The following is a 144,179-nucleotide window of genomic DNA, read 5'->3' on the forward strand; positions in this document are numbered from 1 at the left end:
CATTGTTTCCATGCTACTTATAACCTGGTATGCCAAAGAAAGCTACCAAGAAACACCACATTGTCCTAAAATTTTACTGGAAAGCTATTTTAATAAGTACATATATTAAATATGTATTTAGTTCAATCATGGAGGGAGTCTAAGGTTCATATTTATTGTGATGTTTTCTTTAATATAATTAAAATTTATAAACTGTCACTTTCAGTGCATTTTGAATGCAGTGTGCTTTAGCTGTTAGGCCTTTGTTTTCCTCTAAGAACACTAAACATTGAGAAAATGGCTTTGTTCTTAAAAATGATATGCTATTCAGTTATAAAATTTAATTCTTGAATTATATTTTTAGATCTCTTTTTTAAATAGAAGAATATGACACCATCTCAATTATCTATGATAAGACATATTCACTAAATGAATGGAAAAACACCCAACTAGGTTAGCTAAAGTTATGTAATAAAAATAAAGCACCAAACAAGAAATATATTAGAAAATAAATATACCACATTTGGAAAATGGATCTATGATCAAGTGCTAAAAGCAGTCATTTTAATTTTTGCAAAGAAAATAAAACTGAGTTTAGATGGTTCAGAATGTATTTATCCTACAATTTACTTTATGATGTAAAATCATTTGAGGATGATTCATGACAGGATCCATGATTCATAGTAAAATTACAAGTTTAAGATTTGGCTTATCTCTACTTAAACTCTTCCATACCAATAGCTCACATTTATTTAGCACTTACACATTGTTATATGCTATGCTGGGCTTGTTATACACATAATATGTAAGAGGTAGGCATTGTTATCCCAATTTCTTAGGGAAAAAAAAAAATGATCAGAGAAATTGGTTACCTTTCCCAATGTAAAATGTTTAATAAATGCCACGTCTGGAATTTAAATGCAGAAATTTTTGGCCTTAAACTTAAGGTCATTTTTTTCTCTACCAAACTGCCTATCTGGATAGTTGGATCATATCTTACTCTTTTCTTTCCCAACTCTTTTTCTACTAAAGCAATATAAAAATATACTACTTTTTTGAAAATCTCATGATTTTCATGCCTTACTCTCTTTATACATTTTTTTCTTTTTTTAGTTTATGTTCCTTCTTAGGAACATCTAAGGAACTTCCTTCCTTAGGTTCTTTCTACTTTTAAATACATGACAAACTTCTATTTTCCTGAAACAGTATCATCATATCATAGATTCTCAGTAAATCCCTTCTTGACTACCACCAATTTTCTCAAAAGGGACATTTGCTTTCTATTTAATCTCTGGGCTTCTATATTTTCTGTACCTTTTATGCGTGCGATATATATATATATATATATATATATATATATATATATATATAGTCATCTAATAACATGTTAGCTTCCTCAGAGATTACATGTACTATACTTGTATTTGGATTCACAGTGCCTAGAACATTGTCTAGTATGTAATAGGTGCTGAACAAGTATTATACTGAAGTAAAGGCCTTCATTTAGGGTTTTCTTTTATTTATTTATTTGTTCATAATCCTGTTGATAAGCGAAAGAGCCCAAATCTGTGTAAGAGGAGAATATCACTGTTTTTGACTTTAGATGATTGGAATTATAAATTAAAATTTTAAAGTTGGAATACTTCCTAAAAGGATACTAAACTTGAAATCAGATGACCTAAATAATTGGTTTCTCATATATAAGCAGTGGGAACTTGGGCACTTTATTTCTGTCTAAGCTGTAATTATTTAATCTATAAAATATGACTTCTACAACTCCTTTTTAAATCATATGGTTATTTTGGAGAATCAAATGAAAATAGAATAATGGATATGAATATACTTACAGAGTGCAAACCATTATATATGACATTCGTATTATTACTTTAGAGAAAGAAAGTGAGTGACCTAAGAAAGATTAGCAAGGGGTGCCTGGGTGGCTCAGTCGGTTAAGCAGCCGACTTCGGCTCAGGCCATGATCTCGCTGTCTGTGAGTTTGAGCCCTGCGTCGGGCTCTGTGCTGACAGCTCAGAGCCTGGAGCCTGTTTCAGATTCTGTGTCTCCCTCTCTCTGACCCTCCCCTGTTCATGCTCTGTCTCTCCCTGTCTCAAAAATAAATAAAACGTTTAAAAAAAACATTAGCAAAATTTAGTGGGAATACCACTCAGTAGTTTAGTATAATTAGGTGCCATGGACTATCTTAACTGAATTCTTAGGAAGTCTTCCAAAGATTCAGTGGTGAAAATTGTCAGTTAACTGTATTTAACCTGATATTTAGTTGTTAGTGGAATACCATAGACTGAATTTAGTCCTCATATGTTTAGGAATCACATCTGAAATTAAAGTGAGATGTAAAAATCATGAATATTATTTTTCCTTTATTTCCAAAACTGACCACCAAAAGGTAATGAGGTTTTTGAAGAGAGAAAAAAATAAATAAATAAAAAGGAAAGAAAGCAAGAAAGCAAGCAAGCAAGAAAGAATGAAAGAAAATGTAGTTAGAATAATTTAGGGTCATCCCATACTATATTCTCCTATGATGATTCAGAATATCCATTTTCAAATTAAATATTAATTCCCTTTCAAAATTTAACAATTTTCAGAAATTGAGTTTCATTTTAAGCAGCCCCAACACAAGTTACTATGTTACAAAAAGCAGTTTGGGAAAAATCTGTCCTAGAAATTTTTAGCAAATAAATAAGAAGGTAACAGAGGAGAGGCCCACAATTTGAAGATCAGGAGTAACTGAGAATTTATCCCCAGGTAGATTCAAATTAAGAAGGATGAATAGTGAGATCTTAGAATTATCCATTATTCCACTGTGGTTGCTTCAATTTTTGTAGTAGTAATGAAAGTAGCAAAGTGGTCTGTCAATCATGTATATTCAGCAGAGTCATCTCAAGGTCTAGGTAAGCCAATAGCTATACATTTTGTAAATATACTCATCTCTTTATTACTGCTTTACTCATGGATGAAAACAAACTGTATGCTGGGATATAATGGTAGTTCAAGGGGTAAGAGAGAGCACATTATTGCACAGCTAGTATATAATGATAGGTACCCTTAGGGAGTAATTGTTACATTTTAATCCAGAAGTAAGCAAAGACTATCTAAATAGCTCTTTAAAAGAAGAATTAATTCATAATTAAAAAATGATGGAGTTCTTAACTGTCATGTATAAGAAAACCCATGAGCAAGCTCTATTCTAAGTAGACTTTTAAAAAAAGAAAAGTAGTTGATATTAAAACAAGACAATTCATTACATTTCACAAGGGAACTTGCAGTATACAGATGTAGGCCAAAACATAAGGGTCTTTAGGTCAAATGTGAAATTATTTTAAATTAATTCTTGGCATTAAACTAAAATGACTTTTGAATAGTAATTATCTTTTACTTTCATTAGCAATGGTTCTTGAACTTTAATTTCTAAAGTGCGATACAGCAAGGTTCTTAGTATGCATTTATAGTAAATGCAGGCTCTCTTCCAGCATTTTAAATCTCTTAACAGGTCTTTCCTTTTCTGGAGAATTTCACTAGATGAATGTTAATATTACTCTTGGTTATGGAAAGGAATATATTAAAATTTCTTTGCCTATTAATGTCTTTTTAAGAGAAGTTTAATATTTAGGTAAAGTATTCAGATCCTATGCCTACACTAACATTAGAAGCTTAAAAAGTTACTAGACAAGGTAACATAACATCGTGTACTTTTGCAAAATACAGTTTGAGGAATAATGTACACTTCCATTTTGAGAAGTTCATTATTTATAATCATTTTTGTAAGTAAAAATAGTGAACAATATTTTGATTTAGACTTTTATATAATTTTCTAAAGGAATTGAAAACTTTTTGAAGGATGAAAGTAAATAGCTGGGAAAAGATGAGAGGAAAGTAGAGAATAAAAATTATTTTTAAATTATACTGATTTTAATATTTGAGGAGACTTCTATAAGGAATGATTAAAGAAGTGTCATCTCACAAAGGTTGATGATCAGTAAACATAAATAAGAGTTTATTAAGAACATGTTATGTTCATATGTAGTAATATGACACAATGTCATTCTTTAAAATATTGTGACTAATAGTCACACCTGGGTGGCTCAGACAGTTGAATGTCCCGACTCTTGGTTTCAGCTCAGGTCAAGATCTCACAGTTTGTGGGTTCGAGCCCCACATTGGGCTCTGAGCAGATGGTATGGAGACTGCTTGGGATTTTCTCTCTCTCCCTCTCTCCCTCTCTCTGCCCCTCCCATCTCTCTGTTCACGCTCTCTCTCCCTCTCTCAAATAAATAAATTTTTAAAAATTAATAAAATGTTATGACTCATGAAAGTAACATACACATTCACGTGCAAATAGTCATTGGTGTCTGTTATTTCCAAGCCCTTCCTTAGATTCTGTGAACACGTGTTATAAACAAATAACAATAGCAACAACAACAAACCAGCAAATGAAACCCTTGCTCTCATGGAACTTACATTCTAAGGAGAGGGCTAACTGACAAATAATTAAATATGTAAAATGAGAAAATGAAGAAAGATAAAGAAGGAACCAGGGAGTGCTTGGGGTGAAGGGTGTTACCATTTAGAAAGGGTAACAATGGAGGCCCTAATGGAAAAGAGAACATTTGAGAAAAGAACTGAAAGAAGAGAGAGGGGAATCGGTACATCTACTGAGGAGAAGAGAGCTAGAAAGGATTCACAAAGGGGTACCTGGGTGGCTCAGTGGGTTAAGACCTCAATCTTGATTTCAGCTCAGGTCATAATCTTGCAGTTGGTGAGTTCAAGCCCCAATTTGGGCTCTCTGCACTGACAGCATGGAGCCTTCTTGGGATTCTCTGTCTTTCCTGCTCTCTTTGCCCCTCCCCTGACTCTCTAAATAAATAAACTTAAAAAATAAAAAAGGGCTCACATATCTTTGCCTTGACTTTAGTGATGCTCATAGTAAGCTCTCATATAAACCTTAGATCTAATGTGATTAAATGGCCATAACTATAAATGAAAATAATACTCTCAAAGGGTTTGTTCATAAACTGATGCCAGCTTATAGTAAAATGCATGTCAAAGTTTCTGACCTTCAACCTGCACTCTATATTAGTTAATAGTTGCAAATCAAGACCTAGAAGGCTTACTTTTCATACTAGTAGGCACATCAATAATGCTAAGGTTAGTTATTCCTGCATGGATAAATTATACCTCTTTTAAAAATTGGACTTACAATAACAATAGTAAATTTGGCAAATATGAATATTAGATCTTGTGTTTGAGAAAAATAAACTTTGTAAATGTAAGATTATTGAGACATGGATAAACAAAAACTTTCCTTAAAATATTTGAAAACATTGACCACAGGCTTAACATGCTATTGAGTTTTGTCAGATTAAAAAATAGTTATATTAACTTAGGCCTTACTATATTGAGGAAAATAATTCAGATATTGTCTTTTACAAGTGTTTATTATGTCAGAAAATGTGTTCAGTGTAAAAATAATATTTTAAGGGATCACTAAAATATTGATGTTAATCTAGAAAGGAATAATAACTCTAGAAGAAGATTTAAAGCTTTAAATGTAGTTTCTGAGAAACACTTAATACAGGTAATAGCTGTTATTACAAATTTCAGAAAAGTGTAAATTTCCTCCATGGTTGTCTTAGGCTGGTCAAGAAAGGTATTTATGCCATTCACCTCTGGACATTGCTTTTAATTAATGAACTCAGGCATGCTGGACAAGCCAAGTAGCTAAAGGGTTGTAAAAGTTTATTTCTATAAACAAGGCATTGTTTTTGGAAAAAGATGTGAATGTGAGAAAAAAGTAGATTAGCAAGCAAGTATTTGAGGTGATAATTCAAAGAAAATCAATAGGTAAATCTGAGTGAAAAATTATATAAGAACACCTTGGAGACTATATTTAACTTTTAAAGCAAAGATTTCAAAAAAATGCATGCATTTATTTGAGAAATTATTATAGACCTTAAGGAATGGTATCTGGTCAAGCAATGAGTAGCAAACTGAAAAAAGAAAAAGAAAAAGAAAATTCCTTGCAAACATTGAAGTTAGTACTAATGTGTTGAGGGGGCCACATGAAAAGAAACCACAAGCAGTCTATAAGTGTCGAGACTGGTCCCTCACTAATAGCCAGGAAGAAAAGGGAGACCTCTTACAATCACAGGAAATGAGTTGTCTTCTCTGCACTGGGAACAGTGCTCCCGCCACAGCCCCTCATCCCCTGAAAATGTATGCCTGTGCAAAGTTCTCCACCACCTTCTTGGTCAAGAGCACCTCTCAGCTGTTGAGCCAATCACTATCTGCAGTAGTAGTGCTAAAACCACTGGAGACCCTGACAGATGAGAGCCTTAGCAGCTTGGCAGCCATGTGTCCCCTGACCTCACTTACTCCTAGCCACATATTGAGAACCAGTGCCATTTCATGGGGCAGTGACACAGCAGCCAAGTTCATTGGCGCTGGGGAAGCCATGGTAGGGGTGGCTGCCTCTGAGGCTGGAATTGGGACTGTGTTTGGGAGCCTCCTCATTGGTTAGGCCAGGAGCCCCTTTTTGAAGCAGGAGCTCTTCTTCTAGACTGTGCCATTCTAGGCTTTTCTGTCTCAGAGGTGATGGGGTTTTTTTTTTGCCTGATGGTGGCCTTTGTCATCCTCTTCTCCATATGACAGAGCCGTCTTCACCTGCCATGGGTCTTTCTCCCAGGTCTCATATGCTTTGTATGTTCCTTTTCCTACACCTCCCTACATGGAGAAAGTGGTTGGTTCAGAATTTGACACAGAGAAGACAAATACTGTATTAATAAGAAAAAAATTATTATTTGTATTATTTAGTTAATTTAATTAATTAATTAATATTATTTATTTATTTATTTATTTATTTATTTATTTATTTATTTATTTTTATTATGAGGCACCTGGGTGGCTCAGTTGGTTAAAGCGTCCAACTTTGGCTTAAGTCATGATCTCACTATTCGTGAGTTTGAGCCTCCTGTTGGGCTTTGTGCTGACCGCTTAGAGCCTGGAGCTACTTCAGATTCTGCATCTCCCTCTGTCTCTGCCCCTCCCCTGCTCTCTCTCTCTCTCTCTCTCTCTCTCTCTCAAAAATAAACATTAAAATAAAAATTTAAGAAAAAAAGAAAGGAAATGAATTTTGCCAACAATCTGAAGGTATTTGAAGTAGATTACTGTCTCGTCTAGTTTCCAGATTATTGACTTTTTTAAATTAGCATTTATTAAGTGGACCCCCAGAGTGTCAGATGGTGAACAGTGATTCAACAGAAGACCACAGGAGAAAGTAAGATAGACATATTTATTATTCATAGGTCCTGGAGGAGACGCAGGTCACACCCCTAAGGGCATGCGGGAAACTCAAGGCAGGTAGAGAGAACACAGTAGGACATGCGACACATGCCATTATTAGGATCTAAGGGTTGCATGCTTTGGAGTTCCCAGGCTGAGGCTGTATTGGTCAGTTCAAACCAAAGGAAGCAGGATTTTGGTAAGCTTCTATGGGTGGGGTATCTTACCAAGGGGCTCACAAGGGGAAAGGCCAGGGAGGCAGGGGAGAGTGCATATAGCAAGAGATGTTGGAGGAAGTCTTGTGGCTCTGGGGGCTGTTATTGAGGGCACATCCTTGCACTCTTGAGAGGGATTAGTGTCATTCAAGGCCCGCCGTCCACTTGGCCACAAAAATGGATGCCAAGGTAGGATAATGTGGACTAGTTTAGCTAAGCTGTCAATAGAGATGGGCATTCAGTCCCTGAAAAAAGGACCCTGCTAAACTGCCTGCACTCCTGACCATAGAAACTATGAGACAATAACTGTGTGTTGTATTATGCTTGTAAGTTTGTAGTAATTTGTTATTCAGCAATGGAAAACAGATATAAGCCATTGGAACAATTTCAGTTAGCAGAGTGGTGTGGTGGTGGTTATTTAACCTAAGTCCAACCAAATGGAATTCCATTCCCTCAGCCAGAAAAAAACTGATTTAGAGATGAACATGTGAATCAAGCTGAGTTGATCAAAATTCCTTTTAAGATATTTTCTGCTACAGCAGATAAAACATGGTTCTGCTAAAGCTTTTTATGCCAGTCATCATGCTACCTGAAAAGAGAAAAAAAACCCTAATATTTCCTCCATCTAGCTATATATATAAACAGTCTCTAATAAGCTGCACATCTTAGAATTCCATAATTCCATAAGAAATATCACTTGCTAATAATAAGTCATGGCTAATACAAAGACTAATGGTTGGATCTATTCCTTCCTAGCATATTCTTCATAACCATTAAATTTTGGCCAAGTTTAACTATATGCCATTTCCCTAACTCATCACCTATACTTGACTTCTGTATCTTTGCTCACAGTATTTTTTTCACTGCAATGCATTCCCTTGCATACACTTTCCTTGACTTTTTATATCCAATTCATATCTATTCATCAACGATCTGAGTTGAACTTGCCTGTCACCAGACTATCTTTGCTCAAAAATTCAAAATAAATTTCCAGAACAACTTTACCTTGGTCATACAAACTGATTTCCACTTTGGAATTTATTAAAAATGTCTCTGTGGCTTAGCGCATGATCATTCCATAGTAATTCCTCCAATCTTACTTGAAATGAATGTATATTCTGCTTATAGGCTTTCTTTTTGTTTAGATCCTTTACCTAATTAAGGTACTATTTATAGACTTTTCAGTTATGTTGTAAATAAATCTATTCTAAGTTAAATTTTAAATACGTTATATCTAATTAGTGTTGATATTTTTAAAGGAATTAAACTGGAAATTTGGAGACATACATGATTATAAATATAGTTCTAATCAAGCAAGATGCTACCATCTTGACTTCTGAGAATGAAGAGCCTACCGTAGACTATGCTAGTGGAACGAGATATAAAATACCTCCTGTCACTTTGGCTAGTCATTTTGCTCTGGACACAGGATATTCTACTGAATCATGATCCTGGGGTACTGGTATTTAACTCTTAATATCAGAATTCTGATGAAAACATTGAGTTGGACAGGTTTTACCTATAGCTAACAAGCTATGCATCTCCTTCCATACTCTAATTAATAATTTCATATTTGTATAAATTTGCTTCATTTTCTAGACTGTAAAATTTTGTGTGTGACAGGAAAACTATCTACTCTACCTTGATTTTATATGCTCTGAGCCAAGCCCCAGCAATAAACAGTTTTTACTTAGCACATTATTGGTACATAAAATAATGACAAACTAAGGAAGCAGTACTAACAGCTCAGAACTGAGTAGTTTAGTGAAAATGCTTCCACTTGGTGAAGCAACTTATGGGACTTGCCATGAATTTAATAATAACAGTGAATTAATCTACTGAGGAAAAGAGGGCAGACAAATTATGTGCTAACAGATTTGCAATGTATATACTCACTGATATTCTTAAATCAAACTTTAGGACCTTCCTTGATTGACATATTTAACTTCATCACTATGTATGCTGCATAAAGGTGGGATCTTTGTAAATAGTATTTCTCCATCTATTCTCAACATATATTGGGCCTTTGGTAAATATTGATTACATGGCTTAACGAATTAATAATCAGAACAATTATTAGAAATATGAATTAGAAGAAAAGTTGCTTGCCTTGTGGATGCTGCCACCCCACACCATCCATGCCACCGAGCCGTGGTCAGCACCACTGTGTTTTTCGACATCACTATGGACTGTGAGCCCTTCAACTGCACCTCCTGTGAGTTGTTTCCAGACAAAGTTCCAAAGACAGCAGAGAACTGTCATGCTCTGAGCACTGGGGAAAAGGATTTGGTTTTAAAAACTACTGCTTTCATAGAATTATTCCAGGATTAATGTGCCAGGATGGTGGCAGCGAGTCCATCCAGGGGTAGAAATTTGATGATGAGAATTTTATCCTGAAGCATATGTGTCCTGACATCTTGTCCATGGTATATGATGGACACAACACAAATGGTTCCTAGTTTTTCATTTGCACTGCCAAGACCAAGTGGTTGAATGGCAAGGAAGTGGTTATACTTGGCAAAGTATAAGAGGGCATGAACATTGTGGAAGCCATGCAGTTGTCTGGGTCCGGGAATGACAAGACCAGTAAGAAGATCACCATTGCTGATTGTGGACAAATCTAATAAATTTGACTTGTGTTTTATCTTAACTATGATACCATTCCTTCTGTAGCTCAGGAGAGCACCCCTTCATCCCCATCTGCTGGAAATATCCTATGATCTCTGTGTTCTTCCTGCAGTTCTATGGGTTCCATGTTTTCCTTACTCCCCTCCAAGTCTAGCTGGATTGCAGCATTAAGTTTATTATAATAAAAACTGAAACAAAAACAACAACAAAAAGAAAATAATTTGCCTAAAATATGTTCCTTATTTGTTACATGAATTTCTGGCTGTCATTTATAGCAAGAAAACCCAGTGAATTTGAAGAGCATCTACTTTTATTTTGTTTGCAAAAACTCTTGGCTTATATTAAGAAAGGTCTGTCCTTACCCTGAGTTCTCGCATTTTATATCTGTGTTCCACTTGGTCTTCATAATAACATGTCCAATCCTCTTTGTTATCATCTTTTACTCAGAATGGATTGACTTCTTGTCTTCCTCATTCTATTACAAGCACTACAGTTTTTCTAGCTATCAAATCCTGCAAACTTATGATAATTTTCAAATGTATTCTTGTTCCATCATATCCAATTAATTGTCTTAGACTTTGAAGACATCTGTTAACCACATTTATTTTGATAACGACCCAATTGGACATGGTAGAATTCCGTATACAGATGGGGAGATGGTGAGTCACTTTGAAGGTTTAAATAACCATTATTCAGGCCCAGATCCTGTCACAATATCCCCAATAGCTCTTTCTGTAGCATTTACTCTTCTATTTTACTTTTTTCTGACACAGTGTGTATAATATCCTATATTTCAATTATGAATCTTATAGTTGAACTGTTTCACTTGTGCTTAGCATGTTTTGAGCTATAGCAATGCCTTTGATGGCTCAGAATAAGGCTCTCTGTGTCCACTCCAAAAGGTGGCTGTTTTTGACCACCTCTGAAAGATGAATAGCTATAGCGTATTCTATTTACTATATTCCTTCTAGACAGTTACTTTCAGGGCAATTACCATTCTCATTTTGAATCTGCCTTATGATCACAGACAAATCCCTAGCAGGCACGTTCTATTATAAAATTTTTCCAGTGTGGTGGATTTGTACCTCAAGCACACTTATAGCTATCAGACAGACGTATTATCACTAATACCCATAAATCCACAGTCAAGGTGAAAAGACATGCAAATAAATAGCAATTTCTCCTGTTAGAGATATGTAACAGGAACCCATGATACCTGTAGAGAGTATCAAACCTAATGTGAAGAAGTCTTGAAAGCTTTTTCAGTGGGTGGAGGAACTCATATTTTTATTTAGACACATTCATATGACATAAGATTCTCCACCTTAAACATTTTAAATTATACAATTCAGTGCTATGCAGCATATTCACAATGTTGTGCAACCATCACCACCGCCTAATTCCAGAAAGTTTTAATCACCTCAAAAAGAAACTCCATACCCATTTTAAGGAGTCACTCCTTATTTTCCCCTGTCCCTTCCCCTAGAAACCAATAATATATTTTGTCTCAATGGATTTGCCAACTCTGAACATATTCTAGAAATAGAAACATAAAGTAGATTAGTCTTAATCTAACAAGATCAATTTTGGGCTTCCTTAGGGACAGTTTCTGTTTATTGAGTTTCCTCCCCTCCTGTTTATGGGCCATATATGATCATATTAGTTGTATGCATCATATTTTTGTTGAAAACTGAACATTTTTAATATAATAATTTGGCAACTCTGGAAATCAGATTACCCAATGCCCCCAGGGTTTGCTGTTTTTCCTTGTTGCTATTTTTTGTTTGGTAACTTTTCAGAGCTAATTTGTAAAGTCCCTATTCTGGGTCATGTGTTGCCACTAATGTTTCTGTTAGTTTGGTGGCGAGCTAGAGACTGGACAGAGATTTGCTTAAACACTTGGAAACAATAAACTCCAGTCTTTTCCAGTGGCATGTATGTATGCTGGGCAGGTCTTCAACACTCAGCTCAGCAGTCTACAACTCTGCCTTAGCCTTTACTTAGGGCCTTCTTTATTCTTTATTGAGCATGTGCCCTGCTCTGGAAATTCACATGACTTTCTAGATTCCCAGGACTATGTTGAAGCTTTTAAAAACAGGTGTTTCCCTAAAGCATCTCATTCCTTGGTCTTTTCTCCCAAGCTCTTTCATTATTGAGTGATTTTCTCCAAGTGTTATCCACTGTTTCAGACAGATATACATCTCCCTGTAAAGGTTTTTGACAAATGCCCCAGAAAGCTGCCTCAGCACCTGTAGAGTTCCAAGTTAGGCAGGATAAAGGCAAACCCTCTAAGCTGGTCTTTCAGAGAGCCATTAGGTCAAAACAAATAGCCACGATTCTTTGAGAATGAGTTCTTGTCCACCCTCTGGTACTGGTACCTGTATAAGTGTTGTGTATTAACTGGGGAATGTGAAATGAGAACAGGGAAAGTTAAAATACCACAAATCTCTCTGTTCTTACCAAGATTCAGAATACTTTTCTTACTTAAATCTTGCCTTCGTTGTTGCAAGCTTTTGATCTGTTTCCAGAATTCCGAAAAGGTTGATTCTGACAGTTTTTACAAGATTTTGTTGCCTTTATGGAGGGATGAACTTTTGGATTTCTTTACTCTGCCATTTTCACTGACAACACTAGAAAAAACTTTTCAGATGATATTACAATTAAGCCGGGTTTTAAAGATCCAGCAGGAATTGGTCAGGTAGAAAGTTAAGAGAACAAACTAGATAGAGCTTTTTATCCAAAGGCCCAGAAGTACAAGGAGGAAATTAACATGTTCTGGGAAATGACCCTAATTCAGCAAGGCTGAATTATAGGATACAATTAAGTAAAAAAGGCATCCATTTTGGAGGATATAGGATGAAGACTCAGAACTCCTTATGCCATAACAATATTTGAACTTAATTTGGGCAGTGTGTACTGAATTATTTAAGCAAACTTGTTTAAAAAAATGAATCTGATTTACCTAATCATTTTGCAAGCATTGTGGAATATGGATAGTTTGGGAATGAATTTAGGCAAGGAATCTAGTAAAGAGACTAATATAAACATCATGAGCATAAGAGATGATGAATCAAACTGAGGATGTGACTGTTGAACAGAAAAGAGTATTTAGTACTTAGAGAGGGAGATACTTAGGAGCTAAAATTGGTACTCTCCAGATGTTTCAATGTGTGGAGAGAGGGAATGTACGGCAATGAGGAGAAAGTGTAAGGAAAAGGTCGAGAATAATGCCGGTATTTTGGCTTCGGAAAAGTGACTGGACATTGATAGCATTCACTGATTAAGAATACTCAACATGAAGTAAACTTGGAAAAGAAAAGAAAAGCTAAATGAATTCAGGTTTGAACATTTTGAGATTAAGTTGTTCATGAAACATGCAGAGGAATATTCAATGGACACTGGGGAGACACAGGTTTGATGCTCAAGAGGGAATGTGGAGCTGCCAATGTAGCCTTTGGATAGCTAAGGTATATATTAGTGATAAAGAAACTGTGGGTATAAATGAAGTCATTAGAAATAAAAAATATAGGGGTGCCTGGGTGGGTCACTTAGTTCAGTGTCCTACTCTTGGTTTTGGCTCAGGTCATGATCTATCGGCTTCATGGTTTTGAGCCCCGCGTCGGGCTCTGTGCTGGCAGCATGGTCCCTGCTTGGGATTCTCTCTTTCCTTCTTTCTCTGCCCCTTCCCCACCGGTGCTGTCTCTGTCTCTCTCAAAATGAATAAATACACTTTCAAAAAAAAAATATGGTGCTCACTTCTGTAGTGCATATATTAAAATTGCAATGATACAGAGAAGATTACCTTGACCCCTGCACAAGTGCTCCATATTGTATAATCTATGGACATGGTATTTTGTGAATGGCCTTTTCAATAAAAGAAAACCTTATGGAAAAAAGTGAAATAAATATAGTGAAAGAATATGATTAAGGCTATCCTAGAACTCTTTAACAATTGAATAGAAAATTTATTATTAGTATTCCTAGCCAAATTGCATAATACAATAAAAGTCAATGAAAAGGTTTATTCATACTAGTGTATGAAGAGATTATACCATTCTTTATTATTAGATGTGTACCTTAACTTTAGAACTATTGAAGTTTTCATATAGTCAACACAGAAAGTTTTCTGATGGAAGATTAAGCCTGGAGGGAGAGTTTTGTTCCAGTAGTGTAGAATCCAGAGTTCTCATTTATATGGTAGAACAGTTTACCTGAGATAACCATTCTTTTGTTTTGTTTTTTTTTAGATATAGGTCCTCAGTATGAATTTAATTTTTAATATTGTGATCTGCAAGGAAATTAAGTTGCTTTAAGAAAATAAGACGAGAGAGTCCTTCAAAATATAATCGGGGAGGGAAAGCTGCTCTTGAGAAATGTGAGGTATAGTTAAATCCCCCAGGATTAGTTTTATTCCCAACTTTAATCTATCCTAAAGTTAGAATTTCTTTAAATTACATCCAAAGACATAGCTCATGCTTTAACAAATAAATAATACATTATTTATTTCTATTTAAATGTGCTAGTATTTGTGGATAAGAACTGCTTTTAGGTTTTTTTTTTTTTTTTCAAACTAACACCATGATTACATAATGTAATATTGCATATATGATACAAAATACTATATATTTGACAACAGAAACACAGTATTTATAAATAAAGATTGTAATAATCGGTCACAACCAGTGTTCAAGATGGACATATCTAATGAAGAAGAGTAAACTGAGTTACTCAGAAAAGACTCACTCCAAAGGAATGGAGATTAGCTCCTTTCACACAGCAAGATAATTCCCCAGCTACCATGTCATATGGGTAGTATTTGTGAGGGGCAGCACATCTTTCTATAAAGAAAGCAAATATTTTAGGCTTTGCAATTTATACCATCTTTCATAACATCGGAAATATGTCCATGTATTGCAAAAACAGCCATGGGCAATACATAAAGGAATGAATGTGCTTAGTGTTTGAAAAAAAACACAAACAAACAAACCTTATATATAGCTGCCAAATTTTGATTTCCTATAACTTTCATGCATCAGGCAATATGATGCTTTTGATTGTTTTCAACATTGAGGGTAAAAAAATACTTTCTTAGTTCAACATGGAAAGCAAACAAAAACAAGCAGAAGGTCACATTAGGCATTTGGACTACAATTTGCTGACTTCTGATTTAGCACCTAAAATCTAGGTGATTATTCTTTCAAACTGAGTATATGCTAGCCTAAGACTGAGTTTTCTGGATTCTGAAAACTCTGAGGTTGGAGCAGTGTGGTTTTTTTCCCCCCTCATATCTTACTGTCCCTCTTATTTGACATTAAATAAATGATTTTGTTTCATAGACTCTTAAACGTAGGTATTTAGAATGACTATACAGTCATTCTGCAGACTACACATGTATGGCTGAATAAAAATGTGAATGACACTTCTATTTTGGTAGGGCACTAGACAGAACCCAAAATCAAATGACTCAGTTTTCTTTTTTCCCAACATTTTTAATGGGACTATATTATAAGAAGTGCAGTTCCTTCACTGATGTTGACTTAACCCACAATATGTAAGCATAATCAGTTTATAATTCCATATCCATTTCAATTACTCACAAAGGAGCATAATAACAGAGTTCATCACTGGTCTAAATAAATATATTATTGGTTCTGTGCCTACAAAGCTTAGGCATTTAAAGACTAGAGACTTGGGGGTGCCTAGGTGGTTCAGTCAGGTGAGCTTCTGACCCTTAGTTTCGGTTTAGGTCATAATCCCAGGATTGTGGGATCCATGCTCAACATGGAGCCTGCTTGAAATTCTCCCTGTCTCTCTCCCTGGGCCCCTCTCCCCAGCTTCCTCTCTCTCTCTCTCTCTCTCTCTCTCTCTCTCTCTCTCTCTCTAAAGTAAAAGAAATTTAAAGAAGACTGGAGGGTTTTTTTATGGCTATAAAGCACAATTATTTTAAATATGGCATTATTTAATAAATATATGTATATAAAAACCAGATAATCATATTGATTTTCTTTTGGCTATGTAATAGTGTACTAAGCATTGGAACATTTGTTTCCCTCAATCATGTGTTTAGTTGTGCTAACTCTCTAGATGTTTAATTCTTCAGGTGATAATAGATTAACAACCTTGATATAATAAAGCATAATGGTTAAGAGCATAAGGTCTGCAATTAAACAAAACTTCATATCTCAGATCTTACTTCTGACTACCTATGTGACCTTGGACAATTTACTTGTCTGTGACTTGTTTTCTTCTCCTTTGCATGCAGGCAACAATTGCTTAGCTCAGAGGAAGTTAAAATTTAAGAGTTAATATGTACAAATTGTTCACAACAGTTTCTGGTGCATTTTAAGGACTTAATACATGTGAGACATGCTTATTTTTAGTTATCTATTTCATCCCACCCACCAAGTATAATATAGGAGAAAATAATTAGGAGCCATTAGAGAAGATTTCAGACAAATTGCCTGATACATTAAGAATATTTCACATCATACAAGTAACCTACATTGAAAATGAGAACTGAAAGAATATTCCTACCAGCAGAAAGCAGCTAAAGGCACTGTGGAATTTTACCCCAAATCAACAGAAGAAATGGTTACCTTTTCCTTTTAAAAGGACATACTCATATTCATCCATAAGCATGCTTTTACTTGTATCACGTTTCTTTTACTTTCAAATATTTTAAGTTAGAAGGCACATCTGTCTCCCTTTATGTGAATAAATCCCCTTTGAATGTTGCCTTTTCCTTGGCTGTGGGAGCATATTAATGAGAAGGTTTTTTACAAAACTCAGAGTTATCTTGTATCATGATCACTATACTTAGAATAGTCAGCGGATTCAAAAGTGCATAGAAATAATAAAGTAAGGTATCAAAATTGAATTAAAAAGGGAAATACTCAAAATTTTTATTAGAAATCATTGCCACATATCTTATCTTTAATTTGTTGAATAATTTATTAATTTATTGATTCATTATAAAGAAGTTTCTAGTTTGGAATCTTCCAGAATAGGCATAAATCAAATAAATAGCTTTTGATAAAGAGCAAATAATCCCCAAATATCTTCAAGTACAGCTGGATGGTTTTTTGTTGTTGTTGTTTGAGAAGTTTTTGCTGTTGTTGTTATTGTTCTTTTTTAAGGAACTATGTTCGCAGTGAATAAGATGCTTGACACTAGTCGGTTTTCAGTGTCTAAGATAAATATGTACCATATCTGAGGTAATTCTCTTTTAACATCCTAAAATTAGGTTCTGTTTATAATTTTGAGAATGTTAATTCATACAACATTAGACATTTTTTCATTTCATAAGGCACAATTTATATCAATCAATTACTATTTAATCTCACAAGAGATAAATTTTGACAAACGTTTTCAGTGAGAGTATTAGAATCTCTTAGTTTTTGTGCAACTTCAATGCTACATCCTTATCGTTTGCATGCTCCCTCCCATACCCAAATAACCATTTTTATTACATTGCTTCTTCTTGTATTTTCATCAGATTATATTATTTAGTGTTTGTCACTTTGTAACTTAAAAACATTATACTATAATGTACTTTTCAATCTTGCTTATTTTACTCATTATTTCACTAATCATATCCATTTTGTTACATGTATCAAGCATATAGAAAACAGTGTTTGCTTTTTTCCATTTTTGTTTTAAAAAAATATTTGCTAATTCTGTTTATTTGATTTGTCATTTTTATTAAGGGAATGTCAAGCATGCTTTAATACAGGGAGAAGTTCAATTTAAAATTGATATCTTGCATTACTTGTTTACCCAGAATTTCTACACAAGAAAGAATTATACAGCTTAGCCTTTTTTAGCTATATGCTGATAGATGCAGCAAGGTAAACTGATTTCTAATCCCTAGTTTTACAGAGATGATATATTTATCACAAATAAATGAAATACACTCCAAGAACAATTTTATAAAGTTTCCCCCAAATCCACATTTCTTCCTTATTGAATTAGATAGAAATATTCATCGTCATAGGCAACCAAAATTTCTCTTGGTGGTTTTAGTTAATGTTCTCAGTGGGAAGAGAATAATGCAAACCCAAATATAAATATGGCTTGTACTAAATCAAAATGAAGTTTAATATTGTTCACAATACCAAATTTAATAAGCATTACCAAAGGTTTAAAAACAATTTAATTGGGGCGCTTGGGTGGCTCCGCTGGTTGAGTGTCCAACTCTTGATTTAGGCTCAGGTCATGATCCCAGAGTTGTGGGATCAAGCCCCGTGTCAGGATTCATGCTGAGCCTGAAGCCTACTTGAGATTCTCTCCTCTCTCTCCCTCCACCCCTCTTCCTGGCTCGTGCACACTCCCTCTCTCTAAAATAAAATAAAAAATAATAATGTAACTCTCTTAATTTACATCTGACACCTTAATATAAGATAATAAGGCTTGACTCAGACACATGGTTCATTTAATCAAGTAGGCTTTTGTCAACACAAGTCTACTGACAGATGTTTACAATAATACAGATGTCACAACAATACAGATAAATAACATCTGGGAGATTATTTTTACAAGTGAATATTCTTGGACTTTATTCTCAGAGATTCACTTCAGTAGATCTGGATTAAGGCTGAAGTTTGGACTTTAGATGGTCAATCTAGAAGTTTTTAGTGTGATTTTCCACTCATCTTGGATTGAAAACCACTGTGGTCCCTTCTCTGAACTTGTACCATAGTTTACATGTATCTTTATGAGGAATACGTAGCACATAGTTCAGTATTATAAATTTTTTCCTCGTAAGGAAATAATTTCATCAATGGTCAGAAAAAGGTTTATGTTGCTTTTGTTCTTTTTTGATGTTAAATTTCATGTTGTAAGCAAAATATTAAGCACATTAATTTTTAAGGAGTAATTTAAATACCTTCCATATATTTCTTAGATGTCATATTGTACTAGGAATGCTTCAGTTATAGCTTTTTTTCCTTAAGTTTACTTGTGTTTGTCCATATAGCCACTATTTGTATGTAAATCATTCACATTGATTTTTTTTAAATAAAAAAATACTGAGTACCTACAAATTACCATTTATGGTTCTTGAGTTGCTGGGATTCCACACAAAGTCCTCTCCTCTCCCTAAGTAAACTACCCAATTGAGTACTATTTAGTAGGGACAAAAGAAAGGCTCTAGACATAAATTAATACATTTCAGGTAGTAATAGGAATTTTAGGGAAAAATATAGCACAGTTGTTTGGATCACAAGTGGTGTAAAGGCTAGCTATTTTATATAGACTTAATAGGAAAGGCCTCTGTGGAAGTGACACTTCAGCAGATACATAAAGGAAGTAAGGTCAACCACTATAGACATCTAGGAGAAAATAATTCAGGTCAAGAGGTAGCAACTGATAGTCCTTAAAGCAGAAATTGGCATAAGGATAAAGAGAATGAGAGGACACTGTGAAAGCAGCAAATTTAAGGATGAAAAAATGGTAAAAAATGAAGGCAGTGACATAGCTGGTTGTCTTATGGGTCATTTAAAAACTTTAGCTTAGGGGCGCCTGGGTGGCTTGGTTGGTTAAGCATCATACTTCGGCTCAGGTCATGACCTCACAGTTCGTGAGTTCGAGCTCCTCATTGGGGCTCTGTGCTGACAGCTCAGAGCCTGGAGCCTGCTTCCGTTTCTGTGTCTCCCTCTCTATCTGCCCCTCCCCACTCTCTCTCTCTCTCCCCCTCTCTCTCAAAAATAAGTAAACATTAAAAAATTAAAGAAAAATAAAAACTAAAAAATGAAACAAGTAAAATATTTGGCTTAATATGTGTGAGGGGGAAGCTACCTGATTGATGTTAATATAAATGCAATATATCTGGTCTTTTTGGTTACTGGATGGAGACCAGACCATTGAGGGAAGGGTGGAAGCAGGGATACCAGTTTGGAAGCTACTGCAATGCCCTAAATTAGGGCTTCCAGGGCCTATACAGTGGGGTTGTTATGGTGATTATAAGAAATAGCTGGACTCTGGACATTTTTTCAAGGTAGATTTGATAGGATTTGCTGATGGATACGGATGAGAAATATATGAAAGAGATACGTGAAAATGGCTGGAAAAATTGGGCCTAGGAAACTGAAAGAATGGATTTCTACTTACTGAGAAATATCAGATTGCATCAGAATCATGTTGAAAGTAGATTTAAAATATATATTTATTTTGTACATATTAAGATACCTATTAGACATTCAAGTGGACATGACTGTGAGGATTTCTTCTGGCTTGCCCGTATTATGTTTATTATGTATCACTGGTGTTTAATGTCCTCTACAGCCTTGAATGTTTAAAAGTACAACAGCTATTAATGGCAATTTATGCAACTATTAAATACGTGGTATTAAGCCTGGATCTGAGATAATCATCTTTTAAAAATCTTTATCCAAATAAATCTGCATTAATGTCTACCTTTAGTTTTGTTTCTAAATAATCTTTCTACCAATAGAAGAATGAAATGTCTGCCCCTCATTCTCTCTTTTCCCACCCTAACATGCACACGCCCTAACATACACACCACCTCAAACACACACACTCCAAACACACATCCCCAACACACACCCACACACGCTCTCACAAGTTTTTTACTCCAATGAAGCTCAATTAACTAGATATATAATGAAATAGGACTTCAAACTATGTTTGTACTTGTATGTATTTATTGTTGAAACAAAAAAGGAAAGCAAGTATTAACCTGGAATTTGAGATTTTTCTCTACAGTATAATATTTATATTTCTCATTCTCATCTTTATAAAAGTGAAACAGAGTTTAGCCTAATGTTCAAAAGACAGATGCAATGACATTTTGCTTAAATGAAGGAAAGGAGTAGAGATAATTCTGTATAAATCAACATAATATGGCTATAGAGATGTTTGACTTGTAAGCGGAGCTTATAATAGTAATGATATGAACATTTGCTGAAATCTACTATGCACTAGGCATTTGCTAAGGGATTTGCATGAACTATTAAATATTCACACAAATATTGTGAGGTTGATTCCATTATCATTCCTTTTCTAGATTATAGGGAAATGGAGGCACTAAGTAGTAAAGAAACTGGAATGTGGTAACACGGCATTATTAGGTATACTTAACATGATCCACTTCTATCTTACTCCATCATCTGGTTTTATAAGCATGAAGCCACACAGCGTTAAGTGAATGAAAAAAATATTTCTGTATGTGCAGTTGTGATATAAGAGATTTATGTGAGAGAATCCACTAGACTAGCCTTGTTTAGATGATTGGTATTTGGATAACAGTGTGGTTGGCATCTCTGGGAGTATTATTTGCAAGGTGAACCAACAGTTGGCACATGTTCCTTTGCGAGATAATGATTTGAGATTCAACTCAATAATCCAACTCTTCCTTTGCTACTAGGACAAGGAAAGAAAAAAATGACTGGGATAGCAGTTTCTGAAAGATGTATCTATAAAATAACACTAATCTTGAAGTAGCCTTCTTTCCTTCTGGTTTTCACTCAGGTGAGCTCCCACCTCAGGTTTTGCACATGTTTTATTTTCTGAAGATGTGCTTCCTTGATTTCTTTCATTTTTTATTGGCCTTCTAAACTCAAATATCATGTCATCAGAGAGGAATTTTTTGACTACGTGATCAAGAGACTTCCCCTTACCTACCATGTGCACAGGCATTATTACTTTTAAAAAAATCATAGTCTTGTATTTATTTCCTTCACAGCACAGCTCATACCATTTGTAAATTCATTTCCCTGTGTACTTGTTGATTGCATGCCTCCATTTCTAAAATATAAGCTTACTTCACTTTTCAACGTGTAACACTTGTCTATAATATCTTCCTATACATCACAGATGATCGATAATGACTTCTTACATTAATGAATCGATAGTGCCACCAATCTCTCATCATCTTTCCACTACATCCAATGAATGAGAATTTGCCTCACTTGGCAGTGCCTGGTGTTAAAGACTACTTACTGTGATTGAAAGATGTAGGTCAGAATGTGAGAAATTAACCAAGCTTTCTATAAATTAGGCTAGCCCAGTAACCATTTGCTGCAAATAGGTTTGGAGTTCATATTGAAATTACTCCAAATTTCCAGTTAAGAATTTTTCCTAAAAGCCTATCATCACTTCACACTTCTAATAATTAAGACAAGACCTGCCATCTGGAATCTAGTAGGTTCCTCTACTCCATAAACCTGCTTCTGTCGCTCATTTACTAAGCCTAAAATCTCAATACCTAAGCTTTATTTTTCAGTCTTTTTTAGTCCTTTCCTTATAAACCCATGTGGTCATGGAAGTCTTTACCTAGTCATTTATCTGTAAATCTCTGATGGAATGGGAAATGGGTATGATGTCCTAGAATATTTTTAAATCCAGTCCTGTCTCTGGACGTGGACAAGTTTTGACATCTGAGGCTCAGATTTATCATCTATTCGAAGTGAATGATATGATATGGTTCTAATTGGTATTATGTAAATTACACTATGATGCAAATTAGAGCTTTGGGATTTGAAAGACTTTTATTAGAGTCTTGAATCTTCCCCTTAACAACTGTTAGTCTCTGAGGAGTGTTCCAACCCATAAACTTGAAAAAGGACTAGCATCTACTTCATATGCATCTAGAGTGAAAAGTGCACTTCCTTATACAGAATAGAAACTAAATAAATGGTAGCTACTGAAGAGCGTGGTGACTCTAAGGGAAAGTTGGGCATACGAATATGAGTACAGTAGCAAGATTATATGCAGAATAATGATCTCTATAATCAGAGAAGGCAGTAACCAATCTTCTGAGGAAGGGATTCTTTACAAGATGAGACAGTTAAACTGAATGATGATCAATAGGTTTTCACCTGATGCTCTCTGCTTTTCCCCTGCTCTCTCTCTCTCTCTCAAAAATAAATAAAAATTTTTAAAAAATTAAAGAAGTGTGGTAGAGAATGAGAAGCAACAAGAAATGGTATGATGATCTGAGGCTGAATTGAACATTGGATAGAAGTGGAGGGCAGGAAAAATGGCAAATACATTGTTATATCTCATTGTAATTTTGATTTGTATTTCTCTGGAGATGAGTGGTACGGAACATCTTTTCATGTATCTGTTAGCCATCTGGATGTCTTCTTTGGAAAAAAATGTCTATTCCTGTCTTCTGCCCATTTTTTAATTGGATTATTTGTTTTTTGGATGTTAAGTTTGTTAAGTTCTCTATAGATTTTAGATACTAACCCTTTATCAGATATGCCATTTGCAAAAATCTTCTGCCATTCCAAACATTGCCTTTTAGTTTTGTTGATTGTTTCCTTCACTGTGCATCAGCTTTTTCTCTTGATGAAGTCTCAATAGTTTATTTTTGGTTTTGTTTCTCTTGCCTCCAGAGATGTGTCTAGTAAGAAGTTGCTATGGCCATTGTCAAAGAGGTAACCACCTGTGTTCTCCTCTAGGATTTTGATTGTGTTCTGTCTCACATTTAGGTCTTCCATCCATTTTAAATTTATTTTTGTGTATGGTGTAAGAAAGTGGTCCAGTTTCATTCTTTTGCATGTTACTATCCAATTTTCCCAACACCATTTCTTGACAGATATCACCTCACACCCATCAGAATGGCTAAAATTAACAACTCAGGAAACAATATGGTGGTGAGGGTGAAGAGAAAGGAGAGCCTCTTACACTCTGTATAAATTCAAACTGGTGCAGTCACCCTGGAAAACAATATGGAAGTTTCTCAGAAAAATTAAAAACAGAACTACCCTACTATCCAGCAATTGTACTCCTAGGTATTTACCCAAAGGATACAAAAGTACTGATCTGAAGGGATACATGTACCCTGATGTTTATAGTAGCGTTATCAACAATAGCCAAATTATGGAAAGGGCCCAAATGTCCATCCACTGATAAGTGAACAAAGAAGTGATAGATAAATAGATGTAGATAGAGATAGAGATAGAGACATATAGAGATATATAAATATATAATTGAATATTACTCATCCATAAAAAATGAAATATTGCCATTTGCAACAACATAGATGGAGCTAGAAAGTATTATGATAAGCAAAATAAGATAATCAGAGAATGACAAATACCATATTATTTCACTCATATGTGGAACTTAGGAAGTAAAACAGATGAACATGGGGGGTGGGAAATTGAGGCAAACCTGGAAACAGACTGGTAACTAAGAGAACAAACTGCAGGTTGATAGAGGGGTGGTGGGCAGAGGGATGTATTAAATTGGTGATGGATTTTAAGGAGGGCACTTGTAATGAACACTGAGTATTATATGTAAGTGATGAACCTCTAAATCCTGTACATGAAACTAATATTACACTATGTGTTAAGTAACTGGAATTTAGACAAAAACTTGGAAGGAAAAAATCAAAGTTAAAACAAAAACAAATACATTGTTAGATGTAGATAAGGACCAATCATGAAGAAATTTATGTGGCATAAAAAAATATCATTTAATTCTTACTGAGATAGAAAAAATTGGAGGATTTGAACCAATAAATTGTCCAACCTCTGAAAAACTGCTGTGATATTTATGATTTATAATAATAATATATATTTGGTCTTTGTCTCATTCTCTTATACAGTGCTCATAAAGCCACTAGAATTCCCTAACTGATTACAGTTATAAAACTGCCTCTTGTTATTTTATGAGGTAACTTTTAGACCCTATCTAAGGATGGGGGCTGGTTGCCAGGACAACCAACCATGTGATTAAAGGGTTTGAAGTTACTTTCCATACCCTGACTTCTGGAGAGGATGGGGACACAGGCTCAAGGTTGAATCAGCCTCTAATGGTCAATGATTTAATCATGACTTTGTAATAAAGCCTCCATAGAAATCCAAAAGTACTGGTTTTGAGAGCTTCCAGATTGGTGAACACATGAAGATGTAAGGAGAGTGGCCCTCCTGGAGAGTGCATGGAAGCTCCTACCCTTTCCCCATATCTTGCCCTTTGTATCTCTCCCATCTGAATGTTCTTGTTATATCCTTTTATAATAACTTAGTAATCTAGTAAGTAAAATGTCTCTTTAAGTTCTGTGAGATGCTCTAGTAAATTAATTGATACTTTCTGAAGGGGGTCATTGGAAGAGTCAATCTATAGCTGGTAGATCAGAAGTATAGGTGATAACCTGAGCTTTGGAGTCAGAAGTGGGAGAAGAGAGCAACAGTCTTGAAGGCCTGGGGAGGGTGTACTTGGAATCTCCAGTTCTATACCTGGTTGGTGTGGGTCAGAATCCATCCATAAAAATTAAATACTACCAGAAAACCTAATATTTTTCTTCAATATTTATGAATATAGTACATATAATAAAGTGAAGAGTTCCTACTATTTTATGTTGATGAGTTTTGAGGATATGTTATCTTTCTACCACTATCTAAAATCAATGGAAAGTTCATCATCACCATGGAAAGTTCCCAAATGTTTCCAGTCAATTCCTAGTCCTTCTCTGCACCCCTACCCACTAAGGAAACCACTTTATGATTATATTATCATGAATTATTTTGCTTACTTTGGGTTTAATACAAATAAAGTAACAGAGTCAATATGGTTTGGTTTGATATATTTTGCTCAATCTAATGCTTTTTTGTATATGGTAACAATATAAATTTCTTTCTTTCTTTGGTTTCCTTTAGCAGACTGAGGAAGTATGCTTTTATTCCTAAGGTGCTGAGAGTTTTTATTATAGATGCATGTAGAATATTATCAAACATTATCTCTGCATTTATTGAGATTATCATATATATCTCTTTATGTTGTTAGTGCAGTTAATTAAATAGATTTTCTATGTAAAATCTGTTTTTCATTATTGAGATAACTCTCATTTGATCATGCTTTCTGTATAATAGGATACAATTTGCTAATATTTTGTTAAAGGATTTTGCATGTATGGTGATAAGAAATTATTATCTGATTTTATTTTTACCATATTTTTATCAGATTTTCATGTCAGGTTATATTGACCTCACAGTACAATTTGGGAATTGTTCCAATCTGCTAGATTTTCTGGAAGAGTTTGTATAAGACATTTATTTGTTTCTTTAAAGTATTAATAAAATTTACCAGTGCTGCCATCTAGGCCTAGAATTCTCTTCATAGTTTTTAAGATTGTTTTCAACCATGTTAATTGATATAGAGCTATTTATTTTTCTTATTTTGTTTTGAGCTTTTTTAGGTAAGTTGGGTTTTGCTTTATTTTTGTTTTTGGAGAAAAATTTTGTGTTTGATATAAGTTTTCAAATTTATTGGCATAATGTCCGTGTATGTCCTTAGCATCATTTTAATTACTGGGATGTCTCTACTGGTATCTACTCTTTCATTATTGAAATTGTTAATTAGTGTTTTCTCTCTTCTTGATTAGTCTTGCAAGGGATTTATTAGCTCTATTAATCTTACAAAAAGCAACTACATTTACTTCCTATCCCTGGAGATAATGCAAACCTGCTACAATGTTAGCTCCTAGAATCATAATAAAAGCAGTGATCTATACGGAGGTGGATAATGTCTGTAATGAGCATGTTAAAGTGAATGCACCATCCATTCTCCAAAACTCACCAGATGGTCATCTTCTATGGGAAGGCTTGGAGGTCATTCCATTTACCAAAGCGAAGAGGCATGCACTGGTTAAGTGGTACAAAGACCAGTATCTTGGCAGTTCATTGGTGGTTTTCCCAAAGGAACTGAAAACAATTACTCCAATAACTGCACTGAAAGGAAAATTGGGGGAATATCTAAATGCTTTCAAGATTGCTGGTCACACACAATGTTCAATTTTACATGGATTTCTGGAGATCTGAAAGTGGCATCATGATGTTGGTAGACAGTTCTACATTGTCCTCTCAATTTTTGCATATCTTGAATCAACTTTTGTTCTGTAATATGTTTCCAAATAATGTTTGTATAGCAGACAGCCTTAGAAGATAGAGATAGGGTCCCCTTCCAGGACAGAGGTTATATTGTTTGGCTTTGATGATAAAGATAATGTTTCTTCCGGGAAGGTATTTGAGCAAGTTTTCTAATAGCTTCCTCATCACACATTTAGAGTTTGAAAGCTTGAGGTCCCTCAGTTGTGAGGCAAATTCACTCTTTGTGCAACATTCTGTGGGATCACTCCATGTGAACCTTGATGGGACTTAGAGAGCAGGGAGAACTAATGTAAACATGAAACTCAAGATTCTTTCTCTGTCAGGACTAATAAAACACTTTCCCTTTGTCTTTGACCTGAGTTTCATGTCTTCTGCTAGCATACATGCACTTGTGAAAGGTTGACTTGTTAGCTTGGAAACAGAAAATTTCAGATACTTCATAGCTTTTGATAATTAACCCCTATCCCCTTACAGATTTAGAACATAAAGGAAGCTACTGTTAAGCTGAGTTCAGACTAAGTGGACTGGTCAGTCCACAGACACACTTAGAGGTCATCTCTCTAACCACTAGATGTGTAATCAAAATCAATGTAGTTGGCATAATGCATAACCACTACATTTGGTCCTTGGCCTGTGTGGTAGGAACTCCTGTAGTTTGGAAGTCTATGTGGTGCCTCTGAAATTGTCCCTTTCCCATAACCAGTATTTTATTTTATTTTATTTTACTTTATTTTATTTTATTTTATTTTATTTTATTTTATTTTATTTTATTTTTAAATCACATGTTTGAGGAAATAGCAAAAATTAACAGCACCTTAAAGAACCAATGAATGCAAGAGTGGTAATCCTACCATATCTCAGCTTAGCTTCCAAGTCCAAATGCTACAAAAATCAGAATATGGAGAATGAAAATCATATACTATTATATCAAGCAAGTGATAGCTTCAATTCAGACACTCTACCAGATGCAGTATCTGCACTAGAGAGAATTAACATGATCTGAGAAACATGGCATGAGACAAAGTATGATTTATAAAATTGATTTATTTATATCTCTCTCTGTTAGGGGAGAGAATCAGAATGAGTTCACATTCACTTAGAAGAAAAAATGGTATATAGTTACAATTTCCCCAGGGCTGTGTTGATTCCCTTGCTCCCTTTTATATCCTCCAAAGAGATCTAGACTCTTTGGACATTACATGGAATATCACTGGTACATTGAATTGATGATACCATACAAATAAAAGATTGGATGAGCAAGAAGTGGCTAGTGTATTAGAGGCCTGGGTAAGACATGAAGTCCACGGGGTGGAAACTAAAGACTAGAGACCTGCTACTTTGGCAAAATGTCTAAGGGCTAATGCTCTTAGCATTCTGGGAAATCCTCTCCAAAGTAAAACAAATTATTTCATCAGACTCTCCCACCATGAGGACTCTGAGATTTATTTCTCTTATTTTATAGTGATTCTAGAAATAAAAAAATATCTTACTAGATTTTGTATTCAAATAACATTATGCTATTTCATGAACAATATAAGAAACTTATAATTGTACAATTCCATTTATTCTTCTCTTATACTTTCTCCTCTTGATGTCATATATTTTACTTCTGGATGTACTACAAATCTCACAGAATGTATACATTTATTTTAAAATAATTTATTAGTTAATAATATATCCACTGAATGTATAGAAGAATGATGGCCCCATGGCCTTTGCCTCCTGGTGCTATGCCCAAGAATAAGTTCCATTAAATGGAAAAAAAAATGACATTGTAGATGTCACTAAGATTATTAACCACTTGATTTTAAAATAAGGCTATACTGGATTATCCAGGTGGGTCCAGTGTAGTCACATGAGCCCATACAACCAGAGGATGTCTAAAGAAGAGGAAGTTAGGGAGATTAGAAGAACAAGAATTTGACCTTTCATTGTCGGCTTGAAGATGAAGGGGCATTGTGGAAAGCATGAGAAGGAAAAATTTCTGGCATCAATCAGTGCACTTAAAAGTGGATCCCAAGCATAGAATATAACTGAAGTCAGGCTGATAACTTTATTTTAGCCAAATGTGACTCTGACCAGATTTATATACTACCTACCAAGTTTCTGACCTTCGCAACTATGAAGATAATAAATTTATATTGTTTAAAGGGCTGATAATGTGTTATACAATGATAGAAAGCTAATTATATACAAAACATACATATGTGTGTGTTATAATTATGTATATTACTAATTATGTATATTATAGACATTGCATATAATTAAGCATATATGCTTATATATGTAATAGATACATAATAATGAACATATCCTTTTCTGTTACTCCTTTTACTCTTCTGTCACCTGGTATTAGGGAGTGAGGCCTTTGGGAGGTGCTTAGGTCATGAGGATGAAGCCCTCATGAATGGGATTAGTGCTTTTATAAAAGAGCCTCCAGAGAGCCCCCTACCCCCCTTCCACCATGTGAGAACACAGCAAGGCACTAATGATGAACAAGTAAGGGGGCCTCTACGGGAAGGTGACCACGCTGATACCTTGATTATGAACTTGCCAGTCTCCAGAATGTGAAGAATTTCTGTTGTTTATGGGCCATTCAGTCTGGGATTTTGGTACAGCTCTTCTTTTTTTTTTTTATTTAAAAATTTTTTTTTAATGTTTTATTTACTTTTGAGAGAGGCAGAGTATGAGCGGGGGAGGGGCAGACAAAGAGGGAGACACAGAATCCGAAGCAGGCTCCAGGTTCTGAGCTGTCAGCACAGAGCCCAACACAGGGCTTGAACCCACGAGCTGTGAGATCATGACCTGAGCTGAAGTCAGACACTTAACCGACTGAGCCACCCAGGTGCCCCTTGGTACTGCTCTTCTATAAATAAACTTAAGACATACTCCTTGTGGATGTAGGCTTCTTTTATTTCTTTCCATTAGCTTGAAGAATTTAGCATTTATTAAAGGTTGTATCTATTAGAAATGCAATCTGTCAGAGTCTGTCTGACAGATTTATTTCCCCTTCTGTATTGAAGAATATTTTCACTGGTTATATAATTCTAGGTTGTTTTTTTTCATTCAGCATTTTAAAGATATCGTTCTACTGCATTGTTAATTTGCCATGAGAAGTCAGCTGTCATTTGTATCCTTTTCCCCTTTGTGTAATATGACATTTCCTTGTGTGGCTTTTAAGAACTTTCCCTTAACTTGATGTTTTTAACGTTAATCTACAATATGCCTAGCTGTACATTTTTTATATTCCTTGGGTTTTCTAGGATCTGTTAATCCCTCACTAGTTTTTTTTGGAAAATTCTCATACATCTTCAAACATTTCTTCTCATCTGTTATTTCTCTTTTTTGGAGACTCAAATAACATTTATATTAAACAATTTGATTTTGTCCCACAGATATCTGACCTTATTTTCCATTTTGTTTTCACATTTTTTTTCACTTTTAATTTTGTAATGAGGTCAGTGGAAACTATCTTCATGTGTAGCAATCCTTTGTTCTGCTGATTCCATCATGTTGCTAGGTATGTCAAATAATTTTTAATTTTTGATAATTTTTTTTAATTTCTAGCATTTATATTTTACTCTATATTTTAATGAATTTCTCCGTGTAGGAATTTTCCATTTGTCCATATGTATTCTCAATCTTTTCCACACAATGTGTCATTTAAGACATTTATTATAGTTATTTTAATGTTCTTATGTGATCACTACATTGTTAGGACCGTATCTTGGTCTACTTCTGTTGGCCTTAGATCCTATTTTTGTTCTTTTTTGTATGTCTCACAGGTTTTAAAAATGTTATTCCTAACTATACTAGAATTAATCTATTAAAATTACCAATAAGGAGTTAATCCATTATAAACTCCAAAAATTTTTTTATTTCCAAAATAGTGTGTAAAAGCTAAGAAGAGACTGAAGTAAATATTTATTCCCAGAGAAGGCAACATCCATTCTTCTGTCAGACTGCTCTAGGGTGACTGCTGTATGGAGTCTGCAGTTCAGCTGGGCCTGGGCTTTATTGCAAATTCATTTAGAAGCAGTTCAATGCTGGCTTCAAATGTTTTAGTGGCAGGATCTGGGCTTGCTCTTCAGCAGGGTTTGGGATCTAAGCACCAAAAAAGCTTTGGTGATCTTTTTACATTTTCTGTAATAATAAAAGTGTTCACCTTCTTCAAGCATCTTATGGTTCCTCCTACTTTAGGGTTAGGATACCTACTTCTAGGTGACTTTGGAAATATTCTTTGCTCCTAAATCCCAACTTCCCATTCTAACCTTTTTGCCATCAGGCTCTCTCTCTCCTCCCCTTGTTCAGCATCAAACCTTTAACCTATCATAACTTGAATGATTTTTTCTGAACTCTCCTGTGCATTATACTTTAATAGGCCACTGCCTTTTACTTGGTATACAGATTTCAAGGTGGTCTCCATGCTCTCCACCTCCTGCTATTCATGCCTTTCTGTGATTTCCTCTGATTCAGTGCACACAGGACTGGTAATTTCTTCTAATCAGTGGATGTGGCAAATGTAACATGATATATGTGATTATGTTGTGCACATGATTACATACAAATACAGCACCTATCTCTGGACTCAGTACATCTGTCTCCCTCTCTGCCATTCCTTCTCTGTTCTATCCACTTACCACCAGCAGGCTTTCAATAAGTCATCTGCTATTAATCCTACAAGGATTATAAGGGAGTGAAAAATGCCAACAACTGGAAGGACCTTGGAAGTAGCTTCTTGGTCAAGCCTCTTGTGAGATCCCAGAACCGGAGTAAGCTTTAACCATAGCCTTGTGTGGATGTCTGTAGGTGGCTGACATAAGCCATTCCTGGATTCTAGAACTGCAGATACCATGAGATAATAAATATGTGTTGTTTTAAATCCCCATGTTTGAGGTAGTTTGTTATCGACATTCTTAGAAACCCCGTCTGCCTCATGGGTGATCTTCCTCAGCTCTTTTGCCCTCTCCTGGGCCTTTTGTGTGTTGCCTCCATGCATCTGATACAGATTTGTAAAAGTTGGGCAGGTGAAGACTTGCTGTGTATACCATCAGCCCTGGTATACAGTAGAATCCCCATGGACTATATACCATGTTATTAAGGACAGACATATTTATACTCGATAAATTTCATTGTTTACCCGAAATTCAAACTTAAGTGTAGCCCTATATTTGTTAGAGGGCAGTCATAAATGGAGAGTCACAACCAAATATTTTTTGATGTCTGTGCCACTCTCACCAGTTTATTCCTAACGGTCTTGATAGATGGTATGTTCATTTTGGCCTTCCCAAGGAGCATCATATTGTGGAGGTCTTATGGCCTCACTGAACACATCCCATCAGGAGGTGCACCTACCTGAGTTTTTTGATAACATCCTTACTATCTGTCAGGGCAGCCTAAACATATATTTATACTTTGCTTAACTTTGGCCATTACTTTCTTCATGTTTCTGAGATTTTAACCCTAACAGAAAGTTTGCCCCATTCTTTAAGGTCCTTGCCAAATTATCATTTTCATTTTTTTTTTAGTGTTTATTTATTTTTGAGAGAGAGAGAGAACGCATGAGTAGGGGTGGGGCGGAGAGAGAGGGATACAAAGAATCCGAAGCACACTCCAGGCTCTGAGTTGTCAGCACAGAGCCCAATGAGGGACTTAAAGCCACCAACCTCAAGATCATGACCTGAACTAAACGGCTGCTTAACCAACCCACCCACATGCCCCCAAACTATCACTTTCTATTCCAAAAAAATGCCTGATACCAGTTAATTCTCATTCAGTTTTATATTCCAGTCTCACTTAATTCTTAAATAGAATCTCAAGGATACCCTCTGTCTCATAATGGGATATGCTAGCTAAATCTTGCACTTCCTTTAGGGTGTAATTACATTCCATGCTTATCAGGTTTAACATGTCTCCAGCCAGCTTATGATGATATAGCCCTTGTTTTAGGCTTGGTGGTTAGGAAATTAGCTCCTGAGAGTCAATTGTTATTTTGTAGACAAAAGGCCTATTTTGTGTCTTCCTGCATGGGGGAGACATTATTATTATAATTGTTATAATAATAATAATTATTATTATATTTGATAATAGTCAATTTGACAATGTGAATGATATCTTATTGTGATTTTGATTTGCATTTCCTTGATGATTAGCCATGTTGATCATCTTTAATGTGCCTGGTGATCATCTGTATGTCTTCTTTGGAAAAATCTCTACTCCAGTCTTCTGCCCATTTTTTAATCAGGTTATTTGATTTTTTGATATTAAGTTGTGTAAATTACATATTTTGGCATAGCCTCTTATTGGTTGTATCATTTGCAGATATCTTCTCCCATCCCACAGCTTACTTTTCACTTTTGATTTGCTGAGCAAAGCTTTTTAGTTTGATATAATCCCATTTGTTTATTTTAGCTCTTGTTGCCCTTGCCTGAGGAGACTGGCTCAAAAAAAAAAAAAAAAAAAAAAACAAAAAACTTTTTTTAAAAGAATGTCAAAGGGCTTATTTCTTCTGTTTTCTTCCAAGAATTTTAAAATTTAATCCATTTTGAATTTATTTTTGTATATGGTACAGTAGTGCTCAAGTTTAATTCTTCTGCATGTAGCTCTCCAGTTTTTTCCTACACCATTTATTTGTAGAGACTGTCTTTTCCCCATTTTATAATCTTGCCTCATTTTCCATAGACTAATTCCTATGGCCTAATTTCCATAGACTGTACATTCATGGGTTTATTTTTGGGCTGTCTATTTCATTGATCTGCATATCCCTTTCATTCCAGTACCATACTGTTTTGATTGCTATAACTTTTTAGTATAGTTTGAAACCAAGGAGTATGATACCTCCAGATTTGTTCTTTCTTAAGATTGCTTTGGCTATTCAGGGTCTTCAGTGACTCCATACAAACTTGAGATTCTTTGTTCTAGTTCTTGGAAAGATACCATTGATAGTTTGATAAGGATGTCATTTATTTTTTTTTTTATTTTTAAAGTTTATTATTTCTTTTTGGGGGGGTGGGTCAGAGAGAGAGGGAGAGAGAGAGAATCTCAAGCAGGCTCTGCATTTTCAGCACAGAGTCTGATGTGGGGCTTGAACTCATGAACTGTGACATCATGACCTGAACCAAAATCAAGAGTCAGACATTTAACCAACTGAACCACCCAGGTGCCTGGATAGGTATGTCATTTAACCTGTAATTTGCTTTGGGTAGTATGGACCATTTTAACACTAATTATTCCAATCCATGTGTATGAAAATATCTTTCCATTCGTTTGTGTCTTCAATTTTTTTTTTTTTTTTTTTTTTTTTACCAATGTCTTATAGTTTTCAAAGTTTAGGTCTTTCACCTTCTTGGTTAAGTTTATTCCCAGGTATTTATTTTTTTCTTATTTTAAAATTTAAATTATATTAAAATAATTTTTAATGTTTATTACTTTTTCGAGACAGAGAGAGACAGTGCAAGCAGGGGAGGGGCAGAGAGAGAGGGAGTCTCTGAATCTGAAGCAGCCTCCAGGCTCTGAGCTGTCAGCACAGAGCCTGATGCAGGGCTCAAACCATGAACCGTGAGATCATGACCTGAGCTGTAGTCGGACACTGAACTGACTGAGCCAAATTTTTTTTTATGTTTATTTATTTTTAAGAGGTAGAATGTGAGCGGGAGAGAGAGAGAGTGATCGAGGGCAACATGGCATCCAGGCTCTGAGCTGTCAGCACAGAGTTCTGTGTGATGAAGTGAAGAGCTAAAGTCAGATGCTTAACTGAATGAGACACCCAGGTGCCCTGGTATTTATTCTTTCTGATGCTATTATAAATGGGATTACTTTCTTAATTTCTCTTTTTGATGACTCTTTATTGACATATAGAAGCACAACTGACTTCTGTATGTTAGTTTTTTATTTGTTGACTTTACTGAATTCATTTATTCTGATAGTGTTTTGATGGAGTGTTTAGGGTTTCCTGTATATAGTCTCATGTCATCTGTGAATAGTGACGATTTTACTTTTCCTTTCCAAATTGGATGCCTTTTATTTCTTTTTCCTTTCCTAACTGATATTGGTAGGACTTGCAATAATATGCTGAATAAAAGTAGTGAGAATGGGCACCCCTATCTTGTTCTTGATATTAGAGAAAAAGTTTTCAGATCTTCACAATGGAGTATGATGTTAGCTGTGATTTTATCATATATGGACTTCATTATGTTGAGGGATATTCCTCTATACCTATTTTGCTGAGAATTTTAATCATGAATGAATGTTGAATCTTGTCAAATGTTCTGAATCTATTGAGATAATCATTATTTTTAGCCTTAGTTGGTTTCTTTTATGAATTTGTGGATCATATATATTGATTGGATCAATCACTGGAATGAATGCCATTTGATCATGATATATGATACTTTTAATGTATTGCTGAATTTGGTTTTCTAGTATTTTGTTGAAACTTTTTGCATGTATGGTCATCAGGGATATTGGCTTGCAATTGTGTGTGTGTGTGTGTGTGTGTGTGTGTGTGTAGTGATTTTGGTTTAGTTTTAGTATTAGGGTAATGTTGTCCTCATAAAATGAGTTTTGAAGATTCTTTCCTCATCAATTGTTTTAAAAATAATTTCAGAAAGATAGGTGCTAACTGTTATTTAAATGTTTGGTAGAATTTATGTGTGAAGCTCTCTGGTCTTAAGCTTTTGTATTCGGAGAGTTTTTAAATTACTGCTTCATACTCATTACTTGTACTTGGTCTATTTAGATTTTCTATTTCCACAAGAGTTTGTTTTTTTTTCCTTTAAATCCCTGTCTTTCAGTTAGTCTGAGTGACTGTTGCTTCTTTACTTGTTATAGCTTTATCCTTTCACTAGTCTGCCCTTCCTATAGATATAATTTACTAAAATATACAATAATAAAATTACTCCTACTTCTTGACAACATCCAATAAAGAGTTAAATGACACATACATCTTCCCTAAAATCACCTAAAGAAGCCTAAAACCTATAACAAGTTCTTTCTAATACCCTACAATTGTGATAATCCACAGTTCCTTATGGTATGATTTTTCCCTCACTAAAATGAATAATAACCCACATTTCCAACTACTGGTGTGTTGCTCCTGACTTTTCAGTAAAGGACATTTATAAGAAGGATAAAATAGGAGTAGACTGGTAGAGAATTTAGTCCACAATGCCTGTCTGATCCTTATGACAGGAGACAGGGAGAGAAGGAGGACTGGCTAGCAAGAGACTCCGATCCAGAGCAGTTCTGAGGAAATGTGATCTGGGCAAGTGGCTTCAGCAGAGATTGCCCATCAGTGGAGTTCCTTAATTTGGCAAGATGTGTCTCAGACTTTGATTGGTAACAGTCTGGGGAAAGTGCAGCCAGAGGGTGAATGTTGGAGTAAATCTAAATGTAAGGCAGGTCCACTTCTCACAAAAGTTTCTCTTCAAGGGAGATCTGACTGATGCACCTCCATGGATGCTATGGAGAGAAGAGAGATAGCTAACAGTGATCTGAATCACAAGGCCAAAATTTTATCACTGATGTGAGGTAGTACAGTTTGAGAATAGTAATACAAATAGTGGATGGAAAAGGCAATTTTAAAAGCTGTGAAAATAATTAAAAAAATAAAAAGCTATGATTGTTAAAACTTCCCATCTGATTGGATATTGAGGATTAAAAAACAGGAATAATTCATGGAGAACAAGAAGTTTGAATAACTCTGAGAATAGTAAAGTCAACACAATAATATTGGAGTTTCTGGGTGGCTCAGTTGGTTAAGTATGTGACTTTGGTTCAGGTCATGACCTCGCAGTCAGTAGGTTCAAGACTCGCGTCAAGTTCTGTGCTGACAGCTCAGAGCCTGGAGCCTGCTTCAGATTCTGTGTCTCCCTCTCTCTCTGCCCCTCCCCTGCTCACACTGTGTTTTTCTCTCTCTCAAAAATAAATAACATTAAAAAATATTAAAGTTAAGATAAGAACAGTTTGTTGGAGGCTATGATGAGTGTATTTTGAGATGACAGAGGGATATGTTAGTCAGAATTACAGCAGAAAATTAAAATGAATACTGGAGTTCATAAGAGAGGAGGGATAAAGTTTTTGTTTTTGCTTTTTTTAATTTTTTAATGTTTATTTAATTTTGAGAGAGAGTGGGAGACAGAGTGTGAGCAGGGGAGGGGCAGAGAGAGAGAAGGAGACACAGAATCTGAAGCAGCTTCCAGGCTCCAAGCCATCAGCACAGAGCCCAGTGCAGGGCTCGAATCTACGAACGGTAAGATCATGACCTGAGCTGAAGTCGGACACTTTGCTGACTGAGCCACCCAGGTGCCCAGGGATAAAGTTTTTAAAGAAAAAAAATGAAATAGAAAAGGAAGATTTGGTATGAATTACTTCTATATTAAGTTGAAACTATGAGAAGTTAAATAAGATAGCCAATATAGGAAGGAAAAAAAAATCATGCAGGGATTAGAGTATGGAAAATAACAATAGTAAAGAGGAAGAGATATTAATGGAAACAAGGAATTCAAGAAGTTGGGAGAATAAGAGCTAATAGAGAATCCTACAATGACAGTGAAAATATATAAATAAGGTAAAGGAAAAAGGTGTCAAGTTCTTCAGAAAATCAAGGACAAGAATTATTAATTTATTGATTAGAGAACCATTGGTATTCATTGAGTAATATCAACATGGTGATCAAGGCAAAGGATGACATGTTCTAGGGATAAAATGTGTTTTCTGAAGTTTGGTTAGAGCCCACTTAGATTAATAATGGGAATTCTTGTCTTCTCCCCAAAGAGGCTATATCAGAATTAATGTAGAATAAATTGGGTGGGGCAGTGAGTCCTATAAATCAAAGTGTGAGAGCCACTGGAAATATCCATTTTCTAAAGAAGTTTGGTAGTAAATAACAAGCCACAGATAGGATAGGCATAGAAACAAATATGTTCAATAATGTTAATGCCACTCCAATGAGAGAAACATGAGACAGAAAATCCGATAAATAACTAAAAAATTAAGAACTCCAAAATGACAACAGAGTAGAGAATTAAGAATATATATTTATAGTTTTTCTTACATAGAGATAAGCCTACTCTTCTTTTGAAGGGCAATTTGGAATGGAACGAATAAAACTTGGTGAGGATATGCTTTTATAAGGCTAAACAGTTGAGATAATGCTTGCTATTACTTCCCAACCCAAATATTACTGCCTAAAATGACAGAGCTACTTAATCTTTCTAACTTTTGGTAGTTTTTATTTAGGCTATATACATAAGTATGTTAAGAATTTGGAAATGCTGAAAACTGCCAATGACAAACAGTATTTACATGTGGTCAGTATGGAATAGTATATGAGACTATATGACAGGGACAAATCTATCTGTAGGGAGGTTCATAATTTGAGTATATATTTTACTTTCAAGTTTCTTTATTAGAGGAAAGGGAGAGAGAAAGGAGTTTTGGGAGCCAATCTTTAGCATATGTCACTTTAATATTCATAATATGTCCCTAGTCAGAAAGATGTTTAAATGTTATAGGAATTAAGGGATCTGGGTGGCTCAGTCAGTTAAGCATCCAACTCTTGATTTATCTCCCGGTTTATGAGTTCAAACCCCACATTAGGCTCTGCACTGACAGCACAGAGCCTGCTTGGGATTCTCTCTCCCTCTCTCTCTCTCTCTGCTTCTCCCCCACTCTCTTTCTCTCTCTCAAAAATAAATAAATTTTAAAAGATTAAATATTAATATGAATCATCAGTTAAGGCTACAATTTACATTTTAAAATAGTGAATAAATATTATTGAATATTATTCTGTTTATTTTATAGGCTAAAGAGCAATAGTGATTTTTGATAGTGTTATATTTTGGATAAATTGTGTGTGTGTGTGTGTGTGTGTGTGTGTGTGTGCGCATACACACGCGCATATTGATGTTATGAATATTGATATATATTTAGCCACATTTTCAAATACTGCATATTTAGCTTTATATTTAGACTGATATTTTGGAGTTCTGGAAACAATTTCATCATGTGGTACTTTTGAAAAATTTTGAAAGAGAAATTGTTATAACTAAAGAAGATATTTTTAATGGCTTTGGTCTATAGAATCTGTGTTGTCTAATAAAGTCACTGTTTACTTAAATAAGCATGATTCTAAAATAAGTGGTGGCAGGAAAGATGACAATTGAAATAGTTACTTTAGAAATAGTGTATGAAGATGTAGTAACAGATGACAACTTAAAAAATAATAATAGAACTGTTCTTGAAGGTGTGTGTGTGTGTGTGTGTGTGTATATATGTATATATATATATATATTATTGTGTATATACACATCTTGAAGGTGTGTATATATATATATATATATATATATATATATATATATATATATGTTATATATTTAATTAACCTACACAGTTTTAAAATGAGGAATTAATATTTATTTCATATTGTCTTCTATTCATGTTAAAATCTTTAGGTGAGTATTTTATTAGAAAATAAACTTTTCTAGTAAAAAATTCTTTGCTTGCATTTGAAACATGTTTCAGAGAAGTCTAATCTGAGGTAGAAATCTAAAAATATTCTACAAAGATTTTATTCAAATTTTTAGAAATGAAATGTTCAAGGAAATATTAAAGACTGAATTTAGATATTACTTGGCTCAAATCTTCCTTCACTCTTTCCTGGTTTATAGCAGCGAAATCATATACACCATTTATCACAATCAGAACCATCAGTCTTGACCTTCCAAAGTGTCATTTTTATTCTAAAAATTCCAAAACAGTAGAAAAATCAGGGCACATTTTCCAGGAAAAAAAAAAGCATCTAATTTATGAACCTTGGACAGGTACTAATAAAAAATAGTTTTTAATAGAATGATATTAACACTAAAAAAAAAGAATATGCTTTATTTCTAAAGGAAAATCTCATTTTTATGACAGAAGGAAATGTGAAACTCAGCTTACAAACTTAAAAGTGAACTTTGAAAATAATAAGCGTTCAGAGTTAAAATTTATTTATTATTTTTTATTTAAATTTTCTTTTTAAATATTTATTTGTTTTTGAGCAAAAGAGACAGAGAGACAAAGTGTAAGCAGGGGAGGGGCAGGGAGCGAAGGAGACACAGGCTCCAGGGTCTGAGCTGTCAGCACAGAGCTGGCCACAGGGCTTGAACTCAAGAACCATGAGATCATGACCTGAGCCTCTCAGATGCTTAACTCACTGAGCCACCCAAGTGTCCCTCAAAATTTCTTTATTATTGAAATATTTTTTTCTATTTTATCTTCCATCCGAGGATACATTTAAATATCAATTGCTTAGTGACAAGATATACAAACTATATTGAAAGCTAAAACTTATTGTTCATTGTGATGTGAGAAGTTTCATCTGCTAAAATAAGAATTTTCCTCATTGTATATTGAAATACTGGCTTTTTAAAAAAGTACATTTTCTGTGAATCTCATCCTTTTTTGTGATATAACTGCAATTTCTAAATAGAGATAACCTTAAATACTGAAGTTACTCAGAATCACCCTTCTTAGTTAGAAAATTATGAGTGGAATTACCATTTCTACATTGTTATACCTATATTTCTCATTTTCTCATATAGAAACAATTTATTTCAGTGTTAATTGGTAAATTACAAATCTGATAATACTTCCTGGGATTCCATCCCAATAATTGAATACATATAAATTTAAAAAGACATATCAAAGAAGTGGAAGTAGAAAAAAATACTTATGATTGTAGAAACATATAAGGTATGAGTACTAGAAGAATTTTCACGGCATATTCTGTTTTAAAATATGTCTGAAATGTAAAATAAAACTTCATAGCTCCATAGTTACTTGTCTAGTGAAGATTTTAAAAGAGGCTTTGAATGCCTAAATATTGTCTGAAAACACTTAGTATTTTATATTCTGTGATTACTGAAGTCATTAAAATGGTGTCTTTTTTCCCCAGGGCTGTGAATCTTCCTTTTTCTCTGTGTTAATCCTGAAAGTATTTCTTCTGTTGGTTTGAGTAACTCCTCCCATTTATTTTATACACTTTGGCAACATATCCAGGGATATATGGGCAGATATTTCAGTTCTATTGTCTGGAAACTTTCCAAGACACAATATTTTTTTTTCTTTTTAATTTTAATTGAATACCAAAGACGTTTCTGCTTACATATTCATCTAAGAGGTATAACTGTCACATAGCAAGGAATTCAAAATGAAGCTTTTAAAAGTACCAAATATCTGTTTAGTTTCATAACAGATTTAAACACAAAGATTTATATGCTAAAAGAAAAACAAAGGAATGAGGATAACCCCTTTATAGATGATGAAAAAACTTTTAAAGATAAAAACTCAAACATGGAAGTTAGCTTATATAGAAAAATCATTCCGTAAAAGACATGACTTGCTATTCAGGCTCTAAGACACTTTATTGATGATAACCCATTTAAAACTCATAGGTTTGAAGGAAATGAGAAAGATCAATAACTTTAAAGTTTTAGAATACAGGCAATTAAAAGATTATCTAGCAAGATTTTCTTTTTGTTTCTCTATAGCTTCATGTACATTAAGTACAGTTTTTGTTGAAAATATTGAATAGTTTTTTTTGTGTAAATCAATCATTGTATAATAATGGATTATATTATTCTCTCAAGATTATATAAAATTTAATAATAATTTAGTGATTACCATTAAATTTGAATATTAAATACTTGTCATTCATGGATTTCCCATGAAAAATTTTTAGAAAGCTACTTGCTGTAAATGTCCCATAAATGAAAACAATGAACACTTACAAAATAAACCATGTACTATTTTTAACATGTTTACTAGTTAAAAAAATGACTCAACATAAAATAAGTACTTTGTCCAGAGCATCAAAAAGAGTCCAGAGTACCTTCCTGACAACATGAAACATACATAGTTACTATTTCTAGCTTTAATAAGTAGCTGACTACATAATGAGATAAAATTACAGGAGCTCTCTCTCCCACTGGTCTGCATAGGGGTTGAAATTGACTTATTCAGAATACATTTATGAACTCTTAACTACTGTCAGCAAATCTAAGGAAAATGGATTTAAAGATAATCAGAAAAAAAGAGTCTCTGCCCACACTATACTTACAGGCTAACTTCCTAAGGTAGAGACGTCTTTGGCTCTTATAAAGCATACAGTATATTTGTTCAGGGCATATATTTTAACACTGTAGCACAGAATCATCTCTGTGTTCTTTTGCAAAATATACAGCTGAGTATAAAATGACAAAAATAATGCTTAATAAATATATAATTATAATTTAAATTATAATTTAAATTTAATGATTATAATTTAAATTATATTTCAAGTATAGATACAGAATATATGAAATAAAAATATTCTACTTATTAAAATTTAAAAATTTGTTCATGATCAAATGCTGCAAGATTGGAATGTTGGAGCAAGTTTCTTAGCCAAATAGTGAACTTAATGAGTAACTTCTAAGTAGGAAACAAACGTTTTAATATGACTCATGAATTTGGCATTTCTTCCCAAGTATTGTAGTGTGTCTAACATTTTTTAAAAAATTTCAACTGAGGTAAACCCACGTAACATAAAACTTGCCATCTTGCCAATTTCTAAATGTATAGTTCAGCAGAGTTACATATATTTACAATGTTGCACAATTTCTAAAATTTTTTCATATTGCAAAACTGAAACTCTATCCATTAAACAATGATTTTCTCTTTCTCCCTACCACCAGTCTCTGAAAAGCCTCATTTTACTTTCTGTTGCTATGAACTTGACTACTCCAGATACCTAATATCGTTGGAATCATATAATATTTGTCTTTTTGTGACAGGGTTACTTCACTTAACATAGTATCCTCAAAATTCATCCATGATTTAGTATGTGTCAGAATATTCTTCCCTTTCAAGCTTAAATACTAACCCCTTGTATGCATAACACCTTTTGTTTATCCATTCATCTGCCAATGGACAGTTGGATTGCTTTTATCTCTTGGCTCTTGTGAATAGTGCTGTTATGAATATGGATATGCAAATATCTCTCCAAGGCCCTACTTTCAATTCTTTAGGATATATAATGAGAACTGAAATTGCTGGATTGTACATAACATCTCATTTTTAAACAAGCACCGTAAGAGCTACATAACAACTTCTTCTCTTGTCACCATCTTCCTACACTTATCTTGTTTCAATATCTTGTGCATTCCAAGATTTTACCCTTCTCCAAACCATATGGGGAAGTGATGAAACATTTTCCCCCTTGTTTTTATTTTTTCTCATATTTGGGTTCTCCATAAAAGCCATCTTTTCAGAGTTTCTCCTCCCCTGTTTCAAAGATCTCTCTATGATCTTCCTATCATTATCTCCCATCTCATACTAGTCTTTATTGCAGCTGTTCATTTCTTTGCTTCATTTCTGACTCAAAATTAATACTCAGAGTATTTCCTTTTTTATTTATTTCAAGTACCATGAGGCAAAGAACATATCTCTCATTCACTGCTATGCATTATTTCTGTTCACAACTGTGTACTGTCTACTGACTACCTAATGAGTGAATGAATGAATATGACTTACACTAATAATTTTGAATTCCAAGGAGAATGAAGTGGGCGGTTGGCCTATTATATTAAAATAGTCTTTTTTGAACGGATTATTTTTTTTTACCATGTTCTTACGATGCTTATTTTGTACTTGCAGACATAAATATAAATAGGTCGTTAAGACTCTTCTTCGCCATTCAAACTGGTTATGATTCTATTAGAGGGTAATGATTCTATTAGAGGGTAATGTGCACTCAAAGTTATATAATCCTTAACTCTTTGATTCTGTCAAAAATGAGGCAAATTTCTATTAAATAGTGTTTGTTTGGTATAGCATAATGAATACTTTATGAAATCTTGAGCAATATAGAGCTCAATTTACCAGCCAGTTCAGCCAGTTCTTATCTCCGAGCTATCTGAATCTCAATATCCTCCTATGTAAAAATAAAGCAAAAATATAGTTATCTTCGAAGTTAAGGTCATCATTTGGTAGGATAGCATATGCAAAAGGCCTAGCACACACACCCATAATTATAACTTTTTCTTCCTCTTCTCTTATTTAATTTTTTATTTTTAAAATATGTTTTAAGATTATTTATTTGAGAGACAGAGAAAGAGAGAGAGCACAAGCAGGAGAGGGGCAGAGAGAGAGGAAGAGAGAATCCCAAGCAGGATGTGCATTGTCACCACAGAGACCCATGCAGGGCTTGAACCCACAAACCATGAGATCATGACCTGAGCCAAAACCAAGAGTCAGACACTTAACTGACTGAGCCACCTAGGTGACCCTCCTCTTCTCTTATTTTAATCAAACTGTTATGCAGTCCTGTTTTTAGATATGTAGAAAAATATTCTAACATATTTACCTATTAGTTTATTTAAAATCTTATTTTTATAACTGAATTTCTTCGCAAAGGGATATAATATAACTTGCAACAAGAACATTTACCAGTCATTGATGGGAAAATACAAATGTCTAGATGAAAAAAAATGTATATAATACAGAAACATTTGCATGGTTGATATAGGGGATTAACTCTAAGATTTTTTGTTATTCAAAGTGGATAAATAGAACAAATAAACAAAATGTGGTATATACATACATTGGAACATTGTTCAACCTCACAAAGGAAGAAAATTCTGATGCATGATATTAATGAATGTTGAAGATTTTATATTAAGTGAAATAAGCCAGTCACAAAAGGACAAATACTGTATTAATTCACTTACATATATGAGGTACCTAGAATAGTCAAATTCATTTAGACAGAAGGTAGAATGACATTTGCAAGGGGGTGAGGAGAATGTGAATGCACATGCCACGGAACTATATGCTTAAAAATGGTTAAAATGGTAAATTTTATATTGCATATGTCTTACAATTTTTTTAATTTTATGAAAAGAGATGCAGAAATCTAGTGAACAAAATTATTAAAGACAAAAATCAATAACAAAGCAATAAATAAAATTTTCTTATCTCTGAATACAAAGAGCAACATATGGCATATCATAGGTTGATGTTATGATTCAGGTAATGACTAGGTGAAGAATCTATATTTTTAAGTGTACTACTCTGGTGATTTTGATGAATTAGGACTAATGTGATAATAGAAAATATCCTCAATAACACTTCTATAAATATTAACATTAATTAATATTACAAGAGAGTAGAAATTTACCTGACATGGCTACAACTTCAACATCAGGGCATGTTGTAAAAACTGCTCTGAGGGGTGCCTGGGTGGCCCAGTCAGTTAAGCATCTGACTTCAGCTCAAGTCATGATTTCATGGTTTGTGGGTTCGAGCCCCCGCATCGAGCTCTGTGCTGACAGCTCAGAGCCTGGAGCCTGCTTTGGATTCTGTGTCTCTCTCCTTCTCTCTCCGCCCCTCCCCACTCATGCTCTGTCTCTCTCTGTCTCTCAAAAATAAATAAACATTAAAAAAAATTACTCTGAGTTTAGTCTTATGATACTGGTATGATGTACCTTTCAAAACTAGATGTTTCCTGTAGAAAACAAGCATACATAATGCAATTCCAGTTCATTAAAGATTATAAACAAAGGAATTCTCTAGGAAATTGGGTGGTGATGAAGGAATCTTAAGTTTATACCTAAAGTAAATTTAAACACATAATTGTTTTTATATTTCAGTATTTGATGGAAAGAAAAAAAGAGCCCATATACTCCTTATGCCAAGAGAGAATTCCTTGGAGGTTATACATTTTGGGGGCGGCAATCAGAAAAGCACTAGAACCATGCAGAGAGCATCTACTAGAAATTCTAGACCATTTGTTCCAAAGCCTGGAAACAATGGTAGCTATTAGAACATTTGGTTGAGACTGGACTATTTTACTGCAATGTCAGGGATTGAGGATGATTACCAGCAAACGTCTTGGGTGTCCAATAGGAGCTACATGGCCTCCAAACCATCACTGTCTCATCTCAGTGTTGGAAGCAATAGTTTCTGGTTACACAATACTTTGTTAAACAGGACTGTTAAGTGCGTTGAAAAACATTCACCATGTTGGGATCTTGCCCCAATCCTCAATGACACATATGTAGTCTACTAGTGTTTTTGAGATTGTAAGTCAGTGATGAATGTTAAATGTTAGTGTGGAACTTGTCTCCCATGAATTCTGTTTTCCTTGCCTGCCCAACTCCCACCAGTTATAAAATATTCTGTACTCTCCCAATCTTTTATCTCTTCACCTTTAGCCTTAGCTCTTCGGCCTGTGATTCTCCAATCTTTGTCACTTTATGTTTAGATCTTCATCCTCCTGTCAATCAGTCCTGTTCTATCCTTGTTCTTATCCATGTTCATATCAATCAGTCCTGTTCTTATCATGCAGGGCTTCAACAAGCATGCATGTGAGAAGGGCACACACACATGTACACAGAGTCATGTGAAAATTGGCATACAAAAATAAATTAAAGAAGGAAATCAGACTTCTTTAAAACTGACTGGAGGGGCGCCTGGGTGGCTCAGTCAGTTAAGCGTCCGACTTCGGCTCAGGTCATGATCTCACAGTCCGTGAGTTCAAGCCCGGCGTTGGGCTCTGTGCTGATGGCTTGGAGCCCAGAGCCTGCTTCGGATTCTGTGTCTTCCTCTCTCTCTGCCTCTCCCCTGGTCATGCTCTCAAAAATAAATAAAAACATTAAACAAACATCTGTCTCAAAAATAAATAAAACATTAAACAAAATTAAAAAAAAACTGGAAACATGCATGTGAAATAAGGAAACTCAGTTTCTATTTCCAAGTCTTTGTTTCTTGTTTCCTATATAATTTTCTGAACATATCCAAACTACTATAATCTATTTCCTCATAGTAATTACAATATATGATTACCCTGGATTACTTGTAATCCTGATTACAAGTCTTAAATGAATATTACTATAAATCCTCCAAAATTATCAAAATTATTAAAATATAAGGATGAATAATGTGTTTATAGCTAAAGTTGTTCATATGTTAGCTGCTTATTATAAGTCTTTATGCTTTTGATTTCATATGTCAACACTGCTAAATGATAGATTTCATGTGTCCATTTCATTGGCCTTGTCAGACCAAACAGAATTTCCACCAAAGAATGATAAAGAAGAAGTGAAGATTATAGTTCTTATCTACTACATTTGTTCTTCCAGTTCATTTCACATAGTATTAAAGAAATCAGCAAGCCACTAGGATCTCTTGGCTCTTTTCAGGTTTAATTCCTTTGCTAAAACAAATGCTTTCTCCCATCCTTTGGCTTCTTTTCTCTTCTGTGGTAACATTCTCCATTCCATCGGACAGTGATCTGTTGTTTACATGCCAGATTTTTAAGCCATTAATTTATAGCCAGACTCTCTTGATCAGTATAACAGGTATTCATCTTTCAGTTGTATTTTGTTCTCTTGCTTGGTAACAGACTGGATTGAAAAGCAAAAGGACTGGGAAAATAGAAACAATTGCCTGGGATAGGTTACATAGTACATCAGGATACAGAGACTCCAGCCATGTGCAATTTGAAATTCACAATAATGGACATTTCACTTTGTGAGACTTTGCTATTATCAATAGAATATGCTATTACAGAGAATGGAGGAGGAGAGCTAAAAATAATCCATGGTATTGTGCTGGTATCCATGTGGCATTTCTGCTGTTTAAAACTTCTGCCACTTTGTATGTGCAAACCAGTTAGACATAGGAAGGCTTTTGGGTCATGTACACAATCTAGCCAGTCCCATTTCTTTTTAAAAGGCATGGGAAGGGAAAAAAAAGGGCACGAGAAGAAGAAAGGCATGAAAAGCCATTTGGGAATTTTGTGTGTGGGTGAAAGGTAGCCCAGAAGCTAGCAAAAAATATCTGACTTCCAACATTTGTCCTCATTAAAATGTGATACATGTAATTGTACTGTTAATACATTAATTTTAGTAGTTTTGTTCATAATACCATCTTCTACAAAAATGAACATACGAAATCAATCATATGAAAACAATCGCTGAAGTTCCATACTCCTGAAAAAAACCACAAGAATGATTTACAAAGATACATATCTTCTTTATTATTCAGAAATCTGATCATTTTTTTAAAATAATTAAATGTTGGCATTTTAAATGCAAGCTCTACTTTCAAAAGGTTTGTGACTTGGCTGCAAAAATCAATACCTAGCTAGAATTTGGCATAGTGAGTATGTAGTGCAGTGACATTTCAAATGCGTTTTTCTTAAATATACCATGAACTGTATTTCAAAGAGATTGGCAAGTTTAATTTCAGAACAATTCATTGCCTCCCAAGATCACCATCCCAGCTACCTTACATAAACACACTATCCAGGTAGAGTATTAAGATACACAGATTTGTGGAACACTGAGAAATCTCAGCAGAGTGCAGAGAACAGAAGAGTAACTTCATTTGAAAAGTTGCTGCTTCATTGTCTCAGTCATATCCTTGTTTTGGGGAATGTGGGATCTTGGAGAAAAAATTGGAAAATTTCAGCAAGTTCTATTTTATAATGTTAGTAGAGTGTTACAATTCATAATTTTCAAGTGAACTGATGTCAGATACACCAATGTAAAATAAGCAGAGAAAATAGTGATCGATGTATTGTTTAATGCCCTGTGCTTCAGTTGAACGACAAATAATCAAAGGCAGAAAGGGAAAAAGGAATGCCGAAATGGGTGAAAATGTACCACAGCTGTATGATAACAGGGACATTAGAGTGAAAATCAACAGATGTGGATTTGAGAATCTTACTGATTGTGAAAGCAAAACAAATTATCTTCCTTTTTTAAGTCTTGGAGGTTTCAACTGTGAAATAAGGAATTCAGTTATTTAATGCTAAGAAATATCTATTTTTCTTTAATTTTTATTTGTAAATGCTAAATTAAAATCCTTTAGGTTAATGACCAATTAAGAATTTTATATGTATGAAATAAACTCTTAGAAACTAAAAAAAAAGTCTGATATTTGTAGATCAATGATCTGATCTTTAATTTTTCTTTTTATGTCTTAATTTTCCTTTAATTTTCTGTTTTCAAGCATACAATTCATAATAGCATGAATGATAAGAATTCCATAATTCTGGAGGATAGTACAGAACATAAAAGTAAAAAAATGCTACTGTTTTAAATAAAAGAAAAAGTGTATAATTAAAATAAAGCTTTTCCTTTGTCCTTCTGAAAGATTTATAAAATATTCGGAAAAACTTATTTTTACATATAATGAATATTCTGTAGTCATGGGGCACTTGAGAATTTTAAATGCAGGAAGCTGGACCATTCATGCCTACCATCATTTTTGACTGTACTTTTTGCCTTAATCCATACTGTTTTCCAGTTAATAATTATGAACGTTACTGATGTTACTTTTGGGACAATTAAATATGCATATATATATATGCATGATATATATGTGTATAATATATATTTAATATAAAATATATATAAAATATATATAAAATCTTATTTGATTGTTTCAATGTACTCTGTTAAGTATAGTGTATTTTTCTAGTAAGAATTCAATATAATTTTTCATATATGAATACACCATTTGGTCTATTTTTAGAGAAGACCTAGCCTCATGAATCTGCTTTTCTCACCATTGTCTCAAAATTCTCAAATGTCTGCTTCTTACAGATGGAATCACTGGAGAATTGAGAAAGGTGGAGTTTGGCCTTTTGCTAGCTTTAATATGGTTCTTTCTTTTAGGGCAAGCCATCCCCTATAAAAGGACTTTTTTTATTGCTTTGCTGTTTATTTTGATTGAGTCTCTTTCTCTTTCTGTTTATATTCAAATAAAACTTGATGGGGAAAGAAATCTTTCTAAAGGCCAAAATAAGATCAGTAAACATAACATCACAAGGCGTATTTTTATTTTCCATGGGTACTAACCGGTTACTTAATAGCAAATTTGTCAATCTGCTGTTCCAAGTAGTCTCTACCTTTGCCAAAATGAACTAAAGTCCTAGATCTAGATCAAAGGTTACACTTTCTTCTTTCTGTGCTGGAAGTGAGCCCAGAGGTCAAAATGTAGTAAAATAAAAATATATACTTCATCATCCAAAACCAGAGAAAGTATTAGATTGTAGATGGCAGAAGATTAAAGACTTATTAAATTGATGTGCTAACTAATTTGAGAAGAAGAAGATGAATAGCTTTGGCGAACACCCCTCTGCCAACTTGGCATTGTCTATTGAATTATATTAATTTTGTGGAAGATCCTGAATATGATAATGAAAGGAAGGTCCAGGTAAGGGAATAGTACATAGGTACTAAGGGCAAGAGAATGTGGCAAATAAGGGATTGTAAATAGATTTAGAAGCCTAGAAAGTATAATAGCTATGACAATTAATAAAAATAAAATAGTATAAGCCAATATTTATTGAATACACTTACATGAAATGATACCAATTATGATGTTTCTGAGCTCTCATATCAAATATGTATAATAGGTAGAATTATGTAAGTCAATAATTGTGTAATAATTTTATTCTTTTTTCACAATCTCATTACTTAAAAATACACAGGTAGATTTCAATTCCATGAAATAAAGAGCTTAGAAGTTTTTACACCTGTTCTTATAATAAGAAAAAAGCTAGACATCCTGGAAATCAGTGACTTTTTGTCAACCCATCAGAAAACTAAGATTTCAGGGCAAACAGCCAACCCAAAATGTCAAGAGATGGATCTATCCATAGAATTATATCTGAGATCTGATTACCTAGAGTAATGGGTGTTGGAATCGTGACTAGTGGCACTACTTAAATAGTAATTTGAAGAACTGCTGATGTAGTAGGAGACTGAGAAATTTCTGAGGCCACAGTCTTTGGGAGGTCCCACACTTTTATAGGCTTACCTCCAGGAACACCACCAGATTCTCAGGGTGAATTCTGAGAAAGATGCTGCTTATCACAGCAGCAGGAGGAGGGCAAGATTAATCCTTGAGACATAAACCCAGAACATTCTCCATAATAAAGACCCAACACTCAACAGAAAATGCTTTGCCAAAAGCTTACCTCAGCTAGATGAAAGGAATTTCCTCCAATCTAGCCTTTTCCGACTTTCCTTTCTAGCCCAATGTTTAGAGAAAGAATGTAGCAAAAATTGAGAGAGAGAGAGAGAGAGAGAGAGAGAGAAAGAGAGAGAGAGATTTTAAACACTGTAACTAGGAAAGGGAGTAGGGGACCAGGGTGGTGGGGTGGAATTATACCACTGGAAAAACACTTGTGGGGGCCACATACCAGAGAATCAAAGCCTGAGATTTAAACATTAGATTATAGAACACTCTCTTCATCTTGCACTATGCACCATTTACAACAACAAGGCTCTAGTATAAAAACAGTGGATTACAACAAAGAGCTGCAAGAGGCAGACTCCTTACAGAAGTTAAAGGCAAGCATGGTGACAAAAATAATCAGTAGAACAGTTTGATCTGATGGCACTTAAAGCTGCAGCGAGCATTAAATATAGTCCAACTCCTACCCAAAGTAACATAAATCCTCACCCCAACACCTACTTACCTTAGTCCCTATGACCTGATACATACCTGGCTTTCAACTAACAGTTATTAATCATGCCAAAAGGTGAGAGAAAACATAGTCTGAAAAGACAAATCAAATGTCAAACTCAGTCTCTGATATTACAGATATTAGAATTATCAGACAGGGAATTTAATATAATTATGCTTATTGATATGTTAAGGCTTCTAATGGAAAACATAACATGCAAGAACAGATGTTTAATGTAAGTGGAGAGATAAAAATTCTTAGAATTAAAAGGAAATGCTAAAAAAAGAAACTTCCAACACAATGAATATTGGCTTTGATGGGCTCATCAGTAAACTGAACATGGCTGAAGAAAGAATCAGTAAGCTTAAGTATAGGTTAACAGAGACTTCCAGAACCAAAAAGCAAAGAAAAAATACAAAAGGTAACACCTAAGAACTCTGGTACAATTTTAAAAATCTTAATTGGAATATCAGAAGGAGAAGAAAAAGAAAATTTAGCAGAAAAAATATTTGAAGTAGTAATTCATGCAAATTTCAAAGCTAAAGACAGACAACAAACCACAGATCCAGGAAACTCAGAGAATGTACAACACACACATACTGATGTGTATTATGTTCAAATTACATCAAAACATAATACTGCCTAGTAGAAACTAGGTAAAAAAAATGAATTGGCAATTTTCAAAGAGAAAAACAAAACAAAACTAATAAAGAAGAGGTGAGTGAACAGGGAGCCTGGGTGGCTCAGTCTGATAAGCGCTGTTGTACTTTGGCTCAGGTCATGATCCCATGGTTTCTGAGTTTCAGCCCCACTTCGGGCTCTGTACTGACAGCTCAGAGCCTACAGCCTGCTTTGGATTCTGTGTCTCCCTCTCTCTCTGCCCCTCCCCCGATCACCCTCTCTCTCTCTCTCAAAAATAAATAGTAAAAAAATGATAAAAATAAGTATTAAAAATTTTTTAAAAATGAAGGAGAAATAAATTTTAACAAACAAAAACTGAGGAAATTCATTGACAGTAGGCCTTTCTTCCATGATATAGGATACATTATATATACATACTTCAGGCAGAAGAAAATTTTATAGGGCAGATTTGTGGGTCTAAGTAAAGAAAGGAAGAAGCCCAGAGAAGGAATAAATAAGGTAAAATAAGATTTTTTTTAATTTTTTTAATGTTTATTTATTTTTGAGACAGAGAGAGACACAGCATGAGCAGGGAAGGGGCAGAGAGAGAGGGAGACACAGAATGTGAAGCAGGCTCCAGGCTCTGAGCTGTCAGCACAGAGCCCGATGCAGGGCTCGAAGTCACAAACTGTGAGATCATGACCTGAGCCAAAGTCGGATGCTTAACCGACTGAGCCACCCAGGCGCCCCTAAAATAAGATTTTTTTAAATTTGGGGACACCTAGGTGGCTCAGTCAGTTAAGTGTCTGACTCTTAATTTCTGCTCAGGTAATGACCCCATGTTATGTGAGATCAAGCCCTCCATTGGGCTAGTGTGGACAGTGTGAAGTCTGCTTAGGAATCTCTACCCCCACCTCTCTTTTTCCCCTCTCCTGCTTGTGCTCTCTCTCTGTCTCTCAAAATAAATGAATAACTTTTTGTAAAAAAAAGATTATTTTCTTATTCTTAATTGTCCTAAAAAGATAACTGTTTAGTTAAAGTTATAGTTCTAAGAACGTACTGGGTGAAAATAGCATATGTTCAAGTGAAATGAATGACGGCCGTGTCACAATACATGCACAAGAGGAAATTGGGATATTCTATTATGTACCTGCAGTACATGTGAACTGATACGGTGTTATTTGTAGGTGGACAGAGTACTTAAAATATAAATTGTGAACTCTAGGGATGTAGTAAAAAATTTAAAAGAGGTATAATTGGTATGCTAAGAAAGGACATAAAATGGGATCATTTAAATTGCTTAATTTACATTAAAAAAAGCAGAAATAGTTGCAAACATATTTATCCAGTTGGATTAACCAAGAAGCAGATGGTTATATCCCCACACATGGCCCATACTCACATCAACTGTCCACACTGAACATTATTTATAGAGAGGTATGCTGGGGAAATATATCAATTATTATTAGAACAAATATAAGCATAACTTTTACACATTACAATCCAGTCTTGGAATCATTGCCTTGTAGAGTTGAGGGATTCTGAGTTGGTTTTTTTTTTGTTTGTTTTTTGTTTTTGTTTTTGTTGTTTTACTTATCATCCACATCAATCATTTTCCTTCCTTTGACATTAGAAAACTTGTACTCTAGTGCACTGATATTGAGTAGTTTTCTTCTTAAATTTCTTTAAAATTAATAGAAGAGCATTTGCTTGATGTACTGATGCTCTTACCCTAGTGAACAAAAAAGTATTTTTGAGCTAGAATATTAAATACATTTAAGTGTTTGTCTTGCCCAAACCCTGGAATCCATAAGGAGTCTTGATGCATTATGAATGTGTCTAAAGAGAGAATGGCATTGAGAACTCAAGTTCTGTGTACTGGGTACTACTGGAGTGCCATTGCTTCTCAGTCTTTTCAGTGTACAGAGCTAAGGAATATAAGAATGTATACTAAACCAAGAAAATAAATGTCCATGCTGATGTATCTAACTATATGCATATGTGTGTGTGTGTGTGTGTGTATACACTATATTATGAATTACATAGATTCATTATATATTCATATACATGTATATAAATATACATACATATATGTGTATGTATGTATATGTTGAAACCGAGGGCACCAAACTGATGTAGCAACTAATAATTTGAGCAACAAAATAAATACGATAGTACTTGATTATAATCCATAAAACCAAAATAAAATGAATCCATAAAATAAAATGAAACCATAAATGAAATGAATCCATAACAATAACTCTATAGTGGAGAAACCAGGAAAGTCAACATCACGGGTAATAAAACAGAGCAGTATTATGAACCCTGTCATATAATGCTTTCAGAAGAACTCAACATCAGATCTGTGCTATTCTTGACAAAAATACATAATATCAGTCTAGTCATGAAGAAGCCTAACACTCAACCAAACTGACTGTCATTAGACAAAATAAATTATTAATATTCTTCAAAAATATCAAGGTCATGAGAGACAAGGAAAGCTTGAGGAACTGTTACAGACTAAAAAAGCCTAAGGAGAAATAATAACTAAATACAATGTGAGATCCCGAAACAAAAATAACTTCAGTGGAAAAACTGGTGACATTGGTATAAAGTCTTTAAGTTAGTTCATAGTATTGTAGCAATGTTAATTTCTTGGTTCTGACAATTCTTTGGTTACGTAAAATGGAAATATTAGAGAAAGCTGGAGGAGAGATATATAAAATGTCTTTATAGAATTCATCAACTATTCTCTGGGCCTTAAGTTAGCTGAAGAGACCTTTTAAAAGATCTCTATTTGTCTTGGGATTCAAATATTTTATTAACAATTATCTAAACTCTATCCAGCTCTCTTGATTCCAAGTTCAATGATCTTTTCAATATTCTCTGTTCTTCCAAATCTTTTGGGGATATTTTTTACTCAAAGTACAATTGATCTGATAATGCATTGAACTTGAAGTCTATTGTTAGCCATCATAAAATATGAAACTCATTTTTTAAAAAGTCTCACATATCCACATTCTTGATTCCTCTAAAAATAATCCAGAAACCCATCCACCTAATTTTGTGGTTACTCAATTAGTTATTCTCTGCAAAAGAGATGAGAAAGCCAAGATTTATTTTCAAGAAGGGAGTAGGTTGTCTTTTTTTTAAAGAGATCGTAGAATTATAGAGAAAAAGCATTTAGAATATTTTTATGTTTCTTTCCTATCCTAAGTGTCTTTCCTATCCTAAGTTTGTTCTTAAAATTGGTAGCTTCAGATTATCCAGGTAGTTTTATAATACTGTTTTGTTTCTTCTGGGCTGTTTAAAAAAGAACATATTAAGACAATATAGCTTTTTAAAAACATTATCAGTAGAGAAAATATACAAATTCTGAATATATAAAATAATGGTATTTCCCCTGGACTTCTGAAATCAGCCTTGTCATTCTTTAAGCAATAGTTAAAATCATATTTCCTGATGCTAACTTATAAAATAAAACTGTTGGATATTCTCATTGACTGTGCTCTTTGATTTTGCTGCAATTTCCAGTGCCATATAAGAATATCTATTAGTATGTGATTGAAATGCCATCAGTGCCTACAAAAACATGCAGAAAATTTAGCTCACAGAGTCACATGCTGAATTTTATAAATGGTTCTATAGTGGTATTGCTATTAGTATCGAGTTACTATTCATAGCATTTAATGAGAATATTATATAACTGTGTTATATAGAAATTAATCATAGATTAAAAATCATTATTTGGGGATTTATCAGCAAAATACTGATTTTATTACATTAAAATTCTGGATTTGGAAATATTAGGCTAAAATTCCAAACTTCTGTCATTTTCCTGAGTCTTCCACAATAGCATCTGCAGTGTCCTCATTGACTAATTGATTTTGCATGAGCTTCATTCCCATTTTGAGTAGCTAATTAAGACTATTACAATTGTCATTTTACCTTAAAACTTAAAGTGAAGTTACTTCTATGAAAGATCCTGGACAGAAACACATAGAAACAAATCCATTTAAACAACAAATTACTTTGAGGATCCCACAGAGGTAAACTCAATAGGAGCTGTTCATAATACAAACCCTGGGGACATCCTTATTAGTCTACCCACCAAGTGGACTGTGTGTGTGTGTTGTGAACTCTGTGGGCTAGCAATAGCCAATAATTTAAAGCCGGTAGAAGAATCATTCCATACATTTAAAATGTGATCACCTACTCTTTGCTGGCATTTAAAATAAAATGAAGAAGTGTAAAGTTGGCGAAATGGACTTAAAATTCTCCAAGGGCATCCATAAAGTTGTCTTGTGGTTTTGTATTGACAACTTTATGTTGAATATGGATGTTTAGGCTGTCAAGGATTTCCTCCTTTTGGGATGGTAGGCAAGAGACATAATATTAAATGTTTACTGAGTCCCTGTAGTTTTCCTGCCTAAAATAAAATATGCTCCAACAGAATAATTGCCAGATGGTTAAGGTAGGTTGTGGTGGTAATAATAAGATGAGGAAGAAGATGATGATGGCATGCTGGAACTTTGAATACCAAAAGAAATATAAATAACAGAGAGCATAATTTAGATAGGATATGGTTGCCAGAACTCAGAATATGTAGCCTCTAACAATCATCCTTAAATTTGTCTTTATTCTCTCTTGATCTGTGTTAGGGAGTGTTATTAGTGATTTAATGAAACCACTTTCACTAATTTCTTATGTAGAGTAAAGAGAGATGTAAGCCAAGTTAAGCTTCCTTTCAATATGTTCCTATGTGTACTATAGATAGCAGAATTTCTAAAATAAAGAAGTCACACAGAATTTAAGTTCACAGTATTTTAGAGATGGATCCCAAATTCACTTACTATGTTATTTCTCTCAATCATTTCATTGGGAACCTTGGAAACTAAAGTAAACCCAGGCTTTTGAGAGTTTTATATTACTTGGAAACCTATACATTAAAGTTCTATATCCTCCACCATAGAAAGTTTACTATAATTAAATATCCTGTAATATAAATCTCATAGGTACTTCTAGTGTGATTTACACAAAATCCAAAAATCAAAAGCAACTAAGGAAAATCTGACGACAATGCCATTAGAAGAGAGGTAAGGCAGAAACTCATTCACAGTCCAACTTCATTTAGAGGATAGAGACACAAGGTCTGCTTGAATCACATAAACTTTTTGTTCTAGAATTGTTATTCTTCAATGTATTATACAGTTGTGGGAACAAGATTAGTTACTGGTGGATTGTATTACATTTCCCTTTATTGTCCGCCAAAATATGCTATGCATATATATGTCTTATTTTCAAGTGATTTTTAATACTTTGGTGTTGATTTTACCTCTAATTCCATTCTAGTTTTTTCAGTCTTAAGTCTTAGTGGCTTTGAAAGTAAGAAAAAAGCATCATCTAAAACTGGTTTTGCTTTATTTTGGCAATACTAGAAATGCAATTCATGTGTTCTTGGTATGAAAACATGAATAATATGATATTGTTAATGACTATGCTTTTAAAGACTTCCTATATATCAGAAGCTTATATTATTTCATTGAGTTCTCTCAGTAGCTCTTTTGGCCACTGTTATGTGTAATGAAACACAAAATTATTTTCAATCTAGTCGTGTAGAAGATTTAATCCCAGATTTGACTGGTACCTTTGTGCCTGCCAACACTTGACTAAAGTGTATACAATTATGAGAAATTGGATAATTAGTTAAGATTAGGATTCACAATCTTGATTTTGGTTCTTAAAGAGTTAAAGGAAACATTTGTTGGTTAAGCATATTTTTTCCTTCTCAGTTCTTAAGAAAATACTCAGAATTTTACTTGTGGTACTGCTTGCTGAACTCTTTATTTACATCCTTATCTTGACCAGCAGATAGATTATTAAAGTGCTTTTTCTTTCCAAGAAAATTGTAGTTTCTGGACTAGCATTTTTATAGTTCTACAGAAAGACCAAAGTAGTGATCTATCATTTTATTATAATTCATCACTATTATCTCCTCTATTCATAAATAAACATGGTGGGATTTGAAAGTTTACATCATGTTCTACTTTGTCAAAAATACCTTCTTCAATGATTTCTAGAATACCAATTGAAGACTAAATTGTTTGAACTGTTTGAACTTGAAATACATACTGAAGGAGGAAATCCTTGGATACTCAGATCGTGATTTATATAATACATATATTCTGATTTGCTCTTTGCAGATTAATGCATTGACATTCAGATATTTTGGGATTGGCTTAGTTAGCGACTGGAATTGATATTTCTATAAAAGAATGTAATCATTATTAGGGAGAAGATGCCTTAGAGAGATTCCACATATCAATTGAATTCAGAATTAAGTTTGGACAGGTGGTTGAACATAGAACATCTTCCCAAATGATTAGGGAGAATCATATAGAATGATTCAGTTTGTGACTGCTAGACATTATACCATTTAGCTTTTTGTTTCATGTGGAAGAGGTATGCTGCAATTCCTTTTTTAATTAACATAAACACCTTATTTTCTGTCATCAAACCAGTTATCTCTCCTGAATTTCTATCAATTTTTTCCAGTTTTCTATTCAGTACCCCCTTTTAGTAACAGCAAGTTAATTTTTGTTTGGGATATTATTTACTTGCTCTTAGGAAATAGTTTTGTTTTATTTGCTAAAACTAATGTCCCTCTCAAAAAGACCTTATATGTAATCCTAATTTCAAAGACTATGAAGAATGACAAATAGAATTAGGTTTCCAAGTGCTGTCAGTTTGGTTTACTACTAGACCAGCAAAAATGCAGAACAACCATTATCTAAAAGATCAAAGTGATAGGTGAGTTGACCACATTCCATTTCTTACCACTCTTTCAGGTTTACCACAGTTTTGATCATGAATTACCATATCCATCTTCTTCTGAATGAGAGGTGTATATTTGGTCTAAGTTAGACAAATGTAATTTTCTCCTCCTAGAATTTAAATATGAATTTACAGAATTTGATTCATTATGGAACTAATATTCCATTGTCCCTTAGAAGCTATTCTTTTGTTCCTTTTACTTATATCCTTCTATAGTAGGACTCCCTTGTATTTTTTATATTCTTATAATATCATATTTCTTAATTGGATTTTTAAAAATATTAGTACGTATCTAATTTTGTATTCTTTTCATTTATTACTTTTTAAGTAATCTCTATCCTCACCATAGGGCTCAAACTCATGACCTCAAGATCAAGAGTTACATGCTCTACTGACTAAGCCAGCCAGGATTGTTTTTTTGTTGATAAAAACTCCCAAAGTATAATCCCTTCAATCTCATATACTTGACCACCACTAATTTTGTGTTTTCATTCCAAAACTGAGACAGGATGATACATTTAAATCTAAAATATTCCTGAGAGAAAGACAAATAACATATGATATCAGTCACTTGTGAAATCTAAAACAAAACAAAACAAAACACTCAAACAGTGAATAAACATACAAAAAAAGAATCACAGAATATAAATACAGAGAACCTATAAATACAGAGAGCAAACTGATGTTTGCCAGAGGGATGGGGTGCAGGATGGAAAAAAATGGGCGAATGGGTGTGGGATATACAGATTTTCAGTTATGAAATAACTGGAAATAAAAGACAGTGTAGGGAATATAGTCAATGATATTGTAATAGTGTTGTCTGATTATAGATGATGGCTACACTTGTAGTGAATATAGAAGAATGTATAGAGAGGTTGAATCACTGTGCTATACACCTGAAAATCACATAACATTGTGTATCAACTACACTCAAATAAATAATATGAAAAAATATTGCTGAGAAAACATGCTGTGTTAGAATTTGCAACTTGCTTGTTGTTTACATTACATTATGGTTTTTCTGAATCCGTGCTTGTCCTTTTGAAAATAATCTTTTACTATTCACAAAATAACTGTTGGTATTAATTTGTGTCTTAGTGTTCCTTTCTGACTTATGTCACATTTCTGAAACTCACTTGATTTTATGTATTTACAATTTTTGGGCTGGACCCCTTGCCAAAAAGGACAGATCACAATTTTTGTTTATAATAATGATCTCTGGTCACTAACAATATTCCATTGCCACACCCACATTGAAAAATTTTACCTATAGGGTGTCATGTGTAAGAGACGAATCACTGGGTTCTACTCCTGAAGCCAAAACTACACTATATGTTAACTAACTTGAATTTAAATTTTAAAAAATATATAGATTTCAGAAAAAAAAGAAAACTTCATGTATACATCTTGTTTATTTATTTATTTATTTATTTATTTATTTATTTATTTATTTATTACAGAGAGAGAGAGAGAGAGAGAGAGAGAGAGCACGCAGGAAAGGAGCAGAGGGGAAGAGAGAGAGAGAGAGAATCCTAGGCAGGCTCTTCACTCAGTGCAGAGCCCTATGCATGGCTTGCCTTCAAGATTTTAAGATCATGGCCTGAGCTGAAATCAAGAGTTGGATGCTTAAGGGACTGAGCCACCCAGGCACCCCCACATGTAAAGTTTAAAGTGCCATATTTTACAGAGGCAGTTTTGCTGATGGATTATTTTTTTTTTCTTTTTCAACTTTTTATTTAAATTCCAGTTAGTTAACACACAGCACAATACATCATTTTCAGGTGCAAAATTTAGCGATTCATCACTGACATACAACACCCAGTGCTCATCACAACAAATGACCTCCTTGATACCCATCGCCCATTTAACCCATCCTCCAGCCCACCTCCCCATCAACAACCCTCAATTTGTTCCTATAGTTGAGTGCACTTTATGGTTTACTTCTTTCTCCCTACCCCCACTATGTTCATATGTTTTGTTTCTTAAATTCCACATATGGGTGAAATGATACGGTGTTTATCTTTCTCTGACTGACTTGTTTCACTTAGCATCATACTCTCTAGCTCCATCCATGTCATTGCAAATGGCAAGATTTCATTCTTTTTGATGGCTGAGTAATGTTCTTCTTTATCCATTCATCAGTGGATGGACATTTGGGTTCTTCCCATAATTGGCTATTGTTGATAATGCTGCTATGAACATTGAGGTTCATGTTATCCTTTGAATTAGTATTTTTATATCTTTTGGGTAAATATCTAGTAATGCAATTGCTGGAGTGTGGGATAGTATTATTTTTAACTTTTTGAGGAAACTCCATACTGTTTTCTGGAGAGCCTGCACCAATTTGCATTCCCTCCAACAGTGTAAAGAGGGTTCTCCTGTCTCTGCATCCTGGCCAACATGTGTTGCTTCCTGTGTTGTTATTTTAGTCATTCTGACAGGTGTGAGTTGTTACCTCATTGTAGTTTTGATTTGTATTTCTCTGGTGATGAGTGATGTTGAGAATCTTTTCATGTGCCTGTTGGCTATCTGGATGTCTTCTTTGCCCATTTTTAAACTGGATAATTTGTTTTTGGGGTGTTGAGTTTAGTAAGTTCCTTGTAAATTTTGGACACTAACCTTTTATCATATATGTCATTCGCAAATATCTTCTGCCCTTCCAGAGGTTGATTTTTAGTTTTGTTTATTGTTTCCTTTGCTGTGCAGAGCTTTTTATCTTGAAGTCCTAATAGTTCAGTTTTGCTTTTGTTTCCCTTGTCTCACAAGACATATATAGTAAGAAGTTGCTGCGGCTGATGTCAAAGAGGTTACTGTCTGTGTTCTCCTCTAAGATTTTGATGGTTTCCTGTCTCACATTTAGGTTTTTAATCCATTTTGAATTTATATTTGTGCATGGTGTAAGAAAGTGGTCCAGTTTCATTCTTCTGCATGTTGCTGTCCAGTTTTCTCAACACTATTTGTTGGAAGAGACTGTCTTTCCTCCTTTGGATATTCTTTCCTGCTTTGCTGTGTATTATTTCTTTTTATGTCAATAGTCCTTTCATTCTTTTTACACTGTAGTTTTGGTGTCTTTTTAAAAAACTGATTTTTTAACTGATTAGGAATGACGATAAGTACGGATTAGTATTTTTCAGATTACTTTCCAATAACTGTACTCATTAAAAAATTTGTAATTGTAAACGCCTAGCAGCACACAGTAGACAGTGTATAACTTTTGTTTTTATGAAAGTATGAATTGGGTGAAATTAATGAAAGAATGAATAGGTGAATTTAATATAATAGTGAATTTGCTTTCGTATTAAGGTGAACAAATAACAATCATTTAATTTGATAAGTAAAAACTAAGTGGATGTGATACTAAGGACCCCAATTCAAGTATAGAAATGCTAAAAATACAAACATAATTTTATTTATTTATTTATTTATTTATTTATTTATTTATTGTTGAGAGACACGAAGTGTGTGTGGTGGGAGAGGCAGAGAGAGAGGGAGACACAGAATCTGAAGCAGGCTCCAGGCTCTGAACTGTCAGAATAGAGCTTGACATAGGGCTCGAACCCAAGAACTGCGAGATCATGACCTGAGTCGAAGTCAGACACTTAAGCAACCAATGTAATAAATACATGACTTAGACATACTTATTTGTTTTCATTGAAAAGAATGACATAAGTTTGATATTAAATGTATTATAAATTGCCTGTAGCTTCATAAAATATATCTATCTTTGGATAAAATTTCAATTAACAGAATTAAAGTCTCCCATTTCTCTAGTCTGTAGTAATTTTATCATGCTGTGTGAGTGTGTGTGTGCATGTGTGTGTGTGTTTGTATTATTTGGTTTTAATTACCACTAGATTCTGGGACCTTAAAGGTAGAGATTTTAATTAAAAAAATTTTAAACATTTATTTAAGTAATCTCTATACCCAAGTGGGGCTCAAATTTATGACCCTTATTCAAGAGTGGCATGGTCTTCTGAGACAACCACGCACCCCAAGATTTTAATTTTTAAATTTTGAATCCCCATATTTTAGATTTTGAATCACTCTAGTTCTAAAGTGATGTTATGTAGAAAATGGGCACTGAATATATATTCTTGATTAAATCAATTGACAATTGCAAGTATTGTTTCATAGTTCTTTTGTATTTCAATGCTGCACTGGTAAAATCTTATGAAAGCATTTCTCTTGTCTGTGATTAATATAAACCCTAATAACAATTACATTTAAAATATACCATATTACTTCTTAAACACATTGCATTTCTGGCCTTTTCTTTCAACTTTCTGTCCATTCACCTCAATGCCTTAGTATTCACACAACTCAGTTGACATTTCTTCCCCAGAAGCATGTACTAAATATTCTTTCTCCCTATTACTTGTTTTCAAATATTCTTTAAAGAGAAATATCACACTTATTCCTGAAGAGCCCTCTTTATCTTCACACTTTCACACCTTAAGTTTTTTACTTGACTCCAAGTCAGTTTCTTATTTATATAATTCTTATGCCAATCCCAGAACACTGCTTTCTACTCTAGGTAGTCTGTTGCTGAAGCACTTTGTTTTAAAATACAGGTTTTTGACTCTTAAACACAGAGAACAAAATGGTGGTTGCCAGAGGGGTGGTTGATGGGGCAGATGGGCAAAATAGATAACGGGGATTAAGAGTATACTTCTCGGGGCACCTGGGTGGCTCAGTTTGGTTGAGCTTCCGACTTATGCTAAGGTCATGTTCTTGCAGTTCATGAGCCCAAGCCCCACATTGGACTCACTATTGTTGGTGCAGAGCCCGCATTGGATCCTCTCTTCCCCTCTCTCTGCCCCTTCCCCACGTGCTCTCTCTCTCTCAAAAATAAATATAAAAATGTAATTTAAAAAAGTACACTTCTCATGATGAGCACAATAATGTATAGAATTGTTGAATCATTATATTGTACATTTGAAACTAATATACTATATGTTCATCATATTTCAATAAAAAATAAAAATTGTAGGTTTTAAAAGCACTGTATAGTGACAGATGATAGTTACACTTGCGGTGAGCATAGCTAATATATAGAGAAATTGAATCACTAAGTTGTATACCTGAAACTAATGTAACATTGTGTGGCAACTCTACTCCATTAAAAATAAATAGTATGAGGAGCACTGGGTGTTGATTGTAAGTAATGAATCACTAAATTCTACACCTGAAACTAATAGTACACTGTATGTTAACTAACTGGAATTTAAATAAAAACTTGAAAAAAAAGAAAATATTACATAAATTAAATGTAGGTTTTATAGCTATTCAGCTATGGCAAAGCCAGCATGTCAGGAGACAATCACCATTGAGAAGAGAATTGCGACACTCACTGATTCCAAGAGAATGGGGCACCCCACTCCCTGGGAGGCCAGAAGGGCAGAAGCACTAAGGTCATTTAGGAGGCAGTTAGGATGTCAAGGAGAAAACAACCTTTGTTATGGTTTCCATGGGAATAAATGGGTAAGGCAGAGTAAACAGATTGAGGATTGGCTAATACCATTACGTGATTGGCTAATCACCTAATAAGTGAGGTGATTAGGGCAGAGGAATTGTGGCCCTGAGTGTAAAAGTCCTATAGAGTAGGTGGTTGGGGTGCAGGTTGTGGATTGGTTGGTTCACATATGAAAGTCACACTCACAGGCATGTCTTTTACTCTTAGTATTAGCTAATCCTGGGAGAAGTAGTTTCTCCAGTGTCAGCAAGGCCTCAAAGGTCAAAGCATCTAAATTACAGCAAATAAAAAGATGTCCTTAATACACCCTTTCATAATTAAAAAAAAATCTATACATTTTTATTTATTATTTGGATCCATTACATCATTGCATATCAGTTCAAGTGCTTGAGTGGTGTTAACCATGGTTTTCCTTTCAGAAATTTTGTTGACTTCTTCCTATGAGATTATACAAGTTTAAGAATTTGGTGAACCTGCCTTTTATTGATTCCATCAGGCTTCCAACCATAGGCTTTCACATCTGTTTGCAGCTCCCTGGGTACTCTATGGACCCTACACAGAGATAAGTTTGGAAGAGTGGAAAAATCATCTAATTACAAGTTAGCAATAGCAAATTGTATATTTTGAATAATGTAAGGTTTTTACTTTTGCTTTGCTTTGCATATAATGGATGTCAGGTTATTTTAGTGGCTTATTCAAATCTGTTTTTAGGGCGTTGGTGAGTTTGCATGTCTTGAATTATGGTTGAGTTTTAGAATCTTTCAAAGAGACATTTTAAAATTTTGTTCTCTCTCAAGTTATGTTTGTTACATGTTTTTCCTTGTTTATTGTGTTTTTTTAAAGTTTTTTAAAAATTTATTTTGAGAGAGAGAGAGAGCACATGTGCACACACACACACACACGGAGGAGGAGCAGAGAGTGAGAAAGAGAGAGAGAGAGAGTGAGTGAGAGAGAAAGAGGGAGATAGAGGGAGAGAGAGAATCCCAAGCAGGCTCTGCCCTGTCAGCACATGGATCCAGCCCAGGAACCATGAGTTCTTGAACTCCGAAATCAAGAGTCGGATGCGTAATCAACTGAGCCATGCAGTGGACCCTCCTTGTTTTTTACTTTCTTTTTTTTTCTTTTTAATGAAACTATTGGTAATTAAAGAAATGAGTACTTCACTTATCATCTGCTTTGCAAACATTTCCCCCTACTTTGTTAGATGTTTTTGCTTTGTTAATGGCATTAAAAACATATATTTTAATAAAATTAATAGACTCTATTTTTTAGCCTTTTACTCTAGGTCTTATTTTAGGTCAGCTTACATAGTCCTTTTATACTTTAAATTGATAAACTTATTTAACCAGATTTTCTTCTAACATTTTATTTCTGTGTCATATTTCCGACATAGATCTTTTGGGCACCTGGAATTTATGTTGGTATTTAAATAGTGTCTTAATTAGATAGCAAAACCAGGAATATATTTAGGATTGATTATAAACTCTCTATGTGTTATCTAGTGACAAACTTTTTTTGTCAATAATAATGTTTTAGTAACCAGCAAGTCTGTTAATACTCTATTTTTCTTTATCCTGATTGTATCCTGATTTTTCTTACATGCTTAATTTCCAGACAAACTTTACTATATCTTTGTCAATTTCCAACAAAAAAAAAAAACCAGAAGTCTATTTTAATTGGGATTAAGTCCAAAAATATGTAATTCGGGGAGGATTGATACTCATATGTTTAGTATTTTAACCCCAAAACATTTAAATACGGTTTTTCAGTATTTAATGGGAAGCAGTAAGATGTACCTCCCATGATCTCCATCTTCTGGTATTTATATTCTCTAATCCCCTCTTCTTTAGCATGGGTAGGACCTTCCACTTGCCTCTAACCAATAGAATGTTTCACAAGAGTTGGAATGTCACTTCATGATTATGCTTCATAAGATTGTAACTTTCACATTGTAGGAAGAACCTCTTTCATGTTGGCTGTGATAAAACACATTGTTTTGTGCAGTATTCTATGTAGGGGCCCATATGGAAGGAACTGTATATGACCTCTGACTGATAGACAGCAAGAAGCTGAGGACTTTAGTCCAACAGCCCCCCAAAAACTGAATTCTGCCAACACCAAATGATTTTCAGTAAGATCCCTTCCCAATCAAATTTTGAGATAAGACTGTTACATAGAGAAAAATCTCATTTACATAAAATATGCAATACGCTAAATTTAATGAGCTAATACTTTCAGTTTTTGTGGGTTTTTTTGTATTGGCACTTTTCAGTTAAGTTAATTAAGTGGCAATTTTTGCACTTTGTTCTATCTTTCTCAGATTTGTTATCAATGCTAAATTGGCTAAATAACAAGATAAATGGCAAAGTTTTCTATTTTTCACATCTTACAAGTTATATTGTATATTATTTCCTTCATTAAAACTTTAAAAATTCATGCAACTTCCTCATAGAAACTCTATCAGAAGCAAATGCTGTAAGGTTTGTGAATCTTTAATCAGAACTTGGAATTTTTTGACATTCAATAAATGTTAGTTTTATTAATAATAGGACTTTGACAATTTTACCATTTTTTTCAAGGTATTTAGTTGTTTAGGTTTTCCAAATAGACAGTGATATTTTTAAAATTTGTATTTTATATTTTATCTAGTGCTTCAAATTATTTGCATGAGTTTTCCAAAATGGTTTTTGACTGTTTCCATGTACTCTGTATGTGCTGTGACTTTTCTCATTCTTATTCAGTGCATATGTGGCTTCTCCCTGTCTTCTTTTTAGATAGAATTGTTTCCTGTATACTTTATTATTCTACGCGTTCACATTTCCTAATCTAGTTTTTCTTTTATATTATGTCCAAATAGATGATTAATTCAATTTTATTCTCTCATGTAGCATTGAAACAGATAAAAACTGATACTTTTTCTCTAAAAGCAAATTTAAATAACCAAAAGTCTATACATTTATTCTTTACATTAAAACTATTTTTTAATATTTAGCAATTTTGGTTATATTTTCTATTTTTGACACAACATTATTAATAGATTTTCTAATTTTTTGTATTTTTTCTTTATCTTTCATTATTTTTACTACATTTATTTGTATTGCTCAAAGTACATGATCCATATTATTTGGTACTTTTTTAATGTTTAATTTTGTTAATAATTACTTATTTTTGACACAGAGAGACAGAGACAGAGACAGAATCCAAAGCAGGCTTCAGGCTCTGAGCTGTCAGCACAGGCTCTGATGTGGGGCTCAAACTCATGACCCGTGAGATCATGACCTGAGCCAAAGTCGAACACTTAACCCACTGAGCCATCCAGCTGCCCCAATATCCTTTCTTTCTTTAAGGTACATTCCCTCACATAAACTGACAGAGGCAAGTTAATTTTTATTTCTATTGTATTACTGCAAGTTTTGTTTTTATATTTCCTATATTTTATAACAGTAGGTAGGTTTTTAAGGATTATGTCATTTCTAATCTTCACTGTGCATTTCATCTTTTGTCATTTTATAGTACCCTCTCTTAGCATCATTAAATAAATTTATCTTATATACAAACTTACTTGATGATAATATCTTGAGCTAGATTTTTTTTTTTTTCTTTTTTTGGTAATGCTTGCCCAGCAATTTTCATCCATCTTCTACTGGACTGTCCATATTTTTAATCCTAAGTAAAAACATAGAGTAGTGAAGAGTATCTAAATAACTAACTATACAGACCCCTTCCTTACCCATTGAGGCCAACATGTTCTGAAGCTATCCTCTCAATGTTCCAAGCATGGCAGTTCTTATGGCAATCACATTAAAGAGACAAACAATTATGAGTCTCCCTGTGGTATAATTCCATCAGGACAAGTACTTATGGGAATGAAAAGTACTTTGTAGTAGTGAGATCAGCATTATTTTAAGCACTAAAATACAACTTACTGAGGCTAAATAACCCAAGTGATAGCATTCATAGGACATTCTTGGATTTGAGGTTAGCAAATGTTATCAGTGATTTGGCTATATAACATTCAATAGAATCACAAACAGAAATGCGTTACCAAAAAGAATGTCTCAGAAGATAGAAGTTAAAGAAATAAATTTTAAACACTATACACCTTTCCTACTATTTTATTAGACTTCTGACTTTTTAATATAATATGGACAAACACAAGAGACTGTAGTCAAAATAGTTGTTTTCTAAAAATATTAAAGACCAAAAACAGAGTTTTCTTTTCCTCTCTCCCCCTTATTCAAATTTTACAGAAATGTAATATTGCTTGGGTCTTGGAGAACTTGATATAGAAACTACTTTTATGATCAAGAGCTCATGGTGATTTTATCCATGCTATACACAAAATTCCGTGAATGTAGTAATCAAGCCTCCAGTAATTCTCACTGCCTAATACTGTGTGTAGTACATAAGTGCACTGTTGTTGCTCCATACATATTTTTCACTTGGAATATATGAGTGAATAAGGTTGAATACTACTACCTACTTTAAATTAGAAGTTTGTAATCCCTAAATAGTGACACAATGTCCTATGAGATTAGTTTCTAAAGTAAAAGAAAAAAAAAGTCTAATTAGTGATAATTCTGTGCTTATATGTGACAGGATTGTCCTAGGTGCTGAAAATCCATAGTAAGCAAAGCAGGCAATATGCTTCATCTTTATGAACTTTTTTTTTTCAAATGAAAGTTTCATGTGAAGTTTAGCCATTCTATTCAAGAATAGGGTGTATATTACTTTGTCCCATTAGAAGGCAGTTACAAGATTTGACAGTGTACATTTAAAAGTAGGTAATGTCTATCAACTGATGAATAGATAAAGATGATGCACTTTATATATACAATGGAATACTACTTGACAATGGGAAGGAATGAAATCTGGCCATTTGCAGCAACATGGATGAAACTGGAGGGTATTATGCTAAGTGAAATAAGCCAGGCAGAGAAAGACAGATACCATATATTTTCACTCATATGTGAATCTTGAGAAACTTAACAGAAGACCATGGGGGAGGGGAAGGGGGAAAAAAAGTTACATAGAGGGAGGGCGGCAAACTGTAAGAGACTTTTAAGGACAGAACAAACTAATGGTAGATGGGGGGGAGGGGGAGAGGGAAAAAGGGGGTGATGGACAGGGAGGAGGGCACTTGTTGGGATGAGCACTGGGTGTTGTATGGAAACCAATTGGACAATAAATTATATTTTTAAAAAAGTCGTGGTTGCCATTTATTGAGAAGAGCTATTTACCAGTAAGTTGCTATACCTGAAAGCCAATTCAGAATTGTCCCTTAAGAGAGGAGTGCTTCTAGAATGCTACCATCTTCTTAAAGGTGTAGGCATTCTGTACAAATTATGCTCACAGGATATATAGGCAAGGTCTCCAGACCTCCTTGATGCTATTAAGAGTTGAGTAACTCATAATGTCCACTACTTTAGTCATTTCCATCAACCATAGTCATAAAGGGCCTCTTTTATTAGCAAGAAGTTAAAAAAATCAAAGTACCAGTGAAACTCTGAATCTTGAGGTTCTAATAAAAAATGTTTACTTAAGTTAATAGAGTTATTTGAATGATGTGGAAAACAATAGGAAAAACCCTCATGAAATTAAGTCAGTTATATTTTTAGCAACGTAGCATTTATTGAGCAACTGTCCTTGCATTTACCGCTAAAATCTACATAGAAACATTTGTAGCTCTGAAATTTTTCTAATTTATCCTAATAGGTTTATCTGTTTGTCTATTGCCTCCACTGTTCAAAGAAGAAATTAAAGATAAAGCCTAGGTCTTCTGTACCAATAATAATAACAAAATCAACAATAATTTAAAAAACCTATAAACACTATGTTGTATGCATTTGTTGAAGCATTTTACAAACATTAATGACACTCATAACTATCACATGAGGTGGTATCTTTAATAAAACCTGACTTCAATTCCAGTATCTGGATTTTAAGTCCATGCTTTTAACCACAATATAATGCAATATCCACTAGCACATTATAGTTAGTTAACAACTGTCTCTTTTACATAATTTGTGGGGAATGCTTACATTTTTAAAAATGAATGACTATATACATGCATAAATATGAAAAATGCAAATATAATTTCTCTTCTCTAGGGTTTCACAATGTAGGACTAGGAATCTAGTACATATGTATATGAGTACATTCAAATCTTTTTGTGCTGTGTTTTTTCACCTTTTCACTTTTTCGACTTTATCCAAAGTCGTGTTGATTTCTCCATGTGTGTATAGTGATAGCATATTTCTGAGACTAAATATGAATATCTTCTGAGGCCTTTTCTCGTATAGAGACAGTATCTCTTATTCATAGAGCCCCTTACTGGGCTATAAGATGCAGTAACACTATTTAAGCATAATATTCTTCTACTTTTTAAGATTTTAATTTTTTTAAATGTTTACTTATTTATTTGGAGAGAGAGAGAGCAAGTAGGGGAGGGGCAGAGAGAGAGGGAGAGAGAGAATCCCATGCATCCCCGTGTTGTCAGGGCAGTGCTGAACATGAGGCTCAATCTCATGAACCGTGGGATCACGAGCTGAGTTGATATCAAGAGTCGGATGCTTAACCCACTGAGCCACCCAGGCACCCAGCATAATATTCTTCTTGAATTAAAAAGATTACCTTTTGTCTCAATGTTACTATAGTATAATCAAAAGTACTATAGTAGCACTTCCTTTTAGGTAATAACAGTGAGAGAATTTAAAACTTACTCTATAAAAATATAAATACTATATAGTATTAAAATACTTGATTCAAATTTTAAACTTATTAAATTACCATTAAATATAGTATGATATTCTTTACCTGGAGGTTTTTATTTTCTTCCAAAGATTTCATAACACAGTAACATGAATTTAAATCTAGGTATAAGGTATATTAAAATCTTTTGTACATTCATTTAGGTTTATACATTTAGGTTTCTGTGCATACATTTAAGTTTCACTTGTGGAATCCTTGTCTTCTTTCCCCTTCCCTTTCTCAAAAGGGATTTTATTACACTATCCCCTATCCACAATGAATTTAGTTATTTCTATGCTTACTCAAAGATAGATGCTACGGACATCTAGTTCAAAGTCATATGTGATAGGTTGACTGCATGATTTTTGTTCAAGCTGAGCCACTCTTGAGACTCAAAAGTGCTTTTGATAATTAAGCTAAGATAGGAAGTGTAAACCAGTGCTGTTCTAAGTAAACTGGGACATAAGTTCATCCCATGTACAAATTTTCCAACTCTACCTAAGCTAATCTGCCATGAAGGAAAGGTGCATTCATAGCTCTCTCACTTTCCTAAAGGTAGAATTTTATCATATCTAACATTCCATCTTTTCTGGATATCTAATGAGGACAATTTACAAATTTGGCCACTAGAGGCATACTGATCTAATGAGCTGCCTAGTAAACAGATACTACATGTACTATTAAGGAAAAAAAGGGGCACCTGGGTGGCTCAGTCAGTTAAGTGTCTGATTCTTAGTTTTGGCTCAGGTCATGATCTCACAGTTCGTGGGTTATAGCCCCGCATAGGGCTCTATGCTGGCAGCAAGGAGCCTGCTTGGGATTCTGTCTCCCTCTTTCTCTGCCCCTTCCCTTCTCTTTCTCTCTCTCTCTCTCTCTCTCTCTCTCTCTCTCTCTCTCTCTCAAAAGTAAATAAATAAACATTAAAATAATAAATAAATATTTTCCAATTAAACAGTTATTTAATGCCTATTTATTGTATTCATCTTTAATATTTATTACATTATTGAAAATATTTTATCATATATTATACTTGTCATACAAAAAGTAAAATTGTAAGGGAAATAAGTTAGTTGATTTATTCCTAAAATTGTTTTTGTGTTTACAGTAAAATTCTTCTGATCACTTTTTAAATCAACAATTGATAGCTGTGTTTTCCCACACAATATCATTGAGTTCATCATGCATATAGGTGATAAAACTCAAACAAAAAACTTTTATAGCATAACTAAAAGGCAATGAAGTCTACTTCCTAGGAGAGCTTTGCAGCTTAGTAGAATTAGGTGTGTTTTCAAACTATATTTCATCGGTACATACCATCAGTATGTAATTCAAAACCTGTAAAGGTAGGGGTACCTGGGTAGCTCAGTCAATTTAAGCATCTGATTCTTGATTTTAGCTCGGGTTATGATCTCACACTTGCTCGGGAGATGGGAACCCCACATGGAGCCCTGAGATGGGCTCTGCGCTAGGTGTGGAGCTTGCTTAAGGTTTTCTCCCTCTCCCTCTGCCCCTCCTGTGCTCACTTTCTCTCTCTCTCTCTCTCTCTCTCTCTCTCTCTCTCTCTCTCTCAAAAATAGATAAAACATTAAAAAAGTAAAAGTAAATTAGAGATATCATAGTAGTTGCTTATGATTATACCTTTCAAAGTTTATGAGGTGAATTTAAAGGTTGTAAACTATACCAGAGGTGTTTTACTTAACCAGTCATCTAGATTGGATAGTATGCAGTTATATAATATCCTATCTTCTTTGTCTAGTTTTGTTTACTATTTTATCCACAGAATTCTGGCATTCATGTGCATATAGCAAAAGTTCATTCCTTTTCATTGCTGCATGGTATTCTTTACATGAATATGTCATAATTTATTTGGGTGTTCTATTGATGGATATATATGGGTTGTTTCTGGTGTGTGGCTAATTATCTGAACTTCTTGAGCAGATGTTAATATTCCCACATCAGTATATGAATTCCAGTTCCTAAACATTCTAATAGTGGTTATTGTGAATTCTTTAATTAGAGGTATTCTGTTGGTTGTAAAATGTCATTGAAAAGTATTTATTAGCAAGCATGAAGAGAGATAATTCCCAGATCCATGGTTAAAGGCAGAAAGTTAAGTACCAGATCATTGTTCTTATATGTATTCTGGTAATATGGTTTTATTAAAAAGTTTAAGATAGGCAATTCTTCACTGTAGGGGGCTGAGCTGGACACTGTAGGGTATGTAGCAGCATCCTTGACCTCTACCACTAGATGCCAATAATACTTGTCTTCTCTGTGCCCTCAAGATGGACAACCTCAAGTCTCCTGTTATTGCCAAATATCCCCTAGAGGGCAAAATTACCCAAGGTTAAGAACCACTGAATACAGGATTCAATCAACTTTATGTTCCACATCAGGAAAAAGAAATCTTTTGGAATTTTATCTAGACACAATATCATGCCTCAGGCACGTTCTCAAAGGGGAATAGTGGAATACTTACCCGTGTTACACCCTATTGATCAAGAAAGGGAAATATATCAAGAAAGGGAAATATTGATCAAGAAAAGGGAATATATCTTAAAGATATTAGCCGTGTCATATAATCTTGACTATAAATTATCTCACCAATGAGAATGTGTTTCTAATATACATTTTGTGGATTAACAAGCCACTAACATTCACCAAAAGGAGACAATTTATATTGTAATTATAATTGTATATTTTTGGAAGGTATAGGACACTGAATCAGCTTGTAGTGAACACTTCTGGAGTATTGTTTTTCCAATTTAATGCTAAATGACCATTCTTGGAATATGTATTAATTATTAATATGGATTAATTATTAATTTTAGGATGATTAACTGTCCCATGAACTAGCCTAAATTAAGACATATATAATATCCCAGTGTTTATTTAAAAGTAAATTACAGATATCATAGTAATTGGTTATAATTATACCTCTCAAAGTCTATGAGAAGAATTTAAAAGTTCTGAAAGATGCCAGAGATATTTTACTTAACCAATCAGCTAGGTTGGAAATTAAGTTGTTTAAATGCTTTAGTACTATTTAGTAGGATGCTATTAGACATCTTGGCTTCTCAACCTTACTTTTACTATAAACTTGTAAATATAGCATTATTAAATTTTGTGATCTGTTATGATTTTGTATTTTTATATAATAGTGTTACATTTCTTTTCCTACTTTTCACTCCATTTGTGACTTCATTCTTTTATATCTGGTTAAATTAACCAAAGAGTTGTTTAAAATTTTAAGGGGATAAACTACTTCTGAAAGGAAATATTTTCAGTATTAATCTATAATTGCCCATTAATTAGATTTTAAGTAATAGTCTCTTCGTCAAAATATCTCAAGGAATTTTTACCTTCTCCCTATTCAAAGAAAACTGTTTTCCACCGATTATCTACTTTACTGAGTTTTTTTCCTATTAGAAGAATCTTGCATGGTGTGTTTTTGGGTTCTCCCTCCTTTTGTGTTCCTGCTGACTCTATTCTACTCTAATAATGTGCAATTATTTTTCCCTTTGCTAATTTTGGAGAAAATGGTAACTTTCAGAATGGTTTTACTAAAAATTGGTCTTGTATCTGATAGAACCTTGGAATCCATGAAACTTTTCGAGTGACAAGTTAAATGAGCTCCTCTACCTTAGCAGTTGAAGAGTTTCAACATTATACAATCTCATCTCAACACGTCTATAGATAGAACTTTTCAGAGGTGGCTCTTCACAGAGTAGGGACTTGCTTTGATACAAGTGGTATTCATAAACTAATTTCATAAATCTCATAATTTGTAAATTCTCAATAATCCTATAAATATATAGTAAATATATTTTGAATGGCATTAGTGCTGAAATGATGACACTCATTTTGAGAACTCTCTTTTTTAAATATTGTATGTGCCATATTATGTTTATATATTATTTCAGAGCCACATTTTGTCCATCTAAGAACCAAATATATTCTAACTATACACTTTTTCAAGTTGGTTTATTTTTTTGCTACTATAGTTCCTCTACTACATTTGGCATATATATTTGTGTTCTTGTTAATGTTGTTCTTGAAATTTCAAATAAATGATGTCTTCTTTTATCTGTAATGTTTCATTTCAAACACTATAATTACATAAACACAGTAGTCAGAGGATATTCTATTTGGAAGACAATAATTGCTTTCTCTTAGGGTGCTAGGGATGCAGAATGCATGTATAGAAGGATAGTGTTTATACACAAAAGGAAATATCAGTCTTTCCTCCAAGTTAGGAAATTGTTGTGATACCTTCATTTTAAATATGAAGATATTTTATAACTGAAAGTTAATAAAAACATATTTTGAAGAGGACATACTAAAAATCACATCTCATATATTGCACTGGAAAGGAATGGTATTATTATGGGCTTAATAAAAGCTCAGGTTTCAAACGACTTGTATAATTCATTCTTTTTTGTAATGATTTATTGATTTTTAAGACAGAAAGCATGAGCAGGGGAGGGGCAGACAGAGAAGAGGACAGAGGATCTGAGGCAGGCTCTGTGCTGATAGCAGCCAGCCCCATCGGGTGCTCAAACTCAGGAACCGTGAGATAATGACTTGAGCCGAAGTCAGATGCTCAACCGACTGAGCCACCCAGGTGCCCCATCATTCTTAAACAGTCTATACTACAGTTAAACCAACTACCTAAAATAATTTTGATAACTTTTTTCCTTTGGATTATGCTACAGTTAGCTCAACTGAATCACTGTCTTTGTGCCATAAGAAAAAGAAAAAAAAAAAAAAACAGGAACTTTGATTCTGTGTACACCAGTATAAGAAAAAAACATAAATAATAAAAATTATAGACTTTTCACCTTTTTTATTTTATTTTTTTTTCAAATTTAAACATATTTATTCATTTTTTGTAAAATTAGAATCTTAAGGCATTTTATTTCCAATATTCTCTTTTTAATTCAGATGCTTTTTGGTTAATGTTATGGGGTTTTCTCGTTTTCATTTAAAATTATTATTTTTTGTTTGAGGGAAGTTTATACACAATGTTACATTAGTTTCAGATGTACAAAGAAAAAAGAAAAGAAATAAGTGAGACTGAGAAAGACATACACCATATGATTTCACTAATATGTGGAATCTAAAAAAAAAAAAAAAAAAGAAGTCAAAAGAATAAAGAAACAAAAAGTACGATGTAAATACAGAGAACATACTGGTGGTTCCAGAGGGGCAGGGGATGGGAGATGGGCAAAATGGATGAAGATGAGAAGGAGATACAGGTTTTCAGTTATGAAATGAGTAAGTCATACATAGAGAACGCAGTCAATGATATCGTAAGAGTGTTGTATAGTAACAGATGGTAGCTACACCTGTGGTGAGCACAGCATAATGTATAAACTTGTCGATTCTCATCCTATTTTAAATTTTTTATTATTTAAAACTGGGTTAATGATATCTTTATATTCCCATGATATCCATAAGTATGTATCAGACAATAATAGCCAAATGATGTTATGTAGCAAAATACCTCATTTGGTCTTCCCACCTACTTGACCAAGCACTTATAGTTGCCCATTACTTACCCACTTATTTGCCTTGACCAGATATTAGTCAGGTTTATCTCCTCCCCAGAGCCTTGAACTTTGGTTTGTTCCTAAGCTTATGTATCATTCCCCTTTAACAACCTATTCCAAGGATTGGCTGACCACAGAGAGAAACATTTTCTCTTAAGTGTCTAATTAAGCTTTCTGTTCACCCCCACTAGTTGCTTCTTCTACAATAAAGTTTCTGTTAGCTCTACTTACCTCTCCTTATAGGAAAAAAAAACTTTTTGTGGTTAATTTTGAGATGCTTGCAAATCTTGTAGTCAGAGTATTCTTCCTACTATGACAGTCTTTCCAAAAAAGTTTATTCTTACTAAAGTCCAGGTCTATTTATTTTTTGTTTTATTATTTTTTGGCATACAAATATATTCAGTTTATATTCAGCAGGTTTATTTTTATTTGACAAACCAATGTTATTATCCTCACTTTTGCCGTTTAGTAAACTGCATATGAAAGAAGTAGAAGTAATTTAGCAAAGATAACGCATATAATAAGGTTCATATTAGAGTGTTAACATAGGTCTGGATTACACACAATTCTCACTTATGACATAACCTTATATTATACTTCCCCAAAATGTGAAAACATTAGAAAGGGGTGTGCATGTTTAAAAACACAGTTTTTTTTTTGTTTGTTTGTTTTTGTTTTTGTTTTTTTTTAAGCTTCTAATCTATTCCCCATCCTTCCTCAGTTTTGGGAATGCATCTTGCGAGCCACCACTCAGTAGAATTATTAGGCACATATACTTTTTTTGGCCACTTGGCCATGTGTTTTGTCCTCAAAATATCAAGCGTAAGTTTATATTTAAGCTTAAATCTAACAGCTGAGTCATGTGCTCAGGTACATGCCAAGCAATAGAGACCACATGCCCCTGTCTCCTGGTGGCCAGGCTGATTCCTCTGGGATACCTCATCCTCAGCTGGTGGGGTTGTTTGGATCCCGCCCACCATCTGAGTTTTCCTGCATTTCATCCCTCAGAGCCTTGAGATATGATCTGATAATCAGATTCCAGGGGTTGATTAAAACTTAGCAGGGGACTCTACAAGATAATCTTTTAAACCCAAAGGAATGAACTTGTGAATTCCATCATCACTGGATAGAATTCCAGGAATTTGAGCAAATGAGAAGTTTTAGAAATGTGGGGCTTGAATTTGCTCTTTTCAAATGTACCACAGAGGAATTTTTAAAAATATGTCAAGTCATCTGTAGCCTTTGCTGAAGTATCTATCTGCAAATCCCATCACTTTGTAGTTTCATTGTAGGATAAATGAATGAGTGCCACCTAGATTTTTAGCTTCTGTCGAAACCAACAAAGGTGCCTTTTCTGACTTCTCACTTCCCTGTGCGATTTGAAGAGAACTTATGATCACCATTCCAGTTTTTGATTGTTCTTTAATGTATTAGACTACAATTGGACTTAGAATAAGTAATAAAAATTTCTTTAGAACAGTTCAAAATATGCCAGCTGATCAAATTGTTTATCAAGCCATACTGTATGGTTCTCTATGTGTGTTATTTCCATGATGTAACCCATATACTTTGTGGGCCAAGCTTCTTCTAGATTTAATAACAGATGTGAGCACAAAAGAAAGGAGACCTATTCTGAACACAATGTGAAAAATGATTCTGGATTTCTAAGTTTAAGGTGTTAGCTATGATTATTGTGCTACAAAAAATAGCAAGAGTCTACCTTTAGGATAAAGAAGCAATCACTGATGCATGGCTGGGCACAAACATTAGCAATGGAAAATTACTTTTTCAGGCTATGTAGGAGTAAAAAATTAAGCTTATTTTTATATTTGAGCTGAAATCTAACAGCTGAATCATGTACTCAGGTATAGGTCATTGTAGTGTGTCCTTTTCTTCTGAAATATTTTAGTGGTATCTTCCTGAATTTGAGCATTGTCAATAAACAGTGGAATTATAAAGTATCTGAAGGGGATGCTTGAGTGGCTCAGTTGGTTAAGCATCCAACTTCAGCTCAGGTCGTGATTTCGCAGTCCATGAGTTCGAGCCCTGCTTCGGTCTCTGTGCTAACAGCTCAGCCTGGAGCCTGCTTCGGATTCTATGTCTCCTTTTCTCTCTGCCCCTCCCCTGCTTGCTCTCTCTCCCTCTCTCTCTCACAACAATAAATATAAATAAAAATAAAAATTTTAAATAAAGTATCTGAAGGAAGAAGGATGCTAAAATTAATATAAACAACTAAAGTGAAAAAAAGGTTAATTGAAAAGAAAAAGGGAAAAGAGGGAAAAAAGAATCCAATTATGGGATTCCAACTAATTAATAACTGTTAGACTGATTTTGTAATCTATTTAAACAGATAATTTTTCTTTTGCTAAATTTGAGATAAATTTAGGATTTAAATTCTATGGTGAAAATAAGAAAGTATTAAACTATAAAAATTTATCTTGCCTCAAGGAACAACATCTATTACAAATTGATATCTATATCTATACCTGTCTGTTTCTATGTATAGGGTAGTATATGTTCATTTATAAGTTAAAAGTAAAATATATTCATAAGTTGAGAATCTAGCTTTTATCATATTATTTTAGGAAATAGCTTTTAATAACTTTTAATTTTATCTTATTATTTTAGGAAATAACCTTTAATTTAAAATTTAGGAAATAATTTTAAAAGTTATTATATATTAAACATTAAAAAATAATGTGTGTTTTTTGTGGTTATATTTTTAATTTTCCTTCCCTATTTTCAATATCTCCACCTTCCACAGTTCCTCTCATCTTTATGTACCCAATTGAGAAGCTCTTTTACTCAAAAGATTAAAACATACAGTGCATAGAAAATACTTAACCCATGGCCTAATACATAGTGTTTGCTTGATAAATTATAGTTATTAATAAAAGTATACATTAGCTAACTTCCGAACTTCTTTAAGCCTCAAATCTGTATCTTCAGCTGAAGTGATTAAACACTTGATAAGTAAAACTACAAAACTAGAGTAGTTCTTGTAGAATAGTGGTGGATTGGTGGTGGGCGATTGGCACTATATAAGTATCTTACTTAATACACAACAGTGCTCAAAGGAGTACATATATAAAACCACTGCTTTGAAAAGCAGACAAGTTATCTTTTTAAAGCAAGATAGAAGAAATACTAAGCACAAACCTGTATCAGTGTTTCAATTTTTTTTTCTTTAATGTTTACTTATTTTGGGAGAGAGAGAGCATGCATGCACGTGAGTGGTGGGGTTGGGCGGGGGGAGGAGGAGCAGAGAGAGAATCCCCAACAATCTCTGTGCTGTGCTGTCAGCATGGAGCCAGACAGGGGGCTTGAATTCATGAACTATGAGATCATGACCTGAGCCAAAATCAAGAGTCAAATGCTTAACTGAAGCCACCCAGGCACCCCTTGAATCTGTTATTGTAATGGACATAATAATTGCCAATCTTTTTACTATTTTAATCTGCTTCATTCCTCTATAGTCTGAAGACTGGCACTGTACTCTTTCCAAAAATATATATAAAAATTAAACTGATTAAGATGGGTTCTGGCATCATCTCGTTGGACTCAGATCCATAGCATAATTCTGGGTTAGCTGTGTTTGCTGAAAAGTCTCTGAATTTGCCCCAGTTGTTTCCTTTGGATATCAAGGCTTGACATAAATTTTTACCCTAATGATACAGCCTAGAGCTTTTACAGACAGTACTTTCTATTAAATGCAGCATGGAGGATGATAAAGTATTTTAGGTGAATTCCTATTAGGCTTTTACTGTGGTTGTCTCTCCTAAGGATAAAGAAAAAAATATTGCAGAAAGCTATTTCTACATGAGCTTTGTCCCACCCCATGGTAGTTATTTCTGATCCAATGAGGGATTCGTTGCCTACCCAAGTGATTAAGTTTCTAATTTGGTAATTCATATTCTTTATTTCTATGCTTTTTTTTTTCTGTTACACTCCCTAGGCCTTTCTCAGGAATGGTTTCATTTACTCTGAATTTGCTTTCTTTATGGAGATTGGGGCTCCTGGTAGCTTTTGAAAATATTTTACAGGCTACACAGCCCTCTGCTAATTGATGCTTTGCCCTTTTTCTAAACAGACTTAAATATTTGGGTCTAGCAAAAGCTAAAATATTCTGAATCTAATATTGAATAATTATACAAGAGTAACACCTTAACACTGTTTTTATGTGTTTATTAAAGTAAGCTTACTATATGCAGTATTCATAATTTAACAAGGAAATTAGAGTTTATAAGATGTAAAATGTGCATAATTGTTTTTAAGCATATTTGGAGTAAGCCATTGTCTCCTCAAATGCTTTAATTAATTGATCAGTTAATGGCTATGGAACAGTCCCTTATCAACATTGAGATTTGCTGGATGCACATTGAATAGGACTATAATAGTCTGTGTGTGTGAATGAAGCCATGAACCTTCACTGTAAGAAACTGAAATTTCCACCGTAGAGACTAATCCAATGCTTATTAAACTTTAGTTGAACCAATTTAGAATTTCCTGATTAATTAAGTGACTGAATATGTTTCAAAAACCACCTGCAACTGTCTTCTATTTGTCAATCATTTCGATAGACTGAGTATTTAAATCATTTAAAGTTATTCAATTTCTGTATCCCATAGTTAGCATTGGTGTTTACCTACATGAATGATTTCATTTTGTTTAACTATACTCTATTTTTATTTGGTAAATAGCTGTAATGAGGCATATGTGAGCTAATTCAGAACTGATAAGAGAGAACAGATCAATAAAACAATGGAGCAGACTTGCCTTATTGCACTTTGCTTCAAATTCCTAAAATTGACATGTACATATGTGTCACATGTACATGAACTTGCATATATACTCACAAAAACTCTTTATTTGTCACAGTTATATACATATATACATATATATATTAAATATTAATATATGTAACATATATACTGCAAATTAATATATATGTAACATACATATTACAAAATCCATAACTAGCTTGAGAAACAAAAAATAGTCACTGGGAAAAAAAATATTGAAATTAATTCCAGAAAGACTAAATGTGGACTGTGACCTTAATGGAAATAGGGTCATTACAATTGCGTTTAGTTAAGATGAGGTCATACTGGAGTTGGGTGGACCCCTAATGTAATATAACTAATGCCTTTTAAAGAGGGAAATTTGGACACACACACACACACACACACACACACACACACAAATGCCATATGAATGTTGGAATTATACTTTAATAAACCAAAGGACTACCAGAGGCTAGGAGTTCTGAACATACCTTTCACTAGTGCCTTCAGAGGTAGCATGGCCCTCCTAACACCTTATTCTGACACTTTTAGCCTCCAGAACTGAGGTATGATAAATATCCATTGTTTGAGCTATTTAGTTTATGGTGCTTTGTTATGGCAGCCCTATCAAACCAATACAACTGTACAGACAAATATGATCAGTGGACACATATATAAGTATTACAGATACAACCAGAGACAAATATCTGAAGATTGTCTCTCAAAATTGAACACTGTTCAAAGTTAGATTGGCTAATGTGGATGATTTTTCTTCTATATTTTTGTATTTTATTGCTTCTAAAATGAGTATTTATTGTCTCTTTGATTAGAAAATAATACCATTTTATTGTTATAAAATATAAGATGTTACCATAGCATCTCAGAATTATCAGGATAAGTAAGCAATATGACATTTACTTGCAGACAGTAAGGAGAATAGTAAAGCTTGGAATTCAGATAGTTTGAATAAAACTTTTGCTCATTATTTATCAACTAGGTTATTTTGCTCAAATTAGTTAACTAGGCCTTAACTTTCTCATTTATAAAATGTGGGTAAGAATGAGTACTTTGGATGATTGTTATTAATACTGAATTTAAAAATCTGTATAAAACGCAAATCCCAGTATGACTAAGTATGAAATACTGATTAAAAGTAAAATGTCAGTATGTATTAGTATCATTTTCACTTATATAATACTACCTTAATTTGCTTTATTCTGGTCAAATATATTGGTTCATATCACCTGAACCTATGGAAACATTTTGTTAGTGGCCATAGAACCACAGAAAACAACTGTGCAAATCTCTAGCTCATTTGAAACATATTCACAACATCAACACCCAAAACAAAATAATCCATTTAAAAATGGGCAGAAGACATGAATAGACATTTTTCAAAGAAGACATACAGATGGCCACCAGACACATGGAAAGATGCTCAACACCACTGATCATCAAGGAAATACAAACTAAACTACAGTATCACCTCAATCTGTCAGAATGGATAAAAACAACGTAAGAAACAACAGGTATTGGTGAGGATGTGGAGAAAGGGGAACTCAGGCACTGTTGGTGGGAATGCAAACAGGTTCGGCCACTCTGGAAAACAGTAAGTTAAAGATATAGCTACTCTATGATCCAGCAAATTGCACTACTATGTATTTACCCAAAGGATACAAAAATACTAATTCAAGGGGATGCATGCACCCTGATGTTTATAACAGCATTATCAAATAGCCAATTATGGAAAAAGCCCAAATGTCCATCCACTGATGAGTGGATAAAGATGATGTGGTATATGTATACACACACACACACACATACACACACACACACACTGGAATATTACTCAGCCATAAAAAAGAATGTAATTTTGCCATTTACAACAACATGGATGAAGCTACACAGTATTATGCTAAGAGAAATAAATTAGTCCGAGAAAGACAAATACCATATGATTTCATTCATATGTGGAATTTAAGAAATGAAACAGATGAACATGGGGGGAAAAGAGAACTAAGCCATGAAACAGGCTCTTAACTATAGAGAACAAACTGAGGGTGTTTGGAGGGGAGATGGGCAGGGTGATGGGTTGAATTGGTGATGGGTATTAAGGAGGGCACTAGCTGTGATGAGCACTGGCTGTTATATATAAGTGATGAATCACTACAATCTACTCTTGAAACTGGTATTACATTGTATGTTAACTAACTGAAATTTAAATTAAAAGTTGAAACTCAAAAAAGAAAGAAAGAAAGAAAGAAACAAAGAAAGAAAGAAAGGAAGGAAGGAAGGAAGGAAGGAAGGGTAAAGGAACAGACTCTTAACTACAGATAACAAACCAATGTTTATGAGAGGGATGGTGGGAGCAGAGATGGGTTCAATAGGTGATGGGAATTAATAAATGCATTTGTGATGTGCACCTGGTGTTTTATGAAAATATTGAATCACTATATTGTACACCTGAAACTAATATTACATTGTATGTTAACTAACTTGAATTAAAATAAAAACTAAAAAACAAATTCATAACAAATTTTATAAAAATCTAAATTTTAAAAATTTTTACTAGTATCCACAATATTACTAACAGGTGTATACATTATTTTGATCAGTTACTGATTTTTTTTGGCTGTTGTTATCCCAAAATGAAAATACATGATTTCATTAAATTTAGAACAGGGATTATTTGTTTGGGATATAATAAAGTAATATGTGCCAGGTACATATCTTTTATTTTATGATGAAGTACAATTAATCAATGTTTATTATTTGATAGGCCAAATAAAATTATGTAAAGTATTCCCAAATATAAATTATTTCTTATAATGTCAGTCTATGAGTGGTAGATTTTGGCTATGCATCCTATGTATACTCTACATGTTCACTTAAATAAAAAGAATTTAAAAATATACAAATCCTGGAGTCTTAAAGAAAGGTTGGCACTAAAGCTAATATATGTTTAACAAAAGCAGTGAATGTTGTTATTTCTGAGAATTTGAAAACCACACGACTCAATACATGTTGTAGCACTACTGGAAGTTACCTTTCATTTATCAACTTTTAAAGAGCAACTAGACAAAGGACCCCATTTTTATCCAGTATCTATGTCTTATGCCAAAATGAAATATTTGTATTTAGTTTATAGAATCTCCTCCATTATGGAGTCTTTTAAAATATGAAATATAGTAAGAAGATATCATTATGTGATTTTATGTGATTTTTTAAATTATTGGTCCTATTTTAATGACAGGTATGTTAAATTTATGTTATTTTATCTTTAGGAAATGATACTACCAATTTTCTCCCAAAATAAAATTCAAAGCATTGATTTTTGTATTTAAATCCCCAGGGTTTCAACCCTTAATCTCTACATGTCACAACGATATAGATAACCATACAAAATGGAATGGTTATTCTATGTTCTGTGAAACCTCACAGAATTGCCACTTTTCCCTTACTCCAGTTTCATTCTTTGAGGTATTTCATCCAAATAAATTTGCACATGTTTGGAATGATTAAAATTGAGAATTTTTAAAATATTTGGATTAGCTATCTTACTAGCTAGTGTGCAAAAATACCATACACAAATGAGCAAAGACATGGTTTTAAAATCACATGATTAATATTTTCCATCGATTAGTGCATGACACAAAGACAACTAATTGAATGGGAGAAAACATTTCTTTAGAAAAGGACAAATAAAATAAAATATTTGAATGATCCTGGCAGTGACTGATTAGTCATTTGTCCAATTCACTAAATTAGAAGTTCTTATAGGAATCTTATAATACTGGTTCTGCACAGAAGAGACCAAGATGGAACAGAGAAGATCCCACCCCACAGTCCTTTCCATTGCTACCACAATGGGGAATGATGCATTTAAGAAAAGTTTTAGTTGCCTAAATCTCAAATGTATTTAGAACATCAAAGAGCCAATTATAGTCAGGTACGTTTTGGTTTTAAACACAGTTTTATGGGGTACCTGAGTGGCTCAGTTGGTTAAATGTCCGACTCTTGGTTTCGGCTCAGGTCTTCATCAGTTCCTGAGATAGATCCCCACATCAGGCTCTCCTCTGTCAGTGCAGGATTCTATCTTTCTCTGGCCCCTCCTCTCCCTGTATCAAAATAAATTAATAAACTTAATAAAATAAATATATTTTTATGCAAACCGCTCTTATTTGGAAGATGAGTTTAAAAATAATACTGGGGAAATGCAATGAGCTTCTTTGAGTAATACCTGAGATCAGTTACTACTCACATCAAGAAAAAATTGTGTTGAGTAAGAGCTGACAGAGATCAAGAGATTGACCTGCCTTGGGGTTCCGGAAGATGGCGGCGTAGGAGGACGCTGGGCTCACAGCGCGTCCTGCCGATCACTTAGATTCCACCTACACCTGCCTAAAGAACCCAGAAAACTGCCATAGGATTAGCAGAAGGGAGTCTCCGGAGTCAAGCGCAGACTAGAGGCCCACGGAAGAGGGTAGGAAGGGCGGCGAGGCGGTGCGCGCTCCACGGACTGGCGGGAGGGAGCCGGGGCGGAGGGGCGGCTCGCCGGCCGAGCAGAGCCCCCGAGTCTGGCTGGCAAAAGCGGAGGGGCCGGACGGACTGTGTTCCCACAGCAAGTGCGACTTAGTGTCTGGGAGGTCATAAGTTAACAGCTCTGCTCGGAAAGCGGGAAGGCTGGAGGACAAAGGGAGGGAGAGCTGCTGAGCCCCCTGATGGCAGAGCTCAGCTTGGCGGGGAACAAAGGCGCCAGCGCCATCTCCCCCGCCCATCCCCCAGCCAAAATCCCAAAGGGAACCAGTTCCTGCCAGGGAACTTGCTCGCTCCGCGCAAACACCCAACTCTGTGCTTCTGCGGACCCAAACCTCCGGCAGCGGATCTGACTCCCTCCCGCTGCCACAGGGCCCCTCCTGAAGTGGATCACCTAAGGAGAAGCGAGCTAAGCCTGCCCCTCCAGCCCCCGTGCACCTTGCCTACCCACCCCAGCTAATACGCCAGATCCCCAGCAACACAAGCCTGGCAGTGTGCAAGTAGCCCAGACGGGACACGCCACCCCACAGTGAATCCCGCCCCTAGGAGAGGGGAAGAGAAGGCACACACCAGTCTGACTGTGGCCCCAGCAGTGGGCTGGGGGCAGACATCGGGTCGGACTGCGGCCCCGCCCACTAACTCCAGTTATACACCACAGCACAGGGGAAGTGCCCTGCAGGTCCTCACCACGCCAGGGACTCTCCAAAATGACCAAACGGAAGAATTCCCCTCAGAAGAATCTCCAGGAAATAACAACAGCTAATGAACTGATCAAAAAGGATTTAAATAATATAACAGAAAGTGAATTTAGAATAATAGTCATAAAATTAATCGCTGGGCTTGAAAACAGTATACAGGACAGCAGAGAATCTCTTGCCACAAAGATCGAGGGACTAAGGAACAGTCACGAGGAGTTGAAAAACGCTTTAAACGAATTGCAAAACAAAATGGAATCCACGATGGCTCGGCTTGAAGAGGCAGAGGAGAGAATAGGTGAACTAGAAGATAAAGTTATGGAGAAAGAGGAAGCTGAAAGAAAGAGAGATAAAAAAATCCAGGAGTATGAGGGGAAAATTAGAGAACTAAGTGATACACTAAAAAAAAATAATATACGCATAATTGGTATCCCAGAGGAGGAAGAGAGAGGGAAGGGTGCTGAAGGGGTACTTGAACAAATTATAGCTGAGAACTTCCCTGAACTGGGGAAGGAAAAAGGCATTGAAATCCAAGAGGCACAGAGAACTCCCTTCAGACGTAACTTGAATCGATCTTCTGCACGACATATCATAGTGAAACTGGCAAAATACAAGGATAAAGAGAAAATTCTGAAAGCAGCAAGGGATAAACGTGCCCTCACATATAAAGGGAGACCTATAAGACTCGTGACTGATCTCTCCTTTGAAACTTGGCAGGCCAGAAAGGCTTGGCACGATATCTACAGTGTGCTAAACAGAAAAAATATGCAGCCGAGAATCCTTTATCCAGCAAGTCTGTCATTTAGAATAGAAGGAGAGATAAAGGTCTTCCCAAACAAACAAAAACTGAAGGAATTTGTCACCACGAAACCAGCCCTACAAGAGATCCTAAGGGGGATCCTGTGAGACAAAGTACCAGAGACATCACTACAAGCATAAAACATACAGACATCACAATGACTCTAAACCCATATCTTTCTATAATAACACTGAATGTAAATGGATTAAATGCGCCAACTAAAAGACATAGGGTATCAGAATGGATAAAAAAACAAGACCCATCTATTTGCTGTCTACAAGAGACTCATTTTAGATCTGACGACACCTTTAGATTGAGAGTGAGGGGATGGAGAACTATTTATCATGCTCCTGGAAGCCAAAAGAAAGCTGGAGTAGCCATACTTATATCAGACAAACTAGACTTTAAATTAAAGGCTGTAACAAGAGATGAAGAAGGGCATTATATAATAATCACAGGGTCTATCCACCAGGAAGAGCTAACTATTATAAATGTCTATGCGCCAAATACCCGAGCCCCCAGATATATAAAACAATTACTCATAAACATAAGCAACCTTATTGATAAGAATGTGGTCATTGCAGGGGACTTTAACACCCCACTTACAGAAATGGATAGATCATCTAGACACACGGTCAATAAAGAAACAAGGGCCCTGAATGATACATTGGATCAGATGGACTTGACAGATATATTTAGAACTCTGCATCCCAAAGCAACAGAATATACTTTCTTCTCGAGTGCACATGGAACATTCTCCAAGATAGATCATATACTGGGTCACAAAACAGCCCTTCATAAGTTTACAAGAATTGAAATTATACCATGCATACTTTCAGACACAATGCTATGAAGCTTGAAATCAACCACAGGAAAAAGTCTGGAAAACCTCCAAAAGCATGGAGGTTAAAGAACACCCTACTAACGAATGAGTGGGTCAACCAGGCAATTAGAGAAGAAATTAAAACATATATGGAAACAAACGAAAATGAAAATACAACAATCCAAACGCTCTGGGATGCAGCGAAGGCAGTCCTGAGAGGAAAATACATTGCCATCCAGGCCTATCTCAAGAAACAAGAAAAATCCCAAATACAAAATCTAACAGCACACCTAAAGGAAATAGAAGCAGAACAGCAAAGGCAGCCTAAACCCAGCAGAAGAAGAGAAATAATAAAGATCAGAGCAGAAATAAACAATATAGAATCTAAAAAAACTGTAGAGCAGATCAACGAAACCAAGAGTTGGTTTTTTGAAAAAATAAACAAAATTGACAAACCTCTAGCCAGGCTTCTCAAAAAGAAAAGGGAGATGACCCAAATAGATAAAATCATGAATGAAAATGGAATGATTACAACCAATCCCTCAGAGATACAAACAATTATCAGGGAATACTATGAAAAATTATATGCCAGCAAATTGGACAACCTGGAAGAAATGGACAAATTTCTAAACACCCACACTCTTCCAAAACTCAATCAGGAGGAAATAGAAAGCTTGAACAGACCCATAACCAGCGAAGAAATTGAATCGGTTATCAAAAATCTCCCAACAAATAAGAGTCCTGGTCCAGATGGCTTCCCAGGGGAGTTCTACCAGACATTTAAAGCAGAGATAATACCTATCCTTCTCAAGCTATTCCAAGAAATAGAAAGGGAAGGAAAACTTCCAGACTCATTCTATGAAGCCAGTATTACTTTGATTCCTAAACCAGACAGAGACCCAGTAAAAAAAGAGAACTACAGGCCAATATCCCTGATGAATATGGATGTAAAAATTCTTAATAAGATACTAGCAAATCGAATTCAACAGCATATAAAAAGAATTATTCACCATGATCAAGTGGGATTCATTCCTGGGATGCAGGGCTGGTTCAACATTCGCAAATCGATCAACGTGATACATCACATTAACAAAAAAAAAGAGAAGAACCATATGATCCTGTCAATCGATGCAGAAAAGGCCTTTGACAAAATCCAGCACCCTTTCTTAATAAAAACCCTTGAGAAAGTCGGGATAGAAGGAACATACTTAAAGATCATAAAGGCCATTTATGAAAAGCCCACAGCTAACATCATCCTCAACGGGGAAAAACTGAGAGCTTTTTCCCTGAGATCAGGAACACGACAGGGATGCCCACTGTCACCGCTGCTGTTTAATATAGTGCTGGAAGTTCTAGCATCAGCAATCAGACAACAAAAGGAAATCAAAGGCATCAAAATTGGCAAAGATGAAGTCAAGCTTTCGCTTTTTGCAGATGACATGATATTATACATGGAAAATCCGATAGACTCCACCAAAAGTCTGCTAGAACTGATACATGAATTCAGCAAAGTTGCAGGATACAAAATCAATGTGCAGAAATCAGTTGCATTCTTATACACTAACAATGAAGCAACAGAAAGACAAATGAAGAAACTGATCCCATTCACAATTGCACCAAGAAGCATAAAATACCTAGGAATAAATCTAACCAAAGATGTAAAAGATCTGTATGCTGAAAACTATAGAAAGCTTATGCAGGTAATTGAAGAAGATATAAAGAAATGGAAAGACATTCCCTGCTCATGGATTGGAAGAATAAATATTGTCAAAATGTCAATACTACCCAAAGCTATCTACACATTCAATGCAATCCCAATCAAAATTGCACCAGCATTCTTCTCGAAACTAGAACAAGCAATCCTAAAATTCATATGGAACCACAAAAGGCCCCGAATAGCCAAAGTAATTTTGAAGAAGAAGACCAAAGCAGGAGGCATCACAATCCCAGACTTTAGCCTCTACTACAAAGCTGTCATCATCAAGACAGCATGGTATTGGCATAAAAACAGATACATAGACTAATGGAATAGAATAGAAACCCCAGAACTAGACCCACAAACGTATGGCCAACTCATCTTTGACAAAGCAGGAAAGAACATCCAATGGAAAAAAGACAGTCTCTTTAACAAATGGTGCTGGGAGAACTGGACAGCAACATGCAGAAGGTTGAAACTAGACCACTTTCTCACACCATTCACAAAAATAAACTCAAAATGGATAAAGGACCTGAATGTGAGACAGGAAACCATCAAAACCTTAGAGGAGAAAGCAGGAAAAGACCTCTCTGACCTCAGCCGTAGCAATCTCTTACTCGGCACATCCCCAAAGGCAAGGGAATTAAAAGCAAAAGTGAATTACTGGGACCTTATGAAGATAAAAAGCTTCTGCACAGCAAAGGAAACAACCAACAAAACTAAAAGGCAACCAACGGAATGGGAAAAGATATTTGCAAATGACACATCGGACAAAGGGCTAGTATCCAAAATCTATAAAGAGCTCATCAAACTCCACACCCGAAAAACAAATAACCCAGTGAAGAAATGGGCAGAAAACATGAATAGACACTTCTCTAAAGAAGACATCCGGATGGCCAACAGGCACATGAAAAGATGTTCAACGTCACTCCTTATCAGGGAAATACAAATCAAAACCACACTCAGATACCACCTCACGCCAGTCAGAGTGGCCAAAATGAAGAAATCAGGAGACTATAGATGCTGGAGAGGATGTGGAGAAACAGGAACCCTCTTGCACTGTTGGTGGGAATGCAAATTGGTGCAGCCACTCTGGAAAGCAGTGTGGAGGTTCCTCAGAAAATTAAAAATAGACCTACCCTATGACCCAGCAATAGCACTGCTAGGAATTTATCCAAGGGATACAGGAGTACTGATGCATAGGGGCACCTGTACCCCAATGTTTATAGCGGCACTCTCAACAATAGCCAAATTATGGAAAGAGCCTAAATGTCCATCAACTGATGAATGGATAAAGAAATTGTGGTTTATATACACAATGGAATACTACGTGGCAATGAGAAAAAATGAAATATGGCCTTTTGTAGCAACATGGATGGAACTGGAGAGTGTGATGCTAAGTGAAATAAGCCATACAGAGAAAGACAGATACCATATGGTTTCACTCTCATGTGGATCCTGAGAAACATAACAGAAACCCATGGGGGAGGGGAAGGAAAAAAAAAAAAAAAAAAAAAAAGAGGTTAGAGTGGGAGAGAGCCAAAGCATTAGAGACTGTTAAAAACTGAGAACAAACTGAGGGTTGATGGGGGGTGGGAGGGAGGGCAGGGTGGGAGGGAGGGCAGGGTGGGTGATGGGTATTGAGGAGGGCACCTTTTGGGATGACCACTGGGTGTTGTATGGAAACCAATTTGACAGTAAATTTCATATATTAAAAAATAAAAAAAAAATAAAATAAAATAAATATACCTTTTTTAAAAAAAAAAAAAAAAAAGAGATTGACCTGCCTTGGTCTTGAAATAAGACAATGACAATTTTGTGATTGTTAATGTTCAAAATCTTAAAGTCGCTCTAAAGAAATAAGCTGTAATATGAGTTTCTTAACATTTGAGAGAAATCAGTAGTGTAAAAATAAAGAAAAGCACAAAGAAGCAAAAAAAAAAAAAAAAAAAAAGAAAAAATTGTGTTTATTCTTTAAGTGCCTTTCACTTGTTTCATTAGTTAAGACTGCTTTTTGCCTTTGATATTTTTACAATTTCCTCTATTTTTCAAATTGCCTCTCACCCCAAATAGTTTCAACCTAGAACTTCCTAATTATTTCTAAACACAAGTTCCAATGTTGTCTGTCCTTGTTAAGGTACTGGGCTGTCAACTAATAACAGAAATAGGGTTTATTAAAAACCAAAAACTAAATGCAGATAATTTATTTAGGTTGGAAGAAACCTCCATATTTCATACAGTCATAATTCCTTGTTAAATTAAGTTGCCTCTCACTTGTTTGCAATGTAGTTGTAACCCTACATTGAACATTAAGGAAAGAAAATTTAATGGTGGTCCACAGACCCCAGTTCATATCTGCAAAGATATCTCTCTACACCCGCCTAACACAACATTGCATGATTCATTACACAAAGACACAAAAATATCAGTTCAAAGAATAAAGTATTAAATATAACTTATTATCAATAGATTATCATTTTTAATCTAATCAATTCAATACACACACTTCTTTAACCTACTAGGTTATGTCCTGTTTTACTACCACCTCACTGCACTTCTCTCTACCACATTTCTAATTATTATTAAGATTATATTCAATATACACAGAGATAACTCATCTAGTACTGGATCTAACCACTCACTTCTCTAAACCCTTCCCTAAGATCTTGTTTTCTGTCCAAATTTACCAGCCCACTTCTGTGGCCATGCACTGAAATTTGTCATTACTTGGGGCACCTGGGTGGCTCAGCCAGTTAAGTGTCTGACTTTAGCTTAGGGCATGATATCTCTGTGCGTTCGAGCCCTACATGGGGCTGTCTGCTGTCAGCACAGAGTTCACTTCTCATCCCCTGCCTCCCTCTCTCTCTCTGTCCCTCCCCTGCTTGTGCGCTCTCTCTCTCTCTCAAAGATAAATAAACATTTAAAAAATTTAAAAAACAATAAAATAAAATTCGTCATTACCTGTTACTTAACTATTAAAACATGTATTTCAATACTCTCATCATTTCACCACTACTTCCCCAATTCTAGCAGATTTCCTCTTAGTAGTATTCAGTTTGATAAGATTTCAAATAATGGGGATAGCTAGTTCCTTAACTTTACCCCATATCATCATTCTCCAAGTCATGACTTCCTTTTATCTTATTTAGATCTCATGGTCCATGCTTTTATCCATATGCATACCTTCATTATTTCCTTTCCCTCCCTTAGTTTCCATCAAAGAACTTATTTTAAAAAGTGTAAACCAGTAAAATGATGCCTTCTTCTGTTTTGATATATTAAAAGAAATGAACATGACTGGAAGGGAAAAAGGAAGGGATCTCGTGCAAATCACTTTACTTTGAATTTATGACCCCAAAAGACCCCTTGCAATTTCCCAGCAACGCTTTCATATTTTCAGAGTCAATCTAATTTATCAGTCTGTGATGGCTATTTCATATCTTTTTACCTTTTCAATTACAAGCAGTCCCTACTCTCTGTTCGTCTTCACTAATGACCATCCTTATGATTTCACTGCAAAAAAAGAAAAAAGATATATAGAGAGAACTGCCTTAGTTTCCTACTTCCAAAAAAGACAAACTGGCTCTGTCTAGAGTCTTCTATTCTCTTTTCTCTCCTCATTACTATGCATGAACTACCTCTGCTTTGATCTAAAGCTAAACCTTCCATTTTCCTCTCACCTATTCAAGGTAATTGCTCTCTGGATTTTTCCTTGCATCTTTAAATTTTGACACTGGCTACACCTTTGGATATATCTATGCTGTAATGTCCCTCATATTTAACTAATTTTTATGCACTTCATGAAAATACTTGTTAAATGAGTGAATGACTTAATTAATGGCTCCCAGGAGTCTACCTCTATTTTCTTCATAATTGTGAAGATAATTTTGTCACCTGTCTTCCATTCCTTCTACTCTTTTTTTTTTTTCAAAGAGCAACTAATCTTTGGAAAAGGAAACAAAATTTTCCAAACTTTCAGGCCCTCACTTTTAAGAAGGCTCCCAATATAGTTTTAAGCCAGAAATAAAAGGGGAATAGTGTGCATTAGTCTTCTTGAACAATTCCCTCTTAGTTTAATGTAAATATTTTGCATTTCTGGCTATAGTTTTTATTGTGGACACAAATTCTACCAACAAATAAATCACCTGAGGATGATACATACCACCCTCACTTTGCACGGTAATGCAGAAAAATTAAAATGCAAGCTAAAGGTATGAATAGTGATCATAATAATCAATGGGAAAAATACAATTGTCCATAAATTTAAAAAAAATATTACAACATTAAAAACACTTTTATTGGTATACATGCATAGTGAAGTGAAAAAGCAAAGTTAATATTTACTTAGTTTACTGTATCTTAAAATATTAGAAGTGTTAAAAATTAAAATGTTTTATTTCTTCATAAAAATTTACCAACAATAGTTTGAACAATACTTGTCTTCTCATTTTATGCCTTACAATACAGTATATCCTTTATATGTATTGGAAATTGTGATGAGAATTTCTAAGTTCTGAGATCAGCTTTCAAAATTTTATGCTTAGAGCTTTAAATGTTACAAAATATCTCCAAGAGTTCCATTAGTGTGTGTGTGTGTGTGTGTGTGTGTGTGTGTGTGTGTGTTTTGTTTGTTTTGTTTTGTTTTGTTTTGTTTTGTTTTAGGCTTCACAACCTCTGAGACTTCATAATTTTTTTTTTTTCACAACAACTTTTTTCATTTAGGTTGATAAGCTCACCCTCAATAAATTCCTTCGGTGAAGACTAGAGTCTCTCAAACTTTAGCAATGCCAACATCACCACCGTCTGCTCTTTCTTCTGTAACTCCATTTAAATTCCACTCAAATTTCATATCCAGAATTATCACCTTTCGGGTTTTGGCCAAATCCTTCTTTAAAAAAATGTTTATTTATTTTGAGAGAGAGAGAGAGAGAGAGAGGTGGAGAGGGGCAGAGAGATAGAATCTCAAAAAGGCTCTGCATTGTCTGCACAGAGTCCAAGGAACAGAGTCCTTGGGATCAATCCCAAGACTGTAAGATCATGACCAGAGCGGGAATCAAGTGCCAGACACTTAACCGACTGAGCCACCCAGGCACCCCTTCATATCCCTCTTTTGATGATTCATTCTGGTAAACTGTCATGTGGGTTTATCACATGGAGATAAGGAGGCAATACAAATACAACTTTTGTTTTTGCATGAACTCAGTAATAAGACAGTACCCAATTATAGACAGACTTCAGAAGCGGTATAATTGGTCACTGAACATGATGGACATCTGTGATATGCATAATGATTTATGGACAGAGCAGTTTGGAGCAAAGTTTATCTTTCAATAATTATCTACAATTAATATATACCAGTAACTGACATTTAAGTAATATTATTGAGATACTGGTGTTATTTGAACTGGGTTGACGATAACGTGCAAAGCCAAGATTGCTTTATTCAGTTATGTTATTTTATTCTTTTGAAAGTGTCTTGCTGTAGGGATAATACTGAAAATTTTGCAGTTATTTCATAGTAAACCTAGGCACATTGTACTCTTCCAACATTTCAACTTGTCACAACAGGCAATGCTATTTTTATGGCAAGGCATCTTAACTTTTTCTGGGTTATAAGATCATATCCTCCTATGCTGGTATGTGTCTCCCTTTCCTACATCCTGCATAAAATCAATAGAGTTGTAAAGTGAAATATGGTATGCAATTTCCATGTTTCTATGCAACCTTATCACTCATTGCTGTGTCTTAAGAAAACAAATGGCTACTAAAGGTGACCGAGATTTAGGACTAGGAGATGATCCTAAAATTAGAGTTTTAAAGCCTTAGGTCTGCATTGATACAGTAAAAACTACAGTTCACCTTTATAAATGTTGGATTATTCTAAATACCATAATTTTATCATAGCATGCCTTCCTTTGTCATTATAGTTTTCAGTTGAAATTCTAGTAATTATAAGTCCAAAAATGTGCAGGAGGTAATCAGAATATATAGCTTAGTCATAAAATATCATTTAGAATATTTATTCCCATTACTCCATAAATTTATCACCTTATTTGTTTTGTTGGTATCAGGTTATTAGATGGCTTTGAACAATTTACTGTCTTTTCTCTGAGAATATAGGTCCCATAGTTCTGAAGGTAAGGAATCAATTTGCCTGAATCGCCAGAATGCTGTTTTTAGTCTCTTATCTTTTTTATACTTATGATCTTCCTCAAGTAGCAGGAAGAGTAAGAGTTTTATTCTTTGCCATCATGTCACTAGACTCTTCCACACAAATAAACATATTAAAAATATAAATTAAAAAAATATACTTACCACTTGCTGCTGATTTAGAAAGGTTGATTCCAGGGATCCTTTGGAAGAAAAGGAACAAGAAAAGGGACATGATAGAGCAAAACAGAAAATAAAAGAAAAAGAGAGGAATATTGTACAGTCAGTGTCAAGTTGTTGGGATATTTTCAGAAACAGACAAATCAAATTGAATCTGCTAATTTGAAGATACTAAGGCCCCTTCCATCTTTATCCACTACATTCTGAAATTTGGGGCTATGGTAATGTAAACTGTGGGGTATTTGTGAAAGGAAAAACAAATAGATAAGCAAATATAATGTGTACTGGTTTATGACTAAAGTTCCACTGTGGAATAGGAAGAAAAAAAAGTTAGGCTTTCCAAAATATGGTCCTGAGTCAACTGGCTATACCATAGAAAAAGTGAAATGAAACTTGACTCTTTTCTCAAAGCATCCACAACTAGTTCATAATAAATTGTAGATATAAAGTGTTTAACATTACAGCTTATAGAAAAAATAGAGGAAAAAAAAACCTTGACATATGGCAATACTTCTTAAACAGGATATATGAAGTTCTAAGTTAAAAAAAATTAAAAGGTGTATCTAAAGACAGCTTTGATTTAGGAACTGCCAAGCCACAGACCGGGGTAAGATACTTCCAACACATAAGCTGAATTTTCCAGGGTATGAAAATAACTCATTCATTCCAATAAGAACAAAGATAATTAAATTTAAAAAATGAGGAAGAGGCCTGAACAAACAGTGCTTCACAGAAAGCCAATGAATATGTGAAATATTGGCCAATCTCATTGGTCATCGAGGAAATTAAATTCACAATGAGATGCCACTACATACCCACTGGAATAGTTAAACACTGATAATTCTAATTGCTGGGGCTGATGTGGAGCAACTGTTTCTATCATTAAAAACACATGAGGGTAAATTGGAAAATAAGCACAGTAAAAGATCATCAATACCATTAGTCATCAGGGAAATGCCAGCAAAAATGACAATGATAGTTAAATAGCATGGTAAAGGCATAAAACAGGAATATAAACAAATGGAACAGAATAGAGAGCCCAGAAATAAACCTATACATATGGTGTCAACTAATCTTTGTCAAGAGTTCAAGAACATAGTTTCTTCAATAAGTGGTATTTGGGAAAGATGGGTATCCACATGCAAAAGAATGAAATTGGACCCCAATCTTACACCACTCAAAAATATTAACTCCAAATGGATTAAAAACTTAAATGTAAAAACTGAAAGCATAAATGTCCTAATAGAAAACATAGGAGAAATTTCCTTGATATTGGTCTTAGCAGTGATTTCTTGGGTAAAACATTAAAAGCACAGACAACAACAGCTAAAATAAACAAATGAGACTCATCAAATTTAAAAGCTTCTACATAGCAAAGAAAACAAATTGAAGTCAACCTATTGAATAGGAGAAAATATTTGCAAACTATATATGTGACAAGGGTTAATATCCAAAATATATAAGAGACTCATACAACTCAACAACAACAAACAAACAAACAAAAAACAATTGAAATAAAAAGTAGACAAAGGACCTGAATAGAGATTTTTCCAAAGAAAATATCCAAATGGCCAACAGGTACATGGAAAGATGCTAAACATCACTAAATATCAAATGTAAATCAAAACCACAATGAGACATCACCTCAAATATCTGGTATCAAAAGACAAGAGATGACAAATATTGACGAGAATATGGAGAAATTAGAACCCTTGTAAACTGTTCGTAGGAATGCAAATGTTACAGCCATTATGCAAAACTCTATGTAGTTCTCCCCCCACCCCTACCCCAAAAAAATAGAACTACCATGTGATTCAGCAATCCTACTCTTGGATATATATCCTAAGGAAATAAAATGAGCATCTCAAAGATATATCCAGACTCTTATGTTCATTGCAGTTATTCACAATAGCCAGAATATGGATACAACCTAAATGTCTTTTAATGGGTGAGTGGATAAAGAAAACATGTGTACACACACACACGCACACACACACACACACACACACACACACACACACACACACAATGAACTATTATTCAACCATTTAAACAAGGCAGTCCTGCCAATTGTGACATCACGGATGAATCTGGAAGGCATTATCCTAAATGAAATAAGCCAGACAGCAAAGAACAAATACTATATGATATAACTCACTTGTGGAATAATAATTATAATCATCATCATCATCCCCATTACATAGGAAACAGAGAATAGAATGGTGGTTGCCAGGGTCTAAGGGGGTGGAAAAGGGAAATGGGGAAATTTAGGTCAAAAGGTACAAACTTTTAGTTACCATTTTTGAAGATCTAATATACAGCATGGAGAATATAGTTAATAATATAATATTGTGCATTTTAAATTTTGTAAGAGCAGATCTTAAACATTCTTACTACCAAAAAACAAACATACACAAACAAAAAACTATGTGAGATAATGGGTGTGTTAATTATCTTACTTTAAACATTTTTACCATATATATATATATATATGTATATATATATATATATATATATATATATATATATATATCAAATCATCATATTGTACATTTTAAATACTTACAATTATATTTTCCAATTATTGCTTAAATAATCTGGCATAAACATAAAAAATAAATAAAAGGCATAAAATGTTTCAGTTATGCAACTTGAATTAATTCTAGAGGTCTGTATAGCATATTGTCTATAATCAACAATACTGTGTTTTGCACTTAAAATTTTGTCATGAGGTGAAATCTCATGTTAATTGTTCTTAATATATGCAAAAAAACCAAACCAAACTAAAACAAAACAAAACAAGAGACACAAAGGAACTTTCGGAGGTAATATCTATGTCCATTACCTTGATTGTGGTGATGGTTTTATGGGTATAGGCATACGTCCAAACTCTTCAATGTATACATTAAATAGGTATAATTTTTTATATCAACTATACTTCAGTAAAGCTGTTTAAAAATAAAAAGTAAATGTTGGACAACAGGAGGTGTTGACAAGAAGATGAAATAAATGGAAGTCTAATGTGTTGCTGGTGGCAATGCAAAATGGTAAGGCCACATTCAAAAAATGTATCGGTGTCTTACAAAATTAAACATATACTTACCATACAATTTACCAACTTTATTTCTAGGTATTTACTTAAAGGAGATTAATGTTTATGTACTATGAAGTTAATATTTATAGCAGCTTCATTTGTAATATCCCCAAACTGGAAACAACCTCAAAAGGAGCAGATACTCTCAGAAATGTATTCTGTATGTTGATACAATATAATTCTAATTGTCAGCAGAAATTGCATTTGCAGCTGACAATGGATCAATGGATCCAGTGGATCCAATAGATCAATTTAAAAGATATGCCAAGTGAAAGAAGTATGGGGTTATAAAATATCTATTTTTATGACATTCTAGAAAAAGCAAATTATCACAGCAAATAGAGATCACTAAGATACCACATGCAAGGAATAATTGACTCTCCCCCGAAAAAAACCCAAATCCCAAAGATTTATATAAATAAAGAAGTAACCTTCTAGTTAATATTAATCTAATTAAAATAAAAAATCATTTTGGGGCGCTTGGGTGGCTCAGTCTGTTAAGTGTCTGACTTCCACTCATGTCATGATCTCTTGGTCTGTGATTTCAAGCCTCGGGTCAGGCTCTGTGCTGACAGCTAAGAGCCTGGAGCCTGCTTCAGATTCTGTGTCTCCCTCTCTCTCTGCCCTTCCACTGCTAGTACCTCTGCCTATCTCTGCCTCTCTCAAAAAAAGTAAACAAACATTAAAAAATTAAAGTAAGATGATAAGATAAGAAAGATAAAAATCATTTGGGCATTCAAGTGAAAGATTTATTTTTTTTTCTTAGAGAAAAATCAGAGTTCACTCAGATTTTTCCACCTCAATATTCAGCACATGAAAACAATGGTGTGACTTTTATGCTTAAGAAAAGCTTGCTAAATGGTTTATACCTAGCCAAACTGCCCATCATTATAAAATGACTACCAAAATATTGAACATAAGAAATAATTTTCCTAGAGTCCTTCTTAGGCAACTACTAGAATGTAGCACTCAACCAATCAAGAAATGATAGAAAATTAGTCTATGTAAAGACTAAGGATCAGCATGGAATAAAATTAAAGTGAAATATGAAGCAAATAGAATTATGATGATATAAGAGGATGTTAACAATTTAAGCTATGGAACTGTAGAAATGATCTAACAAAATATTAGGAAAAGAAGGAGAGGAGAGAAAAATATGAGATATTCATAAATACATCTCATGTGAGAAGTTTTCAATGAGTGGTATTAGGAGGAAGGAGAAGCAAACAACAATGGAAAAGATCTTCAAAGAGTATACTAAAAGATCACAATGTATGCTATGATCCCAATAAAACATATAAGGAACATCATATTTATATCTTATGAAATAATTTTTATTATAAATTAGAAAACAAAACTATAATTCAATGTTATCTTATTGAATTATGAATTTCTGAAGATCAAAGATATTTAACACATTTATATTTTCCTTTTATGTTTTCTTATATAATAATTCCTTGTGTGTGTGTGTGTGTGTGTGTGTGTGTATATATATATATATATAATCAGTTTCATAATGTAATAATTCAAACTCAGTTCCTATTCTTTTTTTTTTTTTTTTTGGTTATAAAATTAAAACAAAATTTAATTAGTATTTCTCAAATCAAATCGATTCAATAGAAGAAAATACCTCTGGCTTATCAATGTTCATTTATATTAATGATATAATATTACTTATAGTGCATATATATCTAATTTAATTATAAAATCAAACATACACAAATTAAATATAAGCAGTAATACAAAACAAATAAAATTCCAGTTAATAACTATTTAGTGGGATCAATTATGTTGTTTTGAAGACGATAAATAATTTTAAATACTGGCTTATTTTTAGTGAACCAAAGAAATAACAACAAACATCAAAATATTTACATTATTAACTATTGAATGACTATTAAACAATTGAATAGTAAATGGAATATATTTTATAACTATTAATATCTTCGCAATTACAATTGATTATAGTTAAATAATTGTAAATTAGCTACCTATTAGCAACTTTGCTATTACATTTACTATAAATTAACTGTTAGAACTTGATATGTACAAAACTGGACCTTCCTAAAATTGAAGGTTCCTTTGCATTTGGCATAATTATTCTACCATGTGAAGTGTGTAATTCTATTACACCTTTTTATTATACCTTAACTCATAAAGTATTATGTGATATCATGGCTTTTCATTGGTGTTACTATGCTTTTTTTTTTTTTTAATATTTATTTATTTTTGAGAGACAGAGTGAGACAAAGTGAGACTTGGGGGAGGGGCAGAGAGAGAGGGAGACACAGGATTGGAAACAGGCTCCAGGCTCTGAGCTGTCAGCACAGAGCCCGACGCGGGGCTCAAACCCACAGACCGTGAGAGCATGACCTGAGCCGAAGTCGGACGCTCAACCGACTGAGCCACCCAGGCGCCCCTCTATGCTTTTTTTTAATAAAGTCAACCTAAGTTTCAGATTTGATAATGAACACAATTGTTTGTATTTTCACATTAAGACAAGCCAAAGTTAGTTTAATGAGATATACTTATCAAAAGAGTATAAATTAAATGTTGTCACTTTAAATACATAACAACTTTTCAATGCTAAACCCAAACTTTGGCTCTATAATTGACTGGTACTGTAAAATTATGGAGTTGCCATCCAGAGGATTTAGAATAAATGGCAGTTAACAAATTATTATAAAATTATAAGAAAGATATGACTCCTTGAAAATGTATCCTAGATTTGAGTGGCATTGGACAAGATCTTATCTAAGGGTAATCCTAAATGCAATAATTATACTTATTTATATTATTGGCTTTAAACACCCAGAGTTTATTTTTTTAAATATTATTTTTCCAAATCCCAAAACAACTTGGTGGCATTTAGAATCTCTCTCTATTTTTTAAATATTTAATGATGTCTCTTCATTCTCTATGCTATATCTTTAAAATTCTGGCTGACAGGGGCTCTGAAACTACTCTCAAAATAAAATAATAAATTGTCCTTACTGCTGGGTCTATGGTGTCACTATTGTCCATATTCAGAAGATCCAGCTGTTGAAGCAGCCTTTCACTCGGGGACTCATTACTAAGTAATTACTCAACCTCCATGGTTTATGTGTAAAATTATTATATTTAAAATGCTGAAGTATTTGCAGAACTTCATTATGCCTTTGTAGTAGATATGCAAAAGTATATTAAAATATGTGATCAACTTTTCTATGTGGAGGAACAGTAGTAAAAACACACCACTGGGACCTGAAATTTTACGTTTCACATAATGTTAAGATAACTCCAGGGAGATTAAATTAAATAAATCATACATTTCATTCTTGTAGTATATAATTACAGGGATGTTATTAAATATTTGCAAGTAAATAATCCTCCTTGACTTTACACAAATTTAGAGAAAGCAATATTTTCAGGGTTTCCCCTTATATGCATAAAGAAATGTTACATAATATATTATGATTTAACATTATTACTCCATTGCTTAATATTCATTGTTGTTGCTTCATAAAAATACATTTCAAAAAGTGAAGAAGTAATTTAGCTTGAATTCAGTGTTTATTAGTGGTAATGCTCAATCTTATAGCTTAAATAGATGCTCCATGAAGATAAACAAAATAACAGAGTTCATTAAAGAAAATAGATAATACAGTAGGAATAGAAGAGCATTTTGTGAAAAATACCACCAATTTGAACGCTTGGTAACTGTTCAAATATATTTTTCTTCTCACTAAAATCTAAGAATATCTAGAACAGTAGGTAATAATTTGAGGGAAGTTTTTTCTGTTTCTTTCTCCAGTTTTTCAAGGACATTATGATGTTAGAACTTCAGATCTTAGGTTCAAAAGAAAATTTCCAGGAAGCTTGTGAATGGCAGGCTTATAAGGATTAAGACTCAAAGTTGAATAGCTGAAGTCCAAATAATGACTTTGATATTTCTTTCGACCTGTTCTATAAATCAAGGTGAGGGCTCCTCAGTGAGGAAGAATGAAGGTCAATAGACAGGAGGTGTTTGGCAGCCTTAATTTAACTAATATGCAAAGGCTTTAAAACATTCTTTTTGTAGTACTTGGATCAATTACTAAATCAGACATGAAAGGTCTAACTTTCAAGGAAACTAAACTTAGGATTCAGTCTGCAGCATTACGGAACCAAAAGAGTAGCCAGCACTCAGCATGGAGTGTGATGTTGTTGCATAAGTAAGAAAAGGGAATTACTTTCCAGTACTGTGGATTTATGATCTGTGAGGAAATGACTTTCAGTGTGGAAATTTTCAACATTAAGTGTTACCCACGTCAAAGAATAGCAAAATTGGGAGGGGAAAAAAAACAACCAAAAAACTCTAAGAGTATTAATTTTGAAGTTAGAAAAGTATTAAGATATTTCCTCATTTTAGACAATATTTATTTTCATATAGAGAACAATTTTGAAAGCAGTCTCATATGAATTTAGAAATTCTTTGCAGGAAGGCAAATTACTGGATCTTTTTATTTTATGATATACATTCTTCAATTAATACTTATGTCCTTACTAACCAAGAAGCCAGGTACTTGGGGAGTCAGTAAGATATGAAATAAACAGGGCTGTTGTGGTCATACAAATAGCCTAGCTTTGCTTCTGGGGGAGAATTTTTGGGCAAGTGACAGCCTCTCTAATGTCAAGTTTCTTATTTTTATAATGGCATAAGGATATCTACTTCACTGGATTTATTGAGATAATATGTCAGTGACCTGGCACTTTGCAGATATTCAATAAACATTCATTTCCTTCCCTTTCAAAAGAAGTAGCTCAGTGTATTGAATGCTACTCTAAATGTCCTATCTGAAAACTTTTGTGGATACTGCCATTTACTAAACTGTTTTTCTCTACCTACAAATTTGGTAGTAAAAATGCCTGACTGACCAAAAGCAGAAAGATTTTGATGGTATATAAGATAAAAAGTTTTAATGTTTTCAAAACCTATAAAGGATAAACGCAATGTAAGTTACTCTCATAAAATAATGGAATGTTACAGATATAAAATATGTAAAGCATACCATTTTATAAAATGTGAAGTATCTATATTTCTACAGTCCACCTTTACAAATAAAAATTTACTTAATGTAATGAAAACCACATGTGTCTTTCCTGTCACCGTCCCTATCACTTACCACCCTCCACACCCATATGCAAATAACTACTGGTCTAATTTAACATTCATCATTACTTTGGTTTTCCCTGTGTAGTACTTAAGCATTTTCCCATAAATATTATCTTGCATGTTTTGATTTTGTTGAATAGAATGTGTTATGCTACCTGTATTATTCTATAATTTGATTTTTCTTAGATGTTATACAGTGAGATATAACTTGTTAATATACAGAATTCAAATTCATTCATTTTAATCTTCCTTTCTTTAAGGAAACTGGGCTACATGACATTATCACATATTCTAAACACAAGAATGGCTAGATAATCATAGTCACAAATTCCAGAGAATAGGACAGCTATATCAAGGGGAGGAGGCTTTGAGGGCAATCTTAGAATTCTGCCTGTCTCATTGTTCTAATTCAACCATCCCTTGATTGTTTAAAATCCATGTTTTTCATATCAATTTTAAAATCATCTTATAAAATTTAACAAAAACCCTCTGATTGTATTCATTGCATTTATATTAATATGTACATATAGGATAACTGGCCCTTTATGATATCATATTCTCCTAACTTCTAAATGTGACATATGACTATTTCATTTTAGTATTCATTCTTATGTACAATTAATTCTATTTTTTTTCTTGGTCTTGAACAATTTTGTGTAACAATTGTTTCTGAGTAACATTTATCTTTTTAAAATTAAATTTGTGAATGATATGTTGTAAAATCATATTTAAAACTGTTTTAATTGGGTTGGAGAGTTCAATTACATTTTTATGAATTTTATTAAAATACAAAATACATATGTAAAAGTATAAAATAAAAGACATATAGCCCCAAAATTTTCTCATGGTGAAACCACATTTAAAGTCAGTGCCCAAATCAAGAAATGAAACACTAATGGAATCCACAAAACACCACTAGTTACCTTTCTACTATCTGACTTCCCACTCCCTATGTAGACTCTAGCCTGTTTTTTTTTTCTTCTTATACTTGAGGTGAAATTCACATAGCATACAATTAATCAATTAACCATTTTGAAATGCACAAGTCTAGTTTTAAAACTTATTCATCATCTCAGAAGAACATTCTGTACCTTTTAAGTAATTTCTTTTAGTATTGGTTTGTAGGTTTCAGTGTACTAGTCTTTCCCCTCCATGGTTAAATTTATTCCAAGATATTTTTTGGATGCTATTACAATTGGATTTGTTTTATTAATTTCCTTTTTGGATTTTTCACTGTGGTTATATAATAATACAAGTAATTTTTATATGTTGATCTTGTATGGAATCATGTCACCTGTAAATGGGCGTAATCTCCTTTTTCCTTTCCAATCTAAAGGTCTTTTATATTTCTTTCTTTCCTAATTGTTCTGGCAAAGACTTCCAGTACATTGTTGAATGGCAGTGGTGAAAAACAGGCAGCCTTACCTCATTCCTGATCTTGAGTGAGAAACTTTCAGTCTTTCTCCACTGAGTATAAAGTTAGCTTTAATTAATGCTGCTAAGGAAGTTTATGCCTATTCATTCTCATAATTCTGTAGTATGTTTTTTACGACAAAAAAGTTCTTAATTTTAGTGTGGTAATTTTCTTTTTTTTTTTCTTTCCCTTCACTGCCACTAATTTTTGAATCTTAAACTACAAAACTTTGCATATAATAAGGTCTTAAAGATACTAACCCATTATCTCCTAAGGGGAGAAAAAGACACAACTCTTGCTTTACTTTTTTATATTTCAATCAACAATAACATAGAATGTATATATGCTCTATGTACACACATATCTATACACATATACACATAGAATATATGTATGTGTATGTATGTAGATGAAATAGCATTAGCTAAAAGTTCTTCTTTTCCATATATTGTCCAATGGCTTAGTATTATAATTGAAAAGTCCATCTTTTCCTTACTGCATTGAAGTTTCATGTTGTAATAAGTCAGGTGACTTTATATGTGTATATCTATGAAAATTTTTGTTCTGTTCAACTGAACTTTTCTGGTTTCTTTGTACCAATACTATACCATCTTAATTATAAGAGCATTACAATAGACATACTATTTGAAATGTAAGTCTTCCTATTTTTATTTCTTCAAAATTTCCTTGGCTCTTATTTACCTTCTCCATTTTCACATGAGTTTTAATTTTTTTTTTAACGTTTATTTATTTTTGAGACAGAGAGAGACAGAGCATGAACAGGGGAGGGGCAGAGAGAGAGGGAGACACAGAATCTGAAACAGGCTCCAGGATCTGAGCTGTCAGCACAGAGCCCGATGCGGGGCTCGAACTCACGGACCATGAGATCATGACCTGAGCCGAAGTCGGACGCTTAACCGACCAAGCCACCCAGGCGCCCCAATTTTCACATGAGTTTTAAATCAGCGGCTTGGTTTAGTACACACAGAATAGACCTGGGATTTTGATTTAAATACATTGAATCATTAATTCATAATACACTTAATTTATTCCTCATCATTGTTTGCCTTATTGTTGCTATATTGTACTCTTCAGTAATTTTAACACAATTCAGTTCTTAATAAAAATTCAATTCACTGTAGAAAATCTCCAGCTTTTCAGCTATTTTTGAACTTTTTTTCTTTCCATATTTTAGAACATACTTATCATAGTCACTTAAAGTCCTTGCCATCTAATTCCAATATCTGAACCACCCGTGTATTTGTTTCCACTGTCATTTTCCCTTGATGTTCAGTAATACAATGCCATTATGTAGCCTACCTAATAATTTTTATTTAATGACAGACATTGTGTATGAAATATATAGAATACTCAAATGAAATTATCTTTCTCTAAAGAGAGTTCTTAGTTTCTACTACTAGGCGTAAATACTGTTGTTTGATCAATTTTTTTCCAATTAAGAGGATTAATCAATTTATTCTAACTAAGAACTATTTTATTTGAGGCTAGATTGTACCTCTAGTAAGGTTCAGTTAACCTCCATTTCATTGGTGTCTCTTTAGTGTTTTCGTACATCAAGCCTATTGTATTCTGCAGGTGGGTCTCCCTTCAGGACCATACTAACACCTAGTTGTCCAATAAGCTTTGCACAGATTCTCAGTCCCTGCTGGCATTTCTGACCCTCCTGGGTTTTCAACAAATGTCTATCTTAATATTTCCTCTAATGCAGGGTTTGGCAAACTCCTGCCTACTGTCTAAATCCACTATCCTTCATCACTTCTCCCTCAGGTTTGGGTAGTTTAAAGATTAAGAACTGTTCATATATGTTTTATGTTGGAAAATAAAGTAAGAATAATACTTTAGGGTACATGAACATTATATTGAATTAAAAGGTCATTATCCATAAATATAATTTTATTGGAATCCGGACACATTATTCATTTTAGTTTCATCTAAGACTTCTTCACCACCAAAGCAGCAGAATTGAGTATTTGAGACAGAGGCCATATGTAGTGTTTTCTCTACACTGCTGCCCCTGGCGCTAGAAACTGTAGTGAGAATGCTATGACATGACAGCATTGTGAGTGTCCCATGTATCACCTGTCTGTGTGAAAAAAAACAAACAAAAAAATTTTCAGAGATATATAAAATCTCTCTGTAGATCATCATCAGCAGATGAGCAATCAATTTTTAAGATAGGGAATATAGACTTTGAACCCCAATTAGGAAAAAAAATGTTTTTTTTAAGAAGAATCCCATTCTGATATTTAATATATTTGTATTTTTGAAAATTGTTATTATATATTAAATTGAATCAATAAACTATTTGGATATTTGTTATTTCTCTAAATGTCTCTAAATAATATCCTCACTTTTTATTCTCGGCCCACAAAAACTAAAATATATCATCTGACTCTTTACAGAAAAAAAAAATTGTTACACCCTGCTCTAATGGGTCCTATAGACTAGTTGTTATTTTTCAAGGCTGCTAACGATTTCTGCACTGTGACTTGATTGTGGTAACCTTATAATACAAATATCCAAATATCTGGTATTGCAAGTGTGTACTTCTTTGTATCTTTAATATTTTAAAAGCTATTATAAATTCATTATAAAATCCAAATAGCATTGCAAAGGCTTTGAAAACTGAACTCATCGGAACTATAGCCCACAAAAGGCCAGTGTAACTTAGTGCCTGAATATAGCCAAGTTAAATGTCTGATAAATATAAAAGCATCAACATTCACCACATTCTTAATCCTCAAGATACAATACTGAAAACTTCCAGGAAACAATTCAAAATATTTATCATATGAAGATCCAGGAAAATCTCGATTCACATAGGAAAACACAGGAAACAGATGCCTACACTGAGATGGTACAGATGTTGGAATTTTCTGACAAAGACTTTAAATACCCCAACAACCAATTATGAACATTCTTGAAACAAATAGGAAAATAGAGAATGTCTGTGAAGAGACAGAAGATGTAAAGAAGTACCAGATGGAAATGTATAATTAAAAATTACAATAACCACAATAAAATCTATTGAAATAGGTGGCTGTGGTGGTGGCTCTAAACTTATCTTCTGTTTGAATGAGACCAGACATTGAAGTTAGACTGCAAATTTTTTTCTCATTTCCAGTAAAACATTAATACTCCAAAATCAGTATAGAAGAACTTCTCCAATTTCTTGTTTTGAGTATTATTTCCTATCCATAAACAAAGTATTTTGATTTGAGGGTAAGAACTGGACATATAAATCTAATAACAAACACCCTGGATGTTCCTGATGTAGCTTTTCTAAAGACCACACTGCCCTAAATCATTTCTGATATAAAGATCATTTATGTGTAAATTCTATTGATTTATATTTCTTATAATTATATATGCACTTCTCTTCTTTAGAGACTCATTTCATACTGATGAGGTTTTGGGGTGATGGGTGTTCAGGGATGATGGCCAAGAAAGAACTCCTGAAGATGTCTTTGATGCAAAAAGGTGATTTTATTAAAACACAGGGACAGGACCCGTGGGCAGAAAGAGCTGTGCTGGGGTTGTGACGGGTAACTGATTATATACCTTCAGTTTGGAAGGGAGTTAGGGACAATGGAAGTCTCTAAGGAATTTTGGAAGCAGGGTTTCCAGGACCTTGATGGGCTAGCTATTGCTGGGGAAATGCCATTTATTGCCCTTTAGTAAAATCTCAGTCATGAGATCCTTCAGATGTATATCAAGGGGCCATAAGCTTGGAGTATGATTACCAGCATGTATCTTGGGGAGTTGAGATAAAGGAAGTTTCCAAAGGAATTTTTATACGTTAAAGTAGACTTACAGGATCCTTGTGGGTCAGGATAAGGTTAAACCAAGATTCCTTTCTGCCCCTGGCAAAGTGTGTCTTCATCACAGAGGGAGCTGAGATCCTAGAGGGAGGTCACTCTACCAGTTTCAAGGACTTGTCAATGGGCTTTAGGCAGTAAGAGAATTCAGTTTTTCATTTGCATTTGTTCCCCCACATCACCATGGCAAGCACTTAAACCCCTTTCATTTGTTCATGGGTAGCCAGGAGAGTTTGAGGAATATCATGCATATTCTACCCTGGTGGGGGGTGCTAGCTTGTACTTTGCCCCCAGCTTGCATTATGCTTCCTCTTCAGTACCACCCCCCTATGTGCTTCAATGCCTGTATTTGCTATAATTAGAAAATTAGGATATGTGACTTGGCATTTCTTTGAAAAGTAAAAAAAATAATAATAATAATAAAAAATAAAAATTGGTGTCACATTTGGAAAACAGCACTGAGGACTTAAGAAGGGTAAAAGTGAAACGAAATCATATTTGGGTCTTATAGCTCACCTTAGTAAAAGAAATGTCCACTATATTATAATGGATATATAATGCAGTGCCTTATCTAGTTTATGTACTTATTTTCAAGTGTAGATAATGGTCTCCAAGCAGATATCTGTAGAATGTTAGACTATGTGAAATAATGTGTGAAAGAATCAAGTAGGATTTGAGATTCGTCTTATAAAAATAGATATATTCAGGTCAGGCTATTCCAGTTTGTTCAAATACACTTGCCATGAGATTATTATGGATATAAACCTTATAGCTTTTTATGTGTTAAAAAATGATGAGAATGTGGACTCATTTATATATTTACATATGACAGAATATCAGTTACCTAACCTCCTCAGCGCCCTGGCTATTGAATCAGCAGTGTAAGAACTAACCGTATGCACATCAAATGCATATGGCCAAGTAATCACAATAGCTACATTTATTGTGTTTGTATTCTGACTCATGATTTTGATTCACTATCTTTTTGAATTCTCTCCAAACCTTATAAGGATGTTCTTCTGATTTTATATGGTAAGTAACATGAGTTCATGAAAATTCTGCAATTTTTTAAGTAATCACACAGTTTATATTTGAGTTATTTAATCACTGGTGAGCCTGACTATAAAATTTGTCTTCTTCATGTCTTACACTGCTTCAAGGATTAGGAGAACAGAATAACTACCCAATCTTAAAAAAAAGAGAAAGATCTGATTTTTTTTCCAAGTTATCATGTCATATTCCTAATAACTGTATGTTTATAGGGACAGTACATTAACCTAATCTACTGAGATACTCAGACTTGGAAGGAATAATAAACTCCTGTGCTACAAACTCCAAACCCAAGAGCTCAAGACAAGTTATCACAGAACTTAGAGTTATATAAATGTGTTTAGTGGTAAGGCATTCACTTATTCCTAATGTAGCTTATTGCAGTTTAAAATTTGTCCTTACAATTTTAAAATGTATTCATCTTTTAAAATTCCATCTTCCAGAATTATAAACAAGACTATCTCTTCTTTTTTTGTGTGTGACAAATCTTCAACAATTAAAAACAAGTCCCATTGCATTTTTTCTCCTTCACATCTATCTTTCCTTTTACATTAGATCTGACTTCTGGTCACCTCACTATCCTCATCTGGTATGCCTTGGCACACAACTCTAATCCACATCCTTCTAATATCAAGCTATCCAGACACAAATTCAATACTCCAAAAGTGTTTTGGCTAGGGTTGCAATTATTCTGGGGTCAAGATTTTTTGTTGAATAGAATGAAGCACAGAACAATAAGTGCCTATAATAGTACAGGCTTAAGTGCATGCCATTTAGTTGAGGAGTGTCATTTGTATTTGGATACCATTTTTTCTTTGCTTTTGAGAATCAGGGAGACAGACTGGAGCCAAGGGTTAAGGAAGAAGAGAATTGATTTTATTCTGTCCTCCGGACATTTTCTAAATTTGGGGCTTTTATTTCAGGAAAAAAAGTAATTTTAGGGTCCCTAGCAAGTTGACCTGCTAGTTAATGAGAAGGTCAATGAGACCAATTCCTTATGTCTTTTGGGTAAAAATGGCATAGTAATTGGAAATTTTATATTTGCTTTATTTATCCAAAAATAGCCATGGTGGTCTGCATACATGTAGTCCCTAAACTGCATCTTTAAAATAGAAACATATGAGATGATCAGAATCTGGTTTGCATTTTATATTTAACCTCTCTATTAAGGTAGTCAAGGGTAAATTCTTGACACCTATTTCTAGGATATATGAATGAAATAGGAAATCTCTTATACACCTTCATTCTTTGTATCCTACACACACACACACACACACACACTCACGTCCGCACACACACGTGCACACACACACACACACACAACCTAGAGGTGGGATGATTTTCAATACTGTTGCATAATTTTGTTAGAAAACATGAGATGGAAAGGATTAATCATAAATCCATCCCATCTCCTTGACTGTCACTAGTCTAGAACTACTTGTTTGGCATATACTTTAATAAATAGATTATGTTTCTTCTGGTGATTCCTAAAATGGTAAGTTTCCACCCACCAGTATCTCACTGATCCAATACTATTAATAGAGTTGAAGGGCTCATGATACAATGGCTGATTTTGTTACAAATGCATGAATTGATTACTTTGTTTTGTGTTCTTACCCTTCCCAATTTCCCAATAAAATCAGCTTCTTTCTTTTTCCCACTTGTTCGTGGAAACCTGTGGAATCTTTTTAAAATATTTTGATACGTACTTGCCTAAATAAGATTCTCTTATCCTCATTTTGCTTGGGAGACAGTAGAACTGAGGGTTCAGTGCCCAGACTTTAGAGTTGATTTTTGTGGGTTTGAATGTGAGATCTACTAGTGAGAAGTATTGAACTTTGGATACATTCTATAATCTCCTCAAGTCTGCTTATTCATCTATAAAAGGGAAAACCTACATAAATTAGATCAGATGCTTAATAAATAAATGATATTTTTATATGTATAGTATTATAGTACCTGGCATATGGACAGTCCCCAGTAATTTTTAGACAAGTGGATTTTTTTAAATTTGTCTATTTGTTATTTATTCATTTAGTGGAGGGAAAACTGAGTTTATTTTAGCATGAAGAATTTTAAATTATGAGTGTGCAATGATTGTTGTCTATTTGGCTAACAGAGCCCAATAAATCTTTACATTAAAAATATTTACTTAATTTTAGGTAAGAGCATAAATCAGTAGAGAACAAAACCATATGACCAGTAAGTCACTAGGTAATGCATGCTTCCTAAGATAATGTTGACCTTACTGTGAAGTTTATTACATATTTTGCAAAAGTACTAAAAGTAGTTCCTAGTATTCTGAGGCTACCAAAACAATGCATCCAACAATCCTGAGAAGAATTACAATCACATTTAATCATACTTTCTGTGTCAGTCTTTCTACGAGAAGAATAAATTGTTTATATTTCTAATAAAGCCTGAACCCTTAAATTCAATTCTCTGAGTGTGATGGTTTTTCTTCCAATTCCTTCTACCTCTCTGGGAAGTTCAGCTAGAAACCTCCTGGTAATTATAAAGGCCAGATTACTTTTGGATTTACATTGTTTTTCTAACTTGAAAATATTTGAGTATAAAAACATTTAACACTTGACTGTACTTTAATGAGTTACTAATTAACTTGAATTAACAGAGTCTTTCTCCCATTATTCTTGGTAGAGATCGGCAAACTTTTTTCTGTGAAGGACCAGGTAGTAAAACATTTTAATTTTGTGGGCCATAAGGTCCCTAAAAGCTATTTAATTCTACCTTTGTAGTGTGAGAGCAGCCAAAAACAATATGTAAATGAATGAGTGTGGCAGTGTTTCAATAAAACTACTTACAAAAAGAGGAAACCTGCTGGATTTGACCCACAGGCCATAATTTACCCAACTAGACTAAAACAAGCCCCAACTGAAGATCACATAAGTGTTAGATTTTTTGTGAAAAACAACTTCTACTTATGTAGACAGAATTATTAGGGTTGAGCCTATCTAACTTGTACTCAAATCTATGTAATATTCTCTAACACTGGAATCTAAAGGACAAAAAGCCTAAAAAGGACTCCCTTTACCTTGTACACGTCCCTGTTAACCCCTTAGTCTCCAGGTCAGGAAATAGATTTGTTCAGTTTCAGAGCCATAGTTGGAATAATCATTTCTGGTTTCCCAGTTTCTCTATTGTATTGTAACTGGGTAGTGGATTATAAGATTCCCCTTTTCTTGTCTTCTCCAAGGAAACAGTTCAATCAAGAAACCGGGTAAGAGAGTTAAAGCAGCAAAGGTTTTATTTAGCCACATTAAAGTACACTCCAGAGAAGTAGGGGAGGGCTGACCAGAGGGTGGGTTACAGCCTGCTGGGTTCTGCGTTGTGTTTTTGTGTTTGTTTTTGTTTTTGTTTTAATAGGGGCCTATTTGGTCTCTTCCTCCCCATCCTGTCAATATCACACTTCCCTCTGGACCCACCCTGGTTTCCTTCCTTCCAACTTTTCGTGTAGGTTTGTGTCCACCATCTTCCCATAAACACCTAAGGGAAACACAGGGGGCTACAACCCAAATGTAAATGATATTATAATGATATTACAACATCCTTGGGGTTACTAGCAGACAAGGGTTTCTCTAAATGCACATAGTTCACAGTTGGGACAGTCCCCTGCAGCGAGTATTTCTGCTTATCAGTCTCTGCTAAACAGCACATGGGGGTGGTCTAAGGGAAAGGGGTGGTATCTGGCAATTTCCCATCTGCCTTCTTTTTCTCTCCCTTCCCACTCATGTCTAACTAACTGCCAACTGTAACAGTATCAAACCTGAATACAGTCTTATGTTGGAATCCCCTAAGAGACTACATACTTTCTTTAGTGTCCCTTTAGAACAAACTAGCTAATACTTTCCTGCTTTATCCTGGGAAAATCAGCAATGTGTCTTCGTCATTATTTTCCCCTGGTTAAGGAAGACAGTGTACTATTCATGTCTCTAACAAGTCCCAAAGAACTTTAAATTTTCTTGGGTGCCTGGGTGGCTCAGTGAGTTAAGCATCGACTCTTGATTTCAGGTCAGGTCATGATCTCAAGGTTGGTGAACACTGCATGGGACTATGCTAACAGTATGGAGCCTACTTGAGATTCTCTCTCTCCTCACTCTCTGCACCTCCCCTCCTCCCTCTCTCTCTCTCTCTCTCTCTCTCTCTCTCTCAAAATAAATAAACATTTTAAAAAACTTTAAATTTTCACATGATTCTTTTACTCAATATTTGGATGACCTTTTTTTTTTTCCCCTAAAGAGTACGGATAGCTAAGATTGATTCCATTCCTCTATTCATACTTTTTGTCAAAAAGGATATAAGTTTGCCAAAAAAAAAAGAACAATTTGTCAAAGTAAATGGTATTACCTAAGATATGATTTATACAAAAGAGTTAAATCCCTTACTCCAGACATTTGAAAATCAGTTCAAAATTTTCCAAGGACAGTAATTAAGAGTAACTGGGAGTACTTCAGGGTCTCTGTGGCTACCGCAGGCATTTCTGTAATCTCCAAGGCACTCACTATATGACTTAAACTAAGTACTCTATAACCTAATCTCTTCCTCAGATGCCTAAACATTAACACAGTCCTTTGTGATTTAAAGTTAGCTCTTTGGCAATCTCACAGTGTAGCCTAATTGGTTATCATAAACCTTTCTGCCATTTTATTCAGGATGGGTCTGGATGCACTCTTAAATTCTGACTCAGAATGAAGGGGATTACCACATACCAGTAATATGCTACAGCCTCTCACCCTATCTAGAAGTAGGAAGCTAAACTAGTGGAGGCCTCTGCCATCTTGGTTTAGGGTCTTCTTTAAACATGATAGTCTTCATTCTGTAAAATCTATTTTGCTCACCAAAAATACATGTTTTTTTGTAAGTAGGTTTGCCTCCTGTAAAATATTGTTTTCTCCCTCTTGCATTTCCATTCGTTATTGTAATACTGCTACTCCTTTTCCATTACTTGAAGGTAGGGGAACTCATGAGACACTAGCATCTATTCACAAGCTTTATACACCTCAGAAAGATTTATTGGAGTTTTCTCTAGAAAAGCTGAATTATTCTTTGGTTGATGGATCAGATCTTAAAATGCAAATAGAATACATCAGGATGGAGATAATTATGCAGACCAAACCTTGTCAATTAGATAGACATAAGAGGGTTAATATGTATACACTGGTAACAGATATGTTTTGGGATAGTCCATACTTTTAGAATGCTTTGGAGATAATGCACATAGGAACTTCAATTAAGGATGGTTAGCAAAGTAAAGAATGTTCAAATTCCCTAATTATTAAAGACATGAAGATTTTAAAGGTAGGAATGCATGTAAAGTGGGATAAAATGGAATCTAACAACAATTTCCAGACCAAAAAGTATACTACTCAGGCAGATCTTCCTTCATATAGGTGCCAGCACTTCTAAACCTCGAGACAAAATCTTTGGAGAGTTTCAAGGAGGCTATTGGACAATGCCAGCAATTAAATGGGAAAGAGTTCTGGGATGAAATCTGATTACAAATTTAATAAGAATAACCTCTTGTGTTCTCAGGATGGTTACTTAATATTACCAGAGAAACTAATATGACATGTTGCAATAGTTTATAAGAAATTAGTCACTCAAAAAAGACAAATAGACCAATAACCCTGGGTGAGAAAGATTTACTAAAATTGCTGATTTGTAGCGGTAACAAATTCTCCCAGTTTGTCTAATTTTTCCCCTTAATTTATGAATTATTTTTTTGTTGACAGTTATTTCATTTCAAAACTTGAAAGATGTCATCACATTGTCAGTCTTATTTGTTGCTCCTTTAAAGTGATGCATCTGTTTTCTTCTGACTGCCTTTAAGATCATATCCAACCTTGGTTTTCAATAATTGTAATGTGCATAAGATGCGTTTTACTATTTTTCTTTTAGCTTTCATGGAAACTTCTATGATCTGTATCTTGGACATGGATCAGTTTTGGTACATTCTCAAATATTTTTCTCTCCCCAACCTTCTGCATCACTATGCTCTCTTTACTCAATTTTTGGGACTTTAGCTTCACACATTAGAACTTTACATCTAGCTTCATGTTTTTCTTCTAGTCTCATGACTTTTCTATTTTTCTCTTCCCATTTTTAGCATTATTATTTTCTGATAAACTATTTCCCTATTTACCAAACCCAGTCTTTACAATGTCCAGTCTGCTGTTAGTCTTTCAAAGACTTATGGTTTTTGTATCTTATGGTTTAAGAAACTTCACTACAGTTTTTTTCAGGGCATCTAGTTATCCTATAAAGCACTTTTGGTCTATTTTCCTCAGCATATTATTTATAGTCTTTCTCCATCATTTTGTTTTTAAATTAACATTTATTTATTTTTGAGACAGAGAGAGACACATACACACACAGTGTGTGAGTGGGGGAGGGGCAGAGAGAGAGGAAAACAGAAACCAAAGCAGCCTCCAGGCTCCGAGCTGTCAGCACAGATCCCGACATAGGGCTTGAACTCACAAACCGCAAGATCATGACCTGAGCCAAAGTCAGATGCTTAACCAACTGAGCCATGCAACATCCCATCTCTGTCAATATTAATAAGGTCATCTGTGGTCCTGTTTCTGTTGTCTGTTTCATTCTTCTTCCTATTTCTTGGTTAGCCTCATTTTTCTAAAACTGATTTTTTTGATATCTTAAGTAAACATTTTTACAGCATAATATGTTGTCATTAATCTTTATCTAGTAGGATTTCAGCCCATCCTCTCATAGGTAGAAAGTGTAAATTACTTTAATCCAATAAAGGTTTGACCTGAGTCAAGACTGGTTTGCCTTCTGCTAAGGCCTTATCTATTTCTTTTACATGCTCTGCTAGGATATAGATCTCCAGGCATCACAAGTGAGAATGTTTTGTAATTAATAAGACAACCTTCTTAGTACCATGAGTCTACCTCAGTCTCTGTGCCTTTAAGAAGTTTTATTTAGCTTTTTAGCTTCTTGCTCTATGCAAGTCAAGAATTTTTAAAATGCCAGGAGGAGAAACCATAAAGTGGAAGAATCACTTCTTTCTGGCTCTCTTCTCTCCCGATAGCCTTAGGAGTTCAAACTCCAATATTTTTTCTTGCCAGTCCCATGAGTCTACCAAAAGTAATGCAAGCTTTTCTATGTTTAGCCATGGTCATTTTTCTTGATTATTGGCTTCTTGCCCCATGTCAAAATTCAGCAAACACCCTAAAGGGAAAGGTTGCTTGAATGAAGTCTTACTTTCTCTCCCTAACCTTTGCCCCTAAGATCTTGGCTTCCTTGGTCTCTGATATTTTGTACGCCAATGTTGTCTTTCTTTCTTTCTTTTCAAAGTTTATTTTTTGAGGCGCACGTGTGCAAGTCAGGGAGGGGCAGAGAGAGAGGAAGACAGAATCTGAAGCAGGCTCCAGGCTCTGACCTGTCAGCACAGAGCCTGACGTGGGGCTCGAACTCACAAACTGCGAGGTCATGACCTGAGCCAAATTTGGTCCCTTAACAAACTGAGCCACCCAGGTGCCCCCTGAAGCCAGATTTCTAAAATTAGTCTCAACTACTCTATCTTAGCTGGAAGAATAAGCTGAGGCTTGCATTAGATCTGTCCCTACCTCACAAAAACAGAATGCCTTTTTTAAGTATTTTTAAGGCCTGATTTTATTTCAGCATAGAGATCTGACAATTGATTTTATTTCAGCACAGAGATCTGCAAGATGTAACAACCACTCATTCTTTCCACAGCAATATGTCACCAACAACATGTACACAGGGAAGACTATAACTATAGAAAGAGACTCTCACATCATTAAACCAAAGGTTGTACCTCTAAATTATGTAACATTAATCGGTACAAATTTTTATGCTAACCAGGTTAATGCTGTTTAAACAAGTCACTCCATGTAAACTCAGTTATATGAGTCATTGCTCCAGATATGAGTGTCCTTTTTTTCTGTTTATGATTTCTCCAATAAAATTGCTTATTCAGTTGTAAGGATAATTTATATAGTTAACCAATTTAGGCAGGTAATTTTGAATTTTGAATTAGGCATGTGTTGCTTTATCAAATCATTTATGTGTTTCGAACAAAATTCTGTCTTCTAAAAATTTTTAGTGAAGGCCAAATCATTTTTTAAAAATGAAATTAGAGTTACTTTGGCAGAAAAACGTATGAAAAGTGGAACTGGTGGCACTTTGACGGCACTACGATGGTCGAAAGTAGTAATAGAAGCAACTGTGATGTAATAAGCTGAATAGAGCCTCTGACTTTCCACCATCCTCATATTGCTCTTGTGAAATCAAAGATTTCTTGTGATATCAAATTGATATCGTAGAAACTGGCTCCTGAAGATTAGCTGCATTCTTTTGAAACAAATACCAGTAACCTTTGGTAAAAAAATGTAGTTTCTCTAGTATATGCAACCAAACCATCATAGAGCAAGAGATAAAGAAATTTTTTCAGCATGAAACAGAAGTTCTCTTAGTTAATATTATTAGGATCTATAATAGGTGATTCAAGGAAGACTTATGTTAAAATGATAAATAAAAAAAAACAATACACAAATTAAATGAAAATGTATTTCAACTTTAAACATGAAATCATATTTGTTCATGAATCTGTTGCTTCATAATCAACTAGCCCCCTTTTATTTCGTTTTTATTTTTTGAAGTTTATTTATTTATTTTGAGAGAGAGAGTATACCCACATATGCACACATGAGCAGGGGAGGGGTACAGAGAGAGGGAGAGAGAGAATCCCAAGCAGGCTCTGCACCATCAGTGCCGATCCTGACTTGGGGATTGATCTCAGGACCATTGAGATCATGACCTGAGCTGAAATCAAGACACTTAACCAACTGAGACACAGACACCCCAAGTGGTTCTTCTGAAGAATAAAAATCAGTTATCCGAATAGAGGATATCAGAAATAACATTAAAGTTTTTCCAGCTGAAATTCTGATAATTTACAAATTCAGTAATTTTTATTAAGCCAGATTCAGTGTCTTGTGAAGACCGCTTTTCCTGGTTCACGGTCAGCCATCTTTTCTCTATGTGCTCAAATGGTGGAAAAGGTGAGGTATCTCTTTAGGGTCCCTTTTATAAGGGCACCTATCTCATTTATGAGGGTGCTAATCACCTTTTCAAAAGCCCCACTTCTGTATACCCTAACAACTGAGGATTAGGTTTCAATATACAAATTTTGGGGGATACCACATTCATTCTAGAGAAAAATGTATAATTCTAAAATAAAACAGAGTTTATACAATTTATTTCAGAAGTGAAATCAAAGTAACTTAAGTAGCATTCACTCAACTTGTGTGAGTGTGCACACTTCCTAAAGTAGAGCTCTGTTGTTTCCGTGGTTCGTGTGATCTATAAATCAGTGTTTTCCTGTCATTCAGCCAGATCCTGAAGTGTTTCTCAATATAACAAGATAAAGAATGAGCAGTTTGATAGAACGTGTTGAGGATGGCAGTTTTTTGAGGAAGGGGTGTAGTTACTGGACTGAATGGTTTGCAGATGATGCTGCACAGAGATAGGAAGAACAAGGATCAGAGACAGGTCAGAAAAGTAGGGAGCATTAGCAGATGGGCCATCTTTGCAAACACTTGAGTAGTCATAAGTTCCCCTTTGTTCAGTACCGTGGAACACTTCATATAAGTAGAATTCCTACATTGATGTATCCATGTTAGATAAATGGGTTACAGTTGGCCTCTGTATATTGGTCTTATGTCATTTACTTCTTCAGAATAGACTTATACCCATTAGCTCAGCCAAAGTCAAATTTTTACACATGCAGTTAGTTTTTTTTGTTGTTGTTGGTTTTTCTTTGTACGTTTGTTTCTTTTTCTTTATTTGTTTGTTTTTATTAGAGAGAGAGCATTAGTAGGGGAGAGGGGCAGAGGGAGAGAAAAATCCTCATGCTCAGCACAGAGCCCAACATGGAGCTCGAGCCCACGACCCTGGCATCATGACCTGAGCCCAAATCAAGAGTCAGACGCTCAGCCAACTGAGCCACTCAGACACCCCAGTAGTTGTTTTCATTATAGTTCCAATAAGCTGATATTTAGCAATGTAGAGGCTATTGGCTTTGCATACCCCACAAAAATGCACCTAACATCTGCTAGCCATAAATACAATAAGACGTTGAGCTATAAATTACCCCAAGCTTCTGCTGTCCTTTGGAGAGCTCTGACTCAGACTCCTCAAATTCTGCTGGGTGACATCATCTAGCTACTAAAGCCCTTTCTCTGAATCCACCTTTCTCCTTTGCCCTCTTTCGAAATTCTGGGTAATGGCCACACTCTGGCTGACCATTTCCTCTGAAGGTTCTCAGACTGGGAGGGATATCCCACATGCAAATCTGTCAAAGCACCACCCACCTAGAGTTCTTTGTGTGTTTTTGCCATCTCATGGTCAGATCTTTTTCTTGATCTGTCCCTAATTCTCTTCAAACTCATGATTTTCCATTACAGAAATATCATTTTAAGCTTTGAATTCTATTCCATACTCACTGGTAAGGAGTGTTTGATAAATTTGAAGCCTGTAGCATGATCCTAAGAGATAAAACTTCATCTATTTCATATGCTATGATATTCACCCTGGATCTTTTAAGCAAATTGTAGCACACAATCACCACTGATTAGTTACCAGCAATCAAGAGTGCCAGAACACTAGAAACATAAAACAATGAAATAGAACCATTTCAATTATGACATGTAAAGGAGCAAAACTCTGAGATTTGTAGCCACTGGACCCATTGGCTTCATCAGAGTATCTAGAAACTGAGTTCTGTTTCTAGTAATGACAAAATAGCTTATATCAAACTAACTCTCACACAGGAAACAGTTATAACCTTGGAATCAAATAAAAGAAAATCACCAACTAATAACAAACCAACAATGTTATCAACAAGGAAATATAGGTGATTGGACCTTTCAAATAGGTCATCACTGGGTGAAGCACACATTTAAAAGACTTATTTCCTGATGTCATGCCCCAATCCATATTAAAGGAGATTAAAACACAAACAAAATGTTCCAGTCATACTATGAGGAAGTCAGACAAAAGGATTAGGAATGCCAGAACATCTGGAAATTAAAGGAAGAAAAAATTCTGGAGAAGAAAGGCAGAGAGGGGAGGAATGAAACTATGAATGTAACACCTTTCAAAATCCAAATACTGAGCCTCCAAATTAATAAAATCTTAAAAGTAACTATGAAGGAAAAAAAAAAAAAACCTTCAATACATACAAGGAAAAACAACAGGAATTTTGGTTGGCTTAGCAGAAACACAGAGGCAAGAATATAATGAATTATAATCATTAAGGATGCAAAACTTAAAAAAGAAAAGATATTGTTAATTTATAATGCTATATCCAATGAAAATGTTTTTCACAAATGGAAACTTAATAAAATACTTCAGATTAAAGAAAATGAATTTGTGTCCAGCAGACCTGCATCAAAAGAAATACTGAAGATATATCTTTAGAATGGAATGAACTGAAATAATCCACAAAACTAAAAGGCAACTTACAGAATAGATATCCAACAGACATATGAATAGATGTTTATCACCACTTAACATCATGGAAATTTAAATTAGAACTGCAAGGAAATATCACCTGACACCTGTGAGAATGGGTGAAATCAACTTCACAAGGAACAACAGGTGTCGTTGAGGATGTGGAGATAAAGGAACCCTCTTGCCCTATTGGCAGGAGTGCAAACTGGTGCAGCCAATGTGGAAGACAATATGGAGGTTCCTCAAAAAGTTAAATTTAGAACTACCCTACCATCCAGCAATCACGTTACTGGGTATTTACCCAAAGAATGTGAAAACACTAAGTCGAAGGGATACATGCACCCTGATATTTATAGCAGCATTATTTACAATAGCCAAGATATGGAAGCAGCCCAAGTGGTAGATGAAAGGATAAAAAGGTCATACATGTATACCATGGAATATAATTCAGCCATAAAAATAAAAAAGAATGAAATCTCATTATTTGCAATGGCATGGATGGAGCTAGAAAATATAATGCTAGGGGTGTCTGGGTGGCTCAGTCTATTGAGCATCTGACTTTGGCTTAGGTCATGATTAATGGTTCCTGGGTTTGAACCCTACATCGGGCTCTGTTCTGACAGCTCAGAGGCTGGAGCCTGCTTCAGATTCTGTCTGCCTCTCTGTCTGCCCCTCTCCCACTTGCACTCTGGCTCTCTGTCTCCTAAAAATGAATAAACATTTAAAAAGTTTAAGAAAATATAATGCTAAATAAAATAAATCAAAGACAAATACCATGAGTTTACTCATGTGGAATTTAAGAAACCAAACAAATAAAGGAAAAAGAGAGAGAGAGAGAAACCAAGAAACAGACTCTTAATTATAGAGAACAAACTGATGGTTACCAGAGGGGAGGTGGATGGGGGACTGGGTGAAATAGGTAGGTGATGGGGATTAAGGAGTGCACTTGTGATGAGCAATGAGTGATGCACGGAAGTGTTGCATCACTATATTGTACACCTAAAACTAATATAACACTTTATGTTAACTAACTGGTATTAAAATAAAAACTTTAAAAAAAGAATGAAAAGGAATGACAAGAGATGAAATTTCAGATGTCCAGATAGGAAGACAAAACACAAGAAATGAATGAATAAACAGAAAATGTTCTTCTTTTCTTTTTTTTTTAAATTAAAAAAATCAACTGCTTACTAACAGTGAAAATAACAGTATAATTTGGGGTGTATAGGACACGTAGAAAGATATTTTGTAAAAAATGGTAAGGGTGTTTTTAGAATGATATTGTTTTACATATGTATACACATTCACATTGTTATTGTATATAAAATAATATACTAATTCAAATCAATTAGTGATTAATTAAAGAGACATTTACTTCTCTAGAGCAAACACTAAAAGTATACAGAGATAGAGCTGAAAATATGAAAAAGACATATCAAGGTATAAATAAAATATATGTATTTTAACCAAAATGATAATAGAAAAATGTAACAATTGGATAGAAAACAGAAAGGACAAATAAAAAATGAATAGCAGGATAGGAGACAGAAAAACATCTTATTACTAATTACATTAAATGAGGATGGATTAAATTTCCAAATTGTATAACAATAAGAAAATCAAGACAGCCATATGCTGTCCAAAAAAGATGCTAAATGTATGTTAAAAGATATATTATGCAAGTAATCATCATAGGAAAGCTGCAGGCTACAAAACAAGAGATAATACCAGAGACAAAGGGGGACTATTCTTATATCTGAGTCAATTAGCATATTAAAAATCTTAAAAATGTATAAAAACTGACGGAAATAAAAGGAAAAATAGATAAGCCTACCTACAGTTTCATGTAAAAATTTCAACTCTCGGGGCACCGGGGGGGCTCAGTCGGTTGAGTGTCCGACTTTAGCTCAGGTCATGATCTCACCATCTGTGACTTCGAGCCCCGCATCAGGCTCTGCGCTGACAGCTCAGAGCCTGGAGCCTGCTTTGGATTCTGTGTCTCCCTGTCTCTGCCCCTTCCCTGTTCATACTCTATCTTTCTCTGTCTCTCAAAATGAATAAACATTATTTTTTTTTAATTTCAACTCTCTTCCTAGTAATTTTAAAACCTAAATGAGAAAATTTACTCAGTGTATGAAGTCCCTCCAATTTTATTATTATTATTTTTTTTTTTTATTTATTTTTGGGACAGAGAGAGACAGAGCATGAACGGGGGAGGGACAGAGAAAGAGGGAGACACAGAATCGGAAACAGGCTCCAGGCTCTGAGCCATCAGCCCAGAGCCCGACGCGGGGCTCGAACTCACGGACCGTGAGATCGTGACCTGGCTGAAGTCGGACGCTCAACCGACTGCGCCACCCAGGCGCCCCAAGTCCCTCCAATTTTAACAACTCACTCAGAATAAAAGCTAAAATCTTTACTCTGTCCTCAAAACCCTAGATAGCATCCCCTCTCATTATACCTCCTCTGACTTTCCCTTTCCTTTAAAGTTCTTTAGGTACCCTGTCCATTTTGCTGTAGCACAAACCCTCTATCAGGCTTCTGTTTCAGGGTTTCAGGATTTTTCTTCTTTTCTGTCTAGAACAAACTTCCTCCAGGTAGTACATGGTTTGTAAACTCATCTGTTAGGTCTTTATTCAAATTTCATATTCGTATTGAGGCTTCTTCTGCCCATCAAATTTAAAACATCAAGCACTTCTGCCAGCACCTTCTACTCTCCATTCATCCTGAATTTTACTTGGTTTTAATTATCATCCTACACCCTCCCTATGTATTTTACTTGTCTAATTGTTTATTATTTCTTTCCATGCACTAAGATATAAATGACATGGGTGAGGGACTCATAAGTTTCATTCCCAGTCATATCTGCCAGTGCTTAGAACAGCCCTTGTCCGTGTTGTTGAATGAAAAATGAATACATAATTAAATACTATTTCTCAAATCCAGTGGTGGATCTAAAATCCACATACTCTGTGACTAAACAAAATGTATATTAGAGTCATTTATGAAATAAAATACAGGGATGCCTGGGTGCTCAGTCGGTTAAGTGTCCAACTGCAGCTCAGGTCATGATCTTGAAGTTGGTGAATTCACGCTCCACGTCGGGCTCTGTGCTGACAGCTCAGAGCCTGGAGCCTGCTTTGGATTCTGTGTGTGTGTCTCTCTCTCCCCTTCCTCTACTCACACTCTATCTGTCTGTATATCTCTCTCAAAAATTAATAAGCATTAAAAAACAAATAATATGAAAAGAATGAAAGGTTTGGAAAGGAACATTTTGGTCTAGCACAAGCCTTTCATTTTACCACTGAGAAAACTGAGACCCAGAGAGGTTTGCCTACTACACAACAAGGGTGGGTTGCAAAATACACCACTCTATACATTTCTACTCCATTATAATGGCCGTCCCAGAATTTGGGCTCATTGAAGTTTTCTTTTTGTCTCACATAAAATTAAAAAAAAAAGAAAGAATTAGTTGCCAATGTTTAAACATTAGCACATTTCTCATAAGGGTCTAAATACCAACTTCTCTTGAAAGTTGCAACGTTTGCAACACAAGATCTGTATTTCCATTTGGCAATAATTTCCACTGCTTAGATGAGGCATGTGTTATCAAATCTGCTTCCCTTTTTTATTTACCTCATCTTCCTGATCTTTGGAGATAACTGATTTTGCGACCTTGGATTCATTCCTAATTTTCATATTTTGCTTTAAGTATGTGTTCATGAAATCATTGATTCTGGTAATTACAGCATAACAATGGACGTAGGAGAAAAGAAACTAACATTACTGCAAGGGAATTTAAATGATGCTATAATTCAAAATCTCTGCCCCATACATTTCACAAATATTCATATACATGTATTTGATTGTGCTTTTCAGGATTTTGATCTCCTACCTCAGAAAGTTACTTAGGGAAGTAATCCATCAGTCATTCACATTTTATTATTATAAATTAGCTTAATAAAATCATACTTTTTTATTATCCAGAACCAGCAGGCTTAATTAATTAAATATAGGTCTTGGATGAGAAATAGGAAATTATAATTACGATTATTTTTTTTTAAATTTGAGATGCTGTGAAGGAAACGAAAGCCAGGTTAACTATATGGGGGTAGTTGATAGTCAAAGAGAAGTACATGTTTATATAAGGAGTTTCAGTACAGTTTTATTAAAAGAGGGGTATCAAGAAATAGGGCAAATACTTACATTAAATGTCACCTAACTGTGTAGTTTTCCTGCGTGTCCTTGATATATCCTGCTGATGCGAAACTACTAAATTAATCTTGCCTGACCCAGCTTGTATTACAGTCTCATATTTTTGTGAATATCCAAATTTCTTCTATCAATCTTGTCTACAGCTTAATTGTTGATAATATCAACAGTATGGCCAGGCTATTTGGCTCCAGCTCTAAAGTAGAATATTGCATATATTTTTAGTGAAAATGTGAATTGAAGAGAATCCAAAGCATTAGTTTATTTCCCTCTGTTTTAATGACATTGTAAATAATTTTCTCTGGTTGTTTTATTTTTCTTTATTGCCTACACAGCCTCCTACATAGCCAAATTCATTTCTTGATTGCATATTGGTGACTGAACATGTAGGTGCTTACTAAAATAAATGTGCTGATGAGACATATGGGCACAGCTTTTTTTCCAGCTAATTTAATATTTTCCTTTAATGTCTGCATAATATTTTGCTTTTCTAAACTGTATAACTGGCATTGATAACTAATTTTGCAAGAGTATGTTCTCTATTCTAAATACTCCTATTATCATCTGTCCTGTAGGATGATTTTTTCCCACTCGTGTTAGGAATATTCCATATGATATTCTTACTCAGGCCATTGCTGCTTAAAATCTAAAATATTCTCTTTTCATATTCTTTTCTCTGTACCTTTCTTTTTCCAAGAGGAAATCACCTACCTCGGGGCATAACAAACTTTTCTTCTAGAAAAAAACATTTCTTTCAGCTGTAGATGGGAGGCATAAGACATCATGAGGGGATAATACACTTTATCTGAAGAGAGATAACACTTCTCGCTTTTTCTAAAATTTTGTTCCTACCAGCTTGGCATTGTCATTAAAATACTAGATTATATTGTTGCTTCTGTTACTTAAGAAGTCATGATGTGTAGATTTTGGAAAAGACCAATAGGTTTCCATTATGAAGATTCTGTCATTTGTTTCCCATATCGCATCTTTAGTGTAAAAATGTGATTACTCTGCTCTAGTACTGGACACAATGTTCTATGCTTTATATGGGGAAAGAATGCTTTTATGTAGGTGGAGAAAATGATAATTCCTCCAGACAGTTGTGCATTATATCTTTATTGCTGCTTTGTTTTGTCTGCTTTTTTTTTTTTTACTTTTTTTTTAAATTTGATGTTAGAGGTTTGCATCAAAACAGAAAATAATTTGGGCTGGAAGTAGTAGGATCATATTTGTACACTGTGTAGACCCGTTGAGGAGCCCCACTTCTATGATTGCTTGAAATGCAGAATACACTGGCGAGAGATAGTCATGGCTTATACGACATAAGACCCTTATTGCCTTCCTACCCTCACAGAATTCTCTTTTGTGTTCTTAGATGAAAATTGCACAAAGGCCTCCAATTTCAGATAGGCATTTATGACTTAATTATAAAACTACCTTTACTAGAGATGTAGGTAATCACATAGTAAAGAGCAAATCTGGACTCATTAAATGGCCCTGGATGAGACAGTTAAAAGAAAACAAAACAAAACCCTATTACATTTGTGTAAAACTTACGTTCTTATTCACTCATTTGTTCATTACTCACATCCGTAATGAGTGTAAAGAAAGAGGGTCTAAAATTGGAATGCTAGGGTTCAAAATCCATATTTGCCACACGTTAGCCATTTATAATCTTGTGCAAGTAAAATTCTTTGTAGGGGGTGAGACTTCTAAATTATAGGTCTTCTTAACTCTCAAATACGTTGTAAGAATATATTCGTAATACATACAAAGAATTACTACTTAGTCAATACTACTCACCATTAGTGGTTTTATTATATGCCAGGAACTGTACATACAAAAATGGAGATGACAAAATATTAGGTGTTCAAGGAAAACTCAAAGACATACAAATCATGGAGTTTGAGGGGAGACGTGGAATCAATCTTAATATATTGTTACATATATAGATAGACACATAGAGATGATAGAGATACATAGAGATGATAGAGATATTAAGGATGTCATAACAATGATATAAATATCTATGATTATATATATATATGTATATATATATATATATATATATATATATAGACATGTAGATTTTGGGAAATAAGAAATAAACTTACTTTACTGTGAACACTGCGAAGATGTCAGATGAAGCCTGAAAACTTGAAAGTCATGAGGTGAATAAGAAGCGAAGGGTATTCCAAGCAGAAGGAACAGAATATGTAAGGTTTTATGAGGTAGGTGAGTATAATCAAGGGCAGTATCATCAAGGAAAGAAAGTGGACTGAGATGGGGCAGAAGGAAAATGAAGATAAGTTCAGGAAAACATAAAGATTACACAGCTCTATAAGGGGTGGTTAGCTGAGTCCTTAAAGAGTATAAGCAGGACAGTTTATTTTAATTTAATGATTTAATTTAGTGATTTAATTTGCTTTTTAGGAAATGACAGCGGTGCCTAGAGTCGACGTGGATGTGAAAAGGCAAGAGGTAAATAGACTACGTGGATAAATTTTGCAATGACCCCAGTGCAATATGTTGCTGCCTGTAATAAACAAAGAAATGAGAAGAGAGAATAAATCCATGTATATTTATGAAACAGAATCTAACCCAGACACCATGTAGTGACACGGGAAGGAACCAAGTTGGAAACGGCACCCAGCAGCTTGGCCTGACACGCCCAGGAAAGCATTTTTCTGAATAAGATGATAAATCTGGTTTTTGTTAGACTAAATCTCAGTTGCCTGGTCTGTTAGACATTTACATACATGCAAGGTGAGATGATTGATGATCCAGGGAGGCTGTACCAGAGAACCATTCTGGAAGCAATCATAAAATGGTAACTGGAACCGTGAATGTAGATGGGATTATCTAAGCAGGGAGTGTACAGAATGGCCTGGGAGGTATAGAGAATCCAGAAGAGAAGAGTTAGTCCAGTAGCAAAGAGGAACCTCAGGAGAGTGAGTGATAGGAATTCTTAAAAGTACCGTTTCCACTGGGAAATTTAACAAACAGTAGTGACATTGCTAAATTAATTTCACTGGAATGTTGCTGACAGAACCCAGATTGTGCTGTATATAGTAGAAAATTTCTGCTGTTCTCAAATAATATTTAATGTTATAGATATATTAACTGTTTCAAACACTATGTGTGGCATGGTCCCATTTCTGTTGAAAGAGTTATTTACGCACATGGACAGTGATATGTGATTCTTATATGTCAGTGTGAAAAACAGCAATTCTTGGTGGAGTTAGGAGTATTTGCTTTTCTTCCTCGAGCTTTTCTGGGGTGTTTTTCCAAAATAATATACATGCATTCTTATTGAAATTAGGAAATATTCTTTAAAGATTAACTGTTAAGGGGCACCTGGGTGGCTCAGTTGGTTGAGGTCTGAGTCCTGATTTTAGCTCAGGTCATGATCTCACAGTTCGTGAGATCAAGCCCTGCACTGGGGTCCACAAAGACAGTGGGGAACCTGCTTGAGATTCTCTTTCTCCCCCTCTCTCTGCCTCTCCCCTGCTCATGTACACATACTCTCTCTTTCTCTCTCTCTCTCCCTGAACAAACAAACAAACAAACAAACATTAAAAAAGAATGAGCTGTTAACTAAGGAGAGAAAAAAATGTAGAAGTAAAGTGAAAGCCAGAGCCTAAGGAGTTTTATAAGATGGGAGACATATAATCATGTTTTTTTCTGAAAAAAAGAGTCAACGGAGAGAGAAGGCTAAATATGTAAGAAGTGCAATCATGAAGAGAGAAAGCCCTGGAGAGGAGAGAAAGCACAGGGTAGAAGTTTGATAACATGGAAAGAAAGTCAGCCTGGCAGCACAAGACAAGACACTTTTTCTTTATAACTAATAGGAAGGGATTCAAGATAGATGTGGCCTGAAGAAGCTGGTGCTTATGAGGATGTAGCCTACCTATCACTGTGAAAACGGACTTAAAAAGTTAATAGTCACCTAAAATATGTGGTAAAAGAAAATACTAATGCACAAACTCTTATCTATAGTACGTGCTGGAAAACTTTATTTTAAATTTATTCAGCTCATTTACGTAAGGGCCAGACATGGAGTTAATTTGGGGCTCAGGCTAACTGTGAAATAATAAGAAATAGTAGAGAATAATATAATCTATTTTAAGAATCGACTATATATGAACCCAGAAAAAAATCAAACCCATACAAATATGGGGTTGGGTACAGCTGATAGATGTCAATTTCCCAATCTATTAAAAACAACCATTAAATTAAATGAACATATTCAAATAAAATTTTTCAGATAGTGTTCACTTATACCGTATATATCAACATCACTTAATAGAAACATGACTACCTCAGATTCCTTCCTTTACATCTATGTAGATTAAGTTCCCTAATAGAAAAAATATGTTGTCTTCCATTTTCTTAAATGGTTTCACTTTGACAGCTTTCTGAATAAAAATTCATGAATATAAATATGATGATCATTTTCAAATTATGCATGAATTCTTTGCATGGATATTTGTGGTTTTTGTGCTGGCTTTCGCTAAGTAAGATTTCAAACAATAAGAATGAGAAACCAACACAAATTACAACAGAATTCATTTTAAGCAAAATGAAGTGGAATGTAAAATATAAAACTAATATCTAAAAATGAGATTTTTGAAATGCGTATTTACATTCTCATTACTTTTTTTGTAATGTGAGAATAACTTGTTTCCTACCTTTATGTTTTGAGGCAAGATTGTGGGTTATAATGTTTCACAGAGTATGATGTAAGCTTGCAGATATCAGAGCATTGAAAAGAAGTAATTTTTGCCAAACTATTTATGTTATTACCTTCTAGAGGGAAAGAATCAGCCAAATGTTTCCTTAATTTTGCATCACATAAAGAAACTGTTAGACTTTTATATTTGCAATCCTGTTCAAAGGCACAGTATATAGTAACCTACAAGCATTCTTATTGGATCAGTGGGTGGAGGGATACAAAATGAACATTCATTAATAGGGTTAGATTATTTTTAAACAACTTGAGACTTCTGTCTTGGAAACTAGGAAACCAGTGCTTGAAAATTGTGCTTCTGAAGTCTTAAAAGAGAGCATGATGATCCTTATATATTTCTATATCACCAATGAATTTTTAATTGACTATTCTTCCAGTACTTTACCTGAAAACAACATTTTTTCCATGACATTTATCCTCTGAGATGAGCTAGTCACAAATTTCCAAGTAGTTTGTGTTTTCACTTGGCCGTGTAATCTCCCCTACGTTAGAACCAAATTCTGGAATTAGAAACAAATATGTATGAAATAATTGTATTTTATAGATTCCTTAGTGAAGTTGCATGCTACTATAAATGTGCCCCTTTCTTTTATATTCTCCAAAAATAAAAAGGACCCCTGAACTAGCAAATAATATATTCAATCCAATTTGTAGGCATTTCTATATATTATTTGTAAATCAAACAGAATTTCAGTAATTGACTTAATAAACTTTATCTTTTATATTTGTGAATACTATTATTACTATTGCCTTAATTTGAAAAGTGCATAGAGGAACAAATATTTTGTTAAAGGATTTATCAAAAGATCTGTAGGCTATAAAATACTGAATATAAATAATATTACCAATTTTAGTTATCATATTTTTTATTTTATTATTTTATTATTTTTATTTATTTATTTTTTCAATATATGAAATTTATTGTCAAATTGGTTTCCATACAACACCCAGTGCGCATCCCAACAGGTGCCCTCCTCAATACCCATCACCCACCCTCCCCTCCCTCCCACCCCCCATCAGCCCTCAGTTTGTTCTCAGTTTTTAAGAGTCTTTTATGCTTTGGCTCTCTCCCACTCTAACCTCTTTTTTTTTTCCTTCCCCTCCCCCATGGGTTCCTGTTAAGTTTCTCAGGAAATATTAGTTTTACTACTGCTACTATGACTGTTTTGTGCATGTTTTAGTTGTTTCCAAATGTTTGAAATACATCAGATGACAAGTTACTAATTTAGCATTTAAATTATTACTATTTTAGTTTATTTATTTTTAATGTTTATTTATTTTTGAGAGAGACAGCATGAGCAGGGGAGGGCAGAGAGAGAGAGGAAGACAGAATCCGAATCAGGCTCCAGGCTCTGAGCTGTCAGCGTAGAGCCTGATGCGGGGCTTGAATTCACAAGCTGTGAGATCATGACCTGAGCCAAAGTCAGATGATTAACCTATTGAGCTACTCAGGCACCCCAGTTTATTTATTTATTTTGATAGAGAAAGAAAGAGCATAGTGAGGTAATGGGAGAGAGAGGGGAAAAGAGGGAATCCCAAGCAGGCTCTGCCTTATCAGCACAGAGCCCAATGCATGGCTCGATTTCAGGAACCATGAGATCATCACCAAAGCCGAAATCACGAATCTGACATTGAACCAACTGAGCCATCCAGGTGCCCCCAGGGTTTAAATTATTAGTTAAAGTAAGTCAAATAGTTCTTTAGGACAGCTCAGTTTGAGAATGAACATTAGAAGCCTGCATAGTTATATGTCACAGTTACAACTTATTTTCACTGCTAACAGATTTCTGGATGGAAAAGTTGTTAACAGAGTTTTTTATATTACAAAATGCAGTGGGAGTAAAGAAATACTGATACATACGTGGAATTCTAAAAAAAATAATTTAGTTTGTCCTAAAAAATCTAAGGGACATATAATCTCAAAGTATTATCCATAATTTTGGGAACCACTTAAATAGTAAATAGAATGTTTATTTTAAACAGTAACCTAAATTATTGATGCCTGAGGGGCACCTGGGTGGCTCAGTCATGATCTCACAGTTCCTGAGATTGAGCCCCAAGTCTGGCTTTGTGCTAACAGCAGGGAGTCTGCTTGGGATTTTCTCCCTCTCTCTCTGCCCCTCCCCTGCTTGTGTTCTCTTTTGCTCTCTCTCTCTCAAATTAATTAATTAATTAATTCATTCATTCATTAATGTCTAAGCTAAATAAACAATTACACTGATTTTCTCCTTGAATCTTGATCACACCAGTACGAGACAGGTAATATTCTCAGATTCCACATAAAGACACTGAGGCATCCCCATGTCACAGAACCAGTGAGTGCTGATTCTAGTATTTGAACCTTGCAATCTATTTTCAGAGCCTACCTATTTACCCACTTTGTTTCACTGTCAAAGACTGACTCCTTTCTTCCCTATATTAAACATCAAGTATAGGTATCAAGTGAAGGTAAAATTTTCTTCCTGTTTCTTTGAGATTATGTTTATAAAGTACTATTTGTTTCTGCTAATCTTTCAGCAATTCCTTCTTTTCAGGCATCAGCATGTATCTTTTGTGTCTTCAATTCCATTCATCACATTTTACTTGTCTTTCAGAAATTATAAGTAAATTTCAAGTGAAGATGATAACTAATTATTTGAGAATATACATATACATATATATATACATATATACATTCTTATATATGTATTCCTATATATATATATATTACTATATCATATATATGATATAGTAATGTATATATACACTAATATATGTATATATATATACACATACATACCCAGTGCATATTCATACACACCTTTTAGAGTTTTATTGTTTTTAAACTATGACTAGTGTTTACCAGCATTTCAAAAATTTTTAAGCTCCCCTGGAGCAGGTTAAGCATCAGCATCTACCATTTATCTACAGCAAGTGTGAAACTGTGAACTCTAAGATTTATGTTCTTTGCTTTTGTAAAATGAAATAATTTTTCACATGTTGCATAATAAATGCTTAGCAGGGTCTGTAATGCTATAGAAAAAATGGAAAATGCATTGGGAAAATTTTATATGTTTAACAACACTTATTTTTTCATTGATTTCTAAATTTAAAATTTACCAAGTTAAAACTTAAAAAATCAGTGGAACCAACCAAAAGATTTGATTTCAAGAGCCTGTGGAACTAAATTCACCTTGAGGCATGGGATGTTAAAGGATGGTATGAGAGAATCAACATGTCTATGTTTTAAGAGTTGAGACACTGTGGGAGCAGTTCAGATAGAGTATCAGCAGTGGGTTAGCAGAAAAATGGTCCAAATTATACAAGGGAGAGCCCAGTAATAAAGCTAAGAGTGGCAAATGAAGTTCAATATGAAATCTTCTTCTTCAGTAACAGAGAAAGTAATGAAGATAAATCTACAGACTTTACTAAACAGCATGCCTTTGTTTTGGTGAGTTACTTAATAGGCCAGGTGAGCACTGGCTAGGAGGTATCTTAAAGTCATTAAGTGACTGGACAGACAGCCTAGTAAAGGAGAAGAACTTTGAGAGTGTTGATGTGCAGTTGTTGTTCAGAATCATGTAACAATTATTGACTAGATTTGTCCCTTATGATCAGATAGTAAAATAACCTATTTGGCCTTATTTTTTTTTAATGTATCATTTTAGTAAAAGTAATGGTTAAATTTAATTCTAACTTGGGAGAGGTGTTACACTAAATTGTTTTGGTAACATGCGACATATCACCTAATTTATATATTGACTTAAGGTCATTACTTCTGTGTATAGATTGAAACATTTAAAATGTGTTCTTAGGGGCACCTGGGTGGCTCAATCTGTTAAGCATCCAACTTTGGCTCTGCTCATGATCCTGTGGTTTGTGAGTTCGAGCCCTGTGTTGGTCTTTGTGCTGACAGCTTTGAGCCTAGAGCCTGCTTCAGATTCTGTGTCTCCTTGTCTCTCTGACTTTCCTCCACTCACACTGTTTCTCTCTCTCTCTCTCTCTGTTTCTCTCTCTCTCAAAAAAAATGAGTAAGCATTTACAAAAAATAAAATGTGTTCTTATATTTTTAAATCCAAAAACAAAAAGAAAGAAAACAATGGCTACAAGAATAAAATTTCTTGAGTTTGTTAAGAAACTGACAAAGATATGGGGTGCCTGGGTGGCTCAGTTGGTTAAGCGTCCAACTCTCAGTTTCGGCTCAGGTCATAATCTCGTGGTTTCATGAGTTTGAGCCCCACGTCAGGTTCTGCACTATCAGTGCTGAGCCTGCTTGAGATTCTCTCTCTCCCTCTCTCTCTTCCCCTCCCCCACTCACACTGTCTCTGAGTCTCTCAAAATAAATCAATAAAACTTAAAAAGAACCTGACAAAGTTAGTCTTATTTTTATTTGCAGATCTCCCTTAGTAGAAAACAAACTAATAGACATTAGTTTATACTTGGTATATGTCCATTTTCATATCTACCCAAATACTCCTTATTTGTAGGAACTTTTTCAAAAATACATCGAACTTCTTAACTCCACAAATACCTAATTTAGAATAAATGATTGGCAAAACAGAAAATGGCTTTACAGTTACTGTGGTCAAATTTCAGTTCAAAAATTAAACTGGTGACTAGAGAACTCAGAAATGGACCCACAAACGTGTGGCCAACTAATTTTTGACAAAGCAGGAAAGAATATCCAATGGAATAAAGACAGTCTCCTCAGCAAGTGGTGCTGGGAAAACTGGACAGTGACATGCAGAAAAATGAACCTGGACCACTTTCTTACACCATACACAAAAATAAACTCAAAATGGATGAAAGACCTAAATGTAAGACAGGAAGCCATCAAAATCCTCGAGCCATCAAAAGCAGGCAAAAACCTCTTTGATCTTGGCCGCAGCAACTTCTTACTCAACACGTCTCCGGAGGCAAGAGAAACAAAAGCAAAAATGAACTACTGGGACCTCATCTAAATAAGAAGCTTCTGCACAGCAAAGGAAACAATCAGCAAAACTAAAAGACAACCCATGAAATGGAAGAAGATATTTGCAAACGACATGTCAGATAAAGGGCTAGTATCCAAAATCTATAAAGAACTTATCACACTCAACACCCAAAAAACAAATAATCCAGTGAAGAAATGGGCAAAAGACATGAATAGACACTTCTCCAAAGAAGACATCCAGATGGCCAACCGACACATGAAAAAATGCTCCACATCACTCAACATCAGGGAAATACAAATTGAAACCACAATGAAATACCACCTCAGACCTGTCAGAATGGCTAACATTAACAACTCAGGCAACAACAGATGTTGCCAAGGATGCAGAGAAAGAGGATCTCTTTTGCATTTTTGGTGGGAATGCAAGCTGGTGCAGCCACTATGGAAAACAGTATGGGGGTTCCTCAACAAATTAAAAATAGAACTACCCTACGACCCAGCAATTGCACTACTAGGTATTTATCCAAGGGATACAAGTATGCTGTTTTGAAGGGACATATGCACCCCCATGTTTATAGCAGCACTATCAACAATAGCCAAAGTATGGAAAGAGCCCAAATGTCCATCGATGGATGAGTTGATAAAAAAGATGTGGTGTGTATATATATATATATATATATATATATATATATATATATATATATATATATATACATATACATATACATATATATATATACACATACACAATGGAGTATTACGTGGCTATCAAAAAGAATGAAATCTTGCCATCTGCAACTACGTGGATGGAAGTGGAGGGTATTATGCTAAACAAAATTAGTCAGTCAGAGAAAGACAAATATCATATGACTTCACTCATATGAGGACTTTAAGACACAAATCAGATGAACATAAGGGAAGGGAAACAAAAATAATAAAAAACAGGGAAGGAGACAAAACAGAAGAGACTCATAAATATGGAGAATAAACAGAGGGTTACTGAAGGGGTTGTGGGAGGGCAGATGGGCTAAATGGTTAAGGGACATTAAGGAATCTACTCCTGAAATCATTGTTGCACTGTACGCTAACTAATTTGGATGTAAATTTAAAAAAACAAAATTAAAAAAAATTGGCTCCCCAAAATATGAAGTAACTTATTCTGAATTCTATTTCAAGCATTCTGGTCTCCATTATGAAAGACTTTTGAATAGATTTAATGCTGACATTGTGAGTGCCCTTATCTAAATATTTTAACTGCTTTAGTTAAGAAGTACATCATATTCTGGTTTGATAATGCTATTCAATAACCACTGTTATTTAGAGAACAAACATAGACATTATTGTCTACAGGAAAGAAGCAAATAATAAAAATCAACTGGGCTGTTATTTTAACTTTCTCCACAGGACTGGGATTCTGGGTGTAATAGCATTTCTTTCTTTTTGCTCTTCTGAGCTGCTTTTTCCTTTCAGAACTGCCCTTTTCTCCTTTACCACAGGAGTGGGTCCCTGGAGTCTTTCAGGGAATTGACACTGACACTGAGGAGCATAGAATGTGTCTTTTCCGTGGGATTTCAATCTCTAAAGGAAGATTTAGACTTGACTCTCTTGAGGGAAGTTTGATGCATACAGAGGAAGAGAATTTTCATGACAATTATTAAAGATAGGGGTAGGGATGAGAATAAAGATAAATATAGGAGTAAAAGATGGAGGTTTTTGACCATTTTGAAGCTCCTGATCCAGAATGCCAGAATCCAATTCTCTTTGGGCCTCCTCGTCTATTAATGATACACCAAATATTTGATCACCTATCATAATGCCAGGCATATTCAAAGCACTGGGGGTTATAGCAATTAACAACAATAACAACGAAATTCCTTATGGACTCACATTTTAAGTGGGAGAGACCATAAACACTGTTATGCAAGATTACAATGGCACCTTTTTGAAAAAAGTAGGGAAAGTGAATTGGCAATGTGGATAGTGGAAGCTGGGTGGAATTTTAAATAGGGCCAACAGAGAAGATCTAATTGCCAAGGGTATTATTTGAGAAATTACTTGAAGATTTTGATGAAGCCAGATATTGGAAGATGGACAAGAAAGTCAGTGTGTTTGAGGCACAATAGGACAAGTGGGCAGGCATTTTGTTTATTGTCTGTCACTCTTTATAAGGATGCAAAATCCAGGAAGGCATGTGTTTTCTTTGGTTCACTTCTGTATTTCTAATCACTAAAGTAATGCCTTGCACATAGTTGCGACTCAATAAATTTTTGTTGAGTGAATAGTGATACCTTGTATTTTCTTAGAAAACAAATTGAATGTCTCAATCAACCAATAAAAATTATGTGTAAAAATTGTATTCTGATGACCTTACTTAATTTAGGGGGAAAAAAGACGTTACTTTGGCTTGCCAGGTTTGCATCCTAATAATGGTAAGGTAGCTTCATGTTACAACAGGAATGTTATCACAAACATACATTTCACTATTAGTAAGAAAATAATATAACTAAATATTGAACCAAGTGTAAAGATAATGACCCAAACTGTATAGGTTAGGAAGAATTTCAGTAAAATGTTTAGGGAGAAACATTTAGGGAGAAACATAAAATGTTTAGGGAGAAACAAAGAAAGTCATTGATCTACAACAGAATGATAACACAGACAATAAAAACTAACTCTAGGAATTGAGACTGTGGATGGCCAGCAAACTGTAGGTGTTGAAAATCAGAACAGCTAATCATCTTACTAAGTACGATTGCTTATAATTTGTACTCAAGTAAAATACTGCTCTCCTGCAAGTTAACATTTACAATTGCATTCTGCAGCTGTCCTCCTACCCACAGGCTAGTTTTTCTCTCAGAGATATTTGTTGTTCTAGCATTTAAAGATTAGTTCCCACTTCAAAATCTAGAGGCTCTAATTATCTCAGATGTGGAGTAAAATCTTCCACTGTCCACTTGTCTTGATTTAAGTTCTAGGAAATTGTGACACTAAAAATATGTGGTTTCTTTTATTTATCTTATAATATTGTGCCTTGCTGAACTATTTGCTACGTGATATACACTCTGCTTTTCTACTCTCTTATATATGTTACTCATTTGCCTGGACAGCCAAGTGTTGATAACAGGGAGACCGTGACCTCTAAATTTTTGCAGTTGCATTGATAATAAGACAAAATATACAGCATAGGGAGAAGGTTGTACTGGTTATAGAGCTGAATATAACAGATGGAGGAAAGAGTCTGGATCTTTATTTCAGAGAGCAATGCCCCTCTTATTGTTAACAAAACAAGTTCAATAAAAAAAAAAGTAGGGGACAGCTGCAACTGCAAGAAGAAACTGGGAGATTTTCTTTACCCTAAGTGGGTGATGGACTGGGATTGAGCTACTGATTTCTGGGTAACTGAAGTGAGGCATCAATTAGTGGAAACCTAGAAGCAATGCTCCAGGGAAAAGCAGAGAACAACAGTCACAGGCTTGATAAATGGTAGAGATAAAAAAGCAGAGGATTGTTCAAGCCTTTATAGATCTCAGATTCTAGGAGATATTTTTCTTGACTGGTAAGTAATTAGACCTATAAGAAACAGACTTATAATTAATGTACCTAGAGATGAGAGAGAGGTTATTTAAAGGATTTATCAATCTCCAGGTTTCCTTTTGTGAACTTCAACAATAATGTTTGTGACATGACTTTTGTTAATGATTGTCTTAGACAGCTAGGGCTGCCATAACAATATACCATAGACTGGATGACTTGAACAGCAGAAATGCATTTTCTCACAGTTCTGGAAGCTGTAAGTCCAAGATCAGAGTGCCAGTATGGTTGGGTGTTGGTGAAGGCTCTTTTCCTGTTATGCAGACTGCCTCCATCTCCTTTGGTGTTCACATGACCTCTTCTTTAAGTGTGCAAGGGGAAAGAGAGAGAGCTAGCTCCCTGGCTTCTTTTCTTTTTCTTTTTCTTTTTTGAAGTTTATTTATTTTTGAGAGACAGAGACAGTGCAAACAGGAGAGGGGCAGGCAGAGAGGGAGACACAGAATGTGAAGCAGGTTCCAGGTTCTGAGCTGTGAGCACAGAGCCCAATGTGGGGCTCAACTCAAACTCACAAACTGCGAGATCATGACCTGAGTTGAAGTCTGATGTTTAACCAACTGAGCCACAGAGGCTCCCCTGGCTTCTTTTCTTAAAAGGACACTAATCCTATTATGAAAGTTCCATGCTCATGACCTCATCTAATCTTAATTACCTCCCAGAGGCCTCATATCTAAATACCACCACAATAAGAGTTACGGTTTCAACATGATTTGGGGGGGGAACACTATTCACTCCATAGCAATGGTCCATATGAGACATGTTATAACCTAGACTCCCAAACCTTTTGATAAGACCTCAACTATTTATTGCATCGCAGGTATTTGTACACAATTATCTATCCTCTATTAATCTCTCAGCATTTTTAGCCTAGAGACTTTACCTTATTCATCTGTGTACCTAAGAATTTATTAGCCCATGTGTATACTTGCATCAGGCACTTGATGAAAGGAGATAAATGATAATAAAAATAAGCATTCTATTAATAACAACTAGAGAGGAGAGTGGCATAGACTGATATTAGGCATTTTTCCAGGGCTATAATGGGTCATACGTATAGAGAAACCTTAATAAATGATAGCTTTTATTATTCATGTTAGGATGGAAACAGAAATAAAACCAAAGATGCAGTTAATTTTAAAAGATCCTTAATATCAGTTTTAATTTTTATTAAATTTCAGGGTCATGGTTTACATAATTAAACATGATTTCTTATGCTAACATTAATTTAAGTATATATGAAGTAGTCTCAAACTAAAAGATGGTTTGAATGTATTTTGTGACCCCAAACACAATACATTACTATATGGTACATAAGACAGAGTTGATTAACATTTAAATGTTTATTCTTTTCAGTCATTGATTAGAAATATACACATGCACACACAACTGTACATAGCTACATATACAAATATACATGTACATATTCATAATTGTGTAAATACATGTATGTACTTTGTATATATACATATCTTGTATATATGTGCACATAGACACACACACATATATACAAGAAAGAAAAAATATTTGGATCAAGAGCTATGACAATCAATAATTATTTTACTTGTTCATTATTCATCTATAGTAAATTATGGTTGAACAGAGAATAAAACCACATTATTCATGTGGCATTCAACACAATTATTAAATATAATTATTGTGGCTTATAAAATGTCTAATATTGGTGATATGGTAATTTGAGAAGATACTCTTCTTTCCTGGTACAAATTTCTGTAACCTCATTGTCTAAGAATTCATGATCATAATACAGATAGTGACTATTTGCAATATCTAACAACTCGTTTTTATTTATTTATTTTTAATGTTTATTTATTTTGAGAGAAAGAGAGAGAGAGCATGAATGGGTAGAGGTGGAGAGAGAGGGTGAGAATCTCAAGCAGGTTCCATACTATCAGTTCAGAGCCCGATGCAGGGCTCAATCCCATGAACCCTGAGATCATGACCTGAGCTGAGATCAAGAGTCAGATGCTTTACCAACTGAGCCATCCAGGTGTCCCACAACTCAAGTTTTTAAATTATTAGTATAGAAATACTAGAACCTCATCAACTTGGGGGATAACATTGTAAATTATAATGCAATGATTAATCCTAAATTTAGTTTTCTGGGAAATTAATATACTAATTTTTCAACATATCCTAGTTTTAGTAGACAGATATTTTAATTATAAGTCTTTTTATGAGTTACCAATATCAAATTTCTCACTCTCTAAATATGTATAAATGTATGTGTCTATCTCTGTATCTATCCATCTGTGAACATGAAGATCTACCGATAAATATTGTTTCTCAATAAAACAAATGTTAATATTATGTGCCATAGAAGCAATATTTGAACAGTCATTAGCTGAGAATTGTTTAGATTGTGGAAAGATATGACTTCTTAGATTAAAGCTGCTGTGTGAACCTAAAAGAAGAAAGATAAATTTATAGCTATATGTATCATAATGAGACATGAAAAATAAGGAAAAGGCTAATTTTTATCTAAAAATTTTTTTAGATTTTTGAGATTTTTAGCTAAAAATCAGTGGTGGCTGGACTAATAGCACACAATTTGCATCAATAGAAGCTAGAAAACAATAGAATTATGTATTTTTAATGCCAAGGAATACTATCACTTTGGAATTTTATAAACTAATAAAATATCTTTAGAGACTGAGGCCAGCTAAGAGAAACACATTTTTAGAAAAAGGCTATATAAGTTTACCATCACAAACCCTCACAAAAGTAATGGTTATAAACTGTACTTAATTAAATAGACAAATACAAGTCAAACATAAATGCAAAATTACAAAAAAAATGATGTAATTCATTGGTAAACTGCATTAATTATTGAGTGTAAACTCTGCCTGAAAAGAGAGACAATGAAATAATTCAAGATCAGCTTTTGTCGTAGAAGAGATTAAAACTATGAAACAAAAGTAAAATTGCTCTCCTGTGCCAATCAAATATAAAAAGATCCGACAAAGTTATGTTTCGCTTCTTGATCCACCCAATTTTAGATTATAATGTTGACAATATTCCCTTATCCTCTCCTTCTCCTAACTTTATCCTGTCAACCTAATTATATCACTTTTTAAAATGAAACTAGTAGCACCTGTGGATATGTAAAATTGTTAATTTTAGGCTCAAATGATGGGTAAATACCTTATTACAAAGTGTTACTCCCAAATTTCTTAAATATAATAATTGACTGTTTTGTCCATCGCATTGCTGTCTATGTACTTATTAGGAGATACATTTTGCATACTTATGTAGACGAATCTTGTCCACATGCTAGCAAACATCAGTTTTTTTCTTTTTATCTTGTGAGTTCCCTCCTGGGGCTGCCATGCCTCCTGCTGCTTCGCTAGGTTCTTTCTGAGTTGGATAAAATAGCTCTCGTACTGATCCTTTTTTTGACACTTTACTGTATGAGATTACATGTCTTCTTCTTTCTTGGATTATTCCCTTCATTTTCTGGATAAAACCTTTCATTAGTTTCTGAATTAAAAAAAAAAAAAAAAAAAAACAGGGGCGCCTGGGTGGCTTAGTCGGTTAAGCGTCTGACTTCAGCTCAGGTCACGATCTCGCGGTTCATGAGTTCTAGCCCGGCGTCAGGCTCTGGGCTGATGGCTCAGAGCCTGGAGCCTGCTTCTGATTCTGTGTCTCCCTCTCTCTCTGACCCTCCCCCGTTCATGCTCTGTCTCTCTCTGTCTCCCCCCCCCCCAAAAAAAAAAAAGTTGAAAAAAAGAAAAAAATTATGTTATAGTCAATAGAGATATGTTCAAAGATTTAACAAAGAGATAGGGAGAATGCATTGTCATATTAGAAATTTTTATCTCAGCAGAAAACATGAAACTTAAAAAGAATGGAAATTTTTAAATAAAAAATTGCAGTATCTGAAATGAATATTATTTTAATATGGACTTAACAGAATGAAGATAACAGAAAAAAAAGACTGATACACCTGAAGACAAGCTAATGGAAATTTTAAAACCTGAAGAGCCAAGAGAAATAATTTGAACTTAAAAATTTTTAAAAAGAGAGGGGGTAGCCTCAAAGGCATGTGCAACAATATAAAGCATTTCTGACATTTATGTAATTGTTTTTACAAAAGAAGAAAGAAAAAGAATGGTACCTTTGATCTCTGAAAAAATACATGCTGAGGCGTGCCTGGGTGGCTCAGTTGGTTAAACATCCGACTTCATTTCAGGTCATGATCTCATGGTGTGTAAGTTCAAGCCCTGTGTGAAGCTCTGTGTTGACAGCTCAGGGCCTGGAGCCTGCTTTGGATTCTGTGTCT

The 144,179-nt window shown here is 34.4% G+C and overlaps 1 long non-coding RNA gene, 1 other non-coding gene and 1 pseudogene across 2 annotated transcripts; 2 read left to right on the top strand and 1 right to left on the bottom strand.

The window, feature by feature from the left end:
- Positions 1-6,208: 6,208 nt before the first annotated feature.
- LOC132664822 (ATP synthase F(0) complex subunit C2, mitochondrial pseudogene) lies at positions 6,209-6,642 on the top strand (annotated as a pseudogene).
- A 7,228-nt stretch (positions 6,643-13,870) lies between these two features.
- LOC132664928 (U6 spliceosomal RNA) lies at positions 13,871-13,972 on the top strand. The gene has a single exon (XR_009603917.1). It is a non-coding gene; the product is annotated as a U6 spliceosomal RNA (small nuclear RNA).
- Positions 13,973-47,192: 33,220 nt separating this feature from the next.
- Positions 47,193-121,521, bottom strand: LOC132664823 (uncharacterized). The gene is made up of 5 exons (XR_009603862.2): positions 121,409-121,521; positions 96,358-96,395; positions 93,491-93,555; positions 51,518-51,571; positions 47,193-47,400 (listed from the first exon to the last, which is right to left on the bottom strand). It is a non-coding gene; the product is annotated as an uncharacterized LOC132664823 (long non-coding RNA).
- Between the last annotated feature and the right edge of the window lie 22,658 nt (positions 121,522-144,179).

This window comes from Panthera onca, chromosome F2 (genome assembly GCF_046562875.1).
Source record: "Panthera onca isolate mPanOnc1 chromosome F2, mPanOnc1 haplotype 2, whole genome shotgun sequence".
Taxonomy (NCBI): Eukaryota; Metazoa; Chordata; class Mammalia; order Carnivora; family Felidae; genus Panthera; species Panthera onca.